Source organism: Medicago sativa, chromosome 3 (assembly GCF_051527215.1).
Source record: "Medicago sativa cultivar Bolivia chromosome 3, Bolivia_mono, whole genome shotgun sequence".
Classification (NCBI taxonomy): Eukaryota; Viridiplantae; Streptophyta; class Magnoliopsida; order Fabales; family Fabaceae; genus Medicago; species Medicago sativa.
Genome location: NC_140751.1, coordinates 48712891 through 48857069, shown reverse-complemented (window position 1 = coordinate 48857069; position 144179 = coordinate 48712891). Strand labels below are relative to the sequence as shown.

Genomic DNA, 144179 nt, shown 5'->3' with positions numbered 1-144179 from the left:
TAGTTCACCGGCCACCTATTGGCACGATCAAACTTCTTCATCATATACTTCGTTCCTCCTGGGTCCTATTCAGCTCTCAGACATCCATTCTAATCGTTGAATGTTAAATTGAGTTGATCAGGCTCAACTAACAACAACAACTAGTACATTTACCCGGAACCCAATGGTCCCACTACCTTAGTTGTAATTTAATGACCCAAGGCACGGTCTGAATCGACCTGCTCTGATACCAAATGTAACACCCATACTAGACGTATCTAGAAAGTCTAGCATGTGAGTTGAATTTAGTACTGGATACATTAAAATATACAACAATAAAAACTTCAAATGAATTTAATTACAACAAGACGCGTTCGTACATTATCACTACATCATATCTTGTCTAATTTAAGAATACATACATCCTTGAGATCCATATTCCTCATGCTTCGGGTACGAACGAGCTCTTACTGAACAATCCAGCCGGCTACTACCTTGACGTCCAACCAGAAATCTGAAACAAATAAGGATTGGGATGAGACATAATGTCTCAGTGAGTTCCCCTAAATCCTAGGCTATAGGTAACCTCAGGGGAAACCTACGGTCACCACGTGTCTACATTACAACCTGACGGTTGATTATACGTGTGTGGGGACTTGCATGCATAGACGGTAGTGCATACTAGAGCCGTCATAATTCCATCTTACTTGTTATAGGTTTCACATCCTATACGTGTCATGGCGGCCGAGGGGAACCTAGGACCGCATTGTTGGAGTAAGCCCTAATAGCCAATCTATGTTGATTGGGTTTGGCTTTGTATCATGATATTGATATAAGTATATATTGTGAATATATAATAATAAGGCATTTCTTTATTGATTTTGTTCTGTTTCAAAATATTAAAGTCCCTAGAATAGTTAGTCCGTTTAATGGAACATTAAGTATAACTTAATTGTGAGACCCCGTTAAACATAAGGAAACTATTCTTAAAGTATCCGTAGTCAAGCTTTATTGAGAAATGGGATATCATTAAAGCATAGAGACTATTATGTGGGTAGACTGATGATCACATCTCACAGATCATGGATAAAAGAGTTATCAAGTCTTCACATAGATATAAATATTAGGAGTAATATTTATATTGGATTGACCCGCTATGAGAATACTACATAGTAAAAGTTATGAAAAGTGTCATAAGATATTCTCATAGTGATAGTGGTGTATTCCACCCTTCGACCTGAAACCACTATGTACCCTAGATGTTGGAGTCGAGTGCTTTGTCACCATTCAAACGTTGTCCGTAACAGGATAACTATAAAGTTGGTTGATGGGTACTCCATGAATCATGCTGAGGGACATGAGTGACCTAGATGGAATTTGTCCCTCCACATAACAGGAGAAATGTCTACGGGCCCAATATTGAACTAGACAAGGATGACACAGTCTATGCCATGTGTTCAATATAGACATGAGGGCAAAAGGGTAATTATACACATGATCATTATCACAGAAAGGTTTCGTCAGATCACATGTCATTCTCGTCACTTGGGTAGCAGTGATGTGTTGCTAGATACCGCTCACTGTTTATAATATTAAAGATGTGATTTAATATTATTGCCAACGTTATGAGAACCTATAGGGTCACACACAAAGGACAGATAGAAGAGAGAAATAAATAAGTAAGACTTATTTATAAAATAATAAGTAAGACTTATTAGTAATTAAATAATTAAATATGACTTTATAATTTAATTTACGAAAAATAGAGAAACGTGGTCCACCGTAAGGTACGGTGTACTTAAGTGATGTCTTGCTGACCACACAAGTGGTTCTATAAATAGAACCCTTGTGCTGAAGCATTACTAACTTTTTGTGAGTGCTTAACCTGATTCACAAAAGTTGTGAAACCCTAGCCGCCACTCTCTAAACCTTGTTCTCTCTGAATCTCCGTTGGAATTGGCTAGCACCGGTCATCGGAGAAGTTCTGTTCGTGTGGACTGAGTAGAGGCATCGCTGCTTTGCTTTGCTCGTGATCAGAGATATTTCTTCTACAAAGGTTCTGCGCTTCAAGAGGTAAACACATGAATCCTTAAAGTGTTTAAGCATGTGTTCTGTTTGATTTGTGATTAATGATTTAATCAAGATCCGTTTCAATGGGATTTGTTCCGCTAAGAGGATTATAAATTTTTGAAAAACCTCTCTTAAAATCCCTTCAGTGGTATCAGAGCATTGGTTCTGATTAAATCATTATATTCAAATCGTTTGATGCATGTTGATGATTACATGATGATGTATTCAAGATTTATACGCATCTGTTTGATTAAATTTGTTTGATCATATCTTTTAAATGCGTGAATGATTTCGTTGTTACCAATTTTCCTTTGCCTTTGAATTTGATTCAAGAGAGCTTGTATTTGTCAAGTGTTGACACTACGGGTACACGATAGGCACGTTGTTTTAATGGCTTGATTTTGATTCAACTTAAAAGAATATCTATACGTCCCTTTTGGTTTCAACAGCGATTTTAACCTCGTATATTTTATTTGTGAAAATAGTATCACATGTTTTGCAAAGATTTTCGTGTATATGCCTTGTGAAGTGTATGTGATGCATTCTTTTAAAGGTACCAAAATACATGTTTATGCGATGCACTATTCTGTAATTACGTAGCCATCAATTTGATTTTCATTAAAAGAGATTTTGATGCCAAGTAATTGGGTAGTTAACATCATTGGTTATTCCATCAAAAGTTAATAGTCTGGGCAATTTATAATCAAATTCAATTTGGATTAAAATTTCTTTGTGAAGTTTTGGTATATTTAGACACATATTTGATATGGGTATTTTGAATTAGAGAATTCAAAATGAAACTTTTCGGTGACGTAATTGATGGTCTTTAATTTTAGAACCCATCAATTCCTGTTTTAATTGCGATATAGTTGTTCCAATTTTATTGGCTTGTTTCTAAATCAGTGCCAACAAATGCTACTACTGTCGTATGATGATTGGATCATGATTATTTGTTTTAGAAACAAATCAGGTCACTTCATTGAAAGAGATTTAGTTATAATATTTATTGAGGGTCAATATTATTATAATTAAGTAAATCGAAATTGTTTCCATTTTTTTTTATATATATAAAAGCATCAGTACTATTTTAATTCCAATTTTGAATCCAACGAGAAGAAAAGAAAAGAAAAAAAAAAAAACGATTTTCTTTTGACTTCAGTTCAGTATTGAATAAAGAAATCAATTTTTAGTTGAATGCTTATCACCGTAAATGTTACATGATTTGCTAGTTAATTAAAATTGATTTGGCTTTTAATTGATATCATTTTGATGCATTTGTTTTGATATGTGCGATATACTGAATCCATAAGGCTTTGAATAATTTAAATTGTGAACTGCCTAAATAATTCAATATAATTAATTAATTTTGATTAATTAATTATTAGAAGTATATAGTTATGACCTTAGAGCGTATTTGGCGTTTTATTTTATTTTGTTTAAATACGACCTGCGTGTCGTGGTTTAATTTAAAATACGGCCTGCGTGTCGTGATATTTATTTATTTTAAATAATTGTAATTGCTCGTGATGACGGGAAGCAACGCCAAACAAGGACGTCAATGGAGAGGCTTGAGAAGTCAACTCAAAGAACGAAGACTTGTAATTATTTTATTTTATTTTGTCTTACGCGCGTTAGGTGGTCATAACTATATACCTAATCTTATTTATTATTTTATGTATGTGATGCATGAAATGTATATTTATTTAGCGCATGTATGAGATGTATGCTTAACATGTTTTAGATGTATGTTAGCATGTATGTTTTAAATGTTTTATATACTTGCTTTCTATGAGTATGAATGTCATGCATCTTTAAAGACGCGTGTATGAGATACACATGTCAATGAGATTAAACTAAATAAAAATCCTTCAAATAGAATATGAAGTAAATTGGTTTCCAAAGTATAACACACTTCAAGACTAATATCGAAATGTGTAGGTTTCGCCTCCGCGAGGTGCACTTTCTATACTAGTAAGTTGTGGTGCGGTAATTCTATTTACTGACTGTTATTTTTGGATCTAACTTAACTAGATTATTTTAATAAGATTAAAATATATATATTTACTTCAAATAAAATATTAAGTTTAATGCTTTCCAAAAGTTTAACACCCTTCAAGACTAATATCGAATATGTGGGTTTTGCCTCCGTGAAGCGCATATTTTATACTAGTAAGTTGCGGTGCGGTAATCCAATTTACCCAAGTGTTATTCTTTTGGGTTTAACTTAACTAAATTAATTTTAATGAGATTAAAATAAATTTAGAAGCAATGTTTGGGAACATCTATATGATAGATTAGAGTAAGGAGTTATTCACTCAAATGATTTGAAAGTTGTATGAGATACAATTGGAAGGAGTTCCTACCTAAATAACTGAGTTTTGAGTACAGCCCCCGTTGACTTAAAGCAAGGTGAAATATGGATTTCAACCCACTAGAAAATCTTCCAATGTGATTTTCCGATTCAAATGTTGAAGGTCATTTGATTTGAGTAAAATAGTGGGAGCATATTTAATTAAAGACCTAATTAATTATGTTTTTAAATCATGATACATTTAATTTATTTATTTTCTGTATTTAGAATTTCTTTGCCATATACATTTTTATTATACTGTTAAATGTTCTTATGAAGAACAAAATCTTCAGAAAGGAGTTTCTGAATTGGTACAAAATTAAGAATTGTTCTTAAGAATAAGGAAAACTGTATAATTTCGAGCAACCATTTCCTAGCAGCTTTAAATTCGAAAAGAATGCTTGTCAGAAGCATCAGGTCGATTGAGTGGATATAAGATATCCTATAGTGGTAATGACAACAGATAATGATATGATCATTAACCTCAATGTTATAACTGCAAGATACGATAAAGAGTTTCAACCTATCAAGTAGATGGAAATGGATAAGAATAAAATTCAAACTTTGTTTCTCTACCTTGGAAGGTTAAACATGGTTGCTAAATAGGGAAGCAATTATTTCAAAAGTTGAAAAACAAAATTGCTCGTAATTTTGTAAGAGTCAAAATAAGAAAGAAGTAAGACTTCTTATTTACCCATATAGTTATATAAAGTTAAATTTCTACTTCTGCATCATAAGTATATGATACTTGATGATTAATCTTATATTTGTTGAAATATAGTTTTAAAGAAGTAGAACATTAACTATAAGTGAAGTCCACCTACGTCTAGAACGGAACAAATAGTTTCATTGATTATAAGAGCTTATGCTTGGACTTAAACTTAATTTGATATGGAACCAAATAATTGTTATTAAATTCCATATAATATAGAAGCATTACGTCCTAAATTTTGTATTGACAAGAGAAGGATTGTGTAGTTGAATAAAAGACAAATTTTGTCCTATTATCCGAATAATGCTTTCTATAAAAGTGTGTTAATCAAATAATGGAATTGAGTTCCATGATCTTGATAAGCTGATCTATAACATATGTGAAAAGGGATCAAATGAGATTTGAACCTTTTGTATATCATTGGCATTACTGTTTAGTACAAACATGTGTGATTCACATTTCCAAAATCTATGGATATGGACTATTGGACTCATTTGATTTTACATCATTTGAAGGATGTGAGCCCCATCTTTCAAAATAGATTAGTATACCGGTCACCAACAAAGGTGAAAGGACACGTAATTTATTTGAGTTTATATACATATGAGATGTATATGCAGAACTAAACATATTTGCTAGATATATTGTTTCCATTACTTCATCTAACATTACTAAATCATTTAGTAGATAAGCAAAGTGTATTTGACACGATTCAAGAAAACTTTGAAATTGTTCAAAGATTTTAACAATGAAGTAAAAGGAATAAGTTTGAAAAGTATAAAGACTATACGAGTTAGTCGTGATGGTAAATACTTGATTAATGAGTATAATGATTATTTATATCGTTTCATGTTTGACATGACTCGATCTAAAATAGTTTGATTATAACTCAAAGACTCTTTAAATTAATTAAATTACAGTTATTCTTCACCCACAACAAGTTCTAATTTAGCAATCATAAAGGCGCCATATTAGATATGGAGGTAAGAGTACCTATTTTTGACTTTATGATAATTTGAGGTTATATGGTTTACTAGATAAACTAAACTTCAAATTAAATGAATGTATACTTGTGGAGGTTCCCTTAGGAAACTAGAGGATACTATTTCTACATCTTCTTCCTTGACAAAAGTTGTTTGTCGCTAGAACTGGAGTATTCTTTTTCAAGGAGTATAACTCTACAAGAGCTAGTGGGAGTGATGTAGAACTTGAATTAAGTTAAGTACCACAAAATACATTTCAACAAAGCGTTGTTGGTAAATCGCTAGTTCGAGTAGCACATGATCTAGATGAGTCTGATATGTCATAACACTAGGATGAGAAACATGATTTGTCATGACTCAACAAGGTGATATGATGCTCATGGAAGATAAGCACCTGACTTACTAGAAGGTCGTAAATGGCCAGATTTTGAGAAGTGGCTAGATGCCATGGGATCTTATAAAGAATCCATGTACACAAACCATATATGGATACTGGTTATATCATCCAAATGAGTACGACTCATAAGATGAATGTGAGTTTTCTTATAGAAAATTGACATGGATGGTATTATGAATACCTTTAAGATGTGATTGATTGTAGAAGGTTTCATGCAACTCATGATGCAAATCATGACGAAACTATTACATCATCGTAATGCTTAAATCTGACAATCCCATTTGTCATTGTTGTATAATACGAATTCTAGGAGATGGATAACGATGTTGAATTCTTTAATTAGAATGACCTTATATATGCTTTTGACATATATGTAGGGTTTCGTTAATCCAATAGATGCTAGAAAGGTACATGTATTACAAAATTCATTTATGAATTAAAGAAAACTTCTCAAAGTTGAATTGTTTATTTTATTAACGAAGTTTTATGAAAACTTTTTTTAATAAAGAAATCTTGTGCAAATAAGAAGATTAGTGGGAGCATTGATATTAGTTTGGTGGAGTATGTAGATGACATACTAGTCACCAAAACAATTTATCTACACATGTAAGACATGGTTAGAAAATTATTTCTAATATGTACCAAAATTGATTATAGTGTTCGACACTAGAATACCTTCAAAAAATATCCTTGGATGTCTTAAAGGACATTGGATTGTTTCTTGAACACGGATGAAAGAAACACTGTAAATGAGTTACAATGGTGTTGACTTTCATATGGGTGTACAGTATATCCAGATCGTAATTTGGAATAAATGTTATGCTAGGATATCAACTATGAAATTTGTAAAAGTACAAGCTTCATATTGTTGTTGTTTTTATTACAGATGTCAAATATGTATGATTTGGATTTTTTAGCTCAAAACTGAGTGAAAACATGTGTTTCTTGCGTTGCGGATTCCATTGATCTCGTCTGAGGTAAAATTGGTTTAAATCCTGCAAGCAATGAAAACTTGATCTCACCAATGATCTAAATGTATACTTTGACACTTCAATTTCTTTTCGATGGAAAATCGAAAGTGTAAATTGAAAGTAATGTAGCCTACCAACATAGGAAAGGGTTCCTTATCTACTAGAATAGTATCATGCCCAGAGTGTGCTTGATGCTAACACTTGAGCAATAAATATTGAGTTAATATTTGATTGGCTTTTAGTGCTAGTGGGAGATTGTTGGAGTAAGCCCTAATAGCCAATCTATGTTGATTGGGTTTGGCTTTGTATCATGATATTGATATAAGTATATATTGTGAATATATAATAATAAGGCATTTCTTTATTTATTTTGTTCTGTTTCAAAATATTAAAGTCCCTAGAATAGTTAGTCCGTTTAATGGAACATTAAGTATAACTTAATTGTGAGACCCCGTTAAACATAAGGAAACTATTCTTAAAGTATCCGTAGTCAAGCTTTATTGAGAAATGGGATATCATTAAAGCATAGAGACTATTATGTGGGTAGACTGATGATCACATCTCACAGATCATGGATAAAAGAGTTATCAAGTCTTCACATAGATATAAATATTAGGAGTAATATTTATATTGGATTGACCCGCTATGAGAATACTACATAGTAAAAGTTATGAAAAGTGTCATAAGATATTCTCATAGTGATAGTGGTGTATTCCACCCTTCGACCTGAAACCACTATGTACCCTAGATGTTGGAGTCGAGTGCTTTGTCACCATTCAAACGTTGTCCGTAACAGGATAACTATAAAGTTGGTTGATGGGTACTCCATGAATCATGCTGAGGGACATGAGTGACCTAGATGGAATTTGTCCCTCCACATAACAGGAGAAATGTCTACGGGCCCAATATTGAACTAGACAAGGATGACACAGTCTATGCCATGTGTTCAATATAGACATGAGGGCAAAAGGGTAATTATACACATGATCATTATCACAGAAAGGTTTCGTCAGATCACATGTCATTCTCGTCACTTGGGTAGCAGTGATGTGTTGCTAGATACCGCACACTGTTTATAATATTAAAGATGTGATTTAATATTATTGCCAACGTTATGAGAACCTATAGGGTCACACACAAAGGACAGATAGAAGAGAGAAATAAATAAGTAAGACTTATTTATAAAATAATAAGTAAGACTTATTAGTAATTAAATAATTAAATATGACTTTATAATTTAATTTACGAAAAATAGAGAAACGTGGTCCACCGTAAGGTACGGTGTACTTAAGTGATGTCTTGCTGACCACACAAGTGGTTCTATAAATAGAACCCTTGTGCTGAAGCATTACTAACTTTTTGTGAGTGCTTAACCTGATTCACAAAAGTTGTGAAACCCTAGCCGCCACTCTCTAAACCTTGTTCTCTCTGAATCTCCGTTGGAATTGGCTAGCACCGGTCATCGGAGAAGTTCTGTTCGTGTGGACTGAGTAGAGGCATCGCTGCTTTGCTTTGCTCGTGATCAGAGATATTTCTTCTACAAAGGTTCTGCGCTTCAAGAGGTAAACACATGAATCCTTAAAGTGTTTAAGCATGTGTTCTGTTTGATTTGTGATTAATGATTTAATCAAGATCCGTTTCAATGGGATTTGTTCCGCTAAGAGGATTATAAATTTTTGAAAAACCTCTCTTAAAATCCCTTCACGCATTGCCAAGAATACGCTCTACGTATCAAGGCCTAATCATAACATAATCATGGCACGATTCTAAACCGGACGATTAGGGGAAACCTAAGATCGTCATCGGTATCATATTCTTTACTTGCTCTATTCAATGCCTTATAATTATCATGTAGCATTTAATGCTCTTATTCTTGAACGTAAACGTGCATGGAGTCATTCTTGCATAATCATAAACATAACATACATAATCGTATCTAAGTTCATTCATTAGGTTAGCGTTGAACAAACAGTCATTATCTTGATTCATTTTATGGATGGTCCCGGGTGGAGTAACCCCGAGAACAATCCCATCATGACCGATGTACGTACATCAGACTCCCTCAGTGTCGTGCGATCCCCTTACGGAGCCTTCCCCGTTCCCATCATGAGAACCCCTTGAATCCATACCTTCATGGATTGCAAGAGACACGAACACCTACATCTTAATTACTCAGTACCATGCGATCCCCTTACGGAGCCTTCCCCGTTCCCATCACGAGAACCCCTTGAATCCATACCTTCATGGATTGCAAGAGACATGGCACCTACATTACATTAATCATGGTCTTGTCATACATTTAGGTTAAACCTAGTCATGCATACATATTTACCTCGGATCCTTGATCGATCCGATTAATGGTAAATTCATACTTGCTCATGCTTATCATTCTTGCTATCTTTCTAGTTCTCGACACTATGTCGAGGCTCTAGCTTTCCCTTGCTTAAAGGATAATTTGCTACTCGATTCATAACATGATTCTCTCATTTGCCATACTTTACTAACTTGCATAATACTTGCCTCTTTAACATAAGAATCTTACTATCATTGATCATCATTTGGGGCCTTGGTTTGAGGGGTTTATTTTTATAAAAGACTGCACAAAAGATCCGGAACGGAAAAACACCGAATTTGCCTGAACGAGCAAGCAACACCAGAAGGTACCACTTGCTCGCCATTGCAAGCTCCTTTAATTGCCGTTGCGAGTTCACATACTCGCCGTGGCGAGTTGGTGGCGAGTAGCACTCCAGGGAGGGTGTTTTGCTCGCCTAGGCAAGCTGTTTGCTCGCCGTGGCGAGTTATGACAGTCCAGACCTGCAAAAATGGTGTTTTTGACCCAAAAACCTCAAACCAAGTGTCTCTAATCATGTTATGACCCTTAGAGGTCATAGGAAACATTGTAAAACATTTTCATGGCAAGTATTAGCAATTATAGCAAGCATAGCAAAAAGGGGCAACTAAACATATACTTTAAACCCTAGAATTTTCATGTTGTTCATATTAATCATTCATGGCATAAACATAATCCCAATGGGTGGGAAATCTATCTATGGAACTCACCTAATCAAGCTCTTGCATCATCTCCAAGCTCCAAGCTCAATCATGCCAAAACCTTAGTTTTGTTCCTCTTGCTTCTTTGGCTCAAACTTTACCAATCTTGTTGTTCTTTCTTGCATACAAAGACACCTTGATTCTTGATTGATCATGAAGAAACCATACTTGAATCATCTTCTAACCCACCATGAATTAAACCCTTAGTTGTTCTTGCTTAATTCATCAACCCCATGAAACCCCATGATGGAGAAGGAGAAGAGGGAGAGTGGCGTGAGAGATAGAGAGAAGGGAGAGGAAAATGTTTTCCAACAAGTGAAGAGAGAGAAATGGAAAAGGGTAATAAGATATTTTGCCACCCAAAACATATAAATAATCATTTCCGTGAAATTACAATAATACCCTTGCCTCAAGCGTGTTTAAAACGACTCTGATGCTTTTCCCGTAAAAAGCTGACATGTCATAAAATATTTCCATTTACTTACTTTTCTTTGAATTAATTCCTCTAGCACAATCAACGGGTAATATCTCGATACTGACAGGCGGGATATTACACCGACCCTTTTCTGTTTACGGCGACGGCGGCGACGACCAAAGGTCCAACCTTCATCCTCACTTTTCTCATCTCTCTCCCATCCATATTCTTATTTCGTCAACACCTTCATCATTCTCGACGGCCGACGACCGTCACACACTCTCACCACCACCACCATCGCCGCCTCATATCTGACACCACCGTCATTCTTGCAATTGTGTCCCATCGTCCCCATCAGAACCCAGAAAACACAACATTCAAAATCAGCAAAACAAAACATAGATCTTAACTAGAAACACAATCATTAACAAGATCTCAATTTTCAGATGTATTGTTCGAATCTGAGCAAAAAAGAAGAAGAGAGTTTGTTTGGATTTTCAGATGAGTGAAATGAAGTTTGCGACAATAAATTAGGAGTTGTTCCCTTTGATTTGCTCACACGTTTTTTTATTGTGTTGGGCTCATTGCTGGACTGCATCTACAGATTTACCACTCTCTATTGTCGGACTGCCTCTATTGCTGATTCTCCATCTTTGTTGAAGGTGAGATCTATCTCAAATTTTTCCTTCAATTTGTGGGTTTGAGGGTTGTAATTTAGGGATTTTGTGTTTTGAAAATGGTTTTGAAAAATTACATTGAATAATGTTAATAATTGAAAAACAACTTTAGTTTTGAAATTGGTAAACACTGATAAACTCTTCTTAGTTTCGAAATTAGTAAACACTGATTTTGAAATTAGTTTTTCAAAATCAAAGTTAATTTTTTGCATTTAATGAATTAGGTTTAATGTTATAAGCACTTATCATGATAGTTTTCTAGGTTTTTAGTATTTAATTTGCTGATAATACTAGACTTGATAAAGATGATGAAGAATTTTGAGAATCACTTAAGCTTTAGATAATGTTGGTTTGGTTGAATGGTGTTGGAAGTATAATTGAGGATCAAGTGTTTAGGGATGGTTTACATCTATTGCAGCTCGATTCAATTCAATCAAAATAATAGTGAATCTTCTTGCTTGTCGCCAAAATTCAATAGAACATCTGACATATCTCGTGGCCAATATAGGATGATATTAAATTTGGACATCATATAATTACGGTGTGGCATTGCCATGCACCACCATCAAGATGAATTGAATTCAACCATACCTTGAATTTTGGTGGAGGGTTATCTTGAGATAAGAATAGTGAAGACTTGTGCAGCCTCTCATTCACCTTTGATCCATCAAATTGAGGTGTTGAGAATATTGTGTATTTAATTTAAATTTGCTCAAGGTTTGAGTCATTTTGTTTCAGCATGTTTAAACATCTTTCCACTGATGGGATGTGATTGTTATGCAAACTGATGATTAATGTTAATTTTTGTTTGTTACAACTTTTAACATAATTGGTTTGCTTATGTTTTCTCTGATAGACATATAGCCTACTTGTTTGGTGGAACATTTGTTATTTGTATATTGTTCTTGTTCTTGTATCATTTGGTTTTGATTCTTTCTATATCGCAACAGAGGTCATGTATTTAAACAATTTTTTTGCTGTTAGACCAGACAAATTGTCAAATTGATCCAAAATCCTTGAAATTTAGGAAGAACAATTATGGCAAGCCTGAGGTGTGTCTTTCTATTCTTAATTATTTATTGTTTGTAACTTTTGAAAGATTGCCTTTGTTGCAAATATTTCTCTCTATGTTGCTTTTCTTATACATTTGTATACAGGACATACATCAATGACGCAAAATGGGCCATCTGAAACACAAAAAATTCATGTGGCAAATGAAAGTAATGTAAGTACACTTAGATTTGGTTTCAAAGTTTGTATAAATGTCCCAGACTAAAGCCATAGATGTGTAAATGGTTCATTTTCAGGTACAGTTAAGGCATGTTTTTGAAACGAAATCATTGATAGAAGTCAATAAAAAATCCGAGTCAAGCTCAGAAGAATCAACTTCAAGCAACTACGTTCAATTTTTTGAATTTTATTTTATTATGTGATGTACTAATTCGGCCATGTATATGATATGGCTAACTTATTTAGTTTTAGTTTTATTGTTTGAAGCACTTATTCCATCATGTATTTTCTATTGTTTGATGTACTACATTTTATCACTTTTGATATTTCAGTGATAACTCGCCTTAAAATAATATTGTTTTCACAGGAAAATTATGTATAACCAAATATTTGAAGTGTGTAACCGCAATTTTACAAAGGCGTAACCATGTTTTTTTTTCATTCATGTGTTTAAAACTAGTCGTCTCTAAGTTTGCATGCCTCACAATAGAAAACTAATGGAAGACATTCTAAAATTGTGGTTATATTGTTCGTTTATTTGGTTATATGTAACTTACATGTGCAAAAGAAAAATCAATTCAAGCCAATTGTCAGTGGGACATTCTAATTTATGAAAAAATAGTGGTCACGCATATGTAAAATGTGGTCATACAGACCATATATTTGGCTAGTTTATATTTCCCAGATGTAAATAATTTCGTTTTAGGCGAATCGAACGCATGATCTCATTTGATCACTGCATTAAAAGCCTTTCAAACGATAAATAACTTCTGAAATTCCGGCAGGCTAGCTTTCATGTGTTTTATACGATGTTATGATCAGAATGTCGAGTAAGATGTTTTAACATCGAGCTAGCAGAAAACAGACAGATATAGGTAAATATAACAGATATAGAATTTTAGCGCATCAGTTATAAGTTGTTTTTTTATGTGATGTTTCAGATCCAGATCCGCAGGAAACAGATGTTCCGTTTAATGTTCCAACATCATTCTGGCAGTAAGCATAAACAAACAGCAAAATAAACGACAGGGAAGTAAAAGGCAAAGAGAGTTTGTTGACCCAGTTCAGCACAACACGCTTACATCTGGGGGCTACCAAGCCAGGAAAGAAATCCACTAGTGTAGTCCTTATTCAATAGCTCTCAGTAAACTCCTCGTTTACACTATATGACCTAGGACCTACCCGTCTAGACTTCAACCTAGGAACTCCTAGATCTGAGATCCCATCTCACTATCCTAATGGTCAGTCACTGCCCCAGTGACCTATCAGACCTCAAACACAAAAAGATAGAAGTTACATTCCAACACAAACAACCAAACCTTGTTTCACAACTTCGGTTTGATGCACAAGAGTATCAATACTCACAAAACTCAGTCCTAAACTGTAATATCCCTCCATGAGATTTTTTTTAAGCCAAGGGTAAAATGGGTATTTTCCAACCAAAATTCATTTTATAAAAATTATTCCACCACAACTTCTACACAATTCTAGTTTCCTTCTCTTTCTAAAAATATCTTACCTTTCTCTCTCTAAAGAAAATATCACAAAGTTTCTCCCCTCCTTCTCTCTAGGACCATCGGCCACCACCAAACTCTCACCATCTTCATTTTAATCAATCCTTCCATGAATCCTTTAGCTTAAACCTCAAATAAGTTTCTTGTGGTGCCATTAGCAACTATTAAGCAAGCAAAACTCTTCTCTTTCTCTCTAGTAAGCAAACAGCCCCTTTCTTGTTTATTTCCAAAATCACCATTTTTCATTCTTAATCCATTGGAATTATTGGAAAGCAAGTTTCTAGGAGTACCCTTGATGTTTTAAAGCATTGGAGTAATTGGAGGAAGAAGGAATTTAGCTAGTGGCTTGGAGTTGGAGATTTTGCCACAAAGTGTTCTAGAGGAATCTCCACAAGATTGTGAGTTCCTTTAGTTCGTAAAACTTCCCTTTGGGTATTTTAATTATGCCCTTAGAATGATAATATATGATTTTGATTCATTAGGAAATAATTAGCGATGATATAACATTAGGTTAATTCCCCTTGCTAGTATACTCTAAAAATAGCTCTTATGATGTTAAATATGTTTATGGTGATGTTGAAATTGGAGGAAGGATAATTTAATAGGTTTTAGTGTATGTCTGCACAATTTCGGCTAGAACTCTGGAAAGTAAATTTGTTATATTTTATAGCTTTGACACAATTCTTTGATAGTGTAAATGAAGCTTTTATGGAAATAAATGGCTTTAGCTTGGTTAAGAATTTTAATACTCATTTTATCAAATTTGTAGCCGAAATGTGTATAATGTCCTATGTGAGTATTAGTGGGTAGATTAAATGATTTATTAGAGTTTATTAGTAATGATATCGTTACTTGTGTATTGACATTGATAGTTCATGGATTTAAAGAAGTATATAGATGATTATTAATAAAAAGAACATATAAAGTTATATGATATGTGTATAGATAATTTAAGAACTTGTTTGGAATTGGATTAAGATGGTGATTGATGGAATATCTATGAATTATTAGAATAAGTTGGCATAATTATAGCATGACTATTATGCCATATGAATGGTACATTTCAAACAAAATATATGTGAGATAGTATAATGATTATTTCTGAATTAGGTATCCTTATTAGTGTATCCAAAAATCTCTTTTATGTTAATAAGTATGTTTATGCTAGTATAAATGTTGGAGGGAAATTCTATCAAGACAATTGATGTATAAAAATTATAGAAATGATTTGAAAGAAAATTTGAAATGCAATCTATGAGTAATATGTTCACAGTGAATTATAGAAAGTCACAGAAAAATGGAAATGAGAAGAAAAATTGAAATGAGTAACATGCTCAAAGAAAAGAAAGAAAGAAAAAAATAATAATAAAAGAAAATATGAAAAATCCGTTTGCTACAACGAGAGATAATGTAGCCTATGACGTACGGGTCATAGTAAACCGTTTGCTACAACGAGAGATAATGTAGCCTATGACGTACGGGTCATAGTAATCCGTTTGCTACAACGAGAGATAATGTAGCCTATGAGGTACGGCTCATAGTAACGAATGAAATGTATAATTAATGATATTAAATTTTAAGTCAAGAATTATTCGAATAATATTTGAAAGAGAACAAAAATAAAATTATGGAACCAAGGAAAAATTCTAAGGACCCTCCAACATGAATACTAACTTAGCATATGCATATTAACATAAAAATTATGTTTAGAATGAGTTAGCTACGAAGAAATATTTCAGGGGCATTTTACCAATAGTTGGAAATGAGGAATTGCGTACTAAATTTATGTTAATTTCTCGATAAGATGGAATCTATATGCATAAGGCCATGTAAAATTCTTATTAAGATTTAAGTTTAGAGATTTGATGTGATCAAATAGCGTGGATACGATTTGTGATTAAAGAAATTTAAATAGTGAGAAGGATTAGAGACTAAGGGATGATAGTCAAAATTAGGACTTAACTTTGCTATGATATATTATGAGTCGGTTGATTTATCTTATTTCCTTGAATGATTGTCTTAGTGTTGCTGATGATATTCTAGATCAAGTAGGAACTTTTGGAATTATTATGGTGTTGATGCCTTTAGTTTAATTTTTCCTTCGAAGTGTTTTTTTTATGATTTCAAATCGATTTTGAATCAATATCATTGAGGCTGAAATAGGATTGGAGAATATAGTTAGTATTGATGTATCTGCAGCTATTTGGATGTTATGATGTTTTATTTTGAGTTGTACAAGTAGTATGAAAATAAAAACGTTATTTGGAGATTCTGGCAGATAGAACAGGTTTTTAAAACAGGATTTACATCTTGGATAGTTGAAAATACAGAGGAAACTCTGTCGAAATTTCAGTGAATTTTTATTTGTTTATTTAGTTGTCAAGTTTGTTTAATAGGCTTGCCGGCTAGAATGATCTAGTTCGTGCGCCAGTCACGATGATTGTTTTTGGGTCGTGACAAAGTTGGTATCAGAGCAGGTCGATTCAGATCGTGCCTTGGGTCAATGGAATTTAATAAGATGTAAGGTGTGAAGAAATAAATCAGAGTGGCGCAGTGGAAGCGTGGTGGCTGGTACCTATGCAGTTTAAATTAGTCAGTCAAAAAGAATTAGTTAGTAATGGACGTATGTTGGAATCTAAAGTTGAAATTATGTAGAAATTGTTTATGCTTATTAGCAAATAAATTTCTAAAATTTCGAGGACGAAATTTCTTTAAGGGGGGTAGAATGTAATATCCCTCCATGAGATTTTTTTTAAGCCAAGGGTAAAATGGGTATTTTCCAACCAAAATTCATTTTATAAAAATTATTCCACCACAACTTCTACACAATTCTAGTTTCCTTCTCTTTCTAAAAATATCTTACCTTTCTCTCTCTAAAGAAAATATCACAAAGTTTCTCCCCTCCTTCTCTCTAGGACCATCGGCCACCACCAAACTCTCACCATCTTCATTTTAATCAATCCTTCCATGAATCCTTTAGCTTAAACCTCAAATAAGTTTCTTGTGGTGCCATTAGCAACTATTAAGCAAGCAAAACTCTTCTCTTTCTCTCTAGTAAGCAAACAGCCCCTTTCTTGTTTATTTCCAAAATCACCATTTTTCATTCTTAATCCATTGGAATTATTGGAAAGCAAGTTTCTAGGAGTACCCTTGATGTTTTAAAGCATTGGAGTAATTGGAGGAAGAAGGAATTTAGCTAGTGGCTTGGAGTTGGAGATTTTGCCACAAAGTGTTCTAGAGGAATCTCCACAAGATTGTGAGTTCCTTTAGTTCGTAAAACTTCCCTTTGGGTATTTTAATTATGCCCTTAGAATGATAATATATGATTTTGATACATTAGGAAATAATTAGCGATGATATAACATTAGGTTAATTCCCCTTGCTAGTATACTCTAAAAATAGCTCTTATGATGTTAAATATGTTTATGGTGGTGTTGAAATTGGAGGAAGGATAATTTAATAGGTTTTAGTGTATGTCTGCACAATTTCGGCTAGAACTCTGGAAAGTAAATTTGTTATATTTTATAGCTTTGACACAATTCTTTGATAGTGTAAATGAAGCTTTTATGGAAATAAATGGCTTTAGCTTGGTTAAGAATTTTAATACTCATTTTATCGAATTTGTAGCCGAAATGTGTATAATGTCCTATGTGAGTATTAGTGGGTAGATTAAATGATTTATTAGAGTTTATTAGTAATGATATCGTTACTTGTGTATTGACATTGATAGTTCATGGATTTAAAGAAGTATATAGATGATTATTAATAAAAAGAACATATAAAGTTATATGATGTGTATAGATAATTTAAGAACTTGTTTGGAATTGGATTAAGATGGTGATTGATGGAATATCTATGAATTATTAGAATAAGTTGGCATAATTATAGCATGACTATTATGCCATATGAATGGTACATTTGAAACAAAATATATGTGAGATAGTATAATGATTATTTCTGAATTAGGTATCCTTATTAGTGTATCCAAAAATCTATTTTATGTTAATAAGTATGTTTATGCTAGTATAAATGTTGGAGGGAAATTCTATCAAGACAATTGATGTATAAAAATTATAGAAATGATTTGAAAGAAAATTTGAAATGCAATCTATGAGTAATATGTTCACAGTGAATTATAGAAAGTCACAGAAAAATGGAAATGAGAAGAAAAATTGAAATGAGTAACATGCTCAAAGAAAAGAAAGAAAGAAAAAAATAATAATAAAAGAAAATATGAAAAATCCGTTTGCTACAACGAGAGATAATGTAGCCTATGACGTACGGGTCATAGTAAACCGTTTGCTACAACGAGAGATAATGTAGCCTATGACGTACGGGTCATAGTAATCCGTTTGCTACAACGAGAGATAATGTAGCCTATGAGGTACGGCTCATAGTAACGAATGAAATGTATAATTAATGATATAAAATTTTAAGTCAAGAATTATTCGAATAATATTTGAAAGAGAACAAAAATAAAATTATGGAACCAAGGAAAAATTCTAAGGACCCTCCAACATGAATACTAACTTAGCATATGCATATTAACATAAAAATTATGTTTAGAATGAGTTAGCTACGAAGAAATATTTCAGGGGCATTTTACCAATAGTTGGAAATGAGGAATTGCGTACTAAATTTATGTTAATTTCTCGATAAGATGGAATCTATATGCATAAGGCCATGTAAAATTCTTATTAAGATTTAAGTTTAGAGATTTGATGTGATCAAATAGCGTGGATATGATTTGTGATTAAAGAAATTTAAATAGTGAGAAGGATTAGAGACTAAGGGATGGTAGTCAAAATTAGGACTTAACTTTGCTATGATATATTATGAGTCGGTTGATTTATCTTATTTCCTTGAATGATTGTCTTAGTGTTGCTGATGATATTCTAGATCAAGTAGGAACTTTTGGAATTATTATGGTGTTGATGCCTTTAGTTTAATTTTTCCTTCGAAGTGTTTTTTTTATGATTTCAAATCGATTTTGAATCAATATCATTGAGGCTGAAATAGGATCGGAGAATATAGTTAGTATTGATGTATCTGCAGCTATTTGGATGTTATGATGTTTTATTTTGAGTTGTACAAGTAGTATGAAAATAAAAACGTTATTTGGAGATTCTGGCAGATAGAACAGGTTTTTAAAACAGGATTTACATCTTGGAAATGTTGAAAATACAGAGGAAACTTTGTCGAAATTTCAGTGAATTTTTATTTGTTTATTTAGTTGTCAAGTTTGTTTAATAGGCTTGCCGGCTAGAATGATCTAGTTCGTGCGCCAGTCACGATGATTGTTTTTGGGTCGTGACATAAACAAGTATCACAGGCGACACAAGAAGGAACACAGTAAAGATTCTAAACCTGCATCAACATGATACAAGAGTAGAATACACGGAAGACGACTCAAAACCCTAAAAATCTATTCTTTTACAAATCGATGGTTTTGATAAATTACAACTCAACTAAAGGTCCATCTCAAAGTATCAAGGTGATACAAAGAGAGGCTCACAGATATCGCACGAGTTGAAACCCTAATGACTCAATCCAATATTCTTGAATTGGTAAATAAAACTAGGGTACAAGTCTTCCTTATATAGCCTTTCAAAGCATGGGTATTTTCGTAATAGGCTAAACATATATTTGTATCAAATATTCTCTTCAGAAATATGTTGAAACAAATATTCTTTAGAAAATATATTTTGTAAAATCTGTTTTGAAAATATATTTTACAAGTATGGTAACTCTTAAAAAGTAGGAACATTTTTAGGAACTTCCATATACACCACCAAGGAAATCTAAAATATTGTTTATATTTTAGAAACAAATCTTCCAGTTTATTCTGGGCAATAACGCGCTGCTTGGTGAACAAGAAATAGGGTGTGGTTTCCTTACTGAGATAAGGATTGCGTGAACCAAGCCACATGAACCGGGCACACTGAACCGTGCGAAGATGTTGGAACATTGTATCCAACATACACGAGTATTTGTTTTAGCAACAATGAAGCCAATACCCAAATACTCAACAATCTCCCCCTTTGGATTTATTTGTTGTTAAAACAAATCTTCGACCATTCAGACAAGGTAGAGAGATACCACACATACATTTCTTCATCCGCAACCATGAAGAAAAGTAACTGCAAAATGGACACGTTAAATCATCATCCAACACATTTATCCAGCATCTTGCAGAGATGCCTAAGCATATGTTAGAACATCAGTTCCAACTTACAGAACGAGGATATTTGTTTTAGCAATGATGCAGTCAACACAAATACCCAACAATCTCTCCCTTTGGCAAATTTTTGGCTAAAACAAATTAAGGCCAATACTTATGAAACAGAGGGATACAAAAATACCATTCCTCCAAGAGCAAGAGCACACACCTATGAAGAAACAGCTAGCACACAAAATCCACAAAGATACCATAGATACACTTCCTCAAGTCATCACGAACACATATTCAAGAAGAAGAAGTAGCAGGTAGTATCACTCTAGAAAAAGCAAAAGTGTGCATACATAGAATGCCTCACAGATCTTCAATCACAGCTTAAGCTGGCAGAGGTATTACACTAGATCAGAGACATGCAGCAGTGGATCAGATCAATAGCATAGTCTCAAGAGCTAAGGAAAAATAAATTCCTGAGCTACAACTAGGGAACATAAGTTCTTGTACAGATGATGAAGAGAGAACCAGATTTCTCTCAAGAGCAGAGGAAAAATAAATTCCAATGCTACAGTCAAGGAAGATAACTTCCAACACAGAAGTGGAGAGATGCAAGCTCTCTCAAGAGCAGAGGAAAATCAAGTTCCAATGCTACAGACATAGGATGTTCCAACATCCTTTAGCACATCAGACAGGAGAACCTGCCACACATAGAGGCAAGGGAAAAAATAAATTTCCCATACCTACAGAGTACTGTCACCAACCAACCATAGAAGCACAGAAACTTACATTCCTATACTTATATGTGACAGACTTGGATGTCTTCAGAGAACTATCACAACCAGCATATAGAAGTCAGGAAACACAAATTCCCAAACTTACAAGTGATAGAAACAAATGTTTAAACTTCTGACTCAACATCCTTCACCCAGCTTGGTCTAAGCACAAGCACATATAGAAGTATCACTCCCCCTGAATATATGAACTTATGAGTGACTACTTATAGGAACATTCCATTACTCCCCCTGAATACATGCATACAAAAAATCTGAACAGTCAAAAACTCCTAATGCATAGACATATAAGATTCAGGATCTGGGCATAGACATTCTAGGAATATTCACAAGCTAGCAATCCTATCAGCAGATACATGCTAGCAGACCTATCAAAGGTCACACACAACAACTTTAACATTAATAAGTCATCCAGACAGGTTCCATAATATAAGACAGTAGTAGGGAACCTGTACACTAGGAATTCTAAGAAAATAAAATCTCAGAATTACATCAAGATGTTGCAGCTTAAGTGGCAACATCTGCACAAAGTCTCGTAGACACGTTCCAACCTAGGATAGAGCATTTGCAGGGAACATGTATAGTATCTTGAGAAAAGTAGATCCTCAGAGGCACAGATATGTTCTAGGACAAGCGCTAACATCTACACCAGTCTTCTTAGACATGTCCCAACATATCAGAGAATGTCAGCAAGGAACATGTACAAGCATATAAATTACTGAGAACAGATTCTCAGATTATCATGAAAACCTATCAAACCAACAAGATGTTGCAACATGAGAGCCAACATCTACACATAGTCTTCTTAGACATGTTCCAGTATTCTAGAGAACATCAGCATAGAACATGTACAACAGATACAACAGAAGGTCTGAGAAAAGCAAATTCTCATAGCAGAACTAGAAGATGTTTCAGCTTCAGTAACAACATCTACTTACCATCTGGCTGACTTAGTTGCAAAATACACCAGAGAATACAGGCATAACAGACAAACAACCAGAGACATGGATACATGCCATACATGCAGAATAACATATATACATGTTACAGGCATACAACCATACCATTTTTCTCCCCCTTTTTAGCCACAAAATATGCCAACACCTTGAATAAAGTCTTGAATAAACCCCTAGGAGTACTTTCTATATCTTCTGCACTGCCTACCTAGTTAGCATCACAATATCCAATTAATTTGGAATTTTCACTGTCAGAGTATAGAATGTCATAGTCACTACTCCCATTGATGTGCTTCAGAATCCTTTTCACTTGAGTCAGATGACTCATCTTTCAGCTCAACTTGCTATCTGGCACAAACCCCTACAACAAAGGTTATATCAGGTCTGCTTGCAGTAAGATATAACAGACTTCCAATCATGCTTCAGTACATGATTTGATGCTTGAAGTGAGATATAACTGTCTTCCAATCATGCTTCAGTACATGATTTGATGCTTGAAGTAGGATATAACAGACTTCTAATCATGCTTCAGTACATGATTTGATCAACATCAACCCCTTTTTCATATTTTAACAACTTCAAGAAAGTGGCAGCTGGTGTTCTCTTGTGACATGTATCGTTCATGCCAAACTTCTTTACTATCTTTGCATACTTACTCTAGGAAATAATTATGAATTCTTCCATCTGTTTGACTTGTATACCAAGAAAGTAAGTCAGTTCTCCCATAAGTCTCATACCAAATTCAGATTGCATTTGATGAACAAAATGTTGGACCATCTGGTTCCACATTCCTCCAAACACACTATCATCTACGTATATCTGGGTTATCACAAGTCTCCCCTTTTCTCCTTTGACAAACAAAGTCTTGTCTGTCCCTTCTTTTCTGTATCCTTGATCAAGAATTTTGTAAGTCTTTCTTAAGTTCTTCATGCATATATACTTCAGGAGGTACCAGAAGTCCACAAATTAGCATAATACAATATCGTCTAAAAATGCATAGATCCAGAAGGTCAATCAAAGTACAGAATACCATAAGGATTACAGACCAATGACATGCTACAGGAAGAACTTCATGAGCCAAAATGAAGTTTAGACAGATGGAATGTTTCAACTTCATTGGGCACATCAGCATGGCATCGGGAAAAACATGAATGTTCCAGAGTGCAGCAAGAGCGCTTCCAGATGTTCCAACAATGTCTGGAACATAATCCGCACCACACAACTTACAGTGCAACATGAGAGGAGATTCCCTCTTCTTAGCAATAACATTGGCAGTCTTAATACTAGGGTGCTGGTCTAAAATAATTCCAACCATGTGGCAATATCAGTGGAGTGAGTGGTAGGGAATCAGTTTGCTGCAACAATCTTGATTATCAGTCACCTCTAGCTTAGGTATATTGATCTCTTCAACCCAAAAAAAAACTTGCTGATGGTGTTCTGAAAGAATTTGACACATTCTCTTCTAACATAGGCTTTTTGGAACTTCTTGCTAAGAGGATAGTCAGACACATAAAGGATATACACCAGAAACTCCTTCATCAGCTTTCTTTCTAGGGTTGACGTCCCACTATTCAGGATAATATTCTTGAGAATATCAATTGTACTCAAATTGACCCAACGTAATGTTGGAACACCTTGTTCAACATTATATTTTCCTTCATCCACACAAGGTTAGAAAAACTGCCACCAGCTGTTGAGTACTCCAATCCATCAGTAGATTGGGATTATTTCTTGAATAGAGGAATATTAGATCATATGAACAAACTAGTGGAATGCAATCATACCTTCTTTCATTTAAACACAAGAATTCAACTTGAAAGAGAGTAACAAACTTCAGCATTACTTCAAAATAGCATCTTCAAAATAATAGTAATGCATAGTTGGACATGTTGAAGTGTTTCCAAGAACATCTGAGACACATACAGCAGAATAGAGATAGAACCCAGCCTCACAGAGAAACCCAGGGAGAAATAAACTCCAATAAGCAACCAATTTCAGAGAAAAATAAATTCTCACAATATGATGTTTGAACATATGATAAGACATCAGTTCAACAGAATACACATACCCACATCCAGCCATGCTTTAATAAATCATGACATCATCATGCCAGTAAAAAGTAATGCTCTTCTTCAACAGCAGATTATCAAAACAAAAACATACTACTCCCCTTTAATAGGCACACACACACACACACACACACACACACACACACACACACACACACACACACACACACACACATATATATATATATATATATATATATATATATGAATAAAAGAACAACTCAAATACCTCTTTCCTTGAATCTGTCCAAGAGTCCAGAATTTATCTTCCCTGGAGCTCACCCAGTAGCAGGTCGGGTGCCTGCTCTGATACCAATTGAAATTCCGGCAGGCTAGCTTTCATGTGTTTTATACGATGTTATGATCAGAATGTCGAGTAAGATGTTTTAACATCGGGCTAGCAGAAAACAAACAGATCTAGGTAAATATAACAGATATAGAATTTTAGCGCAACAGTTATAAGTTGTTTTTTTATGTGATGTTTCAGATCCAGATCCGCAGGAAACAGATGTTCCGTTTAATGTTCCAACATCATTCTGGCAATAAGCATAAACAAACAGCAAAATAAACGACAGGGAAGTAAAAGGCAAAGAGAGTTTGTTGACCCAGTTCAGCACAACACGCTTACATCTGGGGGCTACCAAGCCAGGAAGGAAATCCACTAGTGTAGTCCTTATTCAATAGCTCTCAGCAAACTCCTCGTTTACACTATATGACCTAGGACTTACCCATCTAGACTTCAACCTAGGAACTCCTAGATCTAAGATCCCATCTCACTATCCTAATGGTCAGTCACTGCCCCAGTGACCTATCAGACCTCAAACACAAAAAGATAGAAGTTACCTTCCAACACAAACAACCAAACCTTGTTTCACAACTTCGGTTTGATGCACAAGAGTATCAATACTCACAAAACTCAGTCCTAAACAAGTATCAATACTCACAGTAAAGATTCTAAACCTGCATCAACACGATACAAGAGTAGAATACATGGAAGACGACTCAAAACCCTAAAAATCTATTCTTTTACAAATCGATGGTTTTGATAAATTACAACTCAACTAAAGGTCCATCTTAAAGTATCAAGGTGATACAAAGAGAGGCTCACAGATATCGCACGAGTTGAAACCCTAATGACTCAATCCAATATTCTTGAATTGGTAAATAAAACTAGGGTACAAGTCTTCCTTATATAGCCTTTCAAAGGATGGGTATTTTCGTAATAGGCTAAACATATATTTGTATCAAATATTCTCTTCAGAAATATGTTGAAACAAATATTCTTCAGAAAATATATTTTCTAAAATCTGTTTTGAAAATATATTTTACAAGTATGGTAACTCCTAAAAAGTAGGAAAATTTTTAGGAACTTCCATATACACCACCAAGGAAATCTAAAATATTGTTTATATTTTAGAAACAAATCTTCCAGTTTATTCTGGGCAATAACGCGCTGCTTGGTGAACAAGAAATAGGGCGTGGTTTCCTTACTGAGATAAGGATTGTGTGAACCAAGCCACATGAACCGGACACACTGAACCGTGGCAAGATGTTGGAACATTGTATCCAACATACACGAGTATTTGTTTTAGCAACAATGAAGCCAATACCCATATACTCAACAACTTCTTTTACAATCTGCAAGTTTATCACGCCTAAAGACGGACAAGTTTTAATTTCTGAAAAAATAGTGGTCACGCACCTTAAAATATGTGGTCGCACAAAACACATATTTGGCTAGTTTATATTTCCCATGTATAAATAATCTTGTTTTATGCGAATCAAACACATAATCTAATTTGATCACTACACTAAAAGGAATTCCAACAATAAATAACTTATTTTACAATCTGCGAGTTTATCACACCTAAAGACGGACAAGTTCTAATTTCTGAAAAAATAGTGGTCACGCATATTAAAAAATGTGGTCACACATACCATATATTTGGCTAGTTTATATTTACCAGGTATAAATAATATTGTTTTAGGCGAATCAAACACACAATCTAATTTGATCACTGCACTAAAAGCAATTCCAACAATAAATAACTTATTTTACAATCGGCGAGTTTACCACGCCTAAAGACGGACAAGTTCTAATTTATGAAAAAATAGTGGTCACGTATTTGTAAAAATGTGGTCATACAGACCATACATTTGGCTAGTTTATATTTCCCAGATGTAAATAATTTCGTTTTAGGCGAATCGAACCCATAATCTCATTTGATCACTGCACTAAAAGCATTTCCAACCATAAATAACTTGTTTTACAATCGGCGAGTTTATCACGCCTAAAGACTGACAAGTTCCAATTTATGAAAAAATAGTGGTCACGTATTTGTAAAAATGTGGTCATACAGACCATATATTTGGCTAGTTTATATTTCCCAGATGTAAATAATTTCGTTTTAGGCGAATCGAACGCATAATCTCATTTGATCACTGCACTAAAAGCATTTCCAACCATAAATAACATGTTTTACAATCGGCAAGTTTATCACGCCTAAGGACGGACAAGTTCTAATTTATGAAAAAATAGTGGTCACGCTTGTGTAAAAATGTGGTCATACAGACCATATATTTGGCTATAAAAAATGTAGTCAAAACCCATTTTCCCTCTCTCTTCTCTCCCTTTCCACACCACACCCAATCCTCGCCTCCATCTTCTTTTAATTTCCAGCAACCCATCCTCCAATTACCCATTCTCTGTTCTGTCCATTAACTTAAAAATAAATGATCATCATCCATAAATTTGTTCAATGTCTTTCAAATTTCCACTTAAGTTTAAAGGATAATTTTATCAGAATCAGATCAAGGAATAATGGGTCATTCACATGATCTGAAAAGAACACAAATTTGTTCTACTTGATGTCAAACTGCACAAATCTCTGAACCAGAAGCATCAACTGTTAAAATACAAGAGCAATGGGCTGTAGAAGAAGAAACATGGAGAAAAGGAACACAAAAATGAGTGAAAGGGTAAAGGAAGAGGTTGTGGGTTACTTAAAAATTGAGTTTTACCTGATTCAGCTTCAGAACTGTGATTTGTTTTTTGTTTTTCTTGCTTCTCCATACATAAAAAAAAGGGATTGAGAGAGTCTGCGAGAGAGAAGAAGATGCAAGTAGAGAGGAGAGAGAGAATGGTTGGAAAGAGCTATAGGAGTGTGGGCCCCACATTGCCACATGTCATTTTTTTATGTGGGTGTAGGAGTGGTATTGCCACCTATGGTGGTATACCTATCAGGACTCTTCTCGAAATACTATTTGTGGATGTGCAGTGGTTGTCATATCTTTTTGTTAATTTAAGTTATAAGATTGTACATGTATCATCAATATGTAAACTAGTTTATCTTGGACAAATCATCCTAATTATTGTAGCAAGTTCTAGTTTAACTTAGATATGACAATATTGGTTTTCTTTCTTACTATTGCAAATCAATTAATTCAGGGTTTAGGGTAGTAGCCATGCCACTGTCGTCGTTTCACTTGGTTCTGGTTCCGAGTTCGGTCTAGTTTGACATTGTTGGGTTTTGAACCCTTCAACTTTGGGTTTGGCTTTAGACTGTATTGCTCAAAAAGGGCTATAGCTTCGCAAGTGAGACATTGTTTCAAATCTTTCAAGTGAGACATTGGATCCCTAACAGATTAATGAAGTGATTAATTGGCACACGACATACTACAGTTCATGTTCCACACTTACTAAAACCAACTTTATATCTTTATTTCTTTTGTTTTGACTCAAGGAAAAGATAAGTTTACTTTAGCACAATAATTAAAGGATGGGTGATGATGATATAATATCGCAAGCAATGTCGCAATATCAGGTTGTTTACGACAACAGTGTTTACCTATATGTTTATACAACATAGCAAGCAATGTTTGCCTTGTGATCACTGTGTGACACAATAGTAATGCTACTTGCCTTCTCTTCTTCCAATAACGACTAATTGATGTAAGCTTTGTTCTGATTTGAACAAGCCTTCATTTAAATTAAGAATCAAATAAGTTTTTTCAAGTAATGAACAATCAATGAAATTTGTGTTTGTTGTAGGTGTTTAAGCGTTATTTTGAAGAATTAGAAAAGGAACTGCTTAGGGATAACTTTGTGGTTGTGGTATAAAATGTGGAACTGTTTCTCAACTCCAAGTATTTGGAATGAATGAATTTGTTGAATTTGTGATATAGTAAAAGACTATGAACTCATCAAAATTACCAGTTGCAACTTGGTGATTCGAGATAGACAAATGTTGAATCGAAATCTTGAATTCGAGATTTTGAATCGAGGAAATCTAAGGTGTTTCTGGAGTAGAATATTACCATCTCCGATTTTGAGATCTGCAGTATTTTCTTCCCCTTCCTCAGACATGTTGAATCCAGAAAGTGAATCTTGATTTGTGGATAGAGTTTCGAACGGGCAAAAGATATTTTACTCAAGTGGAAAATGTTACCTTACAGAAAAGGAGAGAAATGTTCTCTTTCATCATTATCACAAGAAATTTGAGAATTAACATAATCTTCGGTTGGATTTAGTTATTGTGGATTGCCATCGTTGGAGTCACAAAATTGTGTGATTGACCTCTGCCACAACATCTCTGTTTCATATTGTTAGGAAACATGGCATCCATGGATGAAGGGAGAGAAAAGCTTATGAAAGTGTACTATTGATAGTAAAATGTGATATTACAAATGAGAAAGTTATCCCACTTATGGGGAGGTTACAACTATATATACTAATGGGACCAATACTACTTGTAACTAAACTATATATCTCTAATAGTCCCCCTCAAGTTGGAAGGTGCTCAAAACACTTCCAACTTGAAATGAGAAAATACAAGGAAATACATCAAGCAAATGAAAATACAAGGAAAGATGCCGGAAACACATCGGCTAAAAACCAAAGTCATCAAACAAGTGCTTATCCAACAAGAAGCAACCACAACTCAAGGTTGAACCAATTGAAGGAAGAAGCATCAAAGCAACGCTTAACTACCATCCGGTAGAAGCCAATATCAACAAAGCCTTAAAAGGCACAACGCTTAACCATCAAGAGTGTTCAATCACTCAAGATAGAAGCACAAGAACGCTTAACCATTCATGACGGAAGCATATCAACATGTCTTAACCATCATGAGAAGAAGCACAAAACAAGAAAAGAAGTGCAAGGAAGGGCCATAGTCTACAATGGAAGGAGGTCATATGTTGAACAAACTTCACACCAAAGGTATCATGAAGCAACAAGACCCAGGTTCCAAAGATAAAAGTGATGCCCATCAATGCCGAGCCGAGACAAGAAAAGAACCAAATGCAACCTGTAAAAGGAAAACTTTAAGCAACCTGATGTAGAAGCTCAAAAATGGCAGCGAAGATGGTGAAATTACGGCAACCAGAGATAATACCAAACACAAAGATCCTCATATGCAAATGAGTAGCAGAGCACATACACACCACGTCACTAAGTGAAACCAAATCTGAATAGTGAACACCAATCACAACAATTGGATAGAGTGCAGCAGAGGATTTTAACAACGGCTGCAAAATCACTCAGTGGTACCAATTTATATCGGAAAATGCAATGATGATGTCAAAGGTTTAAGGCAACCGGAGCTTCAACACTGAGATATACAAATTGCAACAAATCACAACCTCAAATCATTCACAATCATCCAAACAGATCACAACCTCTAACAGAAATTGAGTGACTTCTGAAATCACTAACCAAAACCAGATATTGACAATAAAGGAGGAAACAAATCGCAATTGGAATCGCGAGAATCGCAAAACCGATTTGCTAAACAGAGTCACAAAACTGAAATTAATAACTCAGAGAAAGGACAAAAAATGAAGTATGAAGTGAAGAACGAAAGAAACACTGAATCGTATTCCAAAATGCGCAATCGAACTTGATCTAAAACAGATCATATGATGCGATCCCGAATTCTGAAATCGAAAGAACCTTGAAATTGAACAGGAATTAGATTCCAATCAAGAAATCAAACAAGAAGTGAAAGGAATCCAAACCGAAATGAAATGAATTTTCTCTGATGAAAGACGAAACTGTAACCCTAGAAATTGGGGAAAAATTGACACGATAATGAATGATTTCGAGCAAGAAACTCGAATCGAATGTGAAAATCAATTAGAAAATGGATTCTAATCCAGAAAACCGAATTTGCAATTGAAGTAGAATCATGCCAGAACAAAGCTGAAGAAAACGATGAAAACGGTTGAGGAAGAAAAGAAAATGAAGGAAAATGAAACAAGAGAAAGAAAGTGAAAGAGAGAAAATTATATTTTCTCTAGAAAATGCAGCGGAAAAATCCTTCAGGGAGGATACCAAATTTGCTCTGATACCATGTTAGGAAACATGGCATCCATGGATGAAGGGAGAGAAAAGCTTATGAAAGTGTACTATTGATAGTAAAATGTGATATTACAAATGAGAAAGTTATCCCACTTATGGGGAGGTTACAGCTATATATACTAATGGGACCAATACTACTTGTAACTAAACTATATATCTCTAATACATATAGTATTGTCGCATTTAATCAATAGTGAAACAATGAAGCTGGAAATTCTATCTCTATTATTTGCTTGAATCATCACACAAATTCAAACTAGACTAGTCATTTTGGATCAACATTATGATCTTTTTTATTTTTTATGTACCATGTTCTTTTCTTTCACAACCATCTTTTGCTATGTTTCTGCATATTGTATTATTCGTGTTTTAAATATCAATATGTCTTCAAGTCTGTCTCAAGGTTGAAATGCCTTATTTTTTAAAATTTCAATGTATATAATCTTTCAATTTGTTCCTTTCTCATTTAGTTTTTAAAAATATGATTCAGTTGCTTAATCAAATTCTGTTTCCTTGACCATGCAAACTAAATTTAAATTACTTGTCATACATGTGATTCAGTTTGTTATTCACATGTAATCCCTGATGCTTTTTTATTTTTTTAATTTCCTTTTAAATATATTTGCTGAGAATGATGTAAATTTGTGATTTACTATTTTGTCAATAATGTCAAGAGACAAGTGTTGCAGTTTTGTAGACAAACTCAGCAACATACTATCCTTTTTATCACTTTCTGAAAATTCTTAATATAGTTTTATTGGTCTTTTTCAACTGCAATCAAAGTTTCTACATAAACTCATATACTACAACCATCTCCATAAACTGATAATAAAAAGTAATCCACTTTCTCCATAAAATGAGAACATTATCCAAAATCACTACATTTAAAACAAATTAATGACAGAAATGCATAGACCAGTTGACAACCTGAATGAAACCATTAACTAATTTGTATAAAAACTTACAATTCAACAAAAACATTACAACAAGTGATACAATAACATATTGGCTCTTGGCTATGTTTGGAAAATTATATCAACGATTTGCATAACAATGCAGGATCTTCCACATACATAATCACCTGATAATATATGAAGAAAACAAAATGGATATAAGTTATACATAGAATTACAAAATAAAGAAACATACTCTTTAGTCTGATCCAAGAATAATAAAACAAAATACTCTATATCATGATCAATTCAACTTAAAGTAGGTTCACTAACCTTTACTAGCAGAAGCTCAACTTCTACGAAAGCTATTTAACTTTACCATCAAAGTAACATAGATATAGTCAACTAACCGAAAGTACGCATGCCTCCATTTCCTAATAAGAAACATAGAACCACAAATCCCCCAAAAACCTACTGCAAATCCAACTCCCATGCCTAGATACAACGACTCTCTTATAGATTCATCATCTTCATTCTCTGCATTTTTAGGATTTTCTTCTTCCGTGGTACAATTATTAAGAGGAACTCCGCATAATTTAGGATTGCCAATGTAGCTCGATGCATTAAAACTTTGAAGTTGCGTTCCGATCGGGATTCTTCCGTCAAAATTATTATATGATAAATTCAAATAACTCAAAAAGGTTAGGAGAGACATGCCCTGAGGAATTTCACCAAAAAACTTGTTATTAGAGAGATCGAGAGATTCCATATTTTTCATGCCTCCAATCGTCTTCGGTATTGTTCCAACAAAATTATTGTGAGATAAGTTTAATGTTTGAACTTGAACTAGCCGAAACAATTCCAATGGCACTTTGCCAGACAAGCTATTGGCTGAAAGGTCAATAGTTCGCCTTTCTCCTTGGATTCTCGAAGTGTACTCTTGACCTTTTGTAAACAACTCAACTGTGGTATGGAACCAGAAAGGATATTCATGAATAGTGACCATCTCAGTCAAGTTGTAGACACACTTTGGCATAGAACCAGAAAGTTTGTTATGTGCAAGGTCTAAGTAAATCAAATAAGAGAGATTAAAGAGTTGTGGTGGAATAGTCCCTTCAAATTTATTATCTCTCAGTATGACCACTCGTAAGTTTTGTGACATCTTGATTGGTATAGTTTCAGAAAATTCATTTTCTCCTAAGTTCAAGATCTGCAATTGTTTCAAGTTAGAGAAGTACAATGGAAGTTCCCCAGACAACCTATTACGCCAGAGGTTCATGACTCTCAGTTCTTTCAAGTTTTTCCAACTATGTGGAATTGATCCTGAGAAGGAGTTGTAAGACAAATCAACCCAAGAAGCCATTGGTGATATGTTTGGGAGTCCTCCTGTGAAATTATTATGATCCAAAAATAACTCGGAACAATTTAGTGTAAGGTTAGATATGTCTTCAGCAATCGAATTGTTTGACAAAATAAGTCCATCGGGTATTCTTTCTATAAGTCTTGAGAACTCTATAGATGAAATTCCCGAGCTCGATAAGTCTAGATATGACAGTGACTTCTGTGTATATATCCAAGATGGAAAGTTTGGGCCTTGATTTGTATTACTCAATAAAAGCTAAGAGAGTTGAAAAGGAGGAACCCAATCCAAATCAAATTAGAATACAAAACTTGAATTACTCATGACTAGTGAATGTAAAGTAGAGAGTTTGGAAAAAGTTAAATTTGAAATTTCACCAGAGAAATTATTAGCGCCAATGGATAAGGAAATTAAGGATGAGAGGTTTCCTAGAGTTGAAGGAATAGATCCTTGCAGTTGGTTTTCAGAGAGATCAAGGTGTTGAATATGGGCAAGTTGGCCTATTTCTACTGGAACTGATCCTTGTATTTGGTTATATAAGATGTTGGCACATGGGAAAGTTTGAAAAATGTACGTAAGTGGACAGCATGGGGTCTGATTGATAGAAAAATTAAATAGCTCCAAATTAAAAGTAAGACTTTGAAAACGTAGGAAAGACTTGGAATACACCGTTATGTGTAGTTTGTCGTAGGCATGCACCCAAACTGGTGGTTCCAATACTGCTATCCATTCCTGCATCCACATTACAAGTTAACCACCCTGGTGAAGCTCTCTCCAGCACAAATCAGCTTGTCGAACTGGTCCATCTTCATTCTCTCGTCTACCATTAAGCCAATCAGACCGAGCAGTTGCTGCCTGCATTATCTTAGATACGATAAAACAATATCGGCTTTTCCTTGCTAATGCAAATAAATTCAGATGACGTCTTCACATAACATATTTTAGATTTGGAGGAAGCAAAATGTTAATTATATCTCATATTCCCTAATAAGTGGACTTGCGCAATCTAGCGTAGCATAACAAAGCGAGAGGAGCACAATTCAGTTCATAAGAGAAAATAATAGCAGATACTTTGTTGTCAAACACTAAGGCACAATTGGCATAATTAAGTGTTTTTGCATGTTTACTTCTTACTTTAGAACTAATATTTAAATATTATTCCGCCATACTGCATAAATTAATATTTAAACTAAGGGTTAATATATGTTTAGCCCCTGTAATATTTGCGATTTCTCGTTTACCCCCGTAAAAAAAATAATTTAGATTCCAACCTTGTAATTTGAAGACTTTTTGATTTTGGATCTTCATGGCATCAATTACAAAATATAAGGTACTTTCGCCCTCTGTAATTTGAGAGAATTTTGGTTTACCCCCTGTCATATTGTCATTTTTGTACAGTCAAAATTCATGAAGGTCCAAAATCAAAAATCTTCAAATTACAGGGTTGGAATCTAAACAAATTTTTTTATAGGAGGGTAAACCGGAAATCGTTAATATTACATAGGTTAAACATATATTAACCCTTAAACTAATAAAAAAGTAATCAACTTTCTCCACAAAAACCAGTTACATTTCTATACATTGTCAGTTGCATTTTGACTTGTTTAAATTTTTTTAAATATTAATACAATTTTTTTTATGAAATAAATTATGTTTTATTTTAGGTGGTCCAAAAAAGACTTCATTAAGTTTTTAATATTACCCATTGAACATTTTTTGTAAAAAAATAAATCATTGGATTTTGAAGCTCTACTATATCTAATAATGCTTCATTAACATATTTTTCTTTTCTACTCTTGCAGAGCTTCATAATTCAATGGTTTATTTTTTGTCCAAAGTGATCGAATGGTTAAAATAAAAACATAAAGTTATCTAGAGTACTGGTCCACTTTATACATTCAGGGTAAAAAGTTCACGAAAAAAATAATATAACTAGTGGAAGTAAAGTTAAAGGACTAGAAACTGAAGAAAATATAAGGATGAAACCAAATTGAAACCACAAAATCACATAAGTGACCAAATTAGTAATTTACCAAATTAGTAATTTACAAAAGAAAAATAGCTCAAAATTAGCTCAATATTTAAAGCAATTAATTTCCTTCTAGTATTTAATTTCCATTCCAATTAGCTCCTTTTTTTGTTGTTCAATTTCTTGTGTGTGGGTTTACCATTCAACTAGAAGGACCTGAAATACCTAATAAAGTTGATTTTGAATTTTCTTCTTTAAAAAAGCATTAATTCGCTTGACTTGGTCAAAAATAAAGGCTATACATTTGTGGCATCTCAACTACCTGGAGGGTCAAAGTTATTATGAAGAGAAGAAATGAATTAAATATATTTTTCATTAGTGAAATCATCAAAGTAGCATTACAGTTTATATAGCTTTCCTAGATGACTAGAATAACTACAATATACGAACTGTATGCTATCCAATCCTATGGCAATTAGTTAAAACAAACTAACTTGATAACTTGTGTAGCAAGCTATCCATATAACTAATTATTAGTTTCATTAATTTCTTCATTTTGCAATATCCTCCCACAAGTTGGAGGTTGGTAAATGTCAACCAATCCCAACTTGTATAAGAGAGTGTGAAAAGGTTGAGGTAATAAAGCCTTGTTGAATAAATCTGCAACTTGGGCTTGAGAGGTAACAAGAAGCAACTTTAAGCATTTGTTATCATCTCTCTAATATTAATTTTAGTTTTAAGATTGTACCTGTATCATCACTGTAAACTAGAGTAGATAACTAATTATCTTTTAGAGACTATCCAATTATATTTAACAATTTCCAATCCAATTTATTTTAGAGGCTTCTGTAATGCAAATCAAATTTCATATGGCATCTAGATGTAATGTAAAGTTTCAAAATAAAATCTTATTAAGCAACTATCTGCATAAACTGATATATAACATGAGCTAGACTGTCCCAAGAATAGTTGAAAAAATGAGTGCAACTAGTAGTTTAGTCACATATGACCTCATCTTAATTATACTGCTCTTAATTATTGATATTACAATACTGACTCTGTTAGGAAAATTATATCCATGATTTGATTAACAGTGCCATGCCAGATCTGTCACATGCATAAATCATAATCACCTGATAAAATATGAAGCAAATGCAATTGGTCTAAGCTATAAATGGAATTATATAATAAGAACAAAATACAGAGATTTCATGCTGGATGTGGACTGGAGAGCGACAATCGACCAAGATGAGGATCAAGTATCTGGAAGCTGCATTGAAACAAGACATTGAATTCTTTGACACCGAGGTACGAACATCGGATGTTGTTTTTGCAATTAACACTGATGCTGTTATGGTTCAGGATGCCATTAGTGAGAAGGATAGATGATTGAACAAGTGTTGATGTTTTTTCCTTCTTTTCTTTTGTGACAGTGTCATTAGATTGGAATTGGACTAGTTTTTGAGTTCTGTGTTTGATGTGTCCTGCAGCTTGGAAATTTCATTCACTACATGGCTACTTTTGTTTCTGGTTTTGTTGTTGGATTCACCGCTGTTTGGCAGTTGGCTTTGGTTACCATTGCTATAGTTCGTATGATAGCTGTAATTGGAGGCATTCACACCACTACTTTTGCTAAGCTCTCTTGTAAGAGCCAAGAAGCTCTTTCTCAAGCTGGCAATATCGTGGAACAGGTAAAGAGTAATAGTAACACATATTGTGGTATAAATAATAATGTATATCCTTATAATTAACTAAAAATTTTGAGCTATTATAAAATTATACCATTATATAACTAAAAAAATGAACTTGTCTCAACATCTACAAATTATATAATTGATCTTTATGTGTCTTTATATTTCCAATGTGTCTCTCAATCTTTCTCATTGCAATAATATATATTCAATGCTTCTATTTATAATTAACTAAAAATTTTGAGCTATTATAAAATTATACCATTATATAACTAAAAAAATGAACTTGTCTCAACATCTACAAATTATATAATTGATCTTTATGTGTCTTTATATTTCCAATGTGTCTCTCAATCTTTCTCATTGCAATAATATATATTCAATGCTTCTATTTTTGAAGATTAACAGTGTCTCCTGGTCTTTCTCATTGCATCGAACCACCGTGTGATTTCTAGAGACATGCTTTTGTGGAATGTGGTTACAGAAAAAAGAAGAAGCAAATGAAGTGACACTTGTGAAGTATGAATGTCGTGAATGATTATTTGGATAATAGAAGAATAGATAATCCATAGCCTAGCTACATCATCGTTTTCGTCATCTTCATAACCTAGCTCTGATTAATTATATGCAATTGGCTAACCTCAATAGAAGTGCCATAGAATCAAGGTTGTTCAATTTTATGTGCAGTATATTGTATACGAGATATTGATATAATTTGCTTTGGATCCAACCCTTTTGTATACGAGAAAAGGTGTCAGGTAAGTGTGCAATATCTCTCAGATCAGCATTTGTTTATTTTCTATTAAAAGCATTTAAAATTTCATCTATGATTGCTATAAGATATATAAAACTAAAACTCATGAAACATATCCTTACAGTTCTCTCAAACTCGGATGACGGAGAAATAGGCCTCCCTATGAATTTGCGCGTATTTCTCACATGCCAATCCATACACTCGCTTTCATCATCACCCTCATTATCCGCCTCTGAGAACAAAGGGAAATCAATATGCAACACTTAGGTGAAAGTAACTCCAACACTGCAAAATGCTGCTCCGAGTGCTGAGGATAAGAGTTCGAACATTGCTTCTCTAAAAATAATTTTTTCTCGAAATTTTGTAATCGATTGCGCGAAGCCGGTTATGGATTAGGTTGGTGGTAAAGCTGGTGCTCTCGGTGATTCTGTTAATGTTACTTGTGACAAGAGCAAGATCATGGTTACTTTAGACAGCAATTTCTCGGAGTGTTTCGTGATTGTTGTCTTGCTTAATTTTATTGCTCTGTTAGCTATCCTATTATTAAGTTCTCTGTTTGCATTCGTTCACACTGCTAACTTAAGATTCCTGTAACATTTTTAATACCGGGTGAGAATGATTAGTGCAATTGGCCATGTTCAGTTTAACTGTTTTTAGTTACTATTTTTTCAAATCTGCATGCATTCCATTTAAATCAATTTGAATTTGTTTAAAATTTGCGGCTCGAAAATCAAATTCTGTATCGACGAATGGGTAAAATTGGAGCCATTCATGCACATTTTTCCCATGTTATATTTGGTGGTATGATTCATGGAACTGACAGCTACCTTGGCGACGATCATTACATGCACACAATTTGGTGATTATATTGACTGTTATCTCCCTGATCAAGAGAGAATGTGACAAGTAGGTGTGGAAATACGACATTGCTAGGTGGCTATACTGTTAAGACAGGTTATTTGACATTACAGTAGAACGCGTACAGCTTGAATATGAAGATGAAGTGTGCAGGGTTATTATGTGTGTCTGGTGCAGCGCTGTACTATCAAAGGAGAGAGTGTTTGCATGGAGAATGTTGCACGATAAGCTCTTCACTAGAGATGCACGGATTTGAAGAGGACTATTGGGAATTAACCGTGACAGAGGCAGCGTTCTCTGTTTTAGAGTACCAGAATCCTTTCAACATCTATTTTTCGAGTTTTCTTTCTTGTATTCGGTTAGGAGCAGTATTTGGAATTTCTTGGGAGCTCAAGGAACAACTCATTGGAATAGATTCACGTGGCTGTTTGATAAAAAAAAGTTTCTCATTCACATGTAATCCCTCATACTTTTTACTTTTTTAATTTCCTTACAAGCTTACTTATATTTGCTGAGAATGATGTAAAAAATTTATTTACTATTTTGTCAATAATGTCAAGAGACAAGTGTTGCAGTTTTCTAGACAAACTCAGCAACGTACTATCCTTTTTATAACTTTCAGAAAATTCTTAATATAGTTTATTGGTGTTACTTTTCAACTGCAATCAAAATTTCTACATAAACTCATATTCTACAACCATCAAAATAATCTAATATATAGAGAGATGATAAAAAGAAGTAATCCACTTTCTCCATAAAATGAGAACATTATCCAAAATCACTACATTCATTTAACATAAAAATTAATGACATGGATGCATAGACCAGTTGACAGCCTGAATGAACCTATAAACTAACTTGTATAAAAACATTACAACAAGTGAATGATGAAATGAGCAGCAACAACTGTATAGTCATGTATGATCTCATCTCATACAACTTGTAATCTTCCACGATTTGCATAAAAATGCAGAATCTTCCACATTAATAATCACCTGGTAAAGATTGAAACAAATGAAATGGTATAAGGTTTGCATAGAATTACAAAATAAAACAAATACTCTATAGTCAGATTAATAAAACTATGAAGTAGGTTCCACTAACCTTACCTGGCTGGAGCTCAATTTCTTTTAAACCTGTTCAACTTTACCATCAAAGTAACATAGATCTTGTCACCCACTCTATCAACAAACCGAAAGCATGCATGCCTCCATTTTCTAATAAGAAACAAAGAACCACAAATCCCCCAGAAACCTGCTGCAAATCCAACTCCCATCCCTAGATACATTGATTCTTTGATAGAGTCATCATCTTCATTCTGTGTAGATGGCGTTGGAGTTTTAGGATTGGTACAATTATTAAGAGGAGCTCCGCATAATTTTGGATTTCCAATGAAGCTTGATGCATTAAAAGTTTGAATTTGTGATCCTATTGGGATTGTTCCATCAAAATTATTGCAAGATAAATTCAACACCTCTAGAAAGTTTAAGAGAGCCATGCTCGGTGGAATTTCTCCAAAAAACTTATTATTTGAGAGATCAAGAGATTCCATATTTTTCATGCCTCCAATCACTTTTGGTATTTTTCCAATCAAATTATTGTGAGATAAGTTTAACGTTTGAAGTTGAACAAGTCGAAACAATTCCAAAGGCACTTCTCCAGACAAGCTATTTGCTGAAAGGTCAATAGTTCTTCTTTTTGGACTTACTCGATACATATAATCTTGACCTTTTGTAAACAACTCAATTGTGGTACCTGCTGGTAATTCTTCCTCTTCAAATGTAACCATATCAGTCAAGTTATAGACACATTCTGGTATAGATCCTGAAAGTTTGTTTAGAGCAAGGTCCAAATGAAACAAATAAGGCTGATTGAATAATTGTGTTGGGATAGTCCCTTCAAATTGGTTAGCTCTCAATATGACGACTTCTAATTTTTGTGATAAGTTCATTGGTATGGTTCCTGAAAATTTATTTTCTCCCAAAATCATGATCTGCAATTGTTTCCAATCAGAGAGGTGCTGTATAACTTCACCAGATAGCTTATTACTCCACAAGTTAATGAAAATTAAATCTTTCAAGTTCTTCCAACTATGTGGAATTGATCCCGAGAATGAGTTGTAAGACAAATCAACTGCATAAGCCTTTGGTAATATGTTCGGGAGTCCTCCTGTGAAATTATTGTTATCCAATATTAAATTGAAACAATTTAGTGTTAGGTTGGATATGTCTTCAGCAATCGAATTGTTTGACAAAATAAGGTGATCTGTTATTCTTTCTATAAGGCTCGAGAACTTATTTCTATGTACCAATGAAATTCCCGAGCTCGATAAGTCGAGACCTTGCAGTGACTTTTGTGTATATATCCAAGATGGAAAGTTTGGCCCTTGATTTGTATTGCTCAATGAAAGGGTATGGAGTTGAAAAGGAGGAACCCAATCCAAATCAAATTGGAATACAAAAGTTGAATTACTCAAGTCTAAATAATTTAAACTAGAGAGTTTGGAAAAAGTTAATTTTGAAATTTCACCTGAGAAATTATTAGAGCCAATCCGTAAGTAACTTAATGATGAGAGGTTTCCTAAAGTTGAAGAAATTAAACCACTTAACATATTGTTTGAAAGATCAAGGCCTTGAATATGTGCTAGTTGGCCTATTCCGTACGGAATTGATCCTTGTAATTGGTTTTCACGAAGATCAATGTTTTGAATATTTACAAGCTGGCCTATTCCATCCGGAATTGATCCTTGTAGTTGGTTTTCAGAGAGATCAAGGTATGTCAAATTTTGAAGGTTTAACAAGCTTGAAGGTATCCCACCAAGTATATTGCTCCGCTGAAGTCTAAGATAGGTGAGATCTTTGGTGAGATTAAAAAACCCATCAGGTAAATGAAAGGTGAAGTTGTTGTAAGAAAGATCAAGAGTTACAATTGAAGACAAATTCAAATACTCAACAGATGGGAAGTTGTTCAGGTTACATTCCCTCAACTGTAATTCTAATAGTGAAGGAAGCGTACTCACTATTTGAAGCCAATTGGTTTCCTTGTGAATATCAATTCTACCAAGGTTGAGATATTTTAAGGAAGAAAGTGGAGAAAGCCAATCAAGATTATCCATACCAGTAACTGAACTGTAGGATAAGTCAAGGTAGACAAGTTTAGATGAATGTGTGAAGTTGTGTTGAATGGATGGAATTCTTATCACATCAAAATTATTCCAGCTCAAATCCAAGTAACTGAGAAACTCAAGTTCTAGAATACAAAGATTCATCTCACCTTCCAATTCATTGTAGATGAGATCAATTTCTGTAACTCTTCCTGTAATGTTGTCACAATGGACTCCTTCCCAAGCACAACAATCATTTTCGGTTGACCACGTTGATATCAGACCAAGAGTGTCATTGATGCCTTGTTTGAAGGTTAACAGTGTCTCTCGATCTTTGTCATTGCATCCAAGCACCCTGTGATTATTGCTAGACATGGTTATTTGGAATGTGTTTATAGATAAAAGTAAAAGCAAAAGAAGTGAAATTTGTGTAGTAGGAATGGCCATCATGAATAATTGTTTGAATCAGAGAAGATCTAATTCAAATGAAATTATGATTTGTTAAGAGATTCATGCTAGTGTAGTTATATAAGATGTTGGCACATGGGAAAGTTTGAAAAATGCACGGGAAGACTTGGAATTTTGAAGTCTGATTGATAGAAAAATTAAATAGCTCCAAATTATAAGCAAGACTTTGATAAAGTAGGAAAGACTTGGAATTATACCATTTCTTTGAACCTCATGTTTTAAAATTGGTTCCAAATTATTTGAACCTTATTATGATTGCTTAATGTTTAATTTATAACATTTTGTGGTTAACAATAATTATATTATTTGAACCTTTTTGATATGACAATATATGCCATACAGATTAAAAATTAATCAAAGCATTAGCGTGTGTAATGATATGTTCAATTTACAATATTTTGGAGAATCAGATTTTTTGTTATTTTGACAAAGTGAATCAGATTAAAATTACTTTTTTGTATTTGAGGGAATCTGATTGTGTTTAATAGAGTGATTGTGTTTATTATGATTGTACGAGCATCTGCGATTCATTCAAAAATAAAAGCAATTGTTACCAGACTCTTGCGAGGCAATTGAAAAATAAGAGCCCGTTTGTTATAGTTTTTTTAAGAAAAAAATCACTTTTTTTAAACAAATAATCACTTTTAAGAGTTTTGCATCCGTTTGTTACAGATTTTTAAAAAAATCAGAATCTAAAAATAATCTAAAAACAACTTCAAATGAGAAGCTGTTAGGAGCAGCTTAAAATAAAATAGATTTTTTTTAGAGGAGAGAGAAAATATAATTTAAAAGATTGAACTAATTTTGTAACAAAAAATCCCTTTTATATAGTTGTATCCAAACAAACTAGATTATTTGTTTAAAAAAAGTGATTTTTATTACAGTAAACAAACGCAAAATAGATTCTGATTTTTCATATAATCTCTAAAATATAATTTCTAAATTATTTTATATCAAAATCACTTTTATTTTAATCCGTAACAAACGGGCCCTAAATATTTATTTTGGATTTAACCAATGTTCCTAAGAGTGAATGGAGCCGCTGAAAACAGTTGATGATTATAAAAAATATAAATGTAGACCATGATTTTCGGGTGTCAATCCATTAATTGGTTTTGAACCTTCAATCATTGGACTTTTCGATCTTTATTCGTGGGAAGGGAAAAGATGAATTAAAACCCTTTGTTTCTTGATCCTGGGGTCGGTTACGATTGGGGAAGGTGTTAGGTACCCGCATCGTCCACGGTACTCCGTGGTAACCTCTTACCTACTTTATCTTGTGCTAGATTATTTTTATTTGAAAATTTATTGCTTAAAATCTAAGTGAAAGAATGGAGGGAGAAGAAGTATGTTTTTGTTGTTTTTTTTATTCGGTTTGGAAGGATGAATCATTTGCCTACATATCCTTAAAGAAAAGGAATCAAAACCCAAATGTAGCCGCTGAAAACATTTGATGATTATAAAAAATATAAACAACTCATTTTAATTGTTAGATTTTCCTTATCTAATATTATATATTTAATATTTAGATTAGTAGTTCATCAAATAACTTCTCTCAAAAACAAATATAAGTTCATCAAATAATTGTCATATATAAATCAAGTGGAAATTTACAACTTTAATTGTTCTTTCAAAAAAAAAATGTTAATATTTCCTCAAAAAAACTTTAATTGTTAATATAAAAATATGATAAAAAAATGTTAATCCACAATGATAGGGGTCCACAATAATAGAATATTGGACACAAAAAAATATCTTATTTTGACTTTATATAAAAAATATTGTAGTTCGGTGTAACATTTTTTTTAATTTTACCATTTTTCATTAAATTCTTTACCATTTTATCGTTACTTGTCAATAAAAGCAGAAACACACATATGTTAGGGCCCGTTTTGATGCTAGTGTATATAATAAATCAATTTTTATTGAAGGAAAAATAAATCAACTTTTTAACATGTTTATATAACAAATATGTCATGTCAATGTTGAGTAACGAAAAGTGTAACAAAAAATAGCTCCAAACAAAAAGACATTTTTTTAACGCAATGAAGACTTAGACTCGTAGAATTTCTCTAAACCTCATGTTTTATAATTGTTTTGAAGTGGCCATAATTGTTTGATTCATGTAACACCCACAGCTGACGAGAGCAGGGGAGTGATCGCCGGTGCACAAGGCACGGCAATGAGCGGCTCCCGAAAGCTTCTAGAGGAACCGAATCACATCGGAATGAGAGGGATCCTGAGGCCGTGTAGGTATGAGACTACATGGTTGAAGGAAGGCTTATAAGAATTGTTTGGTACTACCTATATCAACATGATGCATCTTGTTCTCGGTAGCTCATTCCATGAGAACTCCACAATTAAGCGTGCTTGACTTGGAGCAATTTTGGGATGGGTGACCTACCGGGAAGTTTCTCGGTGAGCGTGCGAGTGAGGACAAAACACGCTGAAAAGACTCGTGTTGGTTTGTGGGGTCAGTCGGCAATCCTTAAATATCGTCTAGGATGTTACAATTCAAGTGGGAGTGTGATTGCTTGGTAATTTCTCTTACAAATTTGGCGTATGAAAAAAGCAAGAAAAAATGGAAAATATCCAAAACAAGGCTCAGAAAAGTGAATTAGAAGACTCATGTATTTTCTTCTGAAATATGTAATTAAATAGTAAACGAATTGTCGAAAAGAAATATTGAACATCTTTTTTTCTATTGTTTTTAATGACAAAGCTTGAGAAAAGGATAAATTGAAAAAAAGATTGATAAGAAAGTATGTGGACAACATTCAAATAGGGTCTGATTGCTAGAAGAATGAAATAGCTCCAAAACTACAAGACTTTGAAAACGCATAGAAGACTTGAAATTATACAATTTCTTTGAAACCTTGTGTTTTAAATTTGGTACCAAATTATTTGAAACTTAGTGTGATTGATAAAATGAAAATTGTTTTTTAACATACAAAACTTCCTAAAAGAACATGTAAATGACATTTTTATCTCCAACGGTAGTTAACTAACGACGATTTTTTTATATATAAAATGATTTTTTTGCTAACAATTCAAATTATTTTACCAATGATTGTGATTGACATGACAAATAATCCATGCTGAGCCATATGGGGTTCTGATTGCCATAATAAAGATTTAGCTTCAAACAAAAAGACATTATAAAAGCAATGACGCTTAAATTTAAAGAATTTCTTCTATGAACCTCATGTTTTAAAACTTTGTCTTGAAGTGGCCTTAGTTGATTGATTCAAGTGACAGTGTGATTGTTTAGTGTCTTCTCTTGCAAATTTGACTTATGAAAGAAGCAAGAAAAAAATGGAAAATATCCACACAAAAAGTTTGACGTATGAAAGAAGCAAGAAAAAAATGGATTTTGATTCAAGTGACAGTGTGATATAAAACGGGCGTAAACGAAGGGGTTATGGATTTTGATTCAAGCGACAGTGTGATTCCTTAGTGACTTTTCTTGCAAATTTGGCGTATAAAAGAAGCAAGAAAAAAATGGAAAGTATCCATACGAAAAGACATGGAAAAATGACTTGGAAAACCTAAAATATTTTCTTTTGAAATATCTATACTATATATAAAGAAAACTACCACTTTCAGATTGGGCTGGATTTTTCTTTCTAAAAATGTCTTCAATTTTCAATACAAATAACACATTTAACAAATAAGAGAAGAATAAATTTAAATATTAAAAAAAATGTAACAAACACGATATGAATATATATATATATATATATATATATATATATATATATATGTCTGTTTTTTTTTTCAGTCGTTAGAAGACTTACTGAGGGTCTATGTACTTGAGCAAGGAGGAACTTGGGATAGTCATTTTCCATTGATAGAGTTCACGTACAATAACAGTTACCATTCTAGCATTGGAATGGCACCATTCGAAGCTTTGTATGGCCGGAGGTGCAGAACTCCGTTGTGTTTGTTCGAGTCAGGTGAAAGTGTAGTTTTGGGACCATATATCGTTCAGCAAACTACTGAGAAGGTTAAGTTAATCCAAGAGAAGATGAAAGCGTCGCAGAGTAGACAAAAGAGTTATCATGATAAGCGCAGGAAAGACCTTGAGTTTCAGGAAGGAGATCATGTATTTCTGAGAGTCACTCCTGTGACTGGTGTTGGACGTGCATTGAAGTCGAAGAAGTTGACTCCGAGGTTTATTGGTCCGTATCAGATTTCAAAGAGGATTGGAACGGTTTCTTATAGGGTGGGTTTGCCACCGCATCTTTCGAATTTGCATGATGTGTTTCATGTGTCGCAACTTCAGAAGTATGTTCCGGACCCATCTCATGTGATTCCTAGAGATGATGTGCAGGTTAGAGATAACCTCACAGTCGAGACCTTACCAGTGAGAATTGAAGGTCGCGAAGTGAAGAAGCTTAGAGGTAAAGAGATATCCCTTGTGAAAGTCGTTTAGGGAGGAGCGACCGGTGAAAGTTTGACGTGGGAATTGGAAAGTAAGATGTTGGAGACTTATCCAGAATTGTTTGCATAAGGTACATTTTCGTAGACAAAAATTTTATAAGTTGGGGAGAGTTGTAATGCCTACTTTTAATATTTATTACTTAATTGATTTATTGCATTTTAGTATAATATTATGTGACTTCCTATGCTCAAGAACACAATCAAGAGACTTCTATGCTCAAGCACAACTGCAAGAGACTTCTAAACAAATAAGATTACAAAGAATAATGTTTGAGGTTGAACACTTGATATACAATAAGAGGTGATCACAATACAATCAGATACAGACTCTAAGACTTAAGAATTTCTAAGATAAGAACTTTTAGAAACACAAATTCTAAGTGAATGCAGAACAATTTCAGCAGAGGTTTGGCACTTGTAAAAATGTTGAGAGTCTTTTGTTCAGCATTACCAAATCTCTAAGTCTTCACTCCTTTAAATAGAGGTGTGAAAGAGACGTTGTGAAATTGTCAGCACATCAAAAGAGTCGTTGTTGAAGCTTGATCTTTCACCAATGATCTTTCGCCTGATTTGGTTGTTGCCCTATAAAGAACCAATTTGAAATCCATTCCCATTGTGAAGGAACATCTTTGCAGGCATAACTGTTATTCTGGAGCTATTTTCTTGTCTTGTAAAAATGTTGAGAGTCTTTTGTTCAGCATTACCAAATCTCTAAGTCTTCACTCCTTTAAATAGAGGTGTGAAAGAGACGTTGTGAAATTGCCAGCACATCAAAAGAGTCGTTGTTGAAGCTTGATCTTTCACCAATGATCTTTCGCCTGATTTGGTTGTTGCCCTATAAAGAACCAATTTGAAATCCATTCCCATTGTGAAGGAACATCTTTGCAGGCATAACTGTTATTCTGGAGCTGTTTTCTTGTCTTGTAAAAATGTTGAGAGTCTTTTGTTCAGCATTACCAAATCTCTAAGTCTTCACTCCTTTAAATAGAGGTGTGAAAGAGACGTTGTGAAATTTCCAGCACATCAAAAGAGTCGTTGTTGAAGCTTGATCTTTCACCAATGATCTTTCGCCTGATTTGGTTGTTGCCCTATAAAGAACCAATTTGAAATCCATTCCCATTGTGAAGGAACATCTTTGCAGGAATAACTGTTATTCTCGAGCTGTTTTCTTGTCTTGTAGCGTGGACACAAAACAGAGTAGTGGAGAAGGTGGTTGTACAGTTCGTACAAAGTACAATGTCAACGTTTTATGAAGATAAGCTTCCAAAGCCTTCAAATCTTCACCAAAATGACCGTTGCAAAGATCCACTAGTCTTCTACATTGTTTTCGAATCCAATGGACAACTTTTGAAGTGTTGATCCTTGAATCTTCAGCTTGTGGTGATAATCAACTTCTGATGAGCTTCAGCTTCTGATTAGATCGCTTCTGAACAATCTGCTTCTGACGATCTTCAGCTTCTGATGACTTTCAGCTTCTGATGACGTCATCATTCTTCAGGAGCACTTTTGTCTTCAGATGCACTTTTCAGATGCTTCTCTTCAGATGCTTCCAAGCTTCATTTTCTTGATTCCTTAGCTCTTTTTTTTTGTTCTTCATAACCCTTATATGATGTAAATTTATAACTATGGTCCTGTACACTTGAACAAATATTAGCTAGTCCAATCTACAATTTTTTAATACCTTGTTATCATCAAAACTCTTTAAGGTTCATTGTTAAACACATTTTGTTCCAACAGTAGTTGTTGATTGATAAAATGAAAATTGTTTTTTAACATACAAAACTTCCTAAAAGAACATGTAAATGACATTTTTATCTCCAACGGTAGTTAACTAACGACGATTTTTTTATATATAAAATGATTTTTTTGCTAACAATTCAAATTATTTTACCAATGATTGTGATTGACATGACAAATAATCCATGCTGAGCCATATGGGGTTCTGATTGCCATAATAAAGATTTAGCTTCAAACAAAAAGACATTATAAAAGCAATGACGCTTAAATTTAAAGAATTTCTTCTATGAACCTCATGTTTTAAAACTTTGTCTTGAAGTGGCCTTAGTTGATTGATTCAAGTGACAGTGTGATTGTTTAGTGTCTTCTCTTGCAAATTTGACTTATGAAAGAAGCAAGAAAAAAATGGAAAATATCCACACAAAAAGTTTGACGTATGAAAGAAGCAAGAAAAAAATGGATTTTGATTCAAGTGACAGTGTGATATAAAACGGGCGTAAACGAAGGGGTTATGGATTTTGATTCAAGCGACAGTGTGATTCCTTAGTGACTTTTCTTGCAAATTTGGCGTATAAAAGAAGCAAGAAAAAAATGGAAAGTATCCATACGAAAAGACATGGAAAAATGACTTGGAAAACCTAAAATATTTTCTTTTGAAATATCTATACTATATATAAAGAAAACTACCACTTTCAGATTGGACTGGATTTTTCTTTCTAAAAATGTCTTCAATTTTCAATACAAATAACACATTTAACAAATAAGAGAAGAATAAATTTAAATATTAAAAAAATGTAACAAACACGATATGAATATATATATATATATATATATATATATATATATATATATATATATATTTATATATATATATATATATATGTCTGTTTTTTTTTTCTTTATCATTTGAAAAACAACTTTTTCTATAATAAAGATTGTTGTTGGTGTTATTGAAATAAATAATCATGTTTAATTTGGTTTGTTACAACTAGAAAGCAACAAACATTTATATTTCTAGTTTTAATCAAATTCAAAATTTCATAAAAAAAAACATAGTTCATAATTTTCAAATATTAGCGTAGTAAAAAGACCGGAAAGACGGGCACTCATGTGCCCGTCTTTTCGCTAGTTTATATAATGAAAGAGTTGCCCAATTTACCGAGTTCGACGCGAACCACTAATAAAGTAAAAAAAGATAAAATATGTTAAATAAAATCATAATATATAAAAGACCATCAAAAAATCAAATAAAACAAATGCAATTTTTTTTCATATTTTTCTGAGAATATAAAAAAATTTAAAAAAATTAAAAACTGGCCAAAACAAAGGAGTTTTTGATTTTGAGGGGTTGAATCCTATAATAAGTCTCTTCTAAAGGAGTCTTGATCCTTGATTTTTTTTCTTCTGATCAATTAATACAAAAACTGAATTTTCGACTGGGATCAACCAAACATAACATAAAATGGAAGGATAAGAGCTAGGAAGATTAATATGGTCCTTAAACTGACTATCCATGTTACAAACAAACTTAGAATTTATGCTGATACAATTTGGGTAATATAATCCAAACTGTTTTTCTCCAGAATAAGAGTTTTTACAGAGTGTTCGTATTCTATAATCCGAAAAAAACAAGTAACGCGTCCAATTTTTTGGGGTGTTTAGATTATAAAATACAAATTAGTGGAAAAATCATTTTCCACCCCAAAACATAGAAAAAACTCGATTCAGATTATAAAATCTGAAAACCACATGACATTTTAGAAAGTTAGTTTGATATTTTAGAAAGTTAGTTTGATTCAAATAGAATATTAATTACATTCAAACGATTAAAATGGATATTACAAGGCATTGCAACTCATTCACTATATATCAAAACAATAATTTTTCTGTCAAAAAAAAAAATCAAAACAATAATTTTGAATGTCATTAACCACGTTTTTTCTAGTTTGAATTTGAATAACTCAAAATAATTTTGTCAATTTATTATAGGTTTAATTATTATGCAGATTCCTAAACTATTTTATAATTTTCAATTAGATATTTATGTTAAACTACTGATTTTTGTCAACACTAAAATGACATGCGTATTATTATATACCGACGTCCCTGAGCTAATCATCCTTTGATTTAAAGAAAAAAAAGTGGTTATTTTTTTGACAAAAAAACAAAATGGTTATAACATGGGTTAGGAATATGATTACACATGTTTAAGTTTATAGTTCTATTTAAAAATTCTAATATAGTATAGAGATAATCATATAAATGAAACCTCTATAAATATTTATCAATGATCCATTAAAATTTATTAAAAGAATATTTGAGTTTTACATATGGTTGTGGTTGTGATGGAGACGATATATCCCATGTTGATCCAAATGGGGTTTTGATTACCACAAAAAATAAATACAATCAAACAAAAACAAAAAGACTTTGTAAAAGAAATGAAATTTCTATGAACCTCATATTTTACAATTGTCTTGAAGTTGCCATAATTGATTTGGAAAACAAGAAAAAAGCAAGAAAAAAATGGGAAATGTCCAAACAAGAAGGCTTTGAAAATTGATTTGGAAAACTTAAATATTTTCTTTTGAAATATTTATTATAAATAATTAAAGAGCTGTCCAAAACAAATTATCAAGATATTTTCGTCCATTTTGGTTTAATGAGAAAATAATGATCAACATTTGAACCCATTCAGTGCCAATGAAAAGAGACATGATAGAATACACATGTTATATCTAGAACTGTCAAATATGCCCCAAATTCCAAAGCTCACACCTGTTAAACATCATGTTTTCCGTTGTGAGAACTTTTTTTAGTCTTAGTTACATTTTGTAATTATCATTTTAGTGGGCATAGATAAAGGGTTTTTAGGAACTTTTTTTTATTCCACAAAAAGGAAAATAAAAAAAATTATGAACACTTTTTTATTCCAGAAAAAAAAGGAAAAGAAAGAGCAAATAATCACCAGCAAGATGTAGAGTTAGAGGCTAAAGTGACTATTTGTTAAAAAAAATTGTATTTAATCCTGAGTTAGAGACCTATGTGACAGCAAGGTGCAAAGTCAGGGACTAAAGTGACTATTTGCTCAAAAAAAATTATGAAAACTTCTATTTGAAAAAAGTATTTTCCCAAAAAAAAATTGTGAAAAATGTTGGGACCCAAAGACCTCAACTTTAGTTTTCATGACCTCTTGTGTAACACCCCGTTTTCCCAATTTAAGTAAATACAAAGAATATCAGAGTTTCTCATCAGAAACAGAGTATCACATTCATCTATAATACATTTTCCACTCATTAATAGAACAAAATACTATTTATTCAAAATAACCAGCCTTTATAGAAATCCAATAATCATATGCAGCGGAAATAGTTTTACATCATCTTATAAAATCCTTGACGCAAAAAGGCCACAACTTAACATCATAAAATAGTCTCCATGAAATTAGTCCAACAATAATAAAAAGAAATAATAACAAGGAAAACAATGCATCAAACAATCCCCATCCCATTACGTATCAGAGCATCCTAGACGACACGACGGAGATCACTCACAACTGCACTATTCTTCGTTACCTGCAAGTTACTCATACGAAGAGCAACATTTTCAAGCAGAAGGGGGTGAGATTTCACATTCATTAATAGCAAGTAACAATTCATAAAGATTAATCAAAAACATATATTTAACATTAATATCATCACTTAACATCCTTTAATAAGGATAAAGCAACCAACAACATCTTAAACATCAACAATATATATATATATATATATTCATCATTATATAACATCAACTAATATCATCCATTAAGGTCAGAACAACAACAACATCATCAAGGGCAGCAACAACATCTTAAGCAATTATCATTTATTTCATGTTATGACGACTCTACAATGCAACAACAACTCCTCATCTTAAACAACAACATCTTAGACAACTTCAATATGCATGTGGTACCACCAGGGCATTAAGCCCCCATCTCTAAGGTCATAAATGGACCTGTCGGGCAATAAGCCCCCATCTCTAAGATCATAAAGGACCTGTCAGGCGTTAAGCCCCCATCTCTGACTATGCAACGACACAACTCTAATCACTACAACATTTTTTGCTTTAGGCAACGACGCAAAAACGTGGCTAGAGGTACTAAATCCGTTGCCTATACGTTTAGGGCACGATTTTCAGGCGTGGTATATACGGCCGTTGCCTAAAAGCATAACATCATAATATTATGTATCATACAATACTCACATAATATATTCCAACATATCAACAACAATAACAACATATACATTAATCAATTACATTCATATCAAAATCCAAAACATTCTTCAAAAGCAGATCAAGTTTGATCAATAAGACATAAGCCAATTACTCATAAAACACCTCAACTAAATCCCTAATACTTAAGTTTGATGTTGGGAAACCAACCATAAGTTTTTGGACTAACTTGGGATTAGTTATGCTAAGTTTTCTTAAAGTTTTCTGAAGACCCACTTTGACTATTTTCATCATAACTCAAAATATACAAATAATTTTCTAGTCACTCCAAAGCCATTAGAAAGCTAACTCAATTATCTACAACTTTCATGTTTACACTAAAGCTAATTCAAAATAGAAACGGGTGAAAAAGATGCAAGAACGAGAAACAAGGGATGCCGTCAAATCGGAGTACGATTTGGAAAATCGGAGCACGATTTTCTGGGTCAAAATTAGCATTTTCATTCGTAGATAATCGGAGCACGATTTGACAAAATCGAAGCACGATTTGGCACAGTCTGTTACGATTTTTACACCATTTTTCACCTCAAAAACCCAATTTTCAATCACCCAAACCCCAAATTTGATAGGGAACATTGCCTATGATCATTCTAAGACCTTAACATCAATTCAACATAGCAATTCATGGGATGTTCATGCACTTTCAACAATTAAATTCATAATTCAAAGACTTAATTTCTCAAAAACAAAGCTATAAGCAACAACATAAGATTAACCCTAATCCCCAAATTCACAACCTACAACTTTTGTCAAACCCAATTTTCAGAAGAACATACTTAAGATTAGAGAATATGAATCCCACCCTTACCTTAGATTATTTTTTTGAATTCCAACGGCTGCATTCTTCTTTCTTAGGGTTCTCTCTCTGAGTTCTCCTCTTTTCTCCAAAACGTACGTGTTCTGATTTTCTAACTCTTACTGACTCTTAACCTATTTTATAATTACTCTTCTCACCATAATTTACTTCCTCCCCTCTTACTTATTTATTTCTAATAATTATAATTCTCCCCCACATGCAGGTTGATAGAAGGATTTTCTAAGTTAGCACTTCCGTTAACTCAGTTGACCTGTAAAGGGAAAGCTTTTGTGTGGGATGTTCAATGTGAGAATAGTTTTAATGAATTGAAGCAGCGGTTGACAACGGCTCCGGTTTGATTCTACCCAAGCCAGATGAACCTTTTGTTGTGTATTGTGATGCGTCCAAGTTGGGTTTAGGCGGTGTGCTTATGCAAGATAATAAGGTGAAGGCTTATGCATCGAGACAGTTGAGGATTCATGAAAGAAATTATCCTACTCATGATTTAGAGTTAGCCGCGGTAGTTTTTATGCTTAAGATTTGGAGGCATTATTTGTACGGTTCCAGATTTGAAGTGTTCAGTGACCATAAGAGCCTAAGTATTTGTTTGATCAGAAGGAAGTGAATATGAGGCAGCGAAGGTGGCTTGAATTGTTAAAAGATTATGACTTTGGATTGAAATACCATCCAGGAAAAGCTAATGTTGTTGCAGATGCCTTAAGTAGGAAAACCTTGCATATGTCTGCTATGATGGTCAAATAGTTGGAGCTGTTAGAACAGTTTAGAGACCTGAGTTTGGTTTGTGAATTGTCACCTCAGAGTGTAAAGTTGGGTATGTTGAGGATAAATAGTGAATTTTTGGATAACATTAAAGAAGCACAGAAAGCGGATGTGAAATTTGTGGATTTGTTGATTGGTAGTAACCAGGCAGAAGATAGTGACTTCAAAGTAGATGATCAGGGAGTATTGCGATTTAGAGACAAAATTTGTATTCCTGATAATGACGAGATGAAGAAGATGATTCTTGAAGAAAGCCATAGAAGTAGCTTAAGTATTCATTTGGGAGCTACTAAAATGTATCACGATTTGAAGAAATTGTTTTGGTGGTATGGTTTGAAACGTGATGTGGCACAATTTATGTATGCATGCTTGACTTGTCAGAAGTCAAAAGTTGAGCATCAGAAACCTGCTGGGTTGATGACACCTTTAGTTGTGCCAGAGTGGAAGTGGGATAGTATATCCATAGATTTTGTGATAAGTTTGCTAATTACTCCAAGAGGGCATGACGCGATATGGTTGATTGTGGACAGATTGACGAAGTCGGCTCATTTCATTAAAATTAACATCAGTTTTCCCGTGTCTCAGTTGGCAGAGATTTATATTCGTGAGATAGTGAAGCTACATAGTGTTCCGTCGAGCATTGTGTCGGATAGAGATCCAAGGTTTACTTCTAGATATTGGAAGAGTTTGAAAGAGGCTTTGGATTCTAGATTGAAGTTGAGTTCGGCGTATCATTCGCAAACATATGGTCAGTCGGAGAGAATGATTCAGTCGTTAGAAGACTTACTGAGGGTCTGTGTACTTGAGCAAGGAGGAACTTGGGATAGTCATTTTCCGTTGATAAAGTTCACGTACAATAACAGTTACCATTCTAGCATTGGAATGGCACCATTCGAAGCTTTGTATGGCCGGAGGTGCAGAACTCCGTTGTGTTTGTTCGAGTCAGGTGAAAGTGTAGTTTTGGGACCAGATATCGTTCAGCAAACTACTCAGAAGGTTAAGTTAATCCAAGAGAAGATGAAAGCGTCGCAGAGTAGAAAATAGAGTTATCATGATAAGCGCAGGAAAGACCTTGAGTTTCAGGAAGGAGATCATGTATTTCTGAGAGTTACTCCTGTGACTGGTGTTGGACGTGCATTGAAGTCGAAGAAGTTGACTCCGAGGTTTATTGGTCCGTATCAGATTTCAAAGAGGATTGGAACGGTTTCTTATAGGGTGGGTTTGCCACCGCATCTTTCGAATTTGCATGATGTGTTTCATGTGTCGCAACTTCAGAAGTATGTTCCGGACCCATCTCATGTGATTCCTAGAGATGATGTGCAAGTTAGAGATAACCTCGCAGTCGACACCTTACCAGTGAGAATTGAAGGTCGCGAAGTGAAGAAGCTTAGAGGTAAAGAGATATCCCTTGTGAAAGTCGTTTAGGGAGGAGCGACCGGTGAAAGTATGACGTGGGAATTGGAAAGTAAGATGTAGGAGTCTTATCCAGAATTGTTTGCATAAGGTACATTTTCGTAGACGAAAATTTTATAAGTTGGGGAGAGTTGTAATGCCTACTTTTAATATTTATTACTTAATTGATTTATTGCATTTTAGTATAATATTATGTGACTTCCTATGCTCAAGAACACAATCAAGAGACTTCTATGCTCAAGCACAACTGCAAGAGACTTCTAAACAAATAAGATTAAAAAGAATAATGTTTGAGGTTGAACACTTGATATACAATAAGAGGTGATCACAATACAATCAGATACAGACTCTAAGACTTAAGAATTTCTAAGATAAGAACTTTTAGAGACACAAATTCTAAGTGAATGCAGAACAATTTCAGCAGAGGTTTGACACTTGTAAAAATGTTGAGAGTCTTTTGTTCAACATTACCAAATCTCTAAGTCTTCACTCCTTTAAATAGAGGTGTGAAAGAGACGTTGTGAAATTGCCAGCACATCAAAAGATTCGTTGTTGAAGCTTGATCTTTCACCAATGATCTTTCGCCTGATTTGGTTGTTGCCCTAAAAAGAACCAATTTGAAATCCATTCCCATTGTGAAGGAACATCTTTGCAGGCATAACTGTTATTCTGGAGCTGTTTTCTTGTCTTGTAAAAATGTTGAGAGTCTTTTGTTCAGCATTACCAAATCTCTAATTCTTCACTCCTTTAAATAGAGGTGTGAAAGAGACGTTGTGAAATTGCCAGCACATCAAAAGAGTCGTTGTTGAAGCTTGATCTTTAACCAATGATCTTTCACCTGATTTGGTTGTTGCCCTATAAAGAACCAATTTGAAATCCATTCCCATTGTGAAGGAACATCTTTGCAAGCATAACTGTTATTCTGGAGCTGTTTTCTTGTCTTGTAAAAATGTTGAGAGTCTTTTGTTCAGCATTACCAAATCTCTAAGTCTTCACTCCTTTAAATAGAGGTGTGAAAGAGACGTTGTGAAATTGCCAGCACATCAAAAGAGTCGTTGTTGAAGCTTGATCTTTCACCAATGATCTTTCGCCTGATTTGGTTGTTGCCCTATAAAGAACCAATTTGAAATCCATTCCCATTGTGAAGGAACATCTTTGCAGGAATAACTGTTATTCTCGAGCTGTTTTCTTGTCTTGTAGCGTGGACACAAAACAGAGTAGTGGAGAAGGTGGTTGTACAGTTCGTACAAAGTACAATGTCAACGTTTTATGAAGATAAGCTTCCAAAGCCTTCAAATCTTCACCAAAATGACCGTTGCAAAGATCCACTAGTCTTCTACATTGTTTTCGAATCCAATGGACAACTTTTGAAGTGTTGATCCTTGAATCTTCAGCTTGTGGTGATAATCAGCTTCTGATGAGCTTCAGCTTCTGATGAGATCGCTTCTGAACAATCTGCTTCTGACGATCTTCAGCTTCTGATGACTTTCAGCTTCTGATGACGTCATCATTCTTCAGGAGCACTTTTGTCTTCAGATGCACTTTTCAGATGCTTCTCTTCAGATGCTTCCAAGCTTCATTTTCTTGATTCCTTAGCTCTTTTTTTTTGTTCTTCATAACCCTTATATGATGTAAATTTATAACTATGGTCCTGTACACTTGAACAAATATTAGCTAGTCCAATCTACAATTTTTTAATACCTTGTTATCATCAAAACTCTTTAAGGTTCATTGTTAAACACATTTTGTTCCAACAGTAGTTGTTGTTGTGCTATGATGTTCTCATCAATTTATGCTTTGGGTGTTGGTGAAAGTATTGTTGTGATTGAATTGTGGTGATTTTACAACTTTTGTGAAAATGGGTCGAAAATGAAGTTTGATTTTGATGATGTTGAATGAGTTAAGGAAGTTGTTAGAATGAATTCGAATGATATGATTTTCTGTTTTAATCACTTGGTTTTGGAGAGAAATCATTTTCGGAAGAAAACGGGTTTTTGAGTGAAAGTTGTTTTTAAGCGCTTTTGCAAAATAAGTAATTTTGGGATGAGTTTGATTAAGTTGTTTTAATGTTGAAATGTCAAGTTTTCAAGTGTGGTTTGTATGGTCTAAGTGTTAGGAATGCATTGGCAAAAACGGAACTGAAATCGGATTCGAAAACAAGATTTTATGCACGAAAACGTAAAAATGCATTTTGATGTACTGGTGAGGTGACACGACCGTGTTTCCTGAAGACGCGACCGTGTCAGTTCTGCAGAATCCCAAAACCTTGTTCTTTCATGTTTTTGAGTACTTTTAAGCATGCCAATGGATTCCATACACCTAACCTTATTCAATCAATTTATAATAAGCTTCTAAAAGTGTCATAGATTGGTTCTCACTTGGTTTTGTTTTGAAAATGAGTTGGTTTTGCAAAGTTATAAAGTGAGACGAACTTTGTGATTTTTATGATTTCGTCGTATTTAGCCGGTGAAACGCCAAGGTATACCCTACTGTACTTATACGTAACCTAGGGGAATACTTAGTTGAGGCATTGGATCTTGTTTGCTTGGTTTGGTTCAATAACTTCAATTATTTTGAAAATGGGATAAGATAGACGAACTTTGTCAAAAACGGTTCCTTTGAACCAACTACCTTGTAAATCTTTTGTGAATGACTTTATATGATTAATTGAGGATATATGAATGGTTTTTGAAGGTTGAATATGATGTTTATCATGAAAGGTTGCGTTGTTCCATTTTACTTAGTTTATGTGAAGTATATGGATTTGTTGTGATATATTGTGAGTTAATGTTGAAGCATGATAATTGTGATGATGACTCGTATGTGAATTATGATTATTGAATGTGTGGACATGTATACTTGATAATGCAATGTTGTTGAGATAGTCAATGTAATTGGAGGTGTAATTTTACATTGTCGTTGTTGTGGTGAAGTTGTGCATTATCGGGTCGTTGTTGTATATCCATGCATCATATCATATGAGTCGTATGTTGAAATGTAAAAGGAGGTGTACTTTTACATAGTTGTTGTAAGAGGAGGTGTACTCTTACATGTAAGAGGAGGTGTACTCTTACATAGATGTGCGGTTGCCATCTAATGACTGTTGTTACGGTACCACATGCATATACGTGTCGAGTCTAGGCACATTGCATATTGAAATGTTATCTTGTTGTGATACGTGAATGATGTTTGTTGGTGATAAGTGTGTTTGATGAATACATACTTGTGACCTTTGGAATTGATTGGTTGATGAATTGTGTCATAATCAAATATGTGACTTGTTGAATTTTGTGCATTGGTGAAATTTGGTGAATGTTCTGATTATGTAGATTATTGTATATGTACATTGGTGAATTTTGTTGATGGTTGTCAATAATTAGACCATGCTCTAATTTCATGTTTTACTTGTTTGTGCTTATACACTTGGTGAATCAATTTGATGATAGCTATTTTGATAATAATGATGAGGTGAGAATTATATATGTATGTACATATGATGTGGTGATTTCTTTGTTGATGATTGCTTGCTTATAACTTGAAATGATGAATTGAACTTGTTGAGTTAAGTATGCTAAATGAATAATAAGGTGAGTTATCTTTTCATTGATTGATGTTGATGAAAGATGAGCTTATGTCGATGACTTGATTAGAGATTGAATATGTCTGTTATGCTATGATAATAATGTGATAGCTTGAGATGCAAGTAATGGGGGATAATAATCATGTGATGCTAGTATTTTAGGAGGGATGGTTATGTATATGTGATATGTATGAATCCTTGAATGCTATGTTTGTTTTATGTCTATTATGATTAATGTAATACTTACCCCCAGTGGTTTCGACCGCCTACCTGTCTGTGTGGATGGGTAGACGTTGTGCAAGATTAGTTGCTTGGTGAGTTACTTGCTGGATGTTTGGATGACGGGAGCTTTCTCCGTTGTCGTGTCGGAGTCATAGGTCTAGGCTCTGATTAGGCTTTAGTGTCTGTTTGTTGTTTTCAGATTCTGTTATATTGTTGAGATTTGTTCGTTGTCGGACTTGGAGGATTATTTTTATATGATGATGTATTTTGACCATGACATGTATATGTTGGAGATTTATGAATTATATTCCGCTGTGACTGTTGAGATATGATATATATATATATATATATATATGCATGTATGATTGGATTTTTGGATTTTGTGCTAGACTTAGCGTCTATTTCTTGAATATTTGTTATATTCGCGTGTTTTATCACTTTAATAGAAATATGGCGTTACAATGAATGGCCAAATCATAATATTTATTTGCAAAACAAAAAGATCAATATTGACAGACGTATACTATGATCGATTTTTTCTTTCTGTTGGTGTTGATAAATATTTGGCAAGTGTAGAAAAATTGTCAAAGTAATAAAATTAAATTCGTATCCACGAGGACTGTTATTAATTTTTACTTATCAATTTCATTTATATATGTAAAAGATGTATTAACTTGGGGTTGTCCTAGGCAGTTGGTTTGTTTGCATAAAAGTAAGAAGTGTGATTAAATTCACATTCCAATCCAACTTTAAGGCTGGAGTTTTGCTGGTACTTTAAGGCGCCAAAGCCAATTCATGTTACAATTCACATTCCAATCTCTATTTTGTTGAAGAAGCCAATAATATCCAGTCGAGCAAGTATATACACCTTTCTTTGCATGCCTCCAAGTCCACGCATCTGGAAGTCGTACATCCAAGGTATTGGGAGCTGGAAGCTGATGAATATATTGAACAATATCGGTCGGTATCATAGTGGCAAGACCTTGCAAGTTCCACCTACCATCCTCCCACACATCCTTCAAACACATAACTGAATCACTAATGTTAACAAATGGGACCAATTGACAAAGGGGACCAAGTTTTGTCCAGTCAATATTCCAAATCGATGAGTCTCCAGAGCCTACACAGAAACTATACCCTGCAGCAAAATTTTTAATGGCATGTTGAATACCGCGCCAAGTGATTGATGGTTTATTATGTTTCTTATTCTTCCATAAAGACGTGTTTCCCATGTATTTATGGGAAAGAATTTTCACCCACAATTTATCTTTATTATGAAGCATGTTCCACATTAAATCTAAGTCATAAGTCTCAATCAAAACAACAACTAAAATTGCTTTTTGTACTTCAACCAACGCGAACATAATTGCGTAATCGTTTCACAGAAAAGTGGATTAGGATTCCACCAAATTGAGATTTTGTGTAGAGTGGTTGTTTAATGTGTGTGTCTGATTTGTCAAACCATGTGATTTCTATCCTACAATTTGAAAATAATAATGACAAAGTTTCACATGTTACTCAAATATTCATCTGAGATGAATAACTAAATAAGTGCAAGTAGCAGGTTTATGGCACATTGCCTATCTAAATTATGCTACAAGTTTGTTGAATTGTACCAAGTAGTAAACTAGTTTATTTCCAATGTTTTAAATTAAGGCTTTGTTTGCGAGTTTTGAGGGGAAGGAAAGGAAAGGCTTAGGAGGGGAAGGGAAGGAAAGGGAGGGAAGGGAGAAAGGAGAGAAAACCTTCCCCTTGTTTGGGAGTTAAAAAACCAACAAGGAAAGGAAATGGAGGGCTTATGTTATAATTTTACTATTTTACCCTTTTTTTCTCTTAAAAACAATACATTGTGTTATACCTTGTAATGTATCTTGAAATTTATTCAAAGCAATTTATCTCATAAAAAGTAAATTATTACGATCTATTTTTAAAATACAGCTTATTTATAAAAAAAAAAAGCTTATTACGATATTTTTTTTAAAAAACAGCTTATTCAAAACAACTTATTATGATATCTTTTTCAAAAAACAACTTATTTGTCCAAAACAACTTATTATGATCTCTTTTCAAAAAACAACTTATTCAAAACAAATTATTTATGCAAAACAACTTATTTATGCAAAACAACTTATTACGACCTCTTTTTCAAAAACAAATTATTCAAAACAACTTATTTATCCAAAACAGCTTATTACCACGTCTTTATAAAAAACAGCTTATTGAAAATAGCTTATTTATCCAAAACAGTTTATTACAACCTCTTTTCAAAAAACAGCTTATTCAAAACAGCTTATTTATGCAAAACAACTTATTACGATCTCTTTTTCAAAAACAATTTATTCAAAACATTTTATTTATACAAAACAGTTTATTACAACCTCTTTTCAAAAAACAGCTAATTCAAAACAGCTTATTTATGCAAAACAGCTTATTACGATCTCTTTTTCAAAAACAATTTATTCAAAACAACTTATTTATACAAAACAGCTTATTACCACGTCTTTTTCAAAATCAGCTTATTCAAAACAGCTTATTCATCCAAAACAGCTTATTACGACCACTTTTTCAAAAACAACTTATTGAAAACAGATTATTCATCCAAAACACCTTATTACAATCTCTTTTTCAAATTTTTTTATATTCAAAACAGCTTATTTATACAAAACAGCTTAATACGATCTCTTTTTCAAAACAACTTATTTATACAAAAGAGGTCGTTAAAAGTTGATTTGCATAAATAAGCGGTTTTGAATAAGCTGTTTTTTGAAAAGAGATCGTATTAAGCTAATTTGCATAAATAAGTTGTTTTGAATAAGTTGTTTTTGAAAAATAGATCGTATTAAGCTGTTTTGTATAAATAAGCTGTTTTGAATAAGTTGTGTTTGAAAAAGAGATTGTAATAAGCTGTTTTGGAATTTTAAAAAACTCCTTTTTTTTAAAAAAAATCGACTTTCCCACTCCTTTTTCATCCTCTATTCGATTCTGACCTTGAAATTTCCAGACAAATACTTCCCAAGCCTAGATCTAAGAGTTAAGAGGAACTACCTTTCTTTTTTTTTTTTTTGCAGATTTCGGTTTAAGTGGCTTATGTGGTGATATTGGTTTCTCGCGTGAGTTGGTGTACGTCCGTTTGTGGTGGCTTGATGGCTGTTTTCGTCGGTTTGGTTGTAGTTGTGTGAGTTACGTGAAAATGGTTTTGTGATGTGTGTGTACTGGTGTATGAGTGTTTGTAACTGTGTTTGGTGATTGTGATTGTGCGTGTAACACCCCGTTCTCAAAACAACGTAATATTAATGAATAAAATCAGAGTAATCACACAACGGAGTGTCACACTACTTTTCAAAATTTCATAAATAGAAAATATCTAATTATTTAAATACCAACATTTAGAATATCTTAATAAACTGCAGCGGAATAGTTCTTTAAAAATATAATTTCGACCAAATCCTACGTCAACGAAATTATTGGCACAAAGGCCTCAACGTAATAGACATTATCCTCAACAATAATAAATCCAACAACGAGGTCTTTTCAAAATATGATACATAAAAGAAATGAAGAAGACATTCACGACGATCCCCATCCTAATATGTATCAGAGCCCTAGACACTTGAGCCAATCAACCTACAAACCATCATTACCTGCACATTACCCACGGTCGAGGCAACATATACGCAGAAGGGGTGAGAAACTAATCCAATAATAATAATAATATATAATTCATCAAATTAATGAAAATAACAATATATCACAACATGCATCATTAATAATGTATATAAAGAGTACATGTAACAACAACATAATCATTTTCAGCAACAAGGTACAACAACAACAATAACAACTTTACCCACAACGACACTGATAACTCGACAATTCGACAACGACAACAACTCGACAATACTACAATGACAACAACAACTCAACAATGCTACGACAACAACAACTCAACAATGCTACGACAACAACAACTAATGCATCATGCAAGTGGTACCAATCTACGCGCGTTGAATGCTAAGCATTCCAGGGCATAAGCCCCCAACAAATTGGATGGTTAAAGCATCCCAGGGCATAAGCCCCCAACAAATGAATGATAAACATTCCAGGGCATAAGCCCCCAACGGTTGAATGATAAACATTCAACGGTTGAATGATAAACATTCCAGGGCATGAGCCCCCAACAGATGTGAGTATGCAATTGGACTCAACTTGTGTATATCAACATACAACTTCAACAACGACCACAACAACAACATATGTGCCTAAAACATTTATGACACACTCCCCAACTTCGACAATGGAATGATACCACAACGTCAACGACGGAAAGGAAACAAGATATCATAATAGAATGCATTAACATCATTTAAGGAATGAATTACATCAACATAATTGTCATATAACATCATAATATTACTCATAATCAACTATCATCATATATTTAACCACTTCAGACATCATAAACATCAGCATTACTAATCATATAGTATCATACTATTATCATCATCAATCATAAACAACATCATCATCAAAACATCATCATCAAGACATCATCATCAATAATCATTTATCATCATAACAACTACAACAACATCTATGACAACGACAATGTGCATTATTTACTATGACTCAACGACACAATAATTTTCAACAATGGAACAACAACTTTATTATCAACAACTAGCATATATATAAATCAATTACATTCATCTCAAAGTCTAAAACATCCCCCAAAAGCAATTAAGTTTTGATCAATAGAACATAAATCAAATATCCATAAAACACCTCAACTAAATCCCTAACACTTAAGTTTGAAGTTGGGAAACCAACCATAAGTTTTTGGACTAACTTGGGATTAGTTATGCTAAGTTTTCTTAAGGTTTTCTGAAGACCCACCTGGACTATTTTTATCATAACTCAAAAACTATGAATCATTTTCATGTAAAACTAAAACCATTAGAAAGCTAACTCAAATATCTACAACTTTTATGTTTACACCGAAAGCTAATTCAACACGGAAAGGGCTGAAAAAGACACAAGAACGCAACAATCGAAGTTCTAACAGCACGCAACGAAAACACAACAAGCAGTCACCCATGAGGGGCTGCCTTGCTGCGCCCAGGCGTGGAAAACTGCGCCCAGGCGTGGGAAGGTAGTAGCCACCTGCGCTGCAGCTCTGTGCAGTCCCATTTTTTCGGTTTCACCGTTTTGCGCATAAAATTCAAACCGTTAAGCGGATTTCAGTGCCGTTTTCGCCTACACGCTCCTGACATTTCCCTCTATCATAATCTACAGAAACATTCAATTTTCCACCACTCAAAAAAAAATCGATTTCCCAACCTCCCATAATCACTTGTCTGTAGAACATTCAGACACCGACGTTTCAATCGAAAGTCCCAATTTTCAATCCTTGATTACCCAAAATACGTTTCAACAGAAGTTTCAGGTTCAATTAGGCAATATAGCAATCAAATAACATAGAAACATGCCTCAACAACACAATTCATCATATTATAGCAATTAACCCAAAACTTTCTAACCCTAATACCAAAACACCACAATCATCAAAAATCAGAATTATACATATTATTAGTGAAAGGAATCCCACCCTTACCTTAATTCAGCAAATTCTACAGCAAAAACGGTTGGATTCTCTCTTCCTAGCTCTTCTCCTAGCCTTCTCTTGGTTCTTCTCCTCTTTCTCTCAAAACCCACCTTTTCTCAATTGTACGTGAAATGTTTCTCTCTGACTTTCTTTCTTTTACTCCCAAAAATATAACCTCTCCTTTTTCTCATTTAACTCCCACTAATTTCACATAATTACTAATTAATTCCCATTAACCAAAATATTAATATTTTACTCCTATTATTTCCACAAATAATAAAACCACATTCATTTAAATAATACACAACTCCTTGAACCATATAATAAAATAGCATCACACCATATATCACATAAAAATCATATAATATATATATTTCACATAAAATCACATATATATAACAAATAAAGTCATATAAAATATTCACACATCTACTAAAAATAATTAAATAAAAATGGGGCGTTACAGTGCGCTTGTGTTTATGTTTGAATTTGTGAAAGTTTAGTGCTGGGGATCGAAAAATGGCTCGTGTTGTGTTGAGGGATTGGGATTTGTTGTGTTGATGTTTGGTTTGTGAAATTGCGTGACTGGTCTTTGATGGTTCGGCTCCTGTATTTGTGTATGGCTTGAAGCTGTGTTGTGTAATTTGATTGCTGGTTTTGTGCGTGTTTGTATCTGTGTGTTTTAGCTTGCTCCAAAATTTTCTCCCCTCTGTTGGTTGCAGGTGTGCTTGTATTTATAGATTTGATTGAGACATTATGTCTGAACAAGGGGGCGACAGAAATTGGTTTAGGGAACATGACAGATGCTTGGTGCTGGACCTTGGATATTTTGGACAGATTTTGGACTTAAAATAAATAAATAATAATAATAATAATAATAATAATAATAATAATAATAATAATAATAATAAATAAAAGTAAAAATAAACTAAAAGTAATAATAAATAAAAATTGAGAGAAGAGGGCCCGACTCGGAACCAAATATGTGGTATTTTAAAATACCTCTCTGCCGAATTTTTCGCTGAAAAGTCGAAGACTGATCAGGGTTAGAGGACACGTGTCGGTGTATGAATGGAGGATCCTTAGGTCAAAAATTGGGGTATGACAAAGTTGTTTTGAATAAGCTGATTTTGAAAAAGAGGTCGTTAAAAGCTGATTTGCATAAATAAGTTGTTTTGAATAAGCTGTTTTTTGAAAAGAGGTTGTAATAAGCTGTTTTGGTTAAATAAGTTGTTTTGAATAAGCTGTTTTTGAAAAAGACGTGGTAATAAGCTGTTTTGCATAAATAAGTTGTTTTGAATAAGCTGTTTTTTGAAAAGAGGTTGTAATAAGCTGTTTTGGATAAATAAGCTGTTTTGAATAAGTTGTTTTTCAAAAAGAGATTGTAATAAGCTGTTTTGGATGAATAAGCTGTTTTCAATAAGTTGCTTTTGAAAAAGAGGTCGTAATAAGCTGTTTTTGATGAATAAGCTGTTTTGAATAAGCTGATTTTGAAAAAGAGGTCGTTAAAAGCTAATTTGCATAAATAAGCTGTTTTGAATAAGCTGTTTTTTGAAAAGAGGTTGTAATAAGCTGTTTTGGATAAATAAGTTGTTTTGAATAAGCAGTTTTTGAAAAAGACGTGGTAATAAGCTGTTTTGCATAAATAAGCTGTTTTAAATAAGCTGTTTTTTGAAAAGAGGTTGTAATAAGCTGTTTTGGATAAATAAGCTGTTTTGAATAAGTTGTGTTTGAAAAAGAGATTGTAATAAGCTGTTTTGGATGAATAAGCTGTTTTCAATAAGTTGTTTTTGAAAAAGAGGTCGTAATAAGTTGTTTTTGATGAATAAGCTGTTTTGAATAAGCTGATTTTGAAAAAGAGGTCGTTAAAAGCTAATTTGCATAAATAAGCTGTTTTGAATAAGCTGTTTTTTGAAAAGAGGTTGTAATAAGCTGTTTTGGATAAATAAGTTGTTTTGAATAAGCAGTTTTTGAAAAAGACGTGGTAGTAAGCTGTTTTGCATAAATAAGCTGTTTTTTGAAAAGAGGTTGTAATAAGCTATTTTGGATAAATAAGCTGTTTTGGATAAGTTGTGTTTGAAAAAGAGATTGTAATAAGCTGTTTTGGATGAATAAGCTGTTTTCAATAAGTTGTTTTTGAAAAAGAGGTCGTAATAAGCTGTTTTTGATGAATAAGCTGTTTTGAATAAGCTGATTTTGAAAAAGAGGTCGTTAAAATCTAATTTGCATAAATAAGTTGTTTTTTGAAAAAAAAGGTTGTAATAAGCTGTTTTTGATAAATAAGCTGTTTAGAAAAAGTTGTTTTGAAAAGAGATCGTAATAATTAGGTTATATCTAAAATTGTCAATTTGAATTATTATGAGGGCAAAATTGTTAATTTGTATGCTTAACCCCCCAAAACCCCCCAATTTGGTGGAACTTTAAAATTGAACAAATGAAGCCCTTCTAAACCCCCCAAAACCTTTCCCTTGTTTTTTAAAACTCGCAAACAAAGGTTTACCTCTCCATAAGTCTTTCCTTCCCCTCCCTTCCCCTCCAAAACCCAACTCACAAACAAAGCCTAATTAGTGGACGTTGCCGTGATGGCTATTCCATTGTTGGCAAGTCAATTTAAAAACCAAAGCATTTGCTACGGGATAAGCAATCCATTAGAATCTTGTAGGTGACCTGAAACTATGTTTTTGAAGATTTGCCTCTGTTACATTCTGTTTCATCAAATCAGAGCAATTTCAAATTCATATACTCCATATAACAAAAGCAGTAAGATATGCTAATTTTAAATCATCATATAGTATATGTTTAAATCATCCATCTAATTAACGAGTCTATTAGAAATAAAAAAGAATAAATCTAAAACTCACTAAATATCTAATTTATTATCATCTTTAAAAAAAAATTAATTTATTATATTGGATAGACTATATAAATCACAGACCTGAGGCTAGTTTCTCCTCCCAACTAGTATTTATTGTTGACACTATCCAACAGTTGAAAATTGCAATGATAACATTATTCCATATTAGAGTTAACTTTCACTGGTAGTTCCGTGTCAAGGATGAAGAATCAAAACATGAAGAAGTAATCATTCAAAACCTAAACTATACTATCTTCATAAAACAATGCATTCTTATTAATTAAGCAAGATTTTACTTAATCTAGGGGTAATCCAATTGATTTGAGAATGGGACGTTAAGATCACATCACAAGAGGATTTAGAACTTGTCCAATAAAGAGTACCTGTTGGAACATGTGTGGAAATTGAGTTAAAAAGACTAAACACAAATTCTCATGTTGGGTAGAATTCTCATGTTGGGTAGAACTAGTGTTGTGTGAATTGAAAAAAGTGGAAGTTCCACATCGGATAGAACACACACATTAGTAGTGTTTATATAGTGGGGGTGTACCTCTAATTAATGGGGGTACATAAGCACTAGAGAAAAATATATATTGATATATATTTTATTATTTAGATTATTTAGAAATGATAAATTAAATAATTAATTTAATCATTATTAGAAAGTGCTTTCTTAGTCCCCAAGTTTTGCTAAAATATTTTTGTACTAAATCTAATATATTTTGGTACTCAATTGAGATATTTTTGTACTAAATTTAGAAATGATAAATTAAATAATTAATTTAATCATTATTAGAAAGTGCTTTCTTAGTCCCCAAGTTTTGCTAAAATATTTTTGTACTAAATCTAATATATTTTGGTACTCAATTGAGATATTTTTGTACTAAATCTAATATGTGAATTACTTAATGACAAAGTAATGTATTACTTGTTCCCAAAGTTTATCACTTATTAGTTGTGAATTTTCTCTATAAATAGAGAGCTCACACAGTGCATTCCACACACCAAATAGTTTCATTGAGTTGTCGGGAACTCTTTCTCTCTTCTCCCCTTTTTGACTTGTGTTGACGAGTCTTTCATCTCTTCTCCCTCCTTCGACTTGTTTAACAAGTCCTTCTCCTTTTTCTACTTCTTTCTGTCCCTTCGGAATTAAGAGTGTTCTTAAGACCATAGTCCCTTTTCGGTTTAATGGCCCTTCGGAATTAAGAATGGTCTTAAAAACGTAGTCCCTTCGATAATATAAGTCCCTTCGGAATAAAGAGTACTATTAAGATCATAGTCCCTTTTCGTAATAATAATGTCCCGTCGGAATTAAGAATGATCTTAACGGTATATAAATTATTTCAATAATTTTCTATTTGAGGAGAAATGGTGGTAACACCATATTTGAGTGGTCATAGTACCGTATTGATAGTTTGGAGAACTTAAAGGTTAGAATGGTGGAAACACCATATTTGAGAGGTCTTAGCACCATAGAATGGTAATAATACCATATTAAAGTGGTTTCAGTATTAAAGAGTGGTCTTAGTACCATATTTGAAGGTGTAATTCTCGAACGGTTTTCTACGGTGCAGTAGTTAACCGCACAGTTGTAGCTGGGCTTGTTTTATCCTGGAGGCGGCATGGTTGATAGTCTACCTTGCACAATTTTGGGTAGTGCCACGAAACGTCTTAAAGAGAGCGACCTGGTCGTGACTCAACCTAGTAACAACTTCGGTAGATAATAGAATTTGGAAATCCAAATACAACAGTTTGGAAATCCAAAAACAACAATTTTAAGACGTTTCGATTTGCTATGTCTACCGAAGAAGTTACTTATTGAGATTACGTTGGCCCTAAATACATTAAGGATAAATCAAGCTATAGAAATACATCTTTCGACTGAAACGATGAAGTGCTTATTATTTAAAACAACAACACTATGAAATTCACATATCTCTTTTTGGTAAAATGTGGAGTAAATTGTGGGTATCTATATTTGTCCCTGGACACCAACATGGTAATATCCCAAAATTCTTAAGTCTCTTGTGACGTTGATGGCAATGATAATTTGGCAGTATTATTTTAAGCATACGGTTTTAATTATGGTTATCTTGGTTCCTATGTACTGTTTTAAGATTTGACATCGCACATGAAGTGTAAATTATGGAAAAATTGCAGCCACTTCACTTGAAAAACAGTAACAAGAAAATTATGCTTCTAACAATATTGAGAGTTCAAGACTCCAATAAGTGCAACAACATTGTTAGAATATTTGGTACCAGGGATGAACCACAGACCGATCAAGCCAAAATAACTGCAACCTATAATTGTCCAAAAAGAAAATTAATTTCATATTTTTATTGAATAAGACTGAGTTAACTCAGACTTAAAGAGAGACTTGTGTATCATGCATTCTTGTGGGAAAAGGTTGTGCCTTTGATGACATGTTCAATATTAAATTCTCTTTCTATATAAGTTGGGTAATTTTAATGTTTGACATATCAAAATTTATCACGTGAACATGCATTTAATTTTAAATTTGAGTAACTTGGATTTAATTCCAAAGTTATATGATTAAACAATTTTATTTTTTGCAGTCAAGATAAATGAACCAAAAGTTCATATAAATTGCAGTCAAGATAAATGAACCAAAAGTTCATATAAATCAATGTTTAGAGAATTTGAATCTCTAAACTTAATATTATGATATGTGTAAACTTGATGGCACATAACCTAGAAATGATAAAATGATTTATCATATTTATTGATGACTGTGAATTTTGGAAAATAAAATTGATATGCTTGAATGTTCAATTTTTTATAACAAAAATTGAAATTTATAGAGTACCCAAGTCTAAGAACAAAAATTCTAATTAAGAAATTTTTGAAGAAAGGACAATCCAACTTGTCTTATTTTTGAACTTGGGATTGTCTGAACTATATTTGGATTCTGGACCCCGAGAGTTGAACTCACTAGTAGAGCCTATGAATGTGTATTCGTCGGGTATGCGATAAATAACGAAACATAGGTTTTATGACCTAAATGTTAAAGTGATCATAGAATTTAAAAGATGTCGATTTCTATGTAAAAGTTTACCCCTTTAACTAAAGAATAGTGGGGGCACTAGTGGGGGGCTCTAATGGGAGCACGACATTAGTGGGGGCAAAATAAATTCCCTTCTAAAAATTAAGAACTAGTGGGGGCACTATATCTAATCACATTCATGTAATTAGAAATAGTTATGAAAACATCAAACGAGATGTTATAGAACCTCAAGGAGGTAAGAAAGCTAAAATTGCTAAAGAGTATGAACTTGGTTTATACATTGAAAGAAGATTCATTAAGCCTTAAAGAAGTTATATCCTCATTGGATGCTGAATTATGGCAAAAGCAATAAACGATGAAATGAATTTTTCAGAGTCTAACAAAACATGACACTTGGTTGACTTGTCTCATAGTTGCAAAACCAATCGGTTGTATTTGGATTTTGGAAAAAAGGAACTAAAACCTGATGGTACGGTTGATGAATACAAGGCTCTCCTTGTAGTCAAAGGTTTTAGACAAAGAGAAAAATATAGACTTCTTCGACATTTATTCACCAGTCATGAAAATCATATCCATAAGAGTACTAGTCCCTTTAGCCGCCGTTCATAACTCGATAGTACTACAAATGGATGTGAAAGTTGCCTCTTTTTATGGTGAACTAGAAGAAGAAATCTATATAGAACAACCTGAAAAATTTTGTGATTCATGGACAAGAAAACAAGGTATGTAAGTTAGATAATTCTTTGTATGGTCTAAAATAAACTCCTGAGGAATGGCATGAAAAAATTGACATTCTAATGCTATCGAATGAGTACAAAGTGAATGAAAGTGACAAAGAATATTTGCACGATCATATGTCTCTATGAAGACAACTTGCTCATATTTGGTTTAAAGATTCATGTTATGAATTATGTGAAATCATTGTTTATCAACAACATTGATAAGAAAGACCTAGACAAAGTTGAAGTAATTCTTGGTTTCAAGATTACTAGATCATAAAAGAGAACCTTTTTGATAAATCTCACAAAGTTGAGAAGATCTTAAGGAAATGTAACTATTTGACCGTAAACTTGCAATCATATATTATGATCCAAGTGTTAGAACACTTGAGATGGAGTTAGAAAAACAGAATATGTGAGCATTATTGACAGTACTTAGGTATGTCATTGAATGTATTAGACCCGACATTGCTAATGTCGTGAAACTCTTGTGCAAGTTTACTAGTAGACAAATGAGAAGCATTGACATGCTATTGAAAGAGTCATGAGGTGCCTTAAGAAGACTATGACTCTAAGATTAAATTATGAGGAGTAACATATTATATGGTACAAGATATAAAATAGAACATCTTTCAGATGAATATTTAGCGACTAGTGTTTGCACATTGAGCATCACTAGAGGAGTTATTTGTTGAAACAAATGATATTGACTCAGTTCACTATGGAATGAATCTGAGATGAGAACACTAGAGAAAACTAGTGAAGAAGCAAGTTGATAAGATGCTTGCTAATTGAGAACCCTTAGTGGGTAAAACTGTTTCCGAAAGTGTTAATTTATTGTGATAGTCTGCAGCTATTACAAAATTGAGAATCGTTACCATAATGGTGAGAGACGATTATTTAGGCACGAACACATAAAGAATTAGAGAGCTAGCTACTCTCAAAAGGAACAGTTAAAGTATATCGTGCACGTACGGATAAAGAATTAGTTAATCCTTTGATGAAAGGAATTACTGGAAAGAAAGTCCTAAACACATCCAATAGGATGGGACTAATGCCCAAAGGTCACAAGTGATGGTAACCCGACCTACATGACTGGAGATCCCAAGAAATAGGTTCAATGGGTAATAACAAGTCACAAGTGATAGAACATGCTATGTTAAAAGTAAGAAAGCATGATTCCTGCAGCGATAGAAGGATGAGATAATAGAAACTCTTAATGAGATCTATACTCTATTTTGAGTGGAGTACATAGCTACAGGAGTACTCTTGATAGACTCACCTCTACGAATGTGGAACTAAGGGCCGGTTCCTATGGGATTCGGGGCAGAATACCTAGAGCGTTCGTTAAACCGGGATACACGTGCAAGGCCATAAACGCACGAGCTTTTAGAATACACCTTATGAAAAGGTTTGTGTGTGGGTTCTATGTCTGAGATAGAGTTCAATGCTGTAAGCAACTCTTGTTAATCAGAATTTTACTCGCTATGAAAAGGTTCAAGTTGTAGGTGACACCTTTGTTTACTAGCAAATCTTATGGAGACGTTTTTGACGTTATTTATGAAACCATATTTTAAATTCAAGTGGGGGATTGTTGGAACATGTGTGGAAATTGAGTTAAAAAGACTAAACACAAATTCCCATGTTGGGTAGAACTAGTGTTGTGTGAATTGAAAAAAGTGGAAGTCTCACATCGGATAGAACACACACATTAGTAGTGTTTATATAGTGGGGGTGTACCTCTAATTAATGGGGGTACATAAACACTAGAGAAAAATATATATTGATATATATTTTATTATTTAGAAATGATAAATTCAATAATTAATTTAATCATTATTAGAAAGTGCTTACTTAGTCCCCAAGTTTTGCTAAAATATTTTTGCACTAAATCTAATATATTTTGGTACTCAATTGAGATATTTTTGTACTAAATCTAATATGTGAATTACTTAATGACAAAGCAATGTATTACTTGTTCCCAAAGTTTCTCACTTATTAGTTGTGAATTTTCTCTATAAATAGAGAGCTCACACAGTGCATTCCACACACCAAAGAGTTTCATTGAGTTGTCGGGAACTCTTTCTCTCTTCTCCCCCTTTTTGACTTGTGTTGACGAGTCTTTCATCTCTTCTCCCTCCTTCGACTTGTTTAACAAGTCCTTCTCCTTTTTCTACTCCTTTTTGTCCCTTCAGAATTAAGAGTGTTCTTAAGACCATAGTCCCTTTTCGGTTTAATGTCCCTTCGGAATTAAGAATGGTCTTAAAAACATAGTCCCTTCGATAATATAAGTCCCTTCGGAATAAAGAGTACTATTAAGATCATAGTCCCTTTTCGTAATAATAATGTCCCGTCGGAATTAAGAATGATCTTAACGGTATATAAATTATTTCAATAATTTTCTATTTGAGGAGAAATGGTGGTAACACCATATTTGAGTGGTCATAGTACCGTATTGATAGTTTGGAGAACTTAAAGGTTAGAATGGTGGAAACACCATATTTGAGAGGTCTTAGCACCATAGAATGGTAATAATACCATATTAAAGTGGTTTCAGTATTAAAGAGTGGTCTTAGTACCATATTTGAAGGTGTAATTCTCGAACTGTTTTCTACGGTGCAGTAGTTAACCGCACAGTTGTAGCTGGGCTTGTTTTATCCTGGAGGCGGCGTGGTTGATAGTCTACCTTGCACAATTTTGGGTAGTGCCACGAAACGTCTTAAAGAGAGCGACCTGGTCGTGACTCAACCTAGTAACAACTTCGGTAGATAATAGAATTTAGAAATCCAAATACAACAGTTTGGAAATCCAAAAACAACAGTACCGTTCCAGACAAATCTTCTCTGATAAAAAACAAGAAAGGGTAGTCAGCTACAAAGTCAATCGGAATCGGCGGAGGGCTGATAAGCCCACTACCACAAGTCATAGGGGTATACAGTGCGAGCACCGCAGCAGCTTTGGTTCCTTGTTCATTTACTTCAATAAAAGACTTGTGGAATACTTCGGAAACATAAAGGTTTTTACTCGTAGGAGAGTCCACCATTTATGTCAAACCTCCTTCAGATAAAGGTAAAACCACTCCTAGCTCCTTAAGCATATTAGAAGTTTCAAGCTCAAAAGAAATTTTGAATCTTGGAATTCTGAAGTCACCTACTCGCACTGTGTGTTTAGGACATATATGTTCCAGAAACTCAGATTCAGAAGCTACCTTTTCAGTCAAAGCTAACAACCCATCTTTTGCATCAGGAAGAAAAAAGTACATAGAGAAATAACACTTATCACTTTGCCTATAAGCATCATGCTTATAAAAAAGACGGAGGACCTTAAAACCATCAAAAACACTAATAAGTTGTCTCTCCCGGCTTGTCATGAAGGGAACCTTTACTGAGCTGCCATTAAGAAGGTTAAAATCATAGTCTTTTGTTTTTGAAGTATCAAACCCCTGTAACCATGCTCCTTTGAAGTATAGTGCATTTGCAAAGATGAAGTTGGTTAAACTTTTATCCGAGTGGAGTGGAAGTAGATTTTTTATAAGGCCATTTGTCTTTTTTTCAGCCCACAAATTCACTTCTTTTCTCACTTCAAGAGCCTTTAAAACAATATCAAATATAAATTAATAATTGAAAAAAGATCAATTGAATTCTTTTAGTGAGCATTTCAATAGAAGAATTTAACTTTTTCATGATATGATTGTCACATATTTTGTTGCTAAATTGGTTTGATACATCAAAGATGAATTAATACCTTACAACAAATAGGTGAGACTGAATTGCAAAACAGCATTCATTTAATTAGCAAAACATTGATTGTTTACATAGAAGTTGATATTTGTTATGTACATAAGTGCTAAAGGATCAGGTGGGTTGTTTTGTCTTTACTGCAGGTAAATATGGACATAATTTTCTATTCAAATCCAATTAAACTTGGAGAAACCTAAGGTTTGGTGTCACAGAAAATCCTTTTATGAATCAAGTTTGAGAGTTCTTTTGTGTATCAAGTTTGTATATGATCAGAATGCAAACCATTTCATCACACTAAATTAAATATATAAAACTTACAAAAATAATTACTAACATATGTGCCTTGTCTCCTTTGTGTTGAAATTACTAAAAAAATTCTATTAATAGAAAAAGACAAGAATAAAAATGAATATTTAGGTCACAGTTTGTTTGAATATACCTTGTTCACGAAATCAACAGAGGCAATATTGGCTTTGAAATCAGTAGCCACAGTTTGTTTGAAGGAAGGTTGAAGAGAAAGTGATTGTTCAACCCACATACCATTGATAAAAGATAGCAGAGGTCCGCCGGCTGCAGTGGCATCGGCAAGCACGTAAGAAACGAGTTGAGAGGACAAGGATTTGAGTTCATCAGTGGATTTGGATTGGAGGAAGGTGAGAAGTTGATCTTGTGTGGGACCCTCTGCGCTGATAAGTGTTCAAAAGTGATATACTTCATATGGTAGTTTAGGCATTTTAGTGACTTGTTTTGCAAGATTCTCCATGGAAAACTCCAATTATTATGCAAATATGTCATTTATGCTTTTGAACCTTATTCTACCCTTTTTGTGCAGGAAAATACAAGCAAGGAGCAAGAAACGTCAAAGTTCAAATCCATACGCTATTAGCGTGATCAAGAGATGCCAATGTCCAGAGACATACGCCAATAGCGTACCTGGGGCGTGATTCTGGAGCACTTGTGAAGAATTCGCTATTAGCGAATATTACGCTATTAGCGTAATCACTCCAGACAGATACGCTAATAGCGTACCTGGAGCGAAGCCAAGGAGAAGTTGTCAAGAAATACGCTATTAGCGTAATTGCTCCAGAGAGCTACACCATTAGCGTGGTTTGAGCTACACCATTAGCGTATACATGTCTATGTGTAGCTATCATCTACTCTTGTAGTTTGAGGTAATCAAATAAGATATTATGTAATCCTTTGATCTTTTAATATATAAGGTTCTAGCTTAATGATTCAATATTGTTGTTATTCTTGTTCTTAATGCTTTCAATGAGATTCAAGATGATTTGGACACGAACTCTTGAATCTATAACTAGAATAACAATCTATCTTAAGTTATATCACTCTTGACAAGTTTGTAAATCTTTGATAATCACTTTAATCAAGAACTTAATGCTTTTGGACATTTAATCAGGCTGGACACGGTCGATTAAGTTATCCGATCGTCTTTATTATCGTTTAAAGGATTTGGACACGAATGTTTAAACGATACTTTAGAAATAACGATATCGCTTTGGACACGAATGATATTGTAGAAATGACTGTGATAATATTGGTTATAAAGCTAGAATCCGTTAATCGATCGAGAGATTGCTGCTATTATGCTTGGTTGATTTCTTGAGCCGCAAGCGAAATAGTTCTATCTCTTTTCGCTTTTATTTTATTGTCAATTAGAAGTAGTTTTACAAACAAACAATTTATATCCAAACCCTTAATGTGAACTATTGTGAAAATGCTTATGATTAACGCAACTCCCTATGGAAACGATCCTATATTATACTCACGTGTATATAGTTTTATGACATGTAAAAATCTTACATCAAAATGGCGCCGTTGTCGGGGAGTAACAGAATTTTATCATAAGTAATGAAACAATTTTGTCATGTTAAGCAATTTTGCACAAAATTCTTTCATGCATATAACATACACATATAACATTCATTAATCTTTTTGTGCTAACCACCTGGTATAATCTTTGTGAACTTTGTTTATGCGAGGTATCGTTGCTAAAGATCAACTTCAGTTTGATCCTGAGATTGAGAAAACTGCTCGATTACTTAAAGCTAAAGCAAAGGAAGCTAAAAGGTTAGCCAGGCTGGCTCAGCCGGGATCTTCCATCTTTATTCCTTCACCTTCTGGTTCGGTTCATACATTATCTCCTAGTGGGTCTCCACACTCGTCTGCACCATCATCTCCGAAGAGTGAACCATTTCTAGTCATGGCTAATGAAAGTGAAAATGAGAATGCACTTCCGTGTTGGGTTAGTCCAAGGAGGCTTGCTAGTCTTGGAAATCAAAATACTAAGCAAGTTGAGTTGAAGTCGGGGTTAATTCATTTGATAACTCAAAACCCTTTCACTGGTATGGATCATGAAGAACCCTATAAACATCTCACCAATATCTATGTTATGGCCGGAACACTTGGTTTGAAAGAAGATGAGGAAGAGAATATGTTTGCTAAATTATTCCCTCATTCTTTGATTGGGAAAGCTTAGGAGTGGTACTTGGATCAACCGACCTCTTTGATGAAGAATTGGAATGGCTTGGAGGCAGCTTTTCAAGAACGTTTCTTTCCGGAGGATAGGCATCTTGAAGCCAAGACATCTATTACAACTTTTGCTCAAGGTTCTAGTGAGACATTATGTAAGGCATGGGAGAGGTACACATCTTTGCTAAGGAATTGTCCGAAGCATGGTTATGATAGTCAAATGCAAATCCATCTCTTTCGTCAAGGGCTTCAAGGTGAGTCCAAGACGATGTTAGATATAAGCTCAGGTGGAGCACTTATGTTGAAATCTCCTGCTGAAGCCGTGAAGATCATAAACCAAATGGCGCTCAACACTCGCAAATCGTCTCACAACCGGAATCCTTCACAACGGAAAGCCGGTATTCTTGAATTGGATGCAAATGATGCGGTGTTGGCTCAAAACAAGCTCCTCACTCAACAAATGGAGGCTATGCAAAAAGAAATGAGAGCCATGCCAAAGCAAATCTTAGAATCTCTTCAAAAAGAAGACGGAACTTCTCAAGTGAACACATGTGAGCTATGTACGGGTGATCATCCCACCGGTTTTTGTCCAGCACCTGGTTCTTTTGAAGAAGAAGAGGTCAATTTTGTGGGAAGCCAACAACAAAGGCCCAACCAACCTCAAGGGCAACAAGCCGGTAGCTCAAACCAACCAAGATATCCGGGTAATCCAAACTTTCAAAGACCAAACCCATTCAACCAACCATAGAGAACACCATACAACTACCAATATCCACAACCAAACTTCTACCAACAACCATTCAATCAATTCCAACAACCATTCAATAACCAATTCCAATATTCACCACAAAATAACCCACAACCACCAAATAGTTCTCAAAGTACCGATGAAACCTCAAAGCAATTTATGCAATTGTCAATGGCCAATCAAAAGAATACCGATGCGTCTATCAAAGGCCTTGAGACACAAGTCGGTCAATTGGCTCAACAAATGGCTCAAGGTAATCAACAAGGAGGACCGTTCACCGCCAACACTCAACCAAATCCTAAATCATAGCAATTAAAAGCTATAACAACAAGGAGTGGCAAGGTGATTAGTGAGGGGTTAGGTGATGTTATTGAAGGGAAAAAGAAGGTTGTCGAAGATGTTGTCGAGGAGGAAGATGTAGTGGAGTTAGAGAAGGATGTAGATATAGAAAATAAAGGACAGTTAGTTGAAAAACAAAAAAATGAAAAAAGAGAAATAGTTGAAGAAGAGGAGATGGAGAGAATAAAAAAAGATGTGCTGCAAGGAAAAGGCAAGAAGAAAGAAGTTGAGAAGAAAGTGGCTACTCAACAATACCGTATCCACATGCTCCCTCAAAGAAAGATAAAGAGCATCAATACTCAAGGTTTCTAGAACTCTTCAAGAAATTGCAAATTGATATACCATTCTCAGAAGCCTTGGAGCAAATGCCGGTCTATGCAAAATTCATGATAGATATCCTTTCCAAGAAGAGAAGAATCAACGATGAAGAGACCATCCAAATTGATGCCAATTGTAGTGCTATCATTCAAAGAAGTTTGCCTAAGAAAGAGCAAGACCCGGGAAGAGTCACTCTACCGGTAGCTATTGGCACAACCAATGTAGGTAAAGCACTACTTGATCTTGGATCAAGCATAAATCTCATGCCTTTGTCCGTTGCCAAAAGAGTTGGCAACCTTTGTATCAAGCGGACTAGGATGAAATTGCAATTGGCGGATAAATCTTTTGCAACACCACTAGGAATGGCCGAAGATGTTCTTGTAAAAGTGGACAAATTTGTTTTTCCGGAGGACTTTGTGGTGATGGATCTTGAAGAAGATGAGGATGTGCCTCTATTAATGGGAAGGAATTTCATGCAAACAGCTCGGATGATGATTGATCTTGATGATAATATCATGAAGGTTAAAGTAAATGATGAAGAGGTTACTTTCAACATCCGGGAAGCTTTGAAGCACTCAAAAGACAAGGGTGCATGCTTCAAAATGGATGCAACTGAAGAAGTCATCTTGACAACTCGGAAGCAATTGCATAAAAGGACACCTCTTGAGAGTGTTTTGATGGATGCACTCAATGCTATCGATGAAGATGAAGCAAGAGAAATTGAAGAGTGTTTGAAGGAGCTAGATTCTTTGAAAAAGATTCCTCCACATGAAGCCATACTTGAAGAATTGAAAGCGGAATCTAATGAAGAAGCAAAAGTTGATGACACCAAGGTAGAGTTAAAGGTTTTACCATCAAATTTGAAATATGTTTTTCTAGAGAATGATGGTACCAAACCGGTGGTCATTACTAGCTCCTTGTCCATCGATGATGAAACAAAGTTGGTAGAGATCCTCAAAGTCAACAAGGAAGCGATAGGGTGGAATTTATCCGACTTGAAAGGGATACGTCCATCTTATTGTATGCACAAGATTATGATGGAAGAAAACTTCAAACCGGTAGCACAACCGCAACGCCGCTTGAATCCAAACATGAAAGACGTGGTGCGCAAGGAAGTAGTGAAGTTGCTTGAAGCCGGCATGATCTATCCAATCTCGGATAGTGCTTGGGTAAGCCTGGTTCAAGTAGTTCCCAAGAAAGGAGGGATGACGGTGATTACCAATGATAAGAATGAATTGATCCCAACAAGAACCGTCACCGGATGGAGGATGTGTATCGATTATAGAAGACTTAATCAAGCAACAAGGAAGGATCACTTTCCTTTGCCCTTCATGGATCAAATGCTTGAAAGACTCTCCGGTCAATCCTTTTATTGCTTTCTTGACGGTTACTCCGGTTACAATCAAATTGTCGTGAACCCCAAAGATCATGAGAAGACGGCCTTTACTTGTCCTTTTGGTATTTTTGCTTATCGAAGAATGCCATTTGGCTTGTGTAATGCACCTGCAACTTTTCAACGGTGTGTTCAAGCCATATTCTCCGATTTAATTGGTAAGTGCATGGAGGTGTTCATGGATGATTTCTCTATTTTTGGATCATCATTTGATATGTGTTTGAAGAGCTTGGATATCGTGCTGAAGCGGTGTATTGAAACTAGTTTGGTGCTCAATTGGGAGAAGTGTCATTTCATGGTTACTGAGGGTATTGTCCTTGGTCACAAGATTTCTTCTAAGGGTATTGAGGTAGACCAAGCTAAGGTCGATGTTATTGGAAAGCTCCCACCACCGGTGAATGTCAAAGGTGTTTGTAGTTTTCTTGGCCATGCCGGTTTCTACCGGAGATTCATCAAAGACTTTTCAAAGATAGCAAAGCCAATGAGCAACTTGCTCAACAATTATAAGTCTTTTATTTTTGATAACGATTGTCTTTTTGCATTTGAAACTTTGAAAGAGAAGTTGACCACAGCACCAATAATCATAGCTCGTAATTGGGACTTAAATTTTGAATTAATGTGTGATGCTAGTGATTATGTTGTTGGTGCGGTGTTGGGTCAACGTAAGAACAAAATTTTTCATGCTATTCACTATGCAAGTAAGGTTTTAAATGAGGCACAAATCAATTATGCCACCACTGAGAAAGAATTACTTGCAATAGTTTATGCAATGGAGAAATTTCGTTCTTACTTTATAGGTTCCAAAATTGTTGTCTATACTGATCATGCAGCTATCAAGTATCTCCTCACTAAGTCCGATTCAAAGCCACGGCTCCTCCGATGGATGTTGTTGCTACAAGAGTTTGACTTAGAGATCAAAGATAAGAAAGGCATGAAGAATCTTGTAGCTGAGCACCCTTCAAGGTTGAAAAACAATGAAGTGATAAAGAATGAACCCGAAGTTCTTGAAGAATTTCCCGATGAAAAGTTGCTTGTAGTCAATGTGAGACCTTGGTTTGCCGACATGGTAAACTACAAAGCAACTGGGTTCATTCCTGAATATTATACAAGGCAATAATGCAAGAAGTTCCTCCATGATGCTAATCAATATGTATGGGATGATCCATACTTGTTCAAAATTGGAGCGGACAATCTCTTGCGTAGGTGTGTAGATGATGAAGAGGCAAAGAAGATCCTATGGCGATGTCACAATTCAACCTATGGAGGTCACTTCAACGGGGAAATAACTGCCGCAAAGGTACTTCAATCCGGTTTCTATTGGGCAAATTTTTTTAAAGATGCCAATTCACATTGCAAGCATTGTGATGAATGTCAAAGAACCGGATCAATGTCAAAAAGAAGTGAGATGCCTCTACAAAACATCCTTGAAGTAGAAGTGTTTGATTGTTGGGGTATAGATTTTGTTGGCCCTTTTCCTTCATCATTCTCCAATGAATACATCTTGGTAGTTGTTGATTATGTCTCAAAGTGGGTGGAAGCCGTAGCATCACCTAAAGCCGATAGTAAGACGGTAGTGAAGTTTCTAAAGAAGAATATTTTCACCCGGTTTGGTACACCAAGAGTTCTCATTAGTGATGGAGGGTCACACTTTTGCAACACACAACTTGCCAAGGCCTTAGATCACTATGGAGTCAAGCACAAGGTGGCATCACCTTATCATCCGCAAACAAATGGACAAGCTGAAGTTTCCAACCGGGAGATCAAAAGAATACTTGAGAAGACGGTCTCTACATCTCGGAAGGATTGGTCGGCTAAACTTGATGAAGCTTTGTGGGCATATAGGACTGCTTATAAGTCTCCTATATGCCTCACTCCCTTTCAAATGGTCTATGGTAAATCTTGTCACTAACCGGTCGAGCTCGAACACAAAGCATTTTGGGCACTCAAGTTCCTAAATTTTGATCAAGAGAAGGCCGGTGAAAAGCGAAAAGTTCAAATGCATGAGCTTGAAGAGATGAGAAATCAAGCTTATGAATCTTCAAAACTTTACAAGGAGAGGCTCAAGAAATACCATGACTAGAAGATCATCCAGAGACAATTCATGCCGGGGGAATTGGTATTGTTTTTCAATTCAAGGCTAAAACTTTTTCTGGGCAAATTGAAGTCTAAGTGGTCCGAACCTTTCATGGTTAAAGAGGTTAAACCATATGGAGCTGTTGAACTAGAGGATCCAGTTACAAAAGCCAGCTGGACAGTGAATGGGCAGAGACTTAAGCCCTATTTCGGTGGTGGAATTGATTGGAGTTTGTCGACGATTTCACTAATCGAACCATGATTTCTTCAAGTTAAATGCGTCAAGCTCATGACGTAAAACAAGCTCTTGCTGGGAGGCACTCAGTTTTGTAAGTATTTTAATGTTTATAGCATGTAGTAGTAGATCATAAGCATTCAAAGCAAAAATGAAACAACTTTGAAAAACTGATCCTGAAGCTTTTCGCTATTAGCGAAAATTTCGCTATTAGCGTGAAAGCTCCAGAAAGCTGCGCTAATAGCGTGTTTCTTCAGAACTTGCCCAGATTTTCAAAATTTTTGATTATTTTTAAATGTCCAATTGCATTTTGTGCTAATTCTTTCCATACAATATGTTGGTATTTCCTGGTTGTTTTGCAGATGGCACCTAAAAATCCACCTAAGACCACCGGTACCAAACGTCCCAGAGGAAAATCTGCCTCCACCTCAGCTGTACCCCAACCAGATAACCGTTTCCCCACACCAGCCTATTATGCCAGGTTTACTAAGATGAGACAATACAAGACCTGGCATGAAAAGACCTTTGACATACACCCATATGGTGAACACTTAGATATGCTCCATATATTCTTTGATCGCAAATGGAACAAACTCATCTATCCTGCAACTGAAATTAACACTGACCTAGTGAGGGAGTTCTATTGCAACGCTGTGCCTGATAGCTCTCCTACCACCATAGCTGATGATTTTGCCTAGACTTCCTTTGTGAGAGGGAAGGAAATCCCTTTTGATAGAGATTCAGTTAATATTTTCCTGAACAATGCCTTGGACCTTGAACCATCCCCTGATCCCACTGTACCTACCTTGTGTACGTATGGTAAAAGAAATGCCCAAGGAAGCTGGAAGTATGAGCAGATTGAGAGGGATATTATGAACAAGGGTAGGTACTTTGTTAGGAATGACAAAGGAGAGATCAAACATGCACTCACCAAAGAGATGAATGCTAATGATGTGCCCAGAGCCCACACTTCTGATGCCCCAAAGGCTGTTCTCCCACTCATCTGGTGTATCATGAAGGGAGTTCAGGCTGACATTGCTAGGATCATAGCCAATGAGATGAAGCATGTGGCTTTAAAGTGTGCCACAGGTGCGAAGAAAGTTGCTTTGATCTTTCCGGGACTTATCATGGGCTTGCTTAAGGCCAATGGAGTGACCATTTCTGGACCCTTTGATGAAGACATTGAGGGCACCATTACTGACAGTGCTATTCGTACCTGGGAGCAAATGCCGGTCTATGCAAAATTCATGAAAGATATCCTTTCCAAGAAGAGAAGAATCAACGATGAAGAGACCATCCAAATTGATGCCAATTGTAGTGTTATCATTCAAAGAAGTTTGCCTAAGAAAGAGCAAGATCCGGGAAGAGTCACTCTACCGGTAGCTATTGGCACAACCAATGTAGGTAAAGCACTACTTGATCTTGGATCAAGCATAAATCTCATGCCTTTGTCCGTTGCCAAAAGAGTTGGCAACCTTTGTATCAAGCGGACTAGGATGAAATTGCAATTGGCGGATAAATCTTTTGCAACACCACTAGGAATGGCCGAAGATGTTCTTGTAAAAGTGGACAAATTTGTTTTTCCGGAGGACTTTGTGGTGATGGATCTTGAAGAAGATGAGGATGTTCCTCTATTAATGGGAAGGAATTTCATGCAAACAGCTCGGATGATGATTGATCTTGATGATAATATCATGAAGGTTAAAGTAAATGATGAAGAGGTTACTTTCAACATCCGGGAAGCTTTGAAGCACTCAAAAGACAAGGGTGCATGCTTCAAAATGGATGCAACCGAAGAAGTCATCTTGATAACTCGGAAGCAATTGCATAAAAGGACACCTCTTGAGAGTGTTTTGATGGATGCACTCAATGCTATCGATGAAGATGAAGCAAGAGAAATTGAAGAGTGTTTGAAGGAGCTAGATTCTTTGAAAAAGATTCCTCCACATGAAGCCATACTTGAAGAATTGAAAGCGGAATCTAATGAAGAAGCAAAAGTTGATGACACCAAGGTAGAGTTAAAGGTTTTACCATCAAATTTGAAATATGTTTTTCTAGAGAATGATGGTACCAAACCGGTGGTCATTACTAGCTCCTTGTCCATCGATGATGAAACAAAGTTGGTAGAGATCCTCAAAGTCAACAAGGAAGCGATAGGGTGGAATTTATCCGACTTGAAAGGGATACGTCCATCTTATTGTATGCACAAGATTATGATGGAAGAAAACTTCAAACCGGTAGCACAACCGTAACGCCGCTTGAATCCAAACATGAAAGAGGTGGTGCGCAAGGAAGTAGTGAAGTTGCTTGAAGCCGGCATGATCTATCCAATCTCGGATAGTGCTTGGGTAAGCCTGGTTCAAGTAGTTCCCAAGAAAGGAGGGATGACGGTGATTACCAATGATAAGAATGAATTGATCCCAACAAGAACCGTCACCGGATGGAGGATGTGTATCGATTATAGAAGACTTAATCAAGCAACAAGGAAGGATCACTTTCCTTTGCCCTTCATGGATCAAATGCTTGAAAGACTCTCCGGTCAATCCTTTTATTGCTTTCTTGACGGTTACTCCGGTTACAATCAAATTGTCGTGAACCCCAAAGATCATGAGAAGACGGCCTTTACTTGTCCTTTTGGTATTTTTGCTTATCGAAGAATGCCATTTGGCTTGTGTAATGCACCTGCAACTTTTCAACGGTGTGTTCAAGCCATATTCTCCGATTTAATTGGTAAGTGCATGGAGGTGTTCATGGATGATTTCTCTATTTTTGGATCATCATTTGATATGTGTTTGAAGAGCTTGGATACCGTGCTGAAGCGGTGTATTGAAACTAGTTTGGTGCTCAATTGGGAGAAGTGTCATTTCATGGTTACTGAGGGTATTGTCCTTGGTCACGAGATTTCTTCTAAGGGTATTGAGGTAGACCAAGCTAAGGTCGATCTTATTGGAAAGCTCCCACCACCGGTGAATGTCAAAGGTGTTTGTAGTTTTCTTGGCCATGTCGGTTTCTACCGGAGATTCATCAAAGACTTTTCAAAGATAGCAAAGCCAATGAGCAACTTGCTCAACAATTATAAGTCTTTTATTTTTGATAATGATTGTCTTTTTGCATTTGAAACTTTGAAAGAGAAGTTGACCACCGCATCAATAATCATAGCTCCTAATTGGGACTTAAATTTTGAATTAATGTGTGATGCTAGTGATTATGTTGTTGGTGCGGTATTGGGTCAACGTAAGAACACAATTTTTCATGCTATTCACTATGCAAGTAAGGTTTTAAATGAGGCACAAATCAATTATGCCACCACTGAGAAAGAATTACTTGCAATAGTTTATGCAATGGAGAAATTTCGTTCTTACTTTATAGGTTCCAAAATTGTTGTTTATACTGATCATGCAGCTATCAAGTATCTCCTCACTAAGTCTGATTCAAAGCCACAGCTCCTCCGATGGATGTTGTTGCTACAAGAGTTTGACTTAGAGATCAAAGATAAGAAAGGCATGGAGAATCTTGTAGCTGATCACCTTTCAAGGTTGACAAACAATGAAGTGACAAAGAATGAACCCGAAGTTCTTGAAGAATTTCCCGATGAAAAGTTGCTTGTAGTCAATGTGAGACCTTGGTTTGCCGACATGGTAAACTACAAAGCAAATGTGTTCATTCCTGAATATTATACAAGGCAACAATGCAAGAAGTTCCTCCATGATGCTAATCAATATGTATGGGATGAGCCATACTTGTTCAAAATTGGAGCAGACAATCTCTTGCGTAGGTGTGTAGATGATGAAGAGGCAAAGAAGATCCTATGGCGATGTCACAATTCAACCTATGGAGGTCACTTCAACGGGGAAATAACCGCCGCAAAGGTACTTCAATCCGGTTTCTATTGGCCAAATTTTTTTAAAGATGCCAATTCACATTGCAAGCATTGTGATGAATGTCAAAGAACCGGATCAATGTCAAAAAGAAGTGAGATGCCTCTACAAAACATCCTTGAAGTAGAAGTGTTTGATTGTTGGGGTATAGATTTTGTTGGCCCTTTTCCTTCATCATTCTCTAATGAATACATCTTGGTAGCTGTTGATTATGTCTCAAAGTGGGTGGAAGCCGTAGCATCACCTAAAGCCGATAGTAAGACGGTAGTGAAGTTTCTAAAGAAGAATATTTTCACCCGGTTTGGTACACCAAGAGTTCTCATTAGTGATGGAGGGTCACACTTTTGCAACACACAACTTGCCAAGGCCTTAGATCACTATGGAGTCAAGCACAAGGTGGCATCACCTTATCATCCGCAAACAAATGGACAAGCTGAAGTTTCCAACCGGGAGATCAAAAGAATACTTGAGAAGACGGTCTCTACATCTCGGAAGGATTGGTCGGCTAAACTTCATGAAGCTTTGTGGGCATATAGGACTGCTTATAAGTCTCCTATAGGCCTCACTCCCTTTCAAATGGTCTATGGTAAATCTTGTCACTAACCGGTCGAGCTCGAACACAAAGCATTTTGGGCACTCAAGTTCCTAAATTTTGATCAAGAGAAGGCCGGTGAAAAGTGAAAAGTTCAAATGCATGAGCTTGAAGAGATGAGAAATCAAGCTTATGAATCTTCAAAACTTTACAAGGAGAGGCTCAAGAAATACCATGACTAGAAGATCATCCAGAGACAATTCATGCTGGGGAATTGGTATTGCTTTTCAATTCAAGGCTAAAACTTTTTCTGGGCAAATTGAAGTCTAAGTGGTCCGAACCTTTCATGGTTAAAGAGGTTAAACCATATGGAGCTGTTGAACTAGAGGATCCAGTTACAAAAGCCAGCTGGACAGTGAATGGGCAGAGACTTAAGCCCTATTTCGGTGGTGGAATTGATTGGAGTTTGTCGACGATTTCACTAATCGAACCATGATTTCTTCAAGTTAAATGCGTCAAGCTCATGACGTAAAACAAGCTCTTGCTGGGAGGCACCCAGTTTTGTAAGTATTTTAATGTTTATAGCATGTAGTAGTAGATCATAAGCATTCAAAGAAAAAATGAAACAACTTTGAAAAACTGATCCTGAAGCTTTTCGCTATTAGCGAAAATTTCGCTATTAGCGTGAAAGCTCCAGAGAGCTGCGCTAATAGCGTGTTTCTTCAGAACTTGCCCAGATTTTCAAAATTATTGATTATTTTTAAATGTCCAATTGCATTTTGTGCTAATTCTTTCCATACAATATGTTGGTATTTCCTGGTTGTTTTGCAGATGGCACCTAAAAATCCAACTAAGACCACCGGTACCAAACGTCCCAGAGGAAAATCTGCCTCCACCTCAGCTGTACCCCAACCAGATAACCGTTTCCCCACACTAGCCTATTATGCCAGGTTTACTAAGATGAGACAATACAAGACCTGGCATGAAAAGACCTTTGACATACACCCAGATGGTGAACACTTAGATATGCTCCATATATTCTTTGATCGCAAATGGAACAAACTCATCTATCCCACAACTGAAATTAACACTGACCTAGTGAGGGAGTACTATTGCAACGCTGTTCCTGATAGCTCACCTACCACCATAGCTGATGATTTTGCCTAGACTTCCTTTGTGAGAGGGAAGGAAATCCCTTTTGATAGAGATTCAATTAATATTTTCCTGAACAATGCCTTGGACCTTGAACCATCCCCTGATCCCACTGTACCTACCTTGTGTACGTATGGTAAAAGAAATGCCCAAGGAAGCTGGAAGTATGAGCAGATTGAGAGGGATATTATGAACAAGGGTAGGTACTTTGTTAGGAATGACAAAGGAGAGATCAAACATGCACTCACCAAAGAGATGAATGCTAATGATGTGCCCAGAGCCCACACTTCTGATGCCCCAAAGGCTGTTCTCCCACTCATCTGGTGTATCATGAAGGGAGTTCAGGCTGACATTGCTAGGATCATAGCCAATGAGATGAAGCATGTGGCTTTAAAGTGTGCCACAGGTGCGAAGAAAGTTGCTTTGATCTTTCCGGGACTTATCATGGGCTTGCTTAAGGCCAATGGAGTGACCATTTCTGGACCCTTTGATGAAGACATTGAGGGCACCATTACTGACATTGCTATTCGTACCTGGGAGAAGAGGGAGCAGAGGGCAGCCCAGTACCACTTTTCTGATGACGAGGGTGGCCCATCTGAGGCCACTTTTGATTTTGCTGCTTTTCAAACTTTTATGCAGGAACAACAGTTGCACAACCAGTATGTGCGGAACCAGAATTCTTTCATCATGGATCAAAATGAGGCTGTTTACCGGAGCAACATGGGCATCCATCAGGATCTATATAATGCTCATATGTATCCGGGGAATGCTGATTACCCGGTTATGACACCTGAGCAGTACCAGGCCTATGTTCACTGGCGTGAGGGCAGGCCAGGTCCTTATGTGGGGGTGGCAGATGTGGATGATGAAGCGACACCTGATGATGCTGGAGATGATGCTGGTGATGATGCTGGAGTTGGTACTGAGGACTTAGACATGGATGAGGAAGATGACGCAGAGGATGATGATCAGTGATCATTTTTTCTGTTTTTAGTGATGTTTTCATTTATGCTTTTGAACTTAATGTTTTTAATTTGCTGTTGGTACTTATTTTAATTTCGGTGTATTATGTACTCTTCGAGCACTGTGGTTTTTAGTGCTCGACTTGATACTTTGGTACTTTATGTCGGTTTAATAATTTAGCTTTTTATTGGTTTAACTAACAATGGGATGAATTTTTTGTTTTAATCTTGCTTGTGTCTTTTGAAAGAAAAATTTGCTCATGAACATTAAAGTTGAAGTGCTCAAAAGAGCCAATTATTGAGCAAACAAACAGGTGAGTGATAATGATATTATTTGTGAGAAAGCGCAAAGCCAAGGTATTGGTTTCCCGTTATTCTAGGTTTTTACTAAGAATTTGAAACTTGTACTTTGCACAAAATATATCTCATCTAATTCTTGTCATAAACATAAATATTTGTGAACCACTTAGTACTTAACCTAATTGTGAGGAAGCTTCAATTTGTATATATGCTGGAGACCGATAATCACCGTTTAACTTGTTTTTGTTATGTTAAATCTGATAATTATTTTGAATTGTTTGAAAGCATGGAAAGGATCAAGGCACTTTTTGAATTGAGTTAACCAAATTGACCACATAAATCCTACCTGTGAGAAGAGTGTGTATCGGATACCCCAATATGAGCCAAACGAATCAAGTCCTCAAACATGAACTGTCAATATTCATAAGCACAATGCTCATTGAATTTGCCTGAATTTTTTCAAAAATCCAGTTCATGCTTGACTCATTTTAGGACTTTGATATTTTCACTTTGTTGAACCCTTAACTTTATTGTACTTTGTCCCTTGCCTTAGAATAGGGGAACATTCAATTAGAGTTTTGTTGTATTCAAGTTGGGGAGAAAAGGAGGCATTATATGTCAAGTATCTTGGTGAATTGTTAGAATAACCTGACAACATTGAAGAAAAGAAAAAAAATTGTACATATGAAAAAGAAAAGAGAAGAAAAACAAGAAAAAGAAAGAAAAATCAAAAATAGAATAAGTTGTCAAGGTTATCAGTTAGATTGTTTATCACCAAGGGTTTGTAATGATTGGTAGGGAAGATTATGGATTTCAGTTGTTGATACGAAGAATGTTCCTCTTTGATAGGCTTTCTGATCAATTGCCCCACATATGACATTTCTTTTGTAGCCCGTCTAAGTTATAACCCTCTAAAGACCTTTAGATCCATGCTTTTGTGCTTTTTGAGATTATATTTGGATGGACACCTAACTTAATCAGGATGTTAGCATGATTGTTGGATGTGTGTTCATTACCCTCGCTTTTTGTTATTATATTTCATCTACTTTCAAAGAAGTGTGTTAGGTGTGGTTCATAGATAGTTATGTTTATGTTTTGAATTTCATGATGTATAGTTTGTGCTTAGGACATATTTCACATTCATAGTTTGCACTTAGAGTAGCGGACGACTTCATGCTTGCCCGCATAATCATATTTGAATCACCATTTGAAAATTTTTGTTTTGGATTGTTTGACACGGTGTTGAAAACCATGTCCAAAGCCTTGTAAGTTTCCATTTCGATTGATTTGTTTAAGGACAAACAAAAAGCCAAGTTGGGGAGAGTTTGATAAGTGTTCAAAAGTGATATACTTCATATGGTAGTTTAGGCATTTTAGTGACTTGTTTTGCAAGATTCTCCATGGAAAACTCCAATTATTATGCAAATATGTCATTTATGCTTTTGAACCTTATTCTACCCTTTATGTGCAGGAAAATACAAGCAAGGAGCAAGAAACGTCAAAGTTCAAATCCATACGCTATTAGCGTGTTCTACGCTATTAGCGTAATCAAGAGATGCCAAAGTCCAGAGAGATACGCCAATAACGTACCTGGGGCGTGATTCTGGAGCACTTGTGAAGAATTCGCTATTAGCGAATATTACTCTATTAGCGTAATCACTCCAGACAGATACGCTAATAGCGTACCTGGAGCGAAGCCAAGGAAAAGTTGTCAAGAAACACGCTATTAGCGTGATATACGCTATTAGCGTAATTGCTCCAGAGAGCTACGCCATTAGCGTGGTTTGGGCGAAGCAGGGCAAAAAGGACCAACATGGAAGGCTTCCATTGGCCATTAAATAGGCCGACATACTGCGCTATTAGCGTACATTTCGCTATTAGCGCAGGTGCAAAAACTTAGCCCATTTAAATAGCCATTTTATCTCTCTTTTAGGTCATTCACTATTCCATTAGATATTTTTCATACATTCTAAGAGAGAGGTTAGATCTATTTCTTGAAGAGAAACACAAAGCAAGTGATTTAGGAGTAGATTCAACCCTAGATTCATTGAGACATCAAGGATCTTGACATGGAATCTTCATCTTTCCTTCATCCTTTGCATAGTTTACATGTCTATGTGTAGCTATCATCTACTCTTGTAGTTTGAGGTAATCAAATAAGCTATAATGTAATCCTTTGATCTTTTAATATATAAGGTTCTAGCTTAATGATTCAATATTGTTGTTATTCTTGTTCTTAATGCTTTCAATGAGATTCAAGATGATTTGGACACGAACTCTTGAATCTATAACTAGAATAACAATCTATCTTAAGTTATATCACTCTTTACAAGTTTGTAAATCTTTGATAATCACTTTTAATCAAGAATTTAATGCTTTTGGACATTTAATGAGGCTGGACACGGTCGATTAAGTTATCCGATCGACTTTATTATCGTTTAAAGGATTTGGACACGAATGTTTAAACGATACTTTAGAAATAACGATATCGCTTTGGACACGAAGGATATTGTAGAAATGATTGTGATAATATTGGTTATAAATCTAGAATCCGTTAATCGATCGAGAGATTGTTGCTGTTATGCTTGGTTGATTTCTTGAGCCGCAAGCGAAATAGTTCTATCTCTTCTCGCTTTTATTTTATTGTCAATTAGAAGTAGTTTTACAAACAAACAATTTATATCCAAACCCTTAATGTGAACTACTGTGAAAATGCTTATAATTAACGCAACTCCCTGTGGAAACGATCCTATATTATACTCACGTGTATATAGTTTTATGACATGTAAAAATCTTACAACATGCGCCGGCCGCAATTATGCTGAGCATAATGTGGAGTGACAACGGTGAAAACACAACGTTATTTTCTTTGTATTCTTCTTTGGAGAACAAATGTTTGGCAACGGTCAAAGAAACCTTGGTTAGGTTGGTCATTGATTCGCTGTGGAAATTCATTGCTCTTCTGATTGAAATTGAACCCAATTCACTGCGGAAATTCATTGCTCTTCTTAATGAAATTGAAACCAACTTTGAAGACCTAACAGGCACAACCGAGAGTGTTTGCAATCAGGTAAAATATGTAATTAAAAAGTCACCTCACAAATATTTGTATTTATAGTTTTAATCAAAACCAAAAATTGATATAAAATGCAGTTCATAATTTATACATGTTAGTGCAATAAAAAGAGTGCAAAGACAGACACGTGAGTATGACTCGGTTATTAATTTTGCACTATTAATATTTTTTTTTTTGGTTACAAAAAGGGTGGAAGAGTGCACTATTAATTTTGATGGGATCCGATGCATTAATGCTGGTATGATCGCACCTATTTGCATTATTAATCTGATTCTATAAACTGAATTCATTATTTTAGTTTAGCCAATGACTTTTGTCAAACCTCTTGATTAGAAAGGTAAAACTACATTTCCTTCAACATATTTTTTTTTGGAGTTTCCTTCAACATATTAGAAGTTTCAAACCTAAAAAAAATAATATTGAATCTTGGAATCCTGAAGGCATCAACTTCCAATTTTTGACGAGGAAGCTTTTGTTCTAAGAACTCAGATTCGGAAGCTACATTCTCAGTCAAAATTGACAACCCATCTTATGTATCGGGAAGAAAAAAGTACATAGATAATTGACATTTATCTTCACCTTGCTTATATGGAAAACCAGGTACTTTGAAACCATAAAACCATTTATAAACAGCACCTTCTCGTCGGTTATGAAGGGAGCCTGGACTAGGCAGCCCTTGATACGGTAGAAATCACATTTTTTTTTCTTCTTTTGTGAAGCATTAAACTTCTGCTCCCATGCTCTTCAAAAGTTAACCTGCAGAGGTAAAATTTTATGTACTACCTCCGTTCCTACTTACAAGACCCTTTTGAAAAAATACGGGAATTAAGAAAATTAAAAGTGACTATAAATTTGTTTGTAATTACTATTGTTTTTACAAATTTGTCCTTTAAGAGAGATGGTTACTATAACTGAAAATCATCTTAGTTGTATACTATGATGCTAGCTAATCGGCCCAAAGGATCATTCTTTACTTACCTTCACGTCGAACTTCGGATTACCAGAGCTCTTTTCCCTTTTTCTTGAAAACCGGAGAGTTAATCCCATAAAATACAAACCAAAATTTGTTGTTATTATAAAACCAATTGTAGAAAGCTGCATACATTAAAATGGAACAAATTAACCACACTCTAACAACTTAATTATGCTGCTGCCAACACATTCAACTGTTAATCACAGATAGTGACAACACAATTATACAATTGTCTTGGTACTCATCAGTATCTGTATCCCTCCTCTACCATTTGCTCCACTTGCATCCAATTTTCATTATCGCACGACTTATACAAGTGCAATATTTTTTTATGGATTATCAGGAAACTTCTAGACAACCCAATGTAATGGATTAACAAACCACTGTGAAAATTGAATAGTCATAATTTTTTTGCTTTCAACTTCAACCAGTTACATGTTGTTATTTTTATTTCTTCCAACACTTATTCTAACTACCTCTTTGTTTAGTTAAAATCATTATTAAGTTATTAAAGTGAATGTTATTGAATACTAATTGAATAAATCTTAGAATGTGAGGGATGATGTTTATAATAAAATTTCATGTTGATGCGAAAAAGAAGCGACTCTTATTTTAACTATTCTTTATGTCAGAGTTTTATTTCTTTTACATTGTTTTATTTGTTATTGTTAAGGACACAAAAAATCTGGTCCAAGCCAGTTTTAAAAGCAAAAGGAGCATAAGGAATATAGTTTGATGCTGATTTACTGGTGTATAGTGGTTGAAAATCTGGAAGATAAGCTCATTAAATAGCTTTCAATTTTGCTATTGTTTACTTTCATCAACATTCATTGCAGTGGTTAAGCATCAATAATCGATAATAATTAATACAGCACTGCTATATATCCCGAGAAAACCACTCGGGAAATTTCAAGAAGAGTACGTGTCACTATTTAAAGTCATTTGTAGAATACATGGGGCTGCTATAGTTAGGAATTTGGCGGAAAACATGGGCAACTGGCCAATCAAAATGATGTCGGGATAAATTCGCTACAAATAATTCGCTGAAACTAGCATTATTCTAATTAATATTCCTAATGACACTATTGCAATTTACCAAATGATATACCTTACTAATCAGGTGTATATTATTTTCCCCAATTGTTTAATGTTGTGTGTCTGATTTGCACAAACAATATATTGTTTGTTTCCTACGCTACAATTTGAAGATAATGACAAAATGTTTCACATATTACTCAAATAATATGAAGCAAGAGCAGACACACACAAATACCAGATATTGTTACGTCGACACCGATAATAATTTGAAGAAAAAAAAATCTCAATGTAATCACATGTCTTCGTATTGTGTCAGTTTCAGAAACCGGACATGCCTTCGATCAAAAGTCTAGGTTTCATAGCTCAAATATTCATTAAAGATGAATAAATAAATAAGTGCAAGTAGGAGGTTTATGGTACATTCTCTATCTAAACTCTGTTACAATTTTGAAACTATTTGTGAATTATACTATGTTGGCTGTTCCATAGAAAATGGGCATTCCTGTGATGGCTCTTCCATTATTGGCTGTTCCATAAGAGTCCTTGTTTGTGATGTGAAGCTTTTCGAAGATTTGCTCCTCTTACGTTATGTTTCATCAAATCAGAGGAGGGGTTCGGTAGCTCAGCTGGTATGAGCTAGAGGTTAAGGAGTTGGAGGTACGAGTTTAAATCCAGACGAATGATTAAATATTAATCTAACAACTAACTACTAATATTTGTCATTAAAAAAGAGTGTAATCTCCTATTAAAACAAAAGCAGCTTAAGACATATGTGTTTACCCATTGTATTAGAATTATACACCTCAGAGTATTCTCAGCAACTTATAAATCATTTTAAATTCAGCAAAACTAACCAATTCAACAAAACTTACCACAAATTAATCAACATATTGATCCATTTCAGTTTTAAATAATCTTACAATGTGTGATTAAACCATGCATCTAAGGAGTCTATTACAAATAAAAAATAATATAAATCTAAAACTCACTAGATATATAATTTAATCAAAATCAAAATTAACAAAAAAATTGTAATCAATCAATCAATAACCTTAGAACTTATCATTATCTAAATAAATTAGTCTCAAAAGCATAACAGTCTATGAGACAATCTTAATCCATTAGATCCACAAGTAGATCATATCTTATTGATGCGTAATCCATTGCAATTCTTGTATGGTAATTATGATCTACCAACAAGAGGATTGAGCACTTGGCCAACAAAGAGTATTGTTCCAGACAAATCGTCTCTTATCAAAAACATGAAAGGGTGGTCAGCTACAAAGTCTATTGGGGTCGGAATTGAAGTAGGACGAGCACATCCCAATAGTCCAGTTCTAGTGACTGCAGCAGATTCAGTGCCTTTTTCATTTACTTCAATGAAAGAATTTTGAAATATGTTAGAAACCCAAATCGGAGAGTTCGCCATTTTTGTCAAACCTCCATCAGAGAAAGGTAAAACAACTCCTAACTCCTTTGACACATTAGAAAGTTCAAGTCCAGAATAAATTTTGAAACGTGGAATCCTGAAGTCACCCACTATCACTTCCTTAAGTGGAAGTTTGTGTTCAAAATCTCAGGTTTGGAAGCCACTTTCTCAATCAAAGCTAACAATCCATCTCTTGCATCGGGAAGAAAAAAGTACATAGAGAATTGACGAATATCGTTGCCTTTCTTATAAGGAAGACGAAGGATCTTAAAACCATCAAAAGCATTTATAAACTGCTTCTTTTTGCTAGTCATGAAGGGAACCTTGATTGAGCTGCCACCGAGAAGGTGAAAATCACGGTCTTTTGTTTTTGAAGCATCAAATGGTTGATGCCATGCTCCTTTAAAGTATAGTGCATTAGCAAAAATGAGCGTAGTTAAACTATTAATTGACCCAGGTGAAAGAACATCGCTAATACGTCCGTTTGTCTCTTTTTTAGCCCATACATTCACTTTTTTTTTTTGACGGCTTCATCAGCCTTTACGACAGCATCAAATATAAAATTATATTAGAAAAAAAAAGATTTTACTGTTCTAAAAAAGAAGGAAAATATATATAGGTACCTTGTTTATGAAATCAAGTGATCTGAGAGTGGCAAAATAATTAGTATCAACAATTTCTTTGAAGGAAGGGTAAACAGAAAGGGATTTTTCAAACCAAACAGAGTTGACAAAAGACAACTGTGGACCACCATAGGGAGCAGCGTCGTCTAGCACAGAGGAAAAGAGGTGAGAGGATAAGGAGTTGAGATGGTCAATGGATTTTGATCCAAGGAAGGAGAGAAGCTGACGTTGTGTCGGACCCTCAGAACCGGCAGCTACTATGCTGAGCACAGTTTGGAGTGACAATGGCGAAAGCACGACATTCTTCTTCTTGAATTCTGTTTTTGATAGCAAATGTTTGGTGATGTTCATAGCATTCTTCGTTAAATTAGCGATTGATTCGCGGTGGTAACTCATTCTTCTTCTGGTTGTTTTTCAATTGTGAAAGTAGAGTGCTGCGGTTGAAATCCTCTGTGCTGTCAAGAAGAAGCGATTGAGACTATTGAAGACCTAAATATATCGTTCAATTGTGAGAGAGAGGTGTATTTAGACTTCTAGGGTTAGTTGTTTTTTTTTTTTGTTGATAATTCTAAGTTTAGATTTTCTTAGGGACCATCGGTATTTTTTTGTGTGAATAGTTTAGTTGTTACCTTTTTTAGGGGAGTTTAGTTTAGTTTGTTACTTCTATACATACTACTACTAAAAATACAATATTTATTCTCAAATTAAAATTAAAACCTTCACCTGTAATTCTAGAAAATTTAGTTAAACATTTTGTCCCAATTTTTTTTCAAAAAAAAAATTTTGTCCCAATTTTTTTCTTCAAATTAGATAATATAAAACAAACAATTAATTAAAATAAATGAATAAATATGTATAGAAAATGCGGATAGGTCCTTTTAAAAAAATACGGATAGACAAGCATGCCAAGTACTAATAAAGAGATGTATAATTTGTCCTCGTCAGCTTAGCTCAGTTGGTATGGACAATGCATAATATATGCAAGGTCTGGGGTTCAAACCCCGTCCACCACAAAAAAAAAAATGTATAATTTGGTTTGGATGAGAATCCTTAAATGATTTTATTCTTAAATTCTTAAATATATTAATTTTGATGATTCAGCATAAATATGTCTTTGTTTAATCTTTAATCCTAGTTTTATCTGTAGTTATAAATATGATAAAAAAAAAAAAAGGAACAGTATCTTATTCAAACAAATATGAACAGTTTGCACTTTAAAAGGAGATATATGCTAAAAAGATTAAAACGAAAGGTTCTAATATAGGGTTAAACAAGTTTTTTCGTTAGTAAAAATCCAATTAATTTTGATTTTAGTCCATAAACTTAAAACCAAGATGCTTTTATGCTCCAAATATATTATGTTTCGGTTCAGAACTCTGATGCATAGTTTATGTTAAAGACAGTTAATGTCAAAATTCGGACGCATTTATGTTCAAGATGTGTCCAAGTTATGTGGATCTTATGTTCAAGAAATGCTAAGGACATGTCAAAATTATATAAATTTGGGACCAAAAACAAAACAATAAAATTTTAAGAGGATGACTAGCCACCTTACTTAGAAAAGGATGCAGCGGGAGTTTTGAAATTATCTTGAACTTTGTTAGGTTGGTTCCTTGTTAACCCAACTTAAAATTGGTAAAAAATAAAAAACAATAATTTGAAATAAATTCCTTAAGTCTTAAGGTTTTGTGTTTCCTGTATGGAACCTTGTCTCAATCATACATACATGAATGAAAATAGTCGTGTTATGGCTATTGCCTTATTCATTTTTAGAGAATTTGTGTCTGTGCGTTTAAAGTTAAAATGCATTGAATAGCAAACCAAGATTAAAATTAAATTGAATTCACTGAATTGGTGAATAAAATTGTTGTTACTTTTGTTATTTTAATTTCTAGACTGACTTTATCTACAAGCATCTTGAAGGATTTGGATGGTGTACTTTATCTAAATAAATTATCAATGTACATCTATTGTTATATGTTATTTATTTTTTTGACTCTGTTATCTGTTGTTCTGTCATAGTTACATATGTAAATATTAATAAATGGCTTCATTCAATCTATAAATCAGGTTCTAAATTCTTCTTCAATCTGCAGTTTACATTTGAGATTGACAATTGCATCACATCTCTCTTATTAACAGTGGAATTCTACCCCTGAATGTAATATTTTGGGTTCCAGTTTAATCGCGTCTCAAAATGAGGTTAAGACAATTAATCAATCTACATCCATTCCAAAGGTGAAGTCTCTTCCTTCTTTGCTTATGTTATAGAATCTGTTTTATTTGACAAGTTAGTTTCTATTTATTTGCAAATTTGATATATTATACGTTTTCAACTTAGATTTTGATGATACCTAATTCAATTTTCAGTTTAGATTTTGTTTAGAAATCAAATCAACTCAGTTATGAAGTCTTCACTCATGAGGTTGATCCGCCGAAGCAGTGGCAAGGAGAGCCAGAACCTAACAGTGGCTCACTCATGAAAGTTATGCCTGGTTTTCCTTGTCGACGTACAAGGTTTTAATTTATAAATTTTAGCCCATTTGAATTCTCTGGTTCTGCTCCTCTGGTTCAGAAGTTGTTAAGCAGCTGTTTTATTACATTCACTTGTTACGAGAAAGGTTAGTTTTATGACTTGTATCCTTTGTCTCTTTGTTTTATTGGTTCTTCTTGTTTACTGCCTTGTTTTAATAAAATTCAGCATTGACACAGAGCTAATTGCAAACTAAGACTGTCTAAAGCCATCTGAAACTTACATTTCTTAGAAATCATCAATATGGGAATAATGTGCATGTACTTTTGATTATTTCCTGTGGTTCGATTTGTATATTCATGACAATGGTAGTAGCTGAATGATTAATTGTTTCCTACACGAATCCCAAAGTTGTGACCCTTAGTTGTTTGTAAATCCATTTGATATTCTAACCATGTTTCTCAGTTTCCTTAACTCTTGCTCGTAATCATCCTTGTTGCAAGGAAATTCTGCACATTTTTCTATTGGGTCATTTTAACTTGTGCCCTTAAAAAGGAGCTTAAAAAGGAAATTAAAAATAAATTTTATATTGAAAGTATAATTTTTGCAACTTTTAAGACATTGAATGTACAAGTTTCAAGAAAAACTTTCTACATTTGCCTTCTTAACTTATGCCCAAGGGCACAAGTTAACATTTCCCTTTTTTATTTTATATATGAAATTATCTCTAACTAGCTAATCAAGTCAATGCAACATCATAAAAAGGCGGTAAAAATATGAAAGCGTAAGTAGGAATATTATAAACAAAAAAATGGTAGTGGATGCAGGGGGAAAGTTTATAAGGATATTAACAAAGTGAACGAGAATCAAGGGATAACAAAGCTAGTATATGATAAGGCAATAAACACCATGAACTCGAATAGTAATGGAATTTTCAAAATCAAATTTAAATCATTCAGCACATATTTATGCTTGGAAAAAAAAAAAACAGGTATAGTCAAATTCGATCACTACTGCATCAAAGAGAATTTATAACCAAACTAGCTTAACGCCATGCAATAAGACATCAAAACTCCAAAGCTATAACAACACGCCCTCACACAACCCCAAAATCTGCAAACACCAATATTTATTCTTGACACTATATCCAACTGTTGCAAATTGCAATGATAACATGACTAAACATTAGAGATAACTTTCACTAATATTTCAGCGTCATGGACGAAAAATCAAAACATAAACATGAAGTATACAACCAATAACCATTTAAAATCAAAACTATATGCATGAAGCATACAGCCAGCAACCGTTCAAAACATGAAGCAAAACTAACACATATATAGATCATATCTAATTGATGGGATACACATTGGATTAATTCTTGCTTGAGTAGTTAAGATCATCCAGCAAGAGGATCATGCACTTGCCCAACAAAGAGTATTGTACCAGATAATTCTTCTCTTATCAAGAACAAGAAAGGATGGTCAGCTACAAAGTCTATCGGTACCGGAGTCCAAGTGTGTCGAGAACATCCAAGCAACACACTTGCAGTGACTGCGGCAGCTTTAGTGCCTTCTTCATTTACTTCAATGATAGACTTTTGCAATACTTTAGAAACACTAATTGGAGAATCCACTATTTTTGTCAAACCTCCAATAGAGAAAGGTAAAACCACTCCTAACTCCTTCAACACATCAGAAATTTCAAGCTCAAAAGAAATATTGAATCTTGGAATTCTGAAATCACCTACTACCACTTTTGTATGAGGAAGCTTGTCTTCTAGGAAGTTAGACTCAGAAGCCTCTTTCTCAATCAAACCTAACAGCCCATCTTTTACATCTGGAAGAAAAAAGTACATTGAGAATTGTCGTTCATCTTCACCTTGCTTGTAAGGAAGACTAAGGACCTTAAAGCCATCAAAAGCACTGATAAACTGCCTCTTCATGCTAGTCATAAAGGGAACCTTGACTGAGGTGCCATTGAGAAGGTGAAAATCGTAGTATTTTGTTTCCGAAGCATGAAACGATTGCTCCCATGCTCCTTTGAAGTATAATGCATTTGTCAAGACGAGTCTAGTTAAGCTATCAATCGACCCGGGTGGAAGAAAAGTACGAATTAGTCCTTTTATTTCCTTTTCAGCCCATAAATTCACTGTTTGGATAGCTTCATTAGCCTTTACAACAATATGAAATATAAAATCAGCAGCGCAAAAATATAACAAGTGAGTTGTTTTTATGAGAATTTCAATAGAAGAATTCAACTCGTTTTTAATATATAATTTTAACATATTTTGTTGTTAAATTATTTGGATACCAGACAAATGAATTATGAAACATATCATTACACTAACATACAACAGTTGCGAGACATGGATTGTTTAAAATACAAAATAAAGGAATCATTTTATCAATCAATCTAATAACAAGGGAATTATAATAGAGAAAAGTTTCTTTGTAAATTCTAAAGAGAAAATAACCAAAAAAAGAAAAACTAATATTTCTCATACGTACCTTGTTTATGAAATCGAGTGAGTTGAGCGTGGCCATATAATCAGTAGCAACAGTTTCTTTGAAGGAAGGGTAAAGAGAAAGGGTTTTCTCAACCCAAACAGAGTTGGCAGAAGACAATTGTGGACCGCCAACGAGAGCAGCATCTTTGAGCACAGAGGAAGCCAGATGAGAAGATAGGGAGTTGAGATGGCCGATGGACTTTGATCCGAGAAAGGACAGAAGCTGATTTTGTGTGGGACCCTCGGATCCAACAGCGAGGAGACTGAGCGCAGTTTGGAGTGACAATTGCGAAAACAAGACATTCTTCTTTGGAGAACAAATGGTTGGCGATGGTCATAGATTTTTCTTTTTTGGTGAAGAAATGGTTGATGATTGAATCGCGGAAGCTATCCACTCTGCCAAGCGGAGGTTTGGATGAATGTTCTGCGGACTATTAAGATAGAGAGAGATGCGGATATATATAGAGGAGCGGCGTCCTTTGGAGTTAGAAGAAGACTTGAATTAAGTTGCAAGTTTTTTGTTTTAATTTTTCCAGTCACACCTGTATATTTCTGGTTACACCTAAATTTACTTAAAATTTTATAATAATATTAAAATTACTCTTTCGTATAAATTTTCTTAGAATTTTGATGTAATTGTCACTCTAAACTATTAGCATCACTCACCCACAAACAATCATGGATGTTCGATCAATGTCAATGAAAGATTTAAGAGAGAATTAATTAAAACATCTTTTATCCATACTCTATTACATATAAATAAGTGAATTTCTTCTTTTTTCAATGATGATCAATTTCTATTTTTCTTGTTGTTCAATGTGTTGATATGTTATGTGTTCTACAAGCGATGTTATTTGATGGTGCAACATGTGTTAACGTTAATTAAATTTAAGTAAACATTCATTTAAACGTTGATGTTAACTTAAATTCAGTTTAAGTAGGTATATGTACACTTAGTTTACATAACCTACTTAAACTAAATTTACATGTACCTACGTAAAATAAGATAAAATAATAATGTTGCAAGTATTTTAAATTAGTAAAATAGTACAATATTTTCTCGGCGAACAACTCTAAGTCTCTAACTTTCTATGATCACACCATATATTATAAATGAGTACGAAACGGTATAATACCAGATTATTACATTAAGGGAGAAAGAAAGACGATATTGTACCTTGAAGAACGACGAACAAGCTCCAAGATTTTCCAAAGATCTGAAACACGTGAACAGTCGAAGAAAGAAACAAGCTGAGAGAGAATGAAAGAAGAGTATAGAAGAAGACAATGAAAGGGGGCAGGGGCATATTGGTAAAACGAAACACATTTCATTAAGGGTGTTTTTGTAAAAGGGCCAAAACACATTTTTCTACCCACTAAAAACAAAACCACGTGGCAGCAATATATTGGGTCGGTCCGTCCGACCGAAAAGGTGAATCGTACCGGAGCACGACCATTTTCATGGTTCAGATTAATTTAAAAACAATCTCAGCACTCAATGAGTTGGCTAGCTCTAAGGTTTGGTGACTGCTGCCTGTGGTATAAGTTTCACTGTGATGCCATTTGTAGGATACATATCACTTTAAAGACTTTCTGAAGTTCTATGGTTATTCTTTTCAATGAAGTGTTAACTCATAGGTAAGATTTTGACTTCGTAATTTCAAAAGATGGAGTTCAAATCAAATCCACCCGGTGATAATATATAGAAAAACCGTTGTTTACTACAGTCTACAGAGCATAATTCATAAATAGTTTCAAAGTTGTAACAGAATTTAGCGATAGACAATGTACCGTACACTTTGTCAGTTAATCTTCTTTGTCATTACTGCATATTTGAGTGCCACGTGAAGATTTTTGTCATTATCTTCAAATTGTAGCAAAGAAAACAAAGAGTATGCGGTTTGACAAATCAGACACACACATTAAACAACATGAACAAATCATTGGATTTGTAAAGCACAACATTTGGTAAATCGGAATGGTGACAAGCCAAAAACATATAAAAAGTTGAAAATAGCTTATTCCAATAGGAATAGTAATTATTGTTTTCTTAACAGCTAAATTTATAAGAAAACCTCACATTCGAGCACAAATAATAAATGTATGTGATAATAGATCGTGAAGAAATGAAAGTAAAGAATTGGCGGTGGTTTCATGAGCATTTGAAGGAGATTTTGTTGTGATGTCTCTAAAGGAGAACATTTGATGTGACTGACTTTGATAACCAGGATGCCGTATAGATTTAGTTTTCAACTTTCTCTAACGTTTGGATGGTAGAAAGGACAAACATGAATATTTTTTAAAAGATAAAGGACCAAAACATGTTAAAAATAAGATAGGACTCGAAAGTATATTTAGGGTGTGTTTGGTAAAAATAAGCTATAAGCTAGATGATAGCTGATAAGCTAGCTGATAGCTGAAAAACTAGCTTATAGCTGATGACTGATAGCTGATAGTTTATAGCTGAAAAAGCTCGCTTATTAAAATTAATGTGTTTGGTAAAATTGGTTGTTGATGTAGCTGATAAATATAAAAAGACATAAAAGTACATATCTATTTTATTTATTTATTTATTTTGTTTATAAACAATTTTATTTAATATATTTATTTTGAAATATTTTAATTGATTTCATCTTTAAAATGGTAAATGTGGTATTAAATTAAATTGTGATTTTTGTGTAATTAAAGTTTTTAACTTTGATATAATATATCTTTTTTAAAAGAAGTTTCATATAATATATCTTTTTAATTTTTTGCAAAATTATATTGTTTTATTTGAAATTATAAATAGTATGTAAAATAAAATAATAGATTGCAAGAGGGTCTATATGTATAAATGGAAAAAAGAAAGTGCATGGCTGTTAAGCAAACCGAAAAAGAAAAAAGAAAAAAAAAAGTGGCAGTTACTTTGATAACGTGGGTTTAGTGGTCACTTATTTTTTAAAATAAATAAGGTTAAAAATGGAAGAAAGTATAAAAAGCTAAAAGCTATAAGCTAAAAAGCTACTTGAATTAGCTTCTTAAAAAACGCTATAAGCTAGTGAAAAAAGCTTTTTACGAAACACATCTCATTTTATCAAAACAAGCTTATAAGCTAGTCCAACAAGCTATAAGCTAGCTTTTTTATGTTACCAAACACAGCCTTAGCTAATTATGAACAAGTTATGAATAATATACGGGGGGGTTAAAAAATCAATGTTTGGATAAGCAAGCGTGTATTTCACTTTTTTTTTTTATAAATAAAATTGGATATAAAACTGGCTGAGGTAGGGTTTATGAATGGTTCAAAACTATCTCGGTTGACAAGTTTTTGACCGCTGTACCAATTTTTATTTGGTTCACCTCATTTTTAACATTGTCTAAAACCATCTGTTATATTTTTTGTTAAACAGATGACAAGAATGAACACCCGATTAGTTCCTAATTCAATCAAACTGATAACTCTAGTTTTCAAAACTATGAAAAATGATTATATAATGGCAGAGGGGCCTAATTGTTCATTAATGCAAAGCCATCAATGTAGCACTTAAACATTTAAAATGAAGGACAGTAGAAGCAATAGAAAAAAGAAAGGAAAAAAAAAAAAAGAGGAATAGACAAGGGAGATCTTAAAAAAATTATACTCTATGATTAAAATTTCAAAAAAAGAAAAATGAGACTTGAATTGAATAGTTGGAGTTTAGCTCTCAACCATTAATATGCATTCACAACAATACAAAATTGAATCTCTAATTTCAAGTCTCTTAAAAATGAGAGACATGAATAGAGTAGTTGGAGCTTAGGCTCTCAACCATTGAATGTATATATTCACAGCAATACAAAATTGATTCTCTTGTTTTAAGAGATTAAATATAAGGCTATTGCAATCCTAATCTATGTATATACATAATCAAAATTATATACACAAAGGGAAAGATGAAAATCTCAACACTTACGTTGAACTGTTTTTTTATATACACTTAGCTTCAACGAAATTTAAAACGCTTCATCGAAGCTTATAAAAATTGACTATTGATTGCTACTCATTGACTGCTTGTAACCATTTATTAAATGATAAGCTTGTCAACCAGCTATTTGAACTGTGAATATTATCAAAGAGAGAAAAAGAATGAATCTCTTGTTTTCATTAATTGTAATGTGATCAATACAATGTTATTTATACAAAAGTAGAGATGTATGCTAAGAAGCGTAAGCTAGCAACTAGAGGAACAAAGCTCTAAATGATAACTTGCTGAGCAAGTTATCTCTATAACAGAGATGGAGAAGCTAAACTGTAATAGTCCCCCTCAAGTTGGAGGTTTATATATGTCAACTAAACCCAACTTGATCAATAGAGAACTGAATGGCTGAGGAAGTAAAGATTTTGTAAAAAAATCTGCAAGTTGATTTTGGGATGAAACTGGAAGAAGCTTCATGATTCCTGCAGCAAGCTTCTCTCTAACAATATGACAGTCAATCTCCAAATGCTTGGTTCTCTCATGAAAGACTGGATTAGCTGATATATGAAGTGCACTTTGATTGTCACAATACAAAACAGGAACCCTAGTGCATGAAATCTGCAGATCCTTCAAGAGATACAACAACCATTGAAGCTCACATGTAGCTGCTCCAAGTGCCCTATACTCAGCCTCAGAGGAAGATCTAGAAACTGTGAGTTGTTTCTTTGTTCTCCATGAGATCAATGAGTCTCCAAGGAAGAAACATTGTCCAGAAATGGACCTTCTAGTGTCTCTGCAACCTGCCCAGTCAGCATCTGAGTATCCCTGTATGTAAGGAAGTGATGATCTTGGAAAATAGAGACCTTTGCCAGGGCATGTCTTGAGGTATTTGAGCACTCTTAAGGCTGCATTATAATGTGTTTGGGTTGGCTGAGACAAGAACTGGCTCAATTGCTGGGTAATGAAAGTAATGTCAGGTCTGGTGGCATTCAAATACAAGAGTCTACCAACAAGCCTTCTATATGCAGGAATGTCTGTAAAAGGAGGAGAATCATCATGATAGAGCTTAATGGATGGATCTGAAGGAGTGGCCACAGGTTTAGAGTCCAAGAAACCTGTATCAGATAGCAAATCCAAGCAGTATTTCCTTTGACATAATGAGATACCCAGTTTTGAATGAGCAACTTCCAAACCCAGGAAATATTTGAGCTGTCCCAAATCCTTGATTTTGAATGAATTGTGAAGAATGTTTTTAATGAAAACAAATTCATCCAAAGAGTTACCAGCTAGTATGATGTCATCTACATATACTAGTAATGCAGTAAACTGATGAGTGCTATGTTTGATGAATAAAGAATGATCTGCTGCAGCTTGTTTATAACCATGACTAAGTAACAGAGATGCCAGTTTTTCATACCATTTCCTACTAGCCTGTTTGAGTCCATATAATGATTTAAGAAGCTTGCAGCACTGATTAGGCTTATTGGTGGCAACACCTGGGGAATGTCCATGTACACATCTTCTTGGAGATCCCCATGCAGAAAAGCATTGTTCACATCCAGTTGGTGAAGATGCCAATTGTTCAATGAGGCTAGAGCTAAAACTAATCTGATGGTGGTGTGCTTGGCTACAGGTGAGTAGGTGTCAAAGTAGTCTAAACCTTCTACTTGATTGTAGCCCTTAGCAACAAGTCTAGCCTTGTATCTCTCAATAGTTCCATCTGCATGATGTTTGACTTTATAAATCCACCTACAGCCTATAGGTTTAGCATTTGGGGGTAAATCAATGATTTTCCAAGTTCCAGTATTTTCAAGTGCAGTGAGCTCAACTTGCATGGCTTTCCTCCAACATTCAAACTTATTTGCCTCAGTGTAGGATTTAGGTTCAGTATGAGCATGAAGAGACAAAATGAAATGAGAATGGGGATTAGAAATATTATGATATGAAACAAAATTGCAAATAGAATTCAAGTGATTAGCAGATGCAGATGCAGATGCTTTATTGGAACAGACAAAATCCTTCAAGTAGGAAGGAGTGGTTTTATTTCTGGAAGAATGTCTAATTAAAGGAGGAATAGGTGCATCAGAAATAGGATGAGATGCAGGGGTGGTGTGAGAAACAATGTCAGTGGAAGAAGAAGGAAGATTGGTATCACAGTCAGGTGGAAGGGAAGAAGATGATGAAATGGATGTGAAATATTCCCAATCATGACTCTTAAAAGAGGGATTTGATTTGTAAGGTAAAATACATTCATGAAAAACTACATGTCTGGAAATGAAAAGTTCTCTGGTGTGTAAATCATACAAAATGTAACCCTTGAAACCTGACTTGTATCCCAAGAAAACAGACTTTCTGGCTCTAGTTTCAAGTTTGGTTCTATGACTTTGAATGGATGAAGCATAACAAAGACAACCAAAGACCTTAAAATCAGTAGCATCAGGTGGAGTATTATAAAGTAAATGGTATGGAGACTGATTTTGAAGAACAGGAGTTGGAACCCTATTGATCAAATAGACAGCATGAAGAAAAGCATAAGACCAAAAAGACAAAGGCAGTTTAGATTGGTAAAGTAAGGCTCTGCCTATGTTTAATATATGTTGATGCTTTCTTTCAACTCTCCCATTTTGTTGGGGAGTTTCAACACATGACCTTTGGTGCAAAATTCCTTTGGAAGCATAAAAGTCATTGAGGAGAAATTCAGAACCATTGTCAGTTCTGATGATTTTAGGTGTGACATGAAACTGGTTATCAATCATAGCAACAAAGTTTTTGACATGAAGGGGAACTTCAGCTTTAGATTTTAGTAAAATGATCCACAGAAATCTAGTGTGATTATCAACAATGGTGAGGAAATATTTGTGTCCATGAATAGAGTGAATTGCAAGAGGACCCCATATGTCAAAATGAAGCAACTGAAATTTACTATCAGCATGTGAAATACTATGAGGAAAAGGCAATTTCTTATGTCTAGCAAAATGACAAATGTCACATGCAGCTTTATTATCAACAATAATAGTGGGATACAAATGAGTCATATATGAGAGTCTCTGATTGGACAAATGTCCAAGCCTGAAATGCCACAATGCAGATTCAGGTATCCTAGAGTTATCAAAGACACTTTGAGACTTAGAAATACTAGAATCAGAGATATTACAAGCACTATGTGCCAATTTATTTGGTAAAGACTGAAAACTATGAGGAAGTTGCAGCTTCTGATTGTCAAACTGCATAGACAACTTGTAAAGACCATCTGACTTATTACCCAAACCAATCATCCTCTGTGATGTCACATCCTGTATAATACAACTATTAGAACCAAAATTGACACTACAAGATAGAGATTCAGAGAGTTTTGAAACAGAAATGAGATTAACTTTGAATTCAGGAGAGTACAAAACATGAGTCAGATACAAATGAGGAGTAAAATGGACAGTTCCAGCATAATGCACATATAGAGAAGTACCATTAGGAAGGGTAACAAGAACAGGTTTGATTTTGTAAAATGAGGTAAAATGAGTTTTAGAGAAACATATGTGATCATTAGCTCCTGAATCTATAATCCAGACAGGCATGGAATTCATATGAAGAGAACAAGAAAAGGCACTATGTATACCTGACTGGTAGGTAGCAAGAGGAATGGATTGAGAAGAAGTAATTTGGTTTGAAGTAGAGGCAGAAGAAGGCACAGAAGGGGCTACAGCTGCAGGCAATAAAGTTGCTTGTTGGAGTAGGCTCACAAGGTGCTCATATCTGTCTTGAGAAATACTGAAACCTGAATCACCATTCCCCTGCTCAATGTTACTTGTATTTCCAGTTTCAACTGTAACATTGTTAGTAGATCCATGAGAGAGAGTATTAGAGTTTGGTGGTTTATTTGAGTTTGGGAATCCATGCTTCAAGTAGCATGTGTCTATGGTGTGATTAGTTCTATTGCAAAAGGTGCAATGCCTAGAAGAATTCTTCTGGTTACCATAATGACCTCTACCACGACCATAAGGCTTCTTAGAGTCAGTAGCTAGCATTGACCAAAACATTGGATTCTTCAGTAGGAAGAGGAAGTATAGGTGCATTATTACTCTCTTCCTGAATCACCAAGGAATATACTCTGTTTAAAGAAGGAAGAGGATCCATGAGCAAGATCTGAGTCTTGACAACGGAAAATTGTTCATTCAAACCAACAAGGAACTGCATGATTTGATCTTCAACGCGGTATTCATGAGCAAGAGTTGAAGATTCACAACGGCATTGGTGAAGACATGAGCACTTTGGAAGAGGCCTATGTGAATTAAGTTCTTCCCAAAGTGCACGCATTTCAGTAAAGTATTCTGAAACCGTTTTTGTTCCTTGCTTGAGGTTGTTAATGGAAGAACGAAGAGTAGAAATTCTGATCCTATCAGCTTTGGAGAATCTCTCTTTCAGATCCTCCCAAACTTCTGATGCATAATCATAGAAAACAATCGTTTGAGCTATGGATTCAGAAACTGAATTGATAATCCATGAGTGTATCAGATGATTGCACCGTTCCCACGCTGCTCTGTTCAAATCCAGAGCATCTGGTTGTGGAAGAACGCCATTGATGAAGGCGAGTTTGTTCTTCGCTCCCAAGGCACGCTTCATGGAACGACTCCACGCTAAGTAATTGGAGCCATTGAGCTTAGGAATGATAGTAACCGAATTTGGACCTTCGCTCGGATGAACATAGAAAACCGATTCAACATCTGGTTGATTCGGTGCAGCTTGAATGATGATAGGTGCTTGACGAGGAGGCATAGTGCAATGTGAAGAAACAAGAAGAAGATAATGCGTAAAACGCAGAAATTGAAGAAATTGAAGAAGAATTCACCGATTGAAGCAAAGAAGAAGAACAAAGAAGCTAAGAGAAAAAAACTTCAGTGAGCAACAATGGCGGAAAACAGAGAAGAATCAAAGGTTGAAGATGAAGATTGGAGCGGAAGCAACCGTAACAGAAAACGGTTAGGATCGAAACTTCTCTCTCAAGAGAGAGAAATCTGATACCATATTATCAAAGAGAGAAAAAGAATGAATCTCTTGTTTTCATTAATTGTAATGTGATCAATACAATGTTATTTATACAAAAGTAGAGATGTATGCTAAGAAGCGTAAGCTAGCAACTAGAGGAACAAAGCTCTAAATGATAACTTGCTGAGCAAGTTATCTCTATAACAGAGATGGAGAAGCTAAACTGTAATAGTGAACTCTATATATTCACAAAGATTCATTGACCAACGACTGCTTTGTCACTTTCAAAAACTGCAATGCTTTTGATTCTACATGCTTCTTTAGATCCCTGCAAAATCAACATAAATATAAAGAAATAAGTAATTCATGTAAAGTTTAACCATAAAAAATGACTTGGTTGTCCCAAAAAACAAGTCAGAAAGTAAGAGTATCCAAAATCTCTCAAATTCTCTAGGCAGTGTATAATTCTAATAACAGCACACCTGCACCGTGGAATGCTACACTCCGAGTCTTTCCAATTCCTAGAGTGATCAGCAAGTATAAATCATATCTTTTTACACTGCTGGCAGCCCCGATTCACTCGAATTTCGCACCTACTGGCATGAGAGAACAACTTCTTGATTTGAGAACAGTTTGGATGAGAGCAAGATTCAGCATTAGCTGCACGGCATTGAGATGCATGCTTTAAAACGTTCAGCAGTTTTACCATCTGTGTGTAAGTCAGCAAGTATGATCAACAATCTAGTCTAGAATAAATGAGTATTGAAACCAACAAATCTAGGAATTAAAAATATATACCCTTTTCTCATTTGACTCCTGATTCCCAGATTGATATATTGGTCTTGAATAATTTTGAGTCAACTTGAGTTCATTTTGAGTGAGCTTGTGTTCATTTTGAGTCAACTTGTGTTCATGGCAGTCAGCACCTCTATCCTTATAGCATGCAGAGCAAATGGTGCACTCTGGACAAATCTCACATTTCCAGCTCTTTTGGAATACATTGTGTGCACTACAGATGCTACAACATTTTACAACAGACATCAGAGTAGGATTGTGTAGATGGTAGAGGACCATCATCGAGGAATACTTGGCACGACGGAGTGTGTCAAAATGAAACTGAGACTTCTGGCAGAAGCTCAAAAAGTTATCCCTATTGTACAATATCGTTATGTTTAGTGTTGGAGGGGATATCATCAACAACGGCCTGAAAATGGAAGACAATTCAATGTTTTGCATGAAATTACAAATGATGAGAGAATCATATGAAAAACATCAGGTATAGGCTGTTACCTGACAAAGTGTATGCAACTCGCCATTCTTCGCTGGGTGTGCATCAGAACTATGGCATCTGAAATATGTTGATATGAAAGTTAATCCAAAAAGCCTTAATTATTTTGTGCACTGAATACAAAATTAGTTCAAGTATATGTTTTCATTTTAAAGGGAGGTGAAAAACAAACAGTTCAAATGTATTTAGGATATCATACCTTTCGCACTCCAGAATTTCCTTGCATTCTGTGCAAAACCATCGCTTCCCAGACACTATCACTTCACGGCAGTGTATGCACGCATATTGCAAGTGAGCTATATGGAAGTTTTCCCTGGTAGGCCATATATTTTGGCCAACCTAATAGAAATTGGGGGGAATAAAAGAGAAGGAAGAAAGATCAGATTATGTAAACAACTTAAACTGGTTTATAACTAGAACATTGCAACGTTTCATTCACTCAATTATAGAAGGATATATCCCATCGAATGACATTGTATAATTTATCTAACTGTACAACACTACAAATGGAAAAAACGTGGATGAAAGTAAGACAAGGTAGATGTAACGCCTCGTTTTTCAGCACCAAAAATTGTGTCTGTTTTTTTTTTTTTTTAATGAAAGAAAACTGTTAAACTTTATTAAACACAAGTTATAGACTTTTATAAAAAAATAAAGTGAAGTTTCCTTTTCAAAATAAAGGTCAGAGTTATATAGAGCTTTCAATGACAATTTAATAACTTACAAAACACACTTACATCCCTACACAGAGGGAGAATTTCCTAACCAAAGTATTAACTAAAATAAAAAGGAATCCTTACAAAGTTGTTACCTAAAGTTAAAAGGACTCCTAAGGTTATTTTCCTATCGACTATGTGAGTGGTCTCGACTACACACCCCTTGAACGTGATCTATCCTGCGAACTTAGTCAAATCCCCAAGACGAAATAGTCCATTCATCCGGGGAGGTGGAATCGTCATCTTCCGCCGTGGTAGCTCGGCTCCCTTTGGAATCATCATAATCTAATGGCTTATAGCCCACATATCCACTGAAAGGGTCACGAATCCGAAAATAACAAATATACAGGAAGCATAGACAGGGCAAACATTATATGCGGATTGAAGATCTCATTTCAACCCACGTATGAAAACAAGTAGAAATTAAGACTATTAAAAATTATAAAGACTCGATTCCTAATGCAATGCATATATACTGGTGCATATGATTCCGGAATTAATACCTCTCCGCAGAGGGTTGTGGTCGCGCCACTAAGGAGATGAGTATCTACTCATCTATCAGACTCAATGATCCGCTACGGGATAATGTGGTTTTAAAACGCACCCCGTGCCACCTCTCTGGTGTGCACCTCGTGACTCCTCTCTAGTGGCCACGTTTACTATCAAATGCATGAGCATACGATTCCCCTTATATGCTAAGCATTTCTAATAATATGCAACATCTCAATTTTAGCATAAGCATATGTAAATAATTTATCTCATGCATAAAAGACTGCACATATATAATCATTTATTCACCTTGGAAATTAAGCATCATCCATCACGTATGAAAATACGGAGAAATTATACATACCAATTTATCATATATAGATATATCTAAAAATGGATAGGTGCCCTTGCCTGAGCAAAGCATTCCCTTATATTTCTTTTAGTCATGAAAGACCCTCAAGAATCCATAGCCATTTCATTTAAATGCTTTTAATTATCTTTTTACACATTTCTCTAAACTCTCACTCAAACTCTCACAATCTCTTTTTTTTCTCAAAGTTCATGACTATAACCTATGAGTTTAATAAATTAACTTTGTATTTGTATCTTTTTTTTTTCTTTCGACAGTCCCATAGTTACTTAAATATATATCTATATATATTTCAAAAATATTTTGAAGTTCGTAGACTACATGTAAGGCTTATCTAAATGTGTTTAGACCACGTAGTTCTATTTTTTTTCTTCTTCTTCTTCATAGATAGATATTAATGGATATACGTGTGACTTCTTTTAATAAAAAATAAACTAAAGTGGTAGAAAAGTAAATGAAAAGAGCGAACAATTAAACCAGGTTAATACGAAAGGGAATGGAGAAGTTAAAACAATTTTAATGGATAACCAAAAATGAATGAATAAGAAAATAGTAGCATGTTATTTTTCCGGCATGGTGGTCACCGGAGTAAGGTCATCCTAATGATTTTTCCTTTTAGATTTTGTAAGGTATATGAAAGAGAGTATTTTTATGGTGGTGGTTTGGAAGAAATCAAAGTACAATATGTCCATATATTTATTTTTTTTCTTTTCTCTTAAAATAATATCAATTTTAGTTTAATGAAGGGAAAGATGGACTAGGGACTAAAAAATAGAGTAAATACAAAAGAGGAAAGGATCGTGTTTATAAACTGTTAGGAAACATGGCATCCATTGATGAAGGAGAGAAAAGCTTAACTAACTTTGTATTGATGAATATGAAAATGTTACAATGAGTGAAAGTTATCCCACTTATGTGGAGGTTACACCTATATATATACTAATAGGATTAATACTACTTGTAACTAAACTATATATCTCTAATAGTCCCCCTCAAGTTGGAAGGTGTTCAAAAACACATCCAACTTGAAATGAGAAGATACAAGTAAAGATGCCGGAAATACATCGGCTAAGAAAATATCAAACAAGTGCTCATCCAACAAGAAGCAACCACAACTCAAGGTTGAACCAATTGAAGGAAGGAGCATCAAAGCAACGCTTAACCACCATCCGGTAGAAGCCAATATCAACAAAGCCAATTAAGGCACAACGCTTAACCATCAAGAGGGTGTAATCACTCAAGATAGAAGCACAAGACAAGAAATACAAGGATATCCAAAAAACAATGATGATATCCAAAAAGAAGTGCAAGGAAGAGCCATAGTCTACAATGGAAGGAGGTCATATACAAGACCAAGGTTCCAAAGATAAAAAGTGATGCCTTCCAATGCCGAGCCGAGACAAGAAAAAACCAAATGCAAGGAAGAGTCATAGTCAACAATGGAAGGAGGTCATATGTTGAACAAACTTCACACCAAAAGTACCATGAAGCAACAAGACCAAGCTTCCAAAGATAAAAGTGATGCCCTCCTATGCCAAGCCGAGACAAGAAAAACCAAATGCAAGCCAATAGAGATGCATAGCCATGTGATGTGTCTTCAAATCATAGAAAACAAATCCATGTTGATGCATTCAAACCATAGGCCAAAAACCAATGCTTCCAAGAATGAAGCATAACAAATATCCAAAGAAAATAGCCTTCAATTGTCACCATAATAGACAAACCAGAAGCAAACAATAGGCTGAATTTCAAACAAAAATTACTTCAGGAATTCTCAACTAGCTGAATGGAAACAGAAGCCCATTACCAATTATGAAGGAAGCACATGCTGCCATGATAAAATTGCCTTGTTCAACAAAGCCACATAGCCTTCAAGTGCATAGGAGAGAGACAGTTGCAATACCTTTCAATCTTACACCATACACTTTAATAAAAGCTTTTGGAAAAGTGCCTTAGGTCCACAATGATGGATGGCTAAAACAGAATGTATCTTGCCAGAACTACACTGCTACATAAATCCATGTATTCAACATCTAAGTTCACGTGAGGTTCACTATAGGCACTAACCAACCAGGATCAAGGTTTCAAAGGCCAAAAAAACTTCAAAACTACCAAATACTCATCAATAACCAAGAATCTTGTGAGCATTATAATTCCCCACATACAAAGACCATATATGCAGAAAATTGCAACACAAACCAGATAGTAAACTCTTGTAAAACCGAACAACTTCGAAGATGCATATTCACCAAATTCAACACTAGGAATATATGGAGAAAAGAGAGCAATGACAATAGAATAGGTGATTACCAAAGACTGAACTGCAGAGACAATATTGCCGGCAACTAGAGCTTCACAACGACAATGAACAATATCAGCCATATAGATATTGACTCCCATCCTCACATATATGACAGTGAAATACAAAATCCAATAGAGCACAATCGCAAAAAGAAGTAGATTGCACTTGAAAGTCACCAACAAATTGATAACTCCAAATCTTCAAAAATAATCAAAACTGAATCTCCATCTAAAAATTCCAGAATCAAAAATTCTCCATAAAACATTCAAAATAAGCAACCTGCACAGAAAATTGTACAAATTAACTAGGAATTCAGCACACAAAACCATCCCTTGTACCTCCATAATCGAGTGGAATGCCTTCTTTATCTCATCCTGACTAGCTTTTTCAGCAACACGAAGTATCCGATAATAGTTTCGTTCAGCGGAAGAAGAATATGCTGCTGTAGCATAAACATAACAATATCTGAATGGAATTCCCGGAATTAGATAATCCTCTTTTTTCGTATCAAAAGTGCAACCGAACAAACTTCGTGAAAGCAACAACGACTGATGAGATGAGAAGAATTCCAGGAACGAATCAATTTCATGAACGAGAGGTTGTGATGAAACTGAAGAAAGAAAATGGTGCCGATACGGCGATAACAACGTGAACCTTCTCATTCGCGGAAAGTAGACGATGAAAACGAAATTGGAAACGCTAAGAATTGGGGAAAAAGTTACGAAAGTGAAATTGGAATTAAAGACAGAATCGTAATCACAATTGAAGAACAATAACAACAAGGAAAACGAATCGATCATGAAATTGAACTCCAAATCGAAAAAAAATGAATCAGTGTTCAGTCAAAGAAGAAAAGAACACGAAATTGAAACTCTTAAGATTTTTGGAATAGAAGCATGAACGATGTGACGCAAAAGGAACAATTGAAGCAAGGAAAGAGATTGAAGTAAGGAATTAGATCCAGGATTGTAAAGGAGAATTCCGAGAAAATGGATTTTCTCGAGAAAGTGAGAAAGGAAAGAAAATAGAATGAGAAAGAAAAGGAAAATGAAACTGACGTGAGAAAATTAAATTTTCTTAAGAAAATGCAGCGGAAAATCCTTCAAGGAGGATACCAGATTAGCTCTGATACCATGTTAGGAAACATGGCATCCATTGATGAAGGAGAGAAAAGCTTAACTAACTTTGTATTGATGAATATGAAAATGTTACAATGAGTGAAAGTTATCCCACTTATGGGGAGGTTACACCTATATATACTAATAGGATTAATACTACTTGTAACTAAACTATATATCTCTAATATAAACTACACAAAGAGAGTCAACAATAAAAAGTTTTATGAAACACAAGTTCTTAACTTTTGAAGCAACAAAGATTTATTGATATCAACACCCAAGATAAGAAGTGAAAAGGGTTGCAAAAAAACCATACAACCATAGGTGTAAAACAGCAACAACAAGCAGAACAGCAGGGAAGAATACACCAGTAAGAAAAAGACCACCAAAACTGGCCGCTGGCCAAAAAGGAAGAGGAGGATGAAGCCTTGCAAAGTGATTTGGTTCATATTCTTATTAGAGGTTTATGTTTGAGTTTATGATTCTTTAGACATTTTGTGAGAAATAGAAATCAAAATAAAGGAAAGAGTAGAGTTTGTATGGGTTATTACCTTCTAATGGTTCTTGGAATTTTCTTTTGTAGAAGAGAGAAGAAAGAAAGAAGATGAGAGAACTACTAGGGAGAAGAGAGAATGACGAGAGAAGAAAGGAAGAAGAATGAAGGAATAAGAGAGATGGGAGGTTTATATGGTTTTATTGAGAGAGAAGTAGGAAGAGAGAAGAGAGAAGAGAGAAGAGAGAAGTTAGGGAAAAGAAGAGAGATGAACGAGAAAGAAGATAGAAAATGAAGTTAATGAGTAACTTATGGTTTGTATACATACATGTATATAAATAAGTAAAAAAAATATTAGAGTATGTATGTGTGTGGTGTAACCGTGTGAGGAACAAGAGATTGGAGGTAGACATTTTCTATCTCAGCAAAGCAAATCATCATTAGACTACAATTGGTTCTTTAATTAATATAAGTTCTATCCATTCCTTTAAGCATATACACTTAGTTACTTCTAAAAAATCTCATCATGATTATACTTCCACTTTCATTTCTATAAACGTCACTTAATTTTAAACGCAATCGATCGCGGTTGACAGTTATACGTGATATCGATAAAAATGTCTGAAATTATTTTTGCCGATAAAATAACTTTTTATCCAATCATTTTATACGACGTGTTCTGCTGTGAAAATTTCCGACAGAGAAATTATTTTTACAGCATTAATCTATCATGAATAATTTTATGAATCTTTACAAAAAATTTCGTACAAAACGGAGTTTGTTTTAAAAATTAAGCACGGTAAAATTTCTGTTTGTGGAAGAGACTGAAAATTAAATTCTCGAGAAATTTTTTGAAAAATTTATCATGAGTCGCTATCGCGACAAAAACTACAAAATATTTGAGTCGCGATAAAAATTCATCGTCGAAGGTATTATTTATTTTTATTTTCTCATAAACTAAAATAAACGAGGTAGCATAATATTATATTATTAACATTTATTGTTTTTCAAAATTACGGGTCTTACAGTAGACATACTTTTCGCATCACTAAAATGTCTTTGGCAGTGTCTTTGGAAGGATTGGCAGGTCCCATGGTCTTTAAAGCTCAATTTGTCACTTGTTCCTTCAACATCTTTTCATAGTCTCCTCCACACTCTTTTTCAATGGTCTTCTTCCATAGCATTGCCAGACCAGCAGTCTCCATCAAAGTATGGCAAACGAGAAGCTGTCACCTTGGAGTCCCCTTTCTCAGCAGCAACAAAGAAATTATCATATACGTTGGTTAAACCAACAACAATATTTTCTTCAGTAGCCTTTTTTAACATTGAAAGATACCTGCATAAACAAACATTATAAATATTCAGTGGTTGGCAGGGCTAGTTTTTTAAAACAAAGAAGATAGTACACTCAAATTCTCACTGAAATGTATACACAAGCTCATGAAAATCCAACACACACAGACACATAAAAGAGAAAGAAACTGACCACCGGCGTAGCTTATCATTCTTTGGAGTCTTTTGCTCTTTGAGGTGGCAATATAGTATATAATCATCCCCTTTTCTTGAAGGAGCACAAGCCCATATGTAGCAAGTCAGGAAACCCCTTTTTTTACAAAAATCAAGGTATCCAATCTGATGATAAGAAAGAAAGAATAAATAAAAAGAATGTAAGAATTAAGTGCTCATTTTATTAGTTCTATTGGCATTGAAATAGTTTAAAAGAAAAATACCAATATCTCATGGTAAACAAAGGTACGAAGGGCTTCTCCACTCTTTGTCCTTCTTTCAGGCATAAAATACTTGACAGAATCAAGATATGAAATGTATACACAACGCTGACTCGGATTTCCGCATTCAGAGCCAAACTCCTGGACATACATTCCAAAAATGCATATATCTGCTCCTTCAATCTGCTGAAACAGAAGAATAACCTGAAACCAAGCAAACTTCTATTAAATCTTCTTGAATAATCCAGACATATTAGAATAGACATCAAGAGACGTTTAGTTCAGAAGAAGCAATAGGTGGTAATGGTATATTAATTTATTTATTGATAATCCACTGAACTTACTCTTGATCTATAAGAGAATTCAGCAGGGTAATTCTCCTCTGGAATGATATCCAGAAACTGCTTATTCACTTTCAATTGTTTGTCGACAGATAACACTTCTATAATAGAAAGACCTTTTGCAACTATAACCTACAATTTTGCAGTAATTCATGGTACATAAGTAAATAATATAGAATTTCCAAATATATATATATATATATATATATATATATATATATATATGGATGAAAAAGATCAATAACTTCAATAACATGACAGAAGACTAATTTTCTACTATTTTCAATTTACATACTAGGATAAGAATAAGAAAATGATAGGATATTTGAAGTTTATGTGCATACATGCGGATTTCTCGGTATTACCTTATCAAGATTCTCGTTCCCTTCAACATTTTCCCACTTTGCTCTCTCTTGCATGAGACACTCAAGAAGTCTTTTTTCTAAGTGGTCACTTAGCACGGTTCTTGGCAAGTCCTTAGCACCAAAATTAGCAGCCTTCAGTAAGTGAGCATGCTTTCCATTTTCAATTTCTTTTGAGCGGCATACAGGACATATATACTCAGCACTGCAATCCAAATCTCTCCTGTTGTTGTAGAGTGCACATATTTGATGTTGCCATCTTTTGCATTTATTGCATTCAACCCACTAGAAGAACACAACAGTCGTAAAGAGTTGGTACATAGTTCTCTATCAAGCTGAATTATACAGTAATCGATATTAAAATTTACCGGTTCTTCAAGTACTTCATCATTAGTCCTTTTTTCCAGATTTTTCTTAGAAATAGATGTCCCATTGAATGTGATTTTCCCACCTTTAGAAGTCTTGTAACACATGAAGCAAATGCAACCCTGTACATCCAATTCTTCTTTTCTACAGAAATATATTCTCTTGATGCGTATGCCACAACATGAACAAACAATTGGTACTGGTGCAAAGTAAAGCTTTTTCCTTTCACATAATTGGCATGTGTTTGCTTCAGTCCCTGCTTCCTCCTCAGAAGTAATCTGTGTTAAAATAATTGTTAAAATAGAATTATGCATATATGTAAAATGCTAAAATAAAAATGTAATTTTAATTAAAATCACAAACTAAAAAAAAAAATTTTAAAAAAATGCAGAAATTGACATTCAAAGTATCACGATAACAGAACACCCAAAGATTAAAAGAAGAACCATTCATGAGCTTTAACCAAATAGCTTAACTTTCTGGGATAGTTGGTTCATGACATAACTCATAACAGCAGTACCTAAACAGATCACGGTAATTGAAAACACTGGAAGGCGGTGTACTAACCAGAATAGATTCCTTTCTGAGACTATTAATATGTTCTGTAATTTGATCACGTGTGAACAAATCAATCAAGGAAACAGCATCAACTATTGTGTTTGAGAATTTTGTTTGCTTGTCTTGATCATGTGTTGGTTCGCTGACTTTCTCTTTAGCATCTGTCCCCTCTTGGTTGAATCCAATTTTATTTTGTTTGTCATCTACATCAATAGGAATAGCAACCTTGCTTATGAGAGCAGGCATATTCGTATTCGACCCAATGTCAATTTCCATTGATTTGCAACTGTCTATCACGAGATGGCTTTCAAGATCTTTCTTCTCTTGATCAACTTTTGGTTCACTCACTTTCTCTTTGGAGTCTGTCCCCTTGTGGTTGAATCCAATTCTTCCTTGTATGCTCTCTTCATCATCATCACCATCAATTGTAATAAGTTCTGGGACACAGTCGACTTCCACTGAGTTTCGGCAGTCTATCATGCCATAGATTAGGGAATCTGGCTCATATGATATTCGACCAGCTTCTAAGCCTTTCGAGGGAATCATTTTAGGCTCAGAAGTCAAATCATAAATCACGTAGTTCGTTTTCCCACTAACAGTTGTAACTGAGGACTTTGTTAGCTTCTCTTGATCAACTGTTAGCTCATCAGCTTTCTTTGTGGCATTTGTCCAGAATGCAGTAGGAACAGGCTCCTTGGTGAGAGTAGGCATACTGGAATTTAATCTGATGCCGTGGTCAAATTCAGTTCTGCCTTGTATATCCTCTCCATTAGTAGGAATAGGATCCATGTCGAGATATTGCATCCTGGATTTTATACCCGTGACAATATTCTTTAAGTTGTTGCTATCCATCACATCATAGCTTTCAAGCCCTGGCTGTCCAAATGTATCAACCATTACATTGTTGTTTATCCCCTTAACTCCCGCAGAATGAAAAATTGGATTTGTAATTTGTTCCACATTACTCTCATAATGGAGAGAAGAGAGGGGAAATTCTGAATGATGCTGCACTTCTGGATGTGGTTGAAAAGAATAAGGTTGAACCATCCCATTATTCCATTGATCAAAACTTGGATGGTTAGTCGAAGATACACCAAAACCTGAATCCATCATTTTCTGTATTTTGGCAGGTCGTAGTATGGATTCAGTATTATCAGAAGGGACATCATTAACAACATGTCTTACAGTGGAATTCTTCTGAAAATCCAACTTCTGTGGTTGATATTGCATTGTATCTTCCGAAGTATTCACTGAGACAGATTGAGAGAACATAAAACTTGAATCTTCAGATTGGAGGGATCTTCCCATTGTAGTAGGAAAACAATCTTTGTATTTTGTCAGATCCATCTCCACTGCAAAAAGCAGAGGAAAGACAGTCAATAATATATATAGCTGAAGATCAATATTGTACAAAGGAAGATTTGAAATTGAGGAGAAATCACAAACTAATTTTAACATACAGTTATTTGCGTGTTGCTGAGAAAAATAGTTGCTAATTGATCTGGTGTTGGCATCCAGATTGCTTCCACCATAAGAAACAGGTAAGTTAGAAAGCACATCCATATCAGCAACTGGAGGGATAGATGAACCATCACCAGGAAAAAAAGGCAGGTTATGAGCAATAGAAGGATGAGATATTCCCGCTTCTGGCACGCCATAGTAACCAGTATTATTGGACTTAGGAACACCCAGTAGAGCTTGCACACGCTGATTCATTGTCTCCAGGTTCATATATTCCTCCTGCCAAATTTGTAGAAAAACAATTCTGCTTAATTAACAACATACAGGTATAGCTTGCATTTGGTACTCTTATTGGCTTATGTTATTAGCAAAAAAATAGTACTTTAATGCTCAGACACAGGTCAGGAAACAAACCTTTGAAGCAGCATTGGTAAGTAGCAATATTTCCAGAGCAGGCCCAAGTTGCTCATTCTGAATGATTTCAAAACTGAATAAATTTATAGTTAGTATAGTCTCAATTCAATTGCAATCATATGTTAAAGTAAGTGCAACCACATTTCTTTGAAAATTAAATAACTTTCACTTACATTTTTCTTCTTATCCAATTACGGTTGTATACCATTTCAGGATGATACCGCCAGTCTGAGGAGAATCCTACTTGATTGCTTAATTCATCAAAACATCTCTTTAGCGGAATGTTCGAGAAAACTGATGAAGAATTTCTTGGTATATCTCTCCAAGTATTCCTACCAAGATGAAAACCCTTGGCAAACATCTTCTTGCTTTATCAAGCCACAAGAAATAATCAACAACTATATGTTAGAGAAAATTCCAACAATGTTCTTGATGTGTCATAAACTCGTAAAGAGAAAAACATAATTATAATAAATTTAAATAAGCTTGCATTCAAAAATCATCTAAAAGTGGTAACACAACCTAATAGACACAAAAATGGATGATCAAAGATCAGATGTTTAAATAGAAAAGTCCATGATTCAGGATGAACACGAGAAAAAAAAATCAAAGAAGACTAATCTAAAATGCATCATTTAAGTATCAAATATTCATTAACCATATACCACCATTTTGCTACTATATAGATATTGAAAAATTTATTTAGCATTTAGAAAAGAAAATCATCCTGACACCTCTACAGGGTGACACTAATAAACATTTTTCTAACTTCTTTAAAAAAATTCAGTAACCCCTCCCTGAATTCCTCTACATTGAACTCTTATTTCTGATGGCAAAATAAGAAATGTTAAGTTTAACACCCATGATCAATTGTTGAGATTGTTTCCTTAATTGTTTCAAGTGAATTGTCTGTTTCAGAGGAGACGGATCCTTCCTACAGACAGTGTATAGTAGTACAAAAATATTCAATAACTTGTATACAAACATTTAATTGTAAAAGGATTTGTTTTTCCCATTTTCATTTTTTTCTCATTTCTTATTAACTATCATACTTCTTTCAAATAATACCTTCCCCAACCTGGATGCAATTTTTTAACTTCTCTTTTTTTCTCACCACAATATTTAGTATTTGAAGCAAATGTCACAAGCACAGTGTGGTATTTACAGAAATCCTAAATAGTTTCACAATTTTTTTCTTGCCACAACATTCAGTATTTACAGAAATCCTAAATAGCGTCACAAGCTCAATGTGTAAGTGTCACAACCTGTAAGACACTATTATCAATCCTATGAGCTTATCAGATGTTACATAATTTACATTAAACAAAATAACAGAGCCCCTATACAAATTCACTTAGAAAAAAGAGTTGGCCAGCTTAAACCGTGGCTTCTTAATGCTAAAAGTTTGATCAAAACATCAAAACAAAATTTTTGAACATTAAAAAGTAACAAACAGTGTTTTTAAATAACAACTATAGCGGCGCTATACCACTATATTGTAGCAGAGTTTAGACAAACCGCACACACTATTTAATACAAAATGTTAACAAATAGCTGCTATGGTGGTGGCGCTATAGCACTATTGCGCAGCAAATTTTATTAGTCCGCTATTTTCCGATATTTGTGATTGAAAACATTGGCAACAAATAAAGTGACCCCATAGTAAAAATGTTCAATAAACAATTAAATAATTATAGTTACGCATCTTATCTATGTTTCAATTTAAGCTCACTACTATGTTGTCAATTATGGATAGCGGATAAAAGCGGTTTGTTCAAATTCGACTTACATTATAGCAGCGCTATTTCACAACATTTTGTACAAACAGTGTGTTACGGAACAATATTAATTTACGCAAATTCTAGCACTGTTATAGCTGCTATTTAACAACACTCCACAATCTTCCTCTTTCTAATTCTTTCCTTTTCTTTTTCCTTTTTTTCCAATTTTTTTTAAAAGAACAGATACAAACAGGATCATCCAAAATTCACAAAGTCTCTCAAATATTCTTGGAACCATTAACATTAAACAAACATAACTTGTCAAAAAAATAACTTCAAAAAAAAAAATTAAAATCTCTAAATTTTTCTAACACAAAATCTACTCCTTGTCAAATTTGCTTAGTTTTTTTTTTAAAACAAATTTGCTTAGCTGTTTTTAAAAATCTTTGGCCACTGTTTTAATTATTAGTTCAATTAAAATCTTTTAATCTATTAGTTCAATTAAGCCTAATTTTTTTAAAATTATTCACACACGACCGATTTGGAAATTGGAATCATTGGGTTCAAGCAACACACGCACAACCAATTTGCAATTCCAGATAGAGTTTCATGTGATGCGTCAATAGAGGTCAAAATGAAAGCATAGCTGCTTATGGCCATCAAGCAAAAAAAAAAACCTACAAAATACAAGCATAGCTCCTCGTCTCATAGACTCCAAACTTGAACTCCAAACTATTCTTCTTTCCTCTGGTTCGCTTCACAGCTCTGTCCTGCTGGGCTTCAGAAATCTGCCATTGTCATTCTACCATAGATATTCTCATTCACTTCAGAAATCTATTAGCCTTATCTATACTTGAACAATCAGCCTGTAAATTTGTACGATGGCAAAGCTGTTGTTTACTAAAAAAACCAAGTACATTATGGCAAAGCAAATTTTTCTACCCGAGGACATAGCAAAGCCTATTCCTCCATGCAGTTTTTATTTTTTACCTCCTTTTATTCCCCAACTTCCCTTGATCTTCGCTAATCCTTGTTTATTATTCGCTGCTTTTATTTTTGGGAAGGTTTCGTGATAAATTTTGTAGCTGAATATAGCACTTCTCTTAAAGCAATTCCATGAATGTTATTAAATGCATCAGCCTATACCTCTTGGTCTTGAGTTACAAAAAGGAATGCAAAACAACGTTTATGTCATTATTGTTTTCTAGCATTCAACTAATTAGGCAACATAATGAGTGATAGTTAGACTAACAAAAAGTTAAATTCTTCCACTGCCACGCTTGTGAAAAGAACTCAACTTATCTATTTGCAATTTTTTATTTTTTTAAAAAATTTTGATATGATTTTATAGGCTGTTGAAGTGACCAATGAAATTAATTTATGGGCTGAAAAAGAGACAAATGGCCTTGTTAAAGAAGTTGTTTCACCAGGGGCGGTCAACAGCTTAACGAGATTCATCTTTGCTAATGCCCTCTACTTCAAAGGAGTATGGTCTGAGAAGTTTGATGCTTCATGTTGAAATATAAAAACACATCAGAGATGGAAGCAGCACTAATAAGAGCTCAGCAACAAGAAGAACAAAGTGATCTTCAGTTACTTGCTCCCCAAGTTACAAAAGTGTAGTGTTAGAAGGAAGAATAACTAACTTCCTTATATTCAGGAAGCTTAGGCTATAATATAGTGCAGCTAGTGCAAGTTAGTCTTATGATGTAGCAGCAATAACAAACTATATAAGGACACATTGTAACTAACTTTCACTTCAATGAAAATTCTATTGATTCTTCTCTATTTTCTCTCTGGTTTTTCTCTCTTTCTCTTCAACATTCTTGTTACTCAATATGGTATCTAGAGCCTTTTGATCTATCTTCCGCAAGCTTTCTCAAGCTTCATCAATGGCGCCTCGTCAAACCGAAGTTCCCACCGATCAATCTAGTCCCTTCTTCGTTCATCCCAGTGATGGACCTTCTTCTGTTACTGTTTCTCCTGTTTTGGACGGTTCTAACTATCATTCTTGGGCTCGTTCCATGCGCAGAGCTTTAGGCGGCAAAATGAAGTATGAATTTGTTGATGGAACGATTGAACCAATCGTTGATGATTTTGATCCTCTTTTTCGCCATTGGAATCTTTGCAACAATTTAGTTCACTCATGGATCGTAAACTCTGTGTCACCTTCAATTGCACAATCCATCATTTTCATGGAAAACGCATGTGATGTATGGAAGGATTTGAAGGAAAGATTTTCACAGGGTGATTTGGTACGAATCTCTGAACTTATGCAAGAAATTTATGCATTACAGCAAGATTCCAAATCTGTTACTACATACTACTCTGAATTGAAGATTTTGTGGGAGGAACTTGAGATTTACATGCCTGTTCCCAATTGCGTGTGTAGAGTGCGTTGTTCTTGTGAATTCATGCGCAATGCAAGGCATAATCATACTCTACTTTATGCCATAAGATTTCTTACCGGCTTGAATGAAAACTTTGTTATGGTTAAGTCTCAGCTCTTGTTAATGGATCCTTTACCTCCTATGAACAAAATCTTTTCAATGGTTTTACAACATGAAAGACAAAGGAATTTTGCTTCCTCTAGTGATGAGACAGTTCTCATCAACTATGCTGATTCCAGAAAGTTCAAAGGAAATTCTTCTGGTCAATCATACTCTCAGGGTTCCAAGAATGGTGTACGTGTGTGTACTTTTTGTGGGAGAAGTAATCACACTGTGGAAACATGCTGGAAGAAGCATGGAGTTCCACCTCATCTTCAGAAGAAGTTTGGTTCTTCTTCCTCTACTAATCATGTTGCTACAGAGGACGTTGCTAATGCTGAAAAGCCTTCCTCTTGTGATGATTCTAAAGTTCTTGCTCCATCCATCACACATGAGCAATATGAGCGGTTAATGTCTTTACTTCAGAATTCATCTTTCAATCAAGGTTCAAATACTGCACATGCTTCACATCAGGTTTCTTCCTCTATGTCCCTTGGTCATTCACCATCTGACAGGCAAGGTACAAGTTTCATTTCTTCTTTAACAAGTCACAATTTTACTTTCAGCTCTTGGATCATAGATTCAGGAGCTAGTGATCACATCTGTGGCAATCTACAATGGTTTCATTCATACAATGAAATCATTCCCACTCATATAAAGTTACCTACTGGACATCTTACTTTTGCAAAGCAAGCTGGAACCATTAAATTTTCTGAAGATTTTATCATTCATGACGTCCTTTATGTTCCTGATTTTCACTTTAATTTGATATCTGTGTCAAAATTAACCAATTTTTTAAACTGTATTGTGAGTTTTATTGGTTTCTAGTGTTTCATTCAGGACAAGAAAACCAAGAAGATGATTGGTTCTGGTGATAAGAGAGAAGAGTTATACTTCCTCAATCTTTCAAATAAGCTAACTTGTTCTGCAAGCAAGCTAGTCTCTGTTCTTGTTCCTTTGCCAGCTAGTGCCCTTTGGCATTTTAGACTAGGTCACCTTTCATTTTCTAGAATGAAGTCTCTACAGTCTTTGTTTCCCTTTGTTCATGTTGATTCTAAGGCAACTTGTGATGTATGTCATTTTGCCAAACACAGAAAGTTGTCTTTTACTGAAAGTTGTAATAAAGCTGACAAGCCTTTTGCATTAATACACTTTGATATTTGGGGCCCTATCTCTATTCCTTCTGTCCATAATCATACATATTTTTTAACTGCTGTTGATGATTTTAGTAGATATACTTGGATCACTTTAATGAAATCAAAGGGTGAAACTAGACAGCATGTTATTAACTTTATCACCCTTATTGAAAACCAACATGATTGCCATGTGAAAATTGTTAGAAGTGATAATGGCCCTAAAATTAATATCCCTCAATTTTATGCCTCTAAGGGTATTTTGCATCAAACTAGTTGTGTTGAAACCCCTCAGCAAAATGCAAGGGTGGAGAGAAAGCATCAACATATTTTAAATATAACCAGAGCCTTGCTTTTTCAGTCACATTTACCTAAAAGTTTCTGGTCTTATGCAGCTATTCATGCTGTGTTCATCATGAACAGAGTCCCCAGTCCCATTTTGAACAATCAAACACCTCATTTTTTGTTACACAATGTAACTCCTGATTTGCATCTTTTAAAAGTTTTTGGTTCTTTAGCTTATGCTTCAACTCTTCAAGCCAACAGAATCAAACTTGCTTCTAGAGCAAGAAAGTGTGTTTTTCTTGGATACAAAAGTGGTATGAAAGGGGTCATCCTTCTTGATATTCATTCTAAACAGATATTTGTTTCTAGAAATGTAACTCATTATGAGTCTATTTTCCCTTATAAGCAAAACTCTTCAAATGTTTCATGGGATTATCACACTCATATAGCTCAAGATTTTGAACCTAGTTCTGTCACAGATTCTCCACCACCTACTGAAACTGTGTCAGACTCTCCTTCACTCCCTACCTCAACCTCCATAAATGATCAACCACCCTTACCTCTTGATGATGTCCCTCTTCCTCCTCCTTTACATGTTTGTCACAAATCCACTAGAGTTAGATCTGCTCCCGGCTATTTGAAAGATTATATTTGTAATAACTCTTCTTCTTCATCATCAAAAGCAGTCAACTCAGGTATTTCTTATCCTATCACTCATTTTCATTCTTTTGATCACCTTTCTCCATCACATAAAGTGTTCTCTATGTCTCTTACCCAAAGTACTGAGCCCAAAACCTATAAGGAAGCATGTCAGTCTGAACACTGGTTGCAAGCTATGGATAATGAATTAAAGGCCTTATCTGCTAATGGTACCTAGTCCATTGTGGATTTACCACCCAATGTAAAGCCAATTGGCAGCAAATGGGTGTATAGAGTGAAACATAAGGCAGACGGCTCTATTGAAAGGTACAAAGCCAGACTGGTAGCTAAGGGTTACAACCAGATTGAGGGCTTGAATTTCTTTGACACTTTCTCTCCTGTTGCCAAGCTCACCACAGTTAGAACTCTTATAGCTCTTGCTTCCATCAAACACTGGCATTTACATCAGTTAGATGTAAACAATGCATTTCTTCATGGAGATTTGCAGGAAGATGTGTACATGAACATACCAGAAGGAGTTTCCAGCTTACCTGGCAAAGTCTGCAAGCTACAAAAAGTCTTTATGGCTTAAAACAAGCCAGCAGGAAATGGTATGAGAAGTTAACTTCATTGTTACTTCATGAAGGGTACTGTAAGTCTTCTTCTGACTACTCTTTATTTACTCTTCAGCACAACAATGATTTCACAGCTATTTTGGTTTATGTTGATGACATCATCTTAGCTGGTACTTCTCTCATTGAATTCCAAAGAATCAAGTCTATTCTAGATGCTCAGTTTAAGATCAAAGACTTAGGGATTCTAAAATACTTCTTGGGATTGAAAGTTGCTCATTCCAAGAAAGTACTGTCTGGATTTACTTGAATCTTCTGGCCTTTTAGGTTCTAAACCTGCATCTACATCTTTAGATACTTCAATCAAATTGCATCAAGACACTAGTAAACCTTTTGAAGATGTGTCTTGCTACAGGAGGCTCATTGGTAGATTGTTGTATCTAAACATAACAAGACCAAACATTTCTTTGGCTACCCAACAATTGAGTCAATTCCTCAATGCACCAACTACTACACACTATAAAGCTGCTTGTAGGATATTGAGATATCTCAAGAATGATCCTGGTCTTGGTCTCTTCTTCCCTAGAGCTTCAGATACTCAAATACTTGGATATGTTGATGCAGACTGGGCAGGTTGTGTAGATTCCAGAAGATCTACAACTGGATTTTGCTTCTTTAGGATCTTCACTCATATCTTGGAGAGCTAAAAAGCAAGCAACTGTGTCCAGATCTTCCTCAGAAGCTGAATACAGAGCTCTTTCCACTGCCACTTGTGAACTTCAGTGGTTAACATACCTTCTGAAAGACTTTAACATTCAATGCAACAAACAACCTGTCTTATATTGTGACAGTCAGAGTGCAATACATATTGCCTCTAATCCAGTTTTCCATGACAGAACCAAGCATTTAGAAATAGACTGTCATTTAGTCAGAGAGAAGATTCAAAAGGGTGTGCTCAGACTCCTTCCTATTTCAACACATGAACAATTGGCAGATTTTCTGACAAAACCTTTAGCACCTCCAAAGTTTACTCAATTCATTTGCAAGCTTGGGATGATAAACATTTATCATGGCCAAGCTTGTGGGAGGATGTTGAAATATAAAAACACATCAGAGATGGAAGCAGCACTAATAAGAGCTCAGCAACAAGAAGAACAAAGTGATCTTCAGTTACTTGCTCCCCAAGTTACAAAAGTGTAGTGTTAGAAGGAAGAATAACTAACTTCCTTATATTCAGGAAGCTTAGGCTGTAATATAGTGCAGCTAGTGCAAGTTAGTCTTATGATGTAGCAGCAATAACAAACTATATAAGGACACATTGTAACTAACTTTCACTTCAATGAAAATTCTATTGATTTTTCTCTATTTTCTCTCTGGTTTTTCTCTCTTTCTCTTCAACATTCTTGTTACTCAATACTTCAAAAACGAAAGATTATGATTTTCACCTTCTCAATGGCAGCTCAATCAAGGTTCCTTTCATGACCAGCATGAGGGATCAATATATTCGTGCTTTCGGTGGTTTTAAAGTACTTCAACTTCCTTATAAACTAGGCCAAGATGACCGTCGATTCTCTATGTACTTTATTCTTCCAGATGCGAAAGATGGACTCTCAGCTTTGGTTGAGAAGATGGCTTCTGAATCTGAGTCACTACACGACAAGCTTCATTCTATATCTCAAGTTAAAGTAGGTGACTTCAGAATTCCAAGGTTCAATGTTTCATTTGGGTTTGAAACTTCTGATATACTGAAGGACCTAGGAGTGGTTTTACCTTTCTCTCCCAGAGGTCTGACAAAAATGGTTGACTCTGTTGAGGATCAAAAGCTTTATGATTCCAAAATATTTCACAAGTCTTTCATCAAAGTGAATGAAGAAGGTACTGAAGCTGCTGCCGTAACCTATGCCTTTTGCGAATCCTTTGGTTATTCTCCTCCTCGTCCTCGACTAGACTTTGTACCTGACCACCCATTCTTATTTCTAATTAAAGAAGATTGGACCGGAACAATCTTCTTTGTTGGACAGGTGCTCAATCCTCTTGGTGGGTAATCACACTAGATTGGATTGCCAATAGATAAATAGGCAACCTGCTTTCTAATAGAAATGCATTTATTAGGTAGGTGAAGAGTCTATAAGTATTTCAGCTTTTTTCTTTTTTGAATCAAATGATATTTCAGCTTGTACTTCCTAATAATATATGTTAATAAAATGGGAATTGAAATAGAGTGGCCTGAAAAATCAAATGAATGGCATTAGTTTGCATGTAACTTTGCATAGCAATGTTTGTATGCCAATATTATTTGGAATTACCTTTTCCATTACAATTTGCTAGTGTAAAATAACAAAACAATTGTTTCTTACCTTCTTCCCATTTGTAAAAATAATGTTGTTAATTAGTTTTCTTCAATCATATTCTAATTTTATGTTGTTTAAACATGCTGTTTTAGTTGAGCTTAGCTAATGGTTTCTTATATCTTGGTGGTGGATTGATAACATTTTCAACAAAAAACAGTTCCATTGTTGCTTTGCTCTTTATTGAATACAAAGGTAAATGGAATACCAATGTTGCTATTGTCTTCATTTTGCTTTCAATTTGGAGCCTTTGATGTCTAAAACAAGTTTGCCACTAGAAGCCATTCACTTTAGCTGTAGTATCCAGTCCTAGAATGACTTTTTATTTTTGAATTGATTGTATTGTCTTCATTATGAGAAAGATTTCTTGCAGAGATCATTTACGATAGTGTATCAAGTGGCGTAAATGTTATTGAGGTTGGAAGATATATAACTTGAAAACCTGTATATGGGTTAAATGGGATAGGAATGGCTTGAAAATTTTAAGCAAACAGGGAAAACATTGTAGAACTTACTTTGAAACATGCCTCTGAGGAGTTCACAATCCAACTTCTTGAGCTGTATTTGATCAACTTTCCTTCAATTCATTCTAAAAGAATTATTTCGTTTGGTTTATGTGTTATAACATTGTTTCTTGAGCTTGAAGTGAGCATAACAAGGCACTATACATTGAATGTACTAATATAACTAAACTGATGCTTGCAAATTAAGTTTACTCTAACATGTGCATTTGCATCTAATATTTCTATTGGCATCTTCGCGTGCAAGATTGAGCACATAAATGTCACAAGATTTTACCACAGAATTATTCTCAGTGTAAATGGCTTTTAGAATTCATCGTAGATTGTGCTATTTACTTTGAGGAATATTAATGCATTAAAGCTGAAGAATATTAATGCATACTGATCCATACTCTTATTTTATCTCATTTGAAAAATTGCTTCTTGTCATTCTTGTTTGACCCATTTGTTATCTGCTATGCGTACTTGCAAATTTAATATAGTTAACTCAACTTATTCGAACCTTTTATAAAATCTATGACAATTTTTTAACTACCAGAATTTCCAGAATCAATTGATTCAACTTTCCATTGAATAAATCTGATAAATATATCCATAGCCATTTAAGTTCACTAATGGCTATTTATTTTTTGGTAAGACGTATTGATCAGCAGAAAACCAGAGAAAGTTGCAACCCGTAACAACAGTCAACAATAACTTCGATAGTAAGAAATAACTCCATCTAAAATCTTTCGGACCTGAGCCCTTTACATCATGGCTCACCGGCTCACCGCTGCAATTAGATCACTCAACTTCACTATATATCTCTGTTAGTGGGGAAGTTTCTCCCCAGGAAGAGCGCGTTGACCACTTATCATTATGGTTAAGATGAAGCTCGTGTCAGCAAGTTGATTGGGAGGCAGCGACTTGGCTCAGTGATGGAGCCGGAGGACCTTGTAGAAGTGATTAGTGCGTTGAGGAAGTGTCATGTCATGAAATGAAACGATGGGAGAGGGCGTAGGTGTTACCTTTTGTTCTCAATAAATCTGAGCCCTTAGCTTAATGATATATAATTGATTGTTGCCCCCTCATCTTAGAACCCACCTTACATGAAAGGTATACTTACATAAACCTTTGTTCAGAAGAAGGAATATGAAAAATTTGGAGAGATTTAGCTTGAACTTTTTCTCGTATCAAGTCGTCGCGTCCAACTCAAAGTGTTTTGTGTGAGAGTGGAGGATAGGATTAGAGGCAAGAAGAACTTCACTAAGAGTACAGAAAATATTTTTTTGCCAAGATTGATGGACTTTGAACTCATGAAGAAGTGATTGCAGCCGTAAGATTTTACTGGGAAAAAACTGCCAAACTATGAGACCTTTACGCTACAAATTTTTTATTAGATGACCATGAGACAAGATTTTTTGCCTAAGTAAACACAGTAACATGTGGTGGATCATCTTTCATCAGGATCAGATCCTTAATCAGCAACACAAAGTGTTGAGAGATTAAGAGACTTAGATGATGTGAAAGTGAGGCGGTAATGTGCAGCTCCTTGAAGGTATATGAGGATTCAATTTACTACCTTTAAGTGTGGTACTTTTGTACAATGCATATCTTGACATATCATATTGACAACAAAGGCTAAGTCAGGTATGGTAATAGTTATGTACTGAAGGCAACCTACAATGGAAATATATAGTGATGAATCATCGAAGTCGGGAGTTTCATATGTTGAAAGTTTTGAAGAGGAAACCATTGGTGTAGGTATTGAGTTTACAGTGAGCATATAATTGGATTTGACGAGTATGCCATGAATATACTTAGTTTGAGTAAGACATATGCTATGCTATATATAAAGACAACATGATTTACTAACAGAAGACATTTTACTGATATTACAATTGGATAAAGAAGAGCAAACAATCTAGGAGCGACGAAAACCAACGAAACAACACATACATAGCATATATTGGATGTTCAAACTTAAATTTCCATTTTTGGTGGAATTCATGGAGAGATGTTGACATCATGGGTGATAATGAAAAACATCTAGACTTCGTTTATTTGTTTGTCTGATACAATTCGAACCATACATCATTATCCTTTCAAAATATAACATGGATAGTTACAATCCATTTAATAGAATTTTTAAAAAAAAAAAAAAACACACTCATCCATTCCTAATAACCATACTCTTCAACCTCTTGTGCAAAGCTATATGCTAAGGAAAACAATCAACCACACATTCCTCCAATTGGAAGAAGACTTTCATTATAAATAACCATTTGACAACATCTATGCCTTCCACTAACCCCCATATCTTCAATCACTTCAGCATTTAAATCAAACCTTGAAACTTCTTCATTATAATTTATGTAGAATATATCACCATGCTTTCCAACTCCAATAAGTTCCAACACACTGGGTAGGGGTCCAATTTTCAAAAGTCTCGTCCATGAATCCGCCACACCAAATTCACCCAAAATTGATATGAAAAGACAAGAAGAATCTTGATACTCGATCATATCAATGGACTCTTTCAACACCACCATGTGTTTAGCAAATCTGCCATAATTATGGTTAAAGGGTGTTGTAATGAAGACCTCATTACTCAAGTTAAATGATACCAACACCTCATCCCCAAAATAATCTTCATAGCCCCACCAGTGGCACATCCCTTGCAACTGCACCCCAAAACCAGTCTCTTGCCACCGGTCGGTCCAAAGATGATTTGGAATTTCAACTTGAAGATCCCTCTAACAATTAGTTTTTAGGTCATATATCTTCCATAAGATCTCATCATTTGGATCACGCTTCTCGGGATTGTCAAAAAAACAAAAACATCGAATCAGCTTGTAGTCATTGGACACTGGGTCATAACCAAAACCATGAATGTTAACAATAGTATTAATAACAGGAAGATCTTCAAAAACAGTGCCAGGAGGAAAGGCTTTCAGAATTTCATGTTCAAAAGAACCACCAGGAATGACTTTGAATTCCTCTGTAGATGGGTTCCACAATACAACTTTTTGCGCAATCCAAGTGGTGTCACCTCTTCCACTGCCTTGACAGAGACAAAGTATGCCATTAACAATAGAACCAGCAATTAAAATACCTTCGCCATCCACATCAATTGGAGGTGGCCAATCTAACTTGACACTATTCTCAAACGTCTCACCAAGAAGCAAAAATAAATTATCATGATCATCATAGTCGAAGAAACCGGGAGTCTGCTTAAGGAGGAGGCTTGAATTATGATGATCATCATATTTAGACAGGTACATGCTCATGAATTGAGGTTTTTCAAAAAAATCAGCACAAAATTTACACACACATGTAAAACGCTTGAGAGATTTCACAGGCAATTTGGATAGTTGTGTACGAGCAGTTGCTATCAAGTGAAAACCAATCAACAATATGTTATGTTACAATAGGAGAAAAGGGAAATCAAAATTTGAGAGCACTATTGTTGATAAAAAATTGAGAGCGTGTAAAAAAGATATTTAATATGGTGATCAGCATATAAAAATTATAAAAGGAAATAAAAATCAAATTTTATACCGAAATAAGTTTTGCACATTAAGCAGTGCATGTAATATCCCGCCTGACAGTATCGGTATATTACCCGTGATCGTGTCAGAGAAATTAAATTCATGGAAAAGTAAGTCAATGGAAATATTTTATGACATGTCAGCTTTTTACGGGAAAAGAATCAGAGTCGTTTTAAACACGTTCAAGGCAAGGGCAAAATGGTAATTGCACGGAAAAGGATATTTATATGTTTTTGGGTGGAAAATATCTCATTTTCCCTTATCCTTTCTCTCTCTAAGTTGGGAAAACATTTCTCTCCCTTCTCCCTTCTATTCTCCCACGCCCTTTTCTCTCATCTCTTCATCAAACTTCCCTCAAAACTTCTTGTGTCCTTGCCAAGCTTCTAAGTTATGTTCCTCATGATCTTCCAAGCTAAGAGAAGTTTGTATTGTGTTTGTTTTCTTCTATTTTCTTCTCTTGAATAAGTGTTTGAAATCTAGGGTTTTGGTTATGTGGGAAGAGGAAGCTTGATCTTGTGCAAGGTGTGGTTCCTCCATGAGCAAAGGAGATGATTATAAGTTGGAATCAAGAGCTAGAGTTAGGGTTGGTACTTGGTAAGTTCAAGATGAATCAAGTTATGGTTTCTTCACGATCAAGCAAGGATTATGGTGCTTTGGATTGCAAGAAAAATTGTCAAGATTCAATGGTTTGGGCAAAGGGAGCATGTGAAGCAAAACTAGGGTTTTAGCTTGTTTGGGCTTGGAACTTTGTGAAGCTTCAAGAACTTGATTAGGTGAGTTCCATAGCTAGTTTTCCTACCCTTTGTGATTATGATTATGCCATGTATGTTTAGTATGAATAACATGAAATTCTAGGGTTTTAGGTATATGTTTAGTAACCCCTTTTTACGTCATGCTCCCAATACACGTGAATACTTGTTCCAAGACTACTTTGCAAGTTTATTTTTATCCATCGAGTCATGATATGCCTTGGAAAACTTTGTTTTGAGGATTTTGGGTCAAAAACATGTTTTGTGCAGATGTTGGACTGTCATAACTTGCCACGGCGAGCTATTACTAGCCATGGCAAGCAAAATGGCCGTCCTGTAGGGTTGCTCGCAACCAACTCGCAGTGGCGAGTAAATGCTACTCGCAATGGCGAGCTAGCCAACTCGCAGTGGCGAGTAAAGCATGGCTGCTGCCCTGTTTTGCTCGTCTTGCCTAGATGTTGTGTTTTGGTTCGGCTTTCATTCGTGTATGCTTTTATACATATAAACCCTTCAAACAAGACCCCAAGGCATAGGTTTTTAAACGTTGTATCGAGATAAAATCAAGTATTCATTTATATTGGAAAGCATGACATATGAGAGAAGTGTTCGTTTCATGAATGGGGTAGTAAGTTATTAATTAAGCAAGGGGAAAACTAGAGCCTCGACATAGTTGTCGAGAACTAGCTAGTTAGCAAGATCCCTAGAATGTTAAGACACGAAGTATACTATCTTCGCACATGATTAAGATTAAGATAGAAAGCATGTTAAGTCGTGGTTTGATTAGTTAATCACTCCACCATGATTAAGAACTTACAAGCATGAACAAGTATGTATTTACCGATAATCAGATCGACTCAAGGGTCCGAGGTAATAAGCAAGTAAATATGAATATGTTTAAGTATATGTACGACAAGACCATGAATAATAAGTAGGTGGCATGTCTCTTGCTATCCACATCAGGGGGATACAAGAGGTTCTCGATCTAAGGGGAACGATTCAAGCCGTAAGGGACCCGCATGTCACTGAAATTAACAAGACGTAGGTGCTCGTGTCTCTTGTTATCCACGTCAGGGGGATACGGGAGGTTCTCGACCTAAGGGGAACGGTTTAAGCCGCAAGGGACCCGCACAACACCGAGGGAGTCCGATGTACGTACATCGATCATGTATGGGATTGTACTCGGGGTTACTCCACCCGGGACTTTCCGTAAAATGAATCAAGATAATAATTGTTTGTTCAACGCTAACCTAATGAATGAACTTAGATACGTTTATGCATGATATGAATACATTTATGTTTCTTATGATTATGATTATGTTATGACATGTAAGAATGAGTCCATGCACGTTTATGTTTAAGAACTAGAGCACTAGGTGCTATAAGACAAGTACAAGGCATGGAATAGAACAAGTAATGAACATGATACCGATGATGATCTTAGGTTTCCCCTAATCGTCCGGTTTAGAATCGTGCCATGATTATGTTATGTTTAGGCCTTGATACGTAGAGCGTATTCTTGGCAATGCGGTTCTAGGTTCCCTCTCGACCGTCATGACACGTATAGGAAGTGAAGCCTATAACAAGTTAAGATAAGACTATGACGGCTCTAGTATGCACGACCATCTAGTATGCAAGTCCCCACACACGTATAATCAACCGTAAGGTTGTTATGTAGACACGTGGTGACCATAGGTTTTCCCTTGAGGTTGCCAATAGCCTAGGATTTAGGGGAGCTCACTGAGACATTATGTCTCATCCCAATCCTTATTTGTTTCAGATAAACAGGATGGATGGCAAGCTAGTAGCCGAATGGATTTTCAGCAAGAGCTCGTTCGTACCCGAAGCATGAAGAATATGGAATCCAAGGATGCATTTATTCTAAATTAGTCAAGTTATGTTGTATTGATATTGTACGAACGTGTTTTGTTGTATATAAATTCATTCGAAGTTTTTATGTTGTAAATTTTTAATGTATCCAGTACTAAATTCAACGCACATGCTAGACTTTCTAGATACATCTAGTATGGGTGTTACATTCGGTATCAGAGCAGGTCAATTCAGACCGTGCCTTGGGTCATTAAATTACAACAATGGAAGTGGGACCATTGGGTTCCGGGTAAATGTTCTAGTTGTTGTTGTTAGTTGAGCCTGATCAACTCAATTTAGCATTCAACGATTAGAGTGGATGCCTGAGAGCTGAATAGGACCCAGGAGGAACGGAGTATGTGATGAAGAAGTTTTATCGTGCCAAAAGGTGGCCGGTGAACTAATCAGGTACAAGTGTGAATCCTCCGGGAATGTAAGGCATGTTAAGAAGGGACGTACCGACAATGTCGGGTAAGATGATAGTGATATTCCATGTACCCGTAAGTGAAGAAGTTGGATATATGTATCTAACCATGACCGAAAGTTTCGGTAAGAGTAGTTGTTGGAATGGGTTTACGATATTCTGAAATGTCAGAACAAGGTTGCAAGATAGTTAGAAGACGACGTATGTTGACGGAGTCAGCATGCTCTCCGGAATAGTCTTATATGAATGAAGTTCAGGACATGTAAGTTATCAAGTTGCGTTAAGTGGGATGCAATGAGGTAAGCTATTCGTAGTAGAGAAAGTTATATGTTATCAGGATTAAGGCATTGATTTCCGACGTGCCAAGAATTGTATCGAAAAGGTTGAAGTTGCCATGCATACGTTATAGAATGTTTTATGATGCTAGGAATGAATGATGTGCATTGGTTACTTGAAAAATCTTTTGTGACATCAAGTGACGAATGCATATCATATCCTAAGAATTTCAAGGGAAAAAGGCATGGGCAACAATCAACGAAATCGATACAGTTTAAGGTAACTTTGGAAGTTAATGTTTTAAGAGTCAAGAACGAGCCAAGATCAAGAGTATAAAAGTTCCCGCGTTTAAAAGGAAAGTCGCAGAAGTTTATGCATGAGGTATGAAGTAAGAAGTTAAAGCGGTGCAAAGTTATGAGAAATCACAAGGTTCACGGATTATGTGGAATTATGACGTATCTCTCGAACGTATGTTTTTCTTAATCGACTTGCTAAGGCTCATCATGAAGTTGAATTATCATGTTTAAAAAGATTTTAGAAAGTGTTGCGCGTATGGGTGATTGAAGTTGACATTTTGAAAATTCACAAGAGATTTTTAGGAACTGGTTTGCTACGACACTCATAGAGCGGACTAGACTTATTGGAGTCTAGGTTGATGGCACGTATGTGTTATCAACTCGTTCTATAATTTTAGAGTAACGACCGGGGCCTAAACTCAGTATTTATATAGTAGAAAATCATCAACGTCAATGACCCGTGCGCTAGTTTACGAAGTTTTCTTTAAAAGAAAAATCAACGAGCAAGCATTGGTATGATTAAGCAAAATATAGTATGCGAGAATGCGAAGGTACAAAGATTAGATGTTCAAGAAAGATATGTTCAAGTGCAAGATGAGTTTGTCAAAGAATTCGAGTTTACTCGGAAATAAGTTCAAGTATGATATGTATGATAAATGCAACCAGCTAGAACGTAAGGATTACCCCAAGTCATGTATTATGAGTATAAGATAAGTTATCACGAGTTTTGAATTTACAAGGCAAGTGTAAGGTGGTGATGTTGGTTGCAACATGGAAGTTCTCAAGAAGTAAGTAAACAAGTGATAAGCATGAATTGAAGTCTCAATTGCTTTAATGGATTATAGTATTTGTTTAAGCCAGCCGGAGGGAATCAGAGTAGCGCCATGAAAGTTAATCGGTAATCATGAAATATGGAAAACTTGTAAGATTCAGAAGGTTTAACTTGCGACTCAAGTAAAGAATCAAGTTTAGTGTTCCGAAGAAGAGGAACAATGTTAATGTCAAGAGGTTCAAGGATTTCCTACGGATATGTAGGCAAGTTATCATGAGAGAGAAGCAACTTTTAAGTGATGTGCAATGAGATTCATACTCTTGTATGAAATACTTGTTGAGTGAAAACGATACTTGTTAAGACATTTCAAGTCATGATTTTATAACTTTTAAAGCTAAGATTGGTATTTAGGAACTTGGGAACGATACTTATTTTTAACTCAACCACTAGACGAGTTTCAATATTTTTGAGAAAAGATTTTACAACTCGGCCAAAGCTTGTCCATGACAAGTTGGTCCTGAAGTTTGTACGTCTTAAGTATGTTTACTTACGACGTATCTTATCAGTTTTGAAAATGATAAAATCTTTTTAGTCATGTGTATATTCGTTCCAAGAACCCGAATACCAAAGTTTAAGAAAAATTTCTTTAAGAAAGATTTTAGAACACGTATCGTTATCATTTAACAAGAGACGTCACTTGGAAGTATGCACATGCTATTGGAACGACAATGTTCGTATGAAGTCAATATCATGTAGGATACACGGAAGTGTATTAAGAGTATACGATGTATGTGCAAGTGGATATGTTAGAAAGTTTCAATAGCATGTGAACCGCAACGTTGGTTATTAGATTGTCAGATGAAGTGGCTAGTTGATTTCACTTTTTCAGATCAGGCAATATGAGTTACCCATTAGTTCGGATGCGATAAGAATGCAATGAGATTGCAGTGAAGTCGAAAGATGTTTCAAAGTTATAAGTAAGCACTGCAGGGCAAACCTGGTTTCCGGTAGGACTCCAGTTAAAAAGGCAAATCCTGAGTGTTCATGTTTATGATAGGATACATCTATGAATGTTTTATGTTAATCGGGTAAGATACGAGTCTGAGACAGTAAGTCTATGCGTAGCAAGGAATGTTTTAAATCATGATATAACAAGTAAACTCTAAGTTTGAGTGATAATAAGATCAAGAAGGCTAAGTTCAGTAACATGTGGATTAAGAAATAAGATGACGACATGATACGATAAACCCTTTGATTATGAATGAATGGAAAATGTTTGGTTCAGACCATAGAGGGTAAGTTTTTACCATGATGATTGGTATTCGATCTCTAAATTTCGAGGACGAAATTTTTTTTAAGGGGGGTAGAATGTAATATCCCGCCTGACAGTATCGGTATATTACCCGTGATCGTGTCAGAGAAATTAAATTCATGGAAAAGTAAGTTAATGGAAATATTTTATGACATGTCAGCTTTTTACGGGAAAAGAATCAGAGTCGTTTTAAACACGTTCAAGGCAAGGGCAAAATGGTAATTGCACGGAAAAGGATATTTATATGTTTTTGGGTGGAAAATATCTCATTTTCCCTTATCCTTTCTCTCTCTAAGTTGGGAAAACATTTCTCTCCCTTCTCCCTTCTCTTCTCCCACGCCCTTTTCTCTCATCTCTTCATCAAACTTTCCTCAAAACTTCTTGTGTCCTTGCCAAGCTTCTAAGTTATGTTCCTCATGATCTTCCAAGCTAAGAGAAGTTTGTATTGTGTTTGTTTTCTTCTATTTTCTTCTCTTGAATAAGTGTTAGAAATCTAGGGTTTTGGTTATGTGGGAAGAGGAAGCTTGATCTTGTGCAAGGTGTGGTTCCTCCATGAGCAAAGGAGATGATTATAAGTTGGAATCAAGAGCTAGAGTTAGGGTTGGTACTTGGTAAGTTCAAGATGAATCAAGTTATGGTTTCTTCACGATCAAGCAAGGATTATGGTGCTTTGGATTGCAAGAAAAATTGTCAAGATTCAATGGTTTGGGCAAAGGGAGCATGTGAAGCAAAACTAGGGTTTTAGCTTGTTTGGGCTTGGAACTTTGTGAAGCTTCAAGAACTTGATTAGGTGAGTTCCATAGCTAGTTTTCCTACCCTTTGTGATTATGATTATGCCATGTATGTTTAGTATGAATAACATGAAATTCTAGGGTTTTAGGTATATGTTTAGTAACCCCTTTTTATGGCATGCTCCCAATACACGTGAATACTTGTTCCAAGACTACTTTGCAAGTTTATTTTGATCCATAGAGTCATGATATGCCTTGGAAAACTTTGTTTTGAGGTTTTTGGGTCAAAAACATGTTTTGTGCAGATGCTGGACTGTCATAACTTGCCACGGCGAGCTATTACTCGCCATGGCAAGCAAAATGGCCGTCCTGTAGGGTTGCTCGCAACCAACTCGCAGTGGCGAGTAAAGCATGGCTGCTGCCCTGTTTTGCTCGTCTTGCCTAGATGTTGTGTTTTGGTTCGGCTTTCATTCGTGTATGCTTTTATACATATAAACCCTTCAAACAAGACCCCAAGGCATAGGTTTTTAAACGTTGTATCGAGAGAAAATCAAGTATTCATTTATATTGGAAAGCATGACATATGAGAGAAGTGTTCGTTTCATGAATGGGGTAGTAAGTTATTAATTAAGCAAGGGGAAAACTAGAGCCTCGACATAGTTGTCGAGAACTAGCTAGTTAGCAAGATCCCTAGAATGTTAAGACACGAAGTATACTATCTTCGCACATGATTAAGATTAAGATAGCAAGCATGTTAAGTCGTGGTTTGATTAGTTAATCACTCCACCATGATTAAGAACTTACAAGCATGAACAAGTATGTATTTACCGATAATCGGATCGACTTAAGGGTCCGAGGTAATAAGAAAGTAAATATGAATATGCTTGAGTATATGTACGACAAGACCATGAATAATAAGTAGGTGGCATGTCTCTTGCTATCCACATCAGGGGGATACAAGAGGTTCTCGATCTAAGGGGAACGATTCAAGCCATAAGGGACCCGCATGTCACTGAAATTAACAAGACGTAGGTGCTCGTGTCTCTTGTCATCCACGTCAGGGGGATACGGGAGGTTCTCGACCTAAGGGGAACGGTTTAAGCCGCAAGGGACCCGCACGACACCGAGGGAGTCTGATGTACGTACATCGGTCATGTATGGGATTGTACTCGGGGTTACTCCACCCGGGACTTTCCGTAAAATGAATCAAGATAATAATTGTTTGTTCAACGCTAACCTAATGAATGAACTTAGATACGTTTATGCATGATATGAATACATTTATGTTTCTTATGATTATGATTATGTTATGACATGTAAGAATGAGTCCATGCACGTTTATGTTTAAGAACTAGAGCACTAGGTGCTATAAGACAAGTACAAGGCATCGAATAGAACAAGTAATGAACATGATACCGATGACGATCTTAGGTTTCCCCTAATCGTCCGGTTTAGAATCGTGCCATGATTATGTTATGTTTAGGCCTTGATACGTAGAGCGTATTCTTGGCAATGCGGTTCTAGGTTCCCTCTCGACCGCCATGACACGTATAGGAAGTGAAGCCTATTAAGATAAGACTATGACGGCTCTAGTATGCACGACCGTCTAGTATGCAAGTCCCCACACACGTATAATCAACCGTAAGGTTGTTATGTAGACACGTGGTGACCATAGGTTTTCCCTTGAGGTTGCTAATAGCCTATGATTTAGGGGAGCTCACTGAGACATTATGTCTCATCCCAATCCTTATTTGTTTCAGATAAACAGGATGGATGGCAAGCTAGTAGCCGAATGGATTTTCAGCAAGAGCTCGTTCGTACCCGAAGCATGAAGAATATGGAATCCAAGGATGCATTTATTCTAAATTAGTCAAGTTATGTTGTATTGATATTGTACGAACGTGTTTTCTTGTATATAAATTCATTCAAAGTTTTTATGTTGTAAATTTTTAATGTATCCAGTACTAAATTCAACGCACATGCTAGACTTTCTAGATACGTCTAGTATGGGTGTTACAGTGCATTTACTCTGATTAAATGCCAATTTAATTTAATTCATTCTGCA

The 144179-nt window shown here is 34.8% G+C and overlaps 4 protein-coding genes, 3 long non-coding RNA genes and 5 pseudogenes across 9 annotated transcripts; 2 read left to right on the top strand and 10 right to left on the bottom strand.

Annotated features, from left to right (window-relative positions):
- Positions 1–11095: 11095 nt before the first annotated feature.
- On the top strand, positions 11096–13207 carry LOC146937904 (uncharacterized). Of its 2 annotated transcripts, XR_015031062.1 has the most exons (3): positions 11096–12557; positions 12658–12830; positions 12913–13207. It is a non-coding gene; the product is annotated as an uncharacterized LOC146937904 (long non-coding RNA). The 2 variants fall into 2 exon arrangements; XR_015031061.1 differs by lacking the exon at positions 11096–12557 and having other exon boundaries at positions 12568–12830.
- Positions 13208–31518: 18311 nt separating this feature from the next.
- On the bottom strand, positions 31519–33488 carry LOC146937903 (uncharacterized). Its single transcript, XM_085752004.1, has 2 exons — positions 31925–33488; positions 31519–31779 (listed from the first exon to the last, which is right to left on the bottom strand). The coding sequence occupies exon 1, from the start codon at positions 32952–32954 to the stop codon at positions 31941–31943; it is 1014 nt and encodes a 337-aa protein (XP_085608130.1). The 5' UTR covers positions 32955–33488; the 3' UTR covers positions 31519–31779; positions 31925–31940.
- Positions 33489–38952: 5464 nt separating this feature from the next.
- On the bottom strand, positions 38953–41896 carry LOC146937902 (receptor-like protein EIX2). 2 transcript variants are annotated; one of them, XM_085752003.1, is made up of 2 exons: positions 39333–41896; positions 38953–39218 (listed from the first exon to the last, which is right to left on the bottom strand). In XM_085752003.1, exon 1 carries the CDS (start codon positions 41774–41776, stop codon positions 39344–39346), a length of 2433 nt encoding a protein of 810 aa, XP_085608129.1. In that variant the 5' UTR covers positions 41777–41896; the 3' UTR covers positions 38953–39218; positions 39333–39343. The 2 variants fall into 2 exon arrangements, with proteins under 2 accessions (XP_085608129.1, XP_085608128.1); XM_085752002.1 differs by having other exon boundaries at positions 39328–41895.
- A 17896-nt stretch (positions 41897–59792) lies between these two features.
- LOC146937901 (uncharacterized) lies at positions 59793–60275 on the bottom strand. Its single transcript, XM_085749552.1, has one exon. It carries the CDS (start codon positions 60273–60275, stop codon positions 59793–59795), a length of 483 nt encoding a protein of 160 aa, XP_085605678.1.
- A 2160-nt stretch (positions 60276–62435) lies between these two features.
- On the bottom strand, positions 62436–64809 carry LOC146937900 (uncharacterized). Its single transcript, XR_015033332.1, has 2 exons — positions 64655–64809; positions 62436–62684 (listed from the first exon to the last, which is right to left on the bottom strand). It is a non-coding gene; the product is annotated as an uncharacterized LOC146937900 (long non-coding RNA).
- A 3031-nt stretch (positions 64810–67840) lies between these two features.
- Positions 67841–92361, bottom strand: LOC146937899 (serpin-ZX-like; annotated as a pseudogene).
- Positions 92362–95676: 3315 nt separating this feature from the next.
- Positions 95677–97101, bottom strand: LOC146937898 (serpin-ZX-like; annotated as a pseudogene).
- Positions 97102–100347: 3246 nt separating this feature from the next.
- Positions 100348–101851, bottom strand: LOC146937897 (serpin-ZXA-like). The gene is made up of 2 exons (XM_085757808.1): positions 101529–101851; positions 100348–101191 (listed from the first exon to the last, which is right to left on the bottom strand). Exons 1-2 carry the CDS (start codon positions 101562–101564, stop codon positions 100418–100420), a joined length of 810 nt encoding a protein of 269 aa, XP_085613934.1. The 5' UTR covers positions 101565–101851; the 3' UTR covers positions 100348–100417.
- Positions 101852–110683: 8832 nt separating this feature from the next.
- On the bottom strand, positions 110684–122811 carry LOC146937895 (histone acetyltransferase HAC12-like; annotated as a pseudogene).
- LOC146937896 (uncharacterized) lies at positions 114146–116913 on the bottom strand. Its single transcript, XR_015031060.1, has 2 exons — positions 115949–116913; positions 114146–115838 (listed from the first exon to the last, which is right to left on the bottom strand). It is a non-coding gene; the product is annotated as an uncharacterized LOC146937896 (long non-coding RNA).
- A 7965-nt stretch (positions 122812–130776) lies between the features above and the next one.
- LOC146937894 (serpin-ZXA pseudogene) lies at positions 130777–131334 on the top strand (annotated as a pseudogene).
- Positions 131335–134285: 2951 nt separating this feature from the next.
- LOC146937893 (putative F-box protein At3g16210) lies at positions 134286–136582 on the bottom strand (annotated as a pseudogene).
- Positions 136583–144179: the final 7597 nt, after the last annotated feature.

Coding starts and splice junctions, on each gene's coding strand:
- LOC146937901 (XM_085749552.1), bottom strand. CDS start 60,275: ATGGGAAACACGTCTTTATGGAAGAATAAGAAACATAATAAACCATCA.
- LOC146937903 (XM_085752004.1), bottom strand. CDS start 32,954: ATGGCTTCTTGGGTTGATTTGTCTTACAACTCCTTCTCAGGATCAATT.
- LOC146937897 (XM_085757808.1), bottom strand. CDS start 101,564: ATGGCCACGCTCAACTCACTCGATTTCATAAACAAG. Junction 101,192..101,528: donor CACTCGATTTCATAAACAAG/GTACGTATGAGA, acceptor ATTGTTGTAAAG/GCTAATGAAGCTATCCAAAC.
- LOC146937902 (XM_085752003.1), bottom strand. CDS start 41,776: ATGATGGCCATTCCTACTACACAAATTTCACTTCTTTTGCTTTTACTT.